General features: G+C 50.4%; 48 protein-coding genes across 48 annotated transcripts in view; 18 read left to right on the plus strand and 30 right to left on the minus strand.

Moving 5' to 3' along the window:
* Nucleotides 1-728: 728 nt before the first annotated feature.
* On the minus strand, nt 729-1469 carry Z518_11167 (uncharacterized protein; the record flags this gene model as incomplete). The annotated part of the gene is made up of 3 exons (XM_013411111.1): nt 729-856; nt 907-987; nt 1043-1469. The coding sequence occupies 3 exons, from the start codon at nt 1467-1469 to the stop codon at nt 729-731; spliced, it is 636 nt and encodes a 211-aa protein (XP_013266565.1).
* Nucleotides 1470-3436: 1967 nt separating this feature from the next.
* On the plus strand, nt 3437-6215 carry Z518_11168 (uncharacterized protein; the record flags this gene model as incomplete). The annotated part of the gene is made up of 3 exons (XM_013411112.1): nt 3437-4699; nt 4747-5768; nt 5825-6215. 3 exons carry the CDS (start codon nt 3437-3439, stop codon nt 6213-6215), a joined length of 2676 nt encoding a protein of 891 aa, XP_013266566.1.
* A 589-nt stretch (nt 6216-6804) lies between these two features.
* On the minus strand, nt 6805-7881 carry Z518_11169 (uncharacterized protein; the record flags this gene model as incomplete). The annotated part of the gene is made up of 1 exon (XM_013411113.1): nt 6805-7881. One exon carries the CDS (start codon nt 7879-7881, stop codon nt 6805-6807), a length of 1077 nt encoding a protein of 358 aa, XP_013266567.1.
* Nucleotides 7882-8486: 605 nt separating this feature from the next.
* Nucleotides 8487-10115, plus strand: Z518_11170 (uncharacterized protein; the record flags this gene model as incomplete). The annotated part of the gene is made up of 2 exons (XM_013411114.1): nt 8487-8641; nt 8771-10115. 2 exons carry the CDS (start codon nt 8487-8489, stop codon nt 10113-10115), a joined length of 1500 nt encoding a protein of 499 aa, XP_013266568.1.
* Nucleotides 10116-10643: 528 nt separating this feature from the next.
* Nucleotides 10644-11694, plus strand: Z518_11171 (uncharacterized protein; the record flags this gene model as incomplete). Its single annotated transcript, XM_013411115.1, has 9 exons — nt 10644-10685; nt 10735-10769; nt 10830-10843; nt 10897-10907; nt 11009-11156; nt 11232-11304; nt 11356-11384; nt 11438-11471; nt 11523-11694. The coding sequence occupies 9 exons, from the start codon at nt 10644-10646 to the stop codon at nt 11692-11694; spliced, it is 558 nt and encodes a 185-aa protein (XP_013266569.1).
* A 2272-nt stretch (nt 11695-13966) lies between these two features.
* Z518_11172 (uncharacterized protein) lies at nt 13967-15313 on the minus strand (the record flags this gene model as incomplete). The annotated part of the gene is made up of 1 exon (XM_013411116.1): nt 13967-15313. The coding sequence occupies one exon, from the start codon at nt 15311-15313 to the stop codon at nt 13967-13969; it is 1347 nt and encodes a 448-aa protein (XP_013266570.1).
* Nucleotides 15314-15844: 531 nt separating this feature from the next.
* Nucleotides 15845-16441, plus strand: Z518_11173 (uncharacterized protein; the record flags this gene model as incomplete). The annotated part of the gene is made up of 1 exon (XM_013411117.1): nt 15845-16441. The coding sequence occupies one exon, from the start codon at nt 15845-15847 to the stop codon at nt 16439-16441; it is 597 nt and encodes a 198-aa protein (XP_013266571.1).
* Nucleotides 16442-22400: 5959 nt separating this feature from the next.
* Nucleotides 22401-23208, minus strand: Z518_11174 (uncharacterized protein; the record flags this gene model as incomplete). The annotated part of the gene is made up of 3 exons (XM_013411118.1): nt 22401-22878; nt 22931-23055; nt 23110-23208. The coding sequence occupies 3 exons, from the start codon at nt 23206-23208 to the stop codon at nt 22401-22403; spliced, it is 702 nt and encodes a 233-aa protein (XP_013266572.1).
* Nucleotides 23209-23794: 586 nt separating this feature from the next.
* Z518_11175 (uncharacterized protein) lies at nt 23795-28009 on the minus strand (the record flags this gene model as incomplete). Its single annotated transcript, XM_013411119.1, has 1 exon — nt 23795-28009. The coding sequence occupies one exon, from the start codon at nt 28007-28009 to the stop codon at nt 23795-23797; it is 4215 nt and encodes a 1404-aa protein (XP_013266573.1).
* A 1395-nt stretch (nt 28010-29404) lies between these two features.
* Nucleotides 29405-30235, minus strand: Z518_11176 (uncharacterized protein; the record flags this gene model as incomplete). Its single annotated transcript, XM_013411120.1, has 1 exon — nt 29405-30235. The coding sequence occupies one exon, from the start codon at nt 30233-30235 to the stop codon at nt 29405-29407; it is 831 nt and encodes a 276-aa protein (XP_013266574.1).
* A 409-nt stretch (nt 30236-30644) lies between these two features.
* On the plus strand, nt 30645-31304 carry Z518_11177 (uncharacterized protein; the record flags this gene model as incomplete). Its single annotated transcript, XM_013411121.1, has 1 exon — nt 30645-31304. The coding sequence occupies one exon, from the start codon at nt 30645-30647 to the stop codon at nt 31302-31304; it is 660 nt and encodes a 219-aa protein (XP_013266575.1).
* A 125-nt stretch (nt 31305-31429) lies between these two features.
* On the minus strand, nt 31430-32332 carry Z518_11178 (uncharacterized protein; the record flags this gene model as incomplete). Its single annotated transcript, XM_013411122.1, has 1 exon — nt 31430-32332. One exon carries the CDS (start codon nt 32330-32332, stop codon nt 31430-31432), a length of 903 nt encoding a protein of 300 aa, XP_013266576.1.
* Nucleotides 32333-33854: 1522 nt separating this feature from the next.
* On the plus strand, nt 33855-36176 carry Z518_11179 (uncharacterized protein; the record flags this gene model as incomplete). The annotated part of the gene is made up of 1 exon (XM_013411123.1): nt 33855-36176. One exon carries the CDS (start codon nt 33855-33857, stop codon nt 36174-36176), a length of 2322 nt encoding a protein of 773 aa, XP_013266577.1.
* Nucleotides 36177-36736: 560 nt separating this feature from the next.
* Nucleotides 36737-38134, minus strand: Z518_11180 (uncharacterized protein; the record flags this gene model as incomplete). Its single annotated transcript, XM_013411124.1, has 2 exons — nt 36737-37904; nt 37968-38134. 2 exons carry the CDS (start codon nt 38132-38134, stop codon nt 36737-36739), a joined length of 1335 nt encoding a protein of 444 aa, XP_013266578.1.
* Nucleotides 38135-39564: 1430 nt separating this feature from the next.
* Nucleotides 39565-42554, minus strand: Z518_11181 (uncharacterized protein; the record flags this gene model as incomplete). The annotated part of the gene is made up of 2 exons (XM_013411125.1): nt 39565-42215; nt 42269-42554. 2 exons carry the CDS (start codon nt 42552-42554, stop codon nt 39565-39567), a joined length of 2937 nt encoding a protein of 978 aa, XP_013266579.1.
* A 292-nt stretch (nt 42555-42846) lies between these two features.
* On the plus strand, nt 42847-44184 carry Z518_11182 (uncharacterized protein; the record flags this gene model as incomplete). The annotated part of the gene is made up of 1 exon (XM_013411126.1): nt 42847-44184. One exon carries the CDS (start codon nt 42847-42849, stop codon nt 44182-44184), a length of 1338 nt encoding a protein of 445 aa, XP_013266580.1.
* A 676-nt stretch (nt 44185-44860) lies between these two features.
* Nucleotides 44861-45718, plus strand: Z518_11183 (uncharacterized protein; the record flags this gene model as incomplete). Its single annotated transcript, XM_013411127.1, has 1 exon — nt 44861-45718. The coding sequence occupies one exon, from the start codon at nt 44861-44863 to the stop codon at nt 45716-45718; it is 858 nt and encodes a 285-aa protein (XP_013266581.1).
* A 1564-nt stretch (nt 45719-47282) lies between these two features.
* On the minus strand, nt 47283-47792 carry Z518_11184 (uncharacterized protein; the record flags this gene model as incomplete). The annotated part of the gene is made up of 1 exon (XM_013411128.1): nt 47283-47792. One exon carries the CDS (start codon nt 47790-47792, stop codon nt 47283-47285), a length of 510 nt encoding a protein of 169 aa, XP_013266582.1.
* Nucleotides 47793-48333: 541 nt separating this feature from the next.
* Z518_11185 (uncharacterized protein) lies at nt 48334-49747 on the minus strand (the record flags this gene model as incomplete). The annotated part of the gene is made up of 3 exons (XM_013411129.1): nt 48334-48938; nt 49023-49562; nt 49606-49747. The coding sequence occupies 3 exons, from the start codon at nt 49745-49747 to the stop codon at nt 48334-48336; spliced, it is 1287 nt and encodes a 428-aa protein (XP_013266583.1).
* Nucleotides 49748-50812: 1065 nt separating this feature from the next.
* Nucleotides 50813-52447, minus strand: Z518_11186 (uncharacterized protein; the record flags this gene model as incomplete). The annotated part of the gene is made up of 1 exon (XM_013411130.1): nt 50813-52447. One exon carries the CDS (start codon nt 52445-52447, stop codon nt 50813-50815), a length of 1635 nt encoding a protein of 544 aa, XP_013266584.1.
* A 1926-nt stretch (nt 52448-54373) lies between these two features.
* Z518_11187 (uncharacterized protein) lies at nt 54374-56332 on the plus strand (the record flags this gene model as incomplete). Its single annotated transcript, XM_013411131.1, has 4 exons — nt 54374-54499; nt 54574-54711; nt 54821-55264; nt 55331-56332. 4 exons carry the CDS (start codon nt 54374-54376, stop codon nt 56330-56332), a joined length of 1710 nt encoding a protein of 569 aa, XP_013266585.1.
* A 427-nt stretch (nt 56333-56759) lies between these two features.
* On the plus strand, nt 56760-57575 carry Z518_11188 (uncharacterized protein; the record flags this gene model as incomplete). Its single annotated transcript, XM_013411132.1, has 1 exon — nt 56760-57575. The coding sequence occupies one exon, from the start codon at nt 56760-56762 to the stop codon at nt 57573-57575; it is 816 nt and encodes a 271-aa protein (XP_013266586.1).
* Nucleotides 57576-58322: 747 nt separating this feature from the next.
* Z518_11189 (uncharacterized protein) lies at nt 58323-60337 on the minus strand (the record flags this gene model as incomplete). The annotated part of the gene is made up of 3 exons (XM_013411133.1): nt 58323-59938; nt 60041-60213; nt 60267-60337. 3 exons carry the CDS (start codon nt 60335-60337, stop codon nt 58323-58325), a joined length of 1860 nt encoding a protein of 619 aa, XP_013266587.1.
* A 320-nt stretch (nt 60338-60657) lies between these two features.
* Nucleotides 60658-61674, plus strand: Z518_11190 (ribonuclease HII; the record flags this gene model as incomplete). Its single annotated transcript, XM_013411134.1, has 1 exon — nt 60658-61674. One exon carries the CDS (start codon nt 60658-60660, stop codon nt 61672-61674), a length of 1017 nt encoding a protein of 338 aa, XP_013266588.1.
* Nucleotides 61675-61782: 108 nt separating this feature from the next.
* Z518_11191 (uncharacterized protein) lies at nt 61783-63344 on the minus strand (the record flags this gene model as incomplete). The annotated part of the gene is made up of 2 exons (XM_013411135.1): nt 61783-63245; nt 63317-63344. 2 exons carry the CDS (start codon nt 63342-63344, stop codon nt 61783-61785), a joined length of 1491 nt encoding a protein of 496 aa, XP_013266589.1.
* A 2980-nt stretch (nt 63345-66324) lies between these two features.
* Z518_11192 (uncharacterized protein) lies at nt 66325-68329 on the minus strand (the record flags this gene model as incomplete). The annotated part of the gene is made up of 5 exons (XM_013411136.1): nt 66325-66527; nt 66628-66782; nt 66837-66920; nt 66979-67672; nt 67726-68329. 5 exons carry the CDS (start codon nt 68327-68329, stop codon nt 66325-66327), a joined length of 1740 nt encoding a protein of 579 aa, XP_013266590.1.
* A 2135-nt stretch (nt 68330-70464) lies between these two features.
* Nucleotides 70465-70939, plus strand: Z518_11193 (uncharacterized protein; the record flags this gene model as incomplete). Its single annotated transcript, XM_013411137.1, has 2 exons — nt 70465-70473; nt 70535-70939. The coding sequence occupies 2 exons, from the start codon at nt 70465-70467 to the stop codon at nt 70937-70939; spliced, it is 414 nt and encodes a 137-aa protein (XP_013266591.1).
* A 972-nt stretch (nt 70940-71911) lies between these two features.
* On the minus strand, nt 71912-73511 carry Z518_11194 (uncharacterized protein; the record flags this gene model as incomplete). Its single annotated transcript, XM_013411138.1, has 2 exons — nt 71912-73251; nt 73307-73511. The coding sequence occupies 2 exons, from the start codon at nt 73509-73511 to the stop codon at nt 71912-71914; spliced, it is 1545 nt and encodes a 514-aa protein (XP_013266592.1).
* A 697-nt stretch (nt 73512-74208) lies between these two features.
* Nucleotides 74209-75941, minus strand: Z518_11195 (uncharacterized protein; the record flags this gene model as incomplete). The annotated part of the gene is made up of 2 exons (XM_013411139.1): nt 74209-75007; nt 75061-75941. 2 exons carry the CDS (start codon nt 75939-75941, stop codon nt 74209-74211), a joined length of 1680 nt encoding a protein of 559 aa, XP_013266593.1.
* Nucleotides 75942-77383: 1442 nt separating this feature from the next.
* Z518_11196 (uncharacterized protein) lies at nt 77384-79490 on the minus strand (the record flags this gene model as incomplete). The annotated part of the gene is made up of 3 exons (XM_013411140.1): nt 77384-77491; nt 77545-79219; nt 79279-79490. 3 exons carry the CDS (start codon nt 79488-79490, stop codon nt 77384-77386), a joined length of 1995 nt encoding a protein of 664 aa, XP_013266594.1.
* Nucleotides 79491-80683: 1193 nt separating this feature from the next.
* On the minus strand, nt 80684-81649 carry Z518_11197 (uncharacterized protein; the record flags this gene model as incomplete). The annotated part of the gene is made up of 1 exon (XM_013411141.1): nt 80684-81649. The coding sequence occupies one exon, from the start codon at nt 81647-81649 to the stop codon at nt 80684-80686; it is 966 nt and encodes a 321-aa protein (XP_013266595.1).
* Nucleotides 81650-84435: 2786 nt separating this feature from the next.
* On the minus strand, nt 84436-85728 carry Z518_11198 (uncharacterized protein; the record flags this gene model as incomplete). The annotated part of the gene is made up of 1 exon (XM_013411142.1): nt 84436-85728. The coding sequence occupies one exon, from the start codon at nt 85726-85728 to the stop codon at nt 84436-84438; it is 1293 nt and encodes a 430-aa protein (XP_013266596.1).
* A 2097-nt stretch (nt 85729-87825) lies between these two features.
* Nucleotides 87826-88937, minus strand: Z518_11199 (uncharacterized protein; the record flags this gene model as incomplete). The annotated part of the gene is made up of 2 exons (XM_013411143.1): nt 87826-88477; nt 88528-88937. 2 exons carry the CDS (start codon nt 88935-88937, stop codon nt 87826-87828), a joined length of 1062 nt encoding a protein of 353 aa, XP_013266597.1.
* A 1760-nt stretch (nt 88938-90697) lies between these two features.
* Nucleotides 90698-92372, plus strand: Z518_11200 (uncharacterized protein; the record flags this gene model as incomplete). The annotated part of the gene is made up of 8 exons (XM_013411144.1): nt 90698-90820; nt 90869-91171; nt 91218-91585; nt 91635-91690; nt 91751-91989; nt 92040-92140; nt 92196-92247; nt 92301-92372. The coding sequence occupies 8 exons, from the start codon at nt 90698-90700 to the stop codon at nt 92370-92372; spliced, it is 1314 nt and encodes a 437-aa protein (XP_013266598.1).
* A 2824-nt stretch (nt 92373-95196) lies between these two features.
* On the plus strand, nt 95197-97257 carry Z518_11201 (uncharacterized protein; the record flags this gene model as incomplete). The annotated part of the gene is made up of 1 exon (XM_013411145.1): nt 95197-97257. The coding sequence occupies one exon, from the start codon at nt 95197-95199 to the stop codon at nt 97255-97257; it is 2061 nt and encodes a 686-aa protein (XP_013266599.1).
* Nucleotides 97258-99583: 2326 nt separating this feature from the next.
* Z518_11202 (uncharacterized protein) lies at nt 99584-100806 on the plus strand (the record flags this gene model as incomplete). Its single annotated transcript, XM_013411146.1, has 3 exons — nt 99584-99716; nt 99790-100255; nt 100365-100806. 3 exons carry the CDS (start codon nt 99584-99586, stop codon nt 100804-100806), a joined length of 1041 nt encoding a protein of 346 aa, XP_013266600.1.
* An 843-nt stretch (nt 100807-101649) lies between these two features.
* Nucleotides 101650-103308, minus strand: Z518_11203 (uncharacterized protein; the record flags this gene model as incomplete). Its single annotated transcript, XM_013411147.1, has 5 exons — nt 101650-101967; nt 102029-102311; nt 102358-102770; nt 102838-102870; nt 102931-103308. The coding sequence occupies 5 exons, from the start codon at nt 103306-103308 to the stop codon at nt 101650-101652; spliced, it is 1425 nt and encodes a 474-aa protein (XP_013266601.1).
* A 464-nt stretch (nt 103309-103772) lies between these two features.
* Nucleotides 103773-104852, minus strand: Z518_11204 (uncharacterized protein; the record flags this gene model as incomplete). Its single annotated transcript, XM_013411148.1, has 3 exons — nt 103773-103997; nt 104091-104645; nt 104700-104852. 3 exons carry the CDS (start codon nt 104850-104852, stop codon nt 103773-103775), a joined length of 933 nt encoding a protein of 310 aa, XP_013266602.1.
* A 592-nt stretch (nt 104853-105444) lies between these two features.
* Nucleotides 105445-107214, minus strand: Z518_11205 (uncharacterized protein; the record flags this gene model as incomplete). The annotated part of the gene is made up of 3 exons (XM_013411149.1): nt 105445-106149; nt 106202-106453; nt 106507-107214. The coding sequence occupies 3 exons, from the start codon at nt 107212-107214 to the stop codon at nt 105445-105447; spliced, it is 1665 nt and encodes a 554-aa protein (XP_013266603.1).
* Nucleotides 107215-108362: 1148 nt separating this feature from the next.
* On the minus strand, nt 108363-110938 carry Z518_11206 (uncharacterized protein; the record flags this gene model as incomplete). The annotated part of the gene is made up of 2 exons (XM_013411150.1): nt 108363-109473; nt 109554-110938. The coding sequence occupies 2 exons, from the start codon at nt 110936-110938 to the stop codon at nt 108363-108365; spliced, it is 2496 nt and encodes an 831-aa protein (XP_013266604.1).
* Nucleotides 110939-114630: 3692 nt separating this feature from the next.
* On the minus strand, nt 114631-116378 carry Z518_11207 (uncharacterized protein; the record flags this gene model as incomplete). The annotated part of the gene is made up of 4 exons (XM_013411151.1): nt 114631-114852; nt 114930-115347; nt 115401-116011; nt 116070-116378. The coding sequence occupies 4 exons, from the start codon at nt 116376-116378 to the stop codon at nt 114631-114633; spliced, it is 1560 nt and encodes a 519-aa protein (XP_013266605.1).
* A 577-nt stretch (nt 116379-116955) lies between these two features.
* On the minus strand, nt 116956-118122 carry Z518_11208 (uncharacterized protein; the record flags this gene model as incomplete). The annotated part of the gene is made up of 1 exon (XM_013411152.1): nt 116956-118122. One exon carries the CDS (start codon nt 118120-118122, stop codon nt 116956-116958), a length of 1167 nt encoding a protein of 388 aa, XP_013266606.1.
* Nucleotides 118123-118684: 562 nt separating this feature from the next.
* Nucleotides 118685-119633, plus strand: Z518_11209 (uncharacterized protein; the record flags this gene model as incomplete). Its single annotated transcript, XM_013411153.1, has 2 exons — nt 118685-119095; nt 119151-119633. The coding sequence occupies 2 exons, from the start codon at nt 118685-118687 to the stop codon at nt 119631-119633; spliced, it is 894 nt and encodes a 297-aa protein (XP_013266607.1).
* Nucleotides 119634-121485: 1852 nt separating this feature from the next.
* Z518_11210 (uncharacterized protein) lies at nt 121486-122253 on the plus strand (the record flags this gene model as incomplete). Its single annotated transcript, XM_013411154.1, has 1 exon — nt 121486-122253. One exon carries the CDS (start codon nt 121486-121488, stop codon nt 122251-122253), a length of 768 nt encoding a protein of 255 aa, XP_013266608.1.
* Nucleotides 122254-122291: 38 nt separating this feature from the next.
* Z518_11211 (uncharacterized protein) lies at nt 122292-123221 on the minus strand (the record flags this gene model as incomplete). The annotated part of the gene is made up of 1 exon (XM_013411155.1): nt 122292-123221. The coding sequence occupies one exon, from the start codon at nt 123219-123221 to the stop codon at nt 122292-122294; it is 930 nt and encodes a 309-aa protein (XP_013266609.1).
* Nucleotides 123222-123669: 448 nt separating this feature from the next.
* Z518_11212 (uncharacterized protein) lies at nt 123670-125472 on the plus strand (the record flags this gene model as incomplete). Its single annotated transcript, XM_013411156.1, has 1 exon — nt 123670-125472. The coding sequence occupies one exon, from the start codon at nt 123670-123672 to the stop codon at nt 125470-125472; it is 1803 nt and encodes a 600-aa protein (XP_013266610.1).
* A 762-nt stretch (nt 125473-126234) lies between these two features.
* Z518_11213 (uncharacterized protein) lies at nt 126235-127977 on the minus strand (the record flags this gene model as incomplete). The annotated part of the gene is made up of 1 exon (XM_013411157.1): nt 126235-127977. One exon carries the CDS (start codon nt 127975-127977, stop codon nt 126235-126237), a length of 1743 nt encoding a protein of 580 aa, XP_013266611.1.
* Nucleotides 127978-129415: 1438 nt separating this feature from the next.
* Nucleotides 129416-131850, minus strand: part of Z518_11214 (uncharacterized protein) — a gene marked incomplete at both ends in the record, with an annotated part of 3281 nt that continues 846 nt past the window's right edge. The window contains one exon of the mRNA XM_013411158.1: nt 129416-131850. This exon is cut by the window's right edge and continues 530 nt beyond it. Coding sequence (XP_013266612.1) covers nt 129416-131850 — 2435 coding nt within the window.

A 131850-nucleotide genomic window follows, 5' to 3' on the forward strand; every position in this document is an offset into this window, starting at 1 on the left:
GCGGGGAAAAAAAAAGTAATAAAACGGGGTGCCGCACGTCGTCGGCCAGTTGACCCCGGGCGGGCGGCGGCAGATCGGCCCCGAGGGGACGTTTGCAGGAGGATCGGGAGAAATCGTACGGGCACAGGACACAGTGATCAACAACATCTACATATGGTCCATGGACTGGATCCAATCAGGGCGGTCTGGCTGACAAAGGGCGGCATTCTACCCATTCTTGGGTGGGCCCCGGATTGGATCCGATGGGGTCAGGCAATTAGAGCACGTGATCGGATTATAGATTTTCCGGGATACGGCGGCATCCCCTCCTGGATGGCCGTGGACTGGATCCGATGGGGCCAAGCCAAAGGATTTGGTTGGTTCCGGATTATAGATTTTCCGGGTCCCGAGGCGGCAAAAGACAAAGCTACGCCTTCGCCCCCCGCGGAATATCCTGTTCGCGGCCCCTAGTTCTGTGTACCTGGAGGAAGGCGGCACGTACACCAGAAAAGTGCTGTTCAATGTCGATGGATGGATACGCATTGTTGGAGATGGGTAGAGATGCCATCGGGGTCTTTGCGATAGCCATGAATTGTAGCGTAATAAATATCCCTGTTACTGCCAAAAGGAATCCACTGCCATCCGCCAATGAATCATACGATTCATGATCACATCAATACATCACCAAGTTTATGCACCAGTTGGACAACGCCGTTGCTCCTGACTGTCTTGTAAAATCGGGTCGTGAATCAGCAACACTTGTTCCCTTTTGCATCTGGTGTACCCGACGGAGTCATGTCAATCTTCACCCCACCAGTAGGTGCTTGTGCCGCATCTCCGTTGTCAAGAGCTTTGCTCGACACGATTCGATAGATTTCTGCCAGTAGACTTAGACTTCAGTCATCGTGAGTCTGCTGAAATACTCACCAGTGAGGATATTTTGGAATGCCAGTTCGACGTTGCTAGCATCGAGCGCGGATGTTTCGATGAATGACAAGTTGTTTTCACCTGCAAACATATGTGTGTGAGTTCCATGCTCTTGAAGATGTAAGCAGCGACGCACTCGCAAATTGTTTGGCCTCTTCTGTGGGAACAGCCCTCAGATGCCGCAAGTCGCTCTTGTTGCCGACCAGCATGATGACAATGTTGGCATCGGCATGATCTCGGAGTTCTTTCAGCCATCTCGTAACGTTGTCATATGTCTGATGCTTGCTAATGTCGTACACAAGGAGAGCACCCACGGCTCCTCGGTAGTAGGCAGATGTGATGGCTCGATATCTTTCTTGACCAGCAGTGTCCCAGATTTGCGCCTTGATCGTCTTCGTGTCAACCTGAATGGATCTCGTTGCGAACTCAACACCGATCGTGGATTTGGAGTCGAGGTTGAATTCGTTCCGGGTGAATCGACTCAACAAGTTGGATTTGCCGACGCCGGAGTCGCCGATGAGAACAACCTTGAACAGGAAGTCGTATTCGTCGTTGTTCGCCATCTTGAATGTTGTTTGTTGAGTTGTAGGAGAGGTGAGACTGATGGGGCTTTGAACGATGTTTTGTTCGCAGGCTCCGGGTTCTGGGACGTCTTGGCACACGTGATCGTCCAACCGCCGACGGGCTTTTTTCTATGGCTTTACGCCAACAGGTCTGAGAAAATTCCTGCGAGGGTTGGGGTGTACCCGGGAGTGCGTCCAAAGTCGAGCAACCAAGAAGTCAGTCCGAAGAAGAGCCCATTTTCTGAATTGGTGAAAACTATATTTCTACGGTTGCGAATGGGCACGCCACGGTTTCAGTTTAATGTCCTGTGTCTTAGGTAATAGCGCGAGTGACAACTGGCGAGATGTTACGCCAACGTGAGATCCCTTCTGTGTCTAAGGCAACCTCTCCCAGCTTCGTTCCCGAAACCAGGAAAGCTCGCGGTCGGCAACTCCACCGACCTCTTTTTTTTTCTTCCACATCGTTGTGTCTTCTGCTCGTTTGACAAGAACGGCATGGGGTTGCGGAGTATAGCGTCATAACCGGGTAGAATGCTTTTCGTAGCTCGAGCCATCAGAGACGTGGAAGATGTGACTATTTGAGGACTCAATGATACTTCCAGATCGGAGCGCCCGTTGTTCTGCTTCCGCCTGGTTCACCAGTGAAATTGGCATGTTGCAGAGCACAAGGGGAGAGATACTTTTGAGAATTTGTCGCGTGATACTTGTCAGAGCACTCAGCACTACGGCACAATGGGATCGTGACATATGCTGGGGTCCGTAGTATATGTAAGATCAGTTGAACTGAGCTCCGTCAGAATGCCGTTGCTTGCTATAATACCGGACGAACTTCCGGTTCAGAAAAAAAAAAAAAAATTGACGGCATCAGGTGGATGTGGTGCATGACACAACCTCGACTAAGGCCTCTTCGAAGCACATTGAAGCATAAGCACCAAGGACATTTGGGAAATCTTTAGATATCACAGGGTCTGCTGGTGTGGTCATGGCTGTCAATATAATCGTGCCGCGGAAACGATCTGATGACGCCGATGACGGCAAGGAAAGCGTCCTGAATAAAACTGTGTGTCGTGCTCTATGGACAGGTTAGCGAAACACATTCAATATGAAAACAGGGACCGATAGGGGAACTCAGGCATCAAGGACAATCCAACGCCTCATTCATTGTGATTGATTTGAAATTGGTAAGACTTCCACATCGGATCGTTATTTGAAGGCTACGAGCGCAGTCATTATTCAACTCCCAAGGCTCTTTCTCAATGCACTGTACTTGACACAACCGAAAGCCGGATTTCCACGTGAAGGTTCGAAATGAGTGTAGGTCAGGTCGCCGGTGAAGATCAGGTAGAAGCAGGGGTCGACTCTGATGTAGAAAACTTTCCAGCAGCGGGAATACTCAAAAGAGCAAACGGGTCAGATTAGTTGACTGCAAATCAGGAAACGTTATATCTCACTTCATTTGGGAGAGATTTGCTAAGTGGCCATCTTCATGGAAGTCAAGATCGCATCCACGACTTGGGCGCAGGTATGATTGTCCAATCACAAATATGACCTTGGATGAAAACTTTTCACTAAACCAAAAAAAAAAAAAAGAGTGCACTCTACATGTATCTGAGCAATTCCTGATGACTAGAATCAAGTCACGACTTTGCTTCCTGTAATGAGTTCTTGCCAGACCCTCCACTAGCTCATTGGAAGCAAAGTCTGCTGTGGTTTGCGCGACGATGAACACTACCCTGATCTAGGTACTCTCAGTTTCGCAACCTTCTGATGAGCCCCCTTTTCTTCCCAACAAAACAGCATAAATGCTCCTGCAAAGACGTCCCTTGATGACATAGCTAATCTTAGTGCAAATTCACTTTAATCTCTTTCGTGCCGGCCAGCAGAGCTGACAACGTTCCTGCTTTTCAAGGGTCCAAGTGTACCCCCTCATATCCACACCATGTTCCACTCACGGCAAGCCGAAGACAATGGTTGCAAGTAAGGCTTCACTTTCTGGAAACGAGGACGCGGAATATGAGGTGGAACGAATTCTCGCACAAGACATCGCTGATGGCCAAATTGTGTATCTTGTCAAATGGCTGGGTTATCCGGACGACCAGTGCACGTGGGAGCCTTCCGAAAGTTTTTCCAACCCTCAAACTCTCGCTGATTGGCAATGCCAACTAGCGTTGGGTGATGCTTTAGATGAGGAACAGGTTGCAGCGCTTCAAGATCGTATGAATGCATATGCCCGAGCCAAGGAAGAAGACGAAAAAGAGAAGAGCCGCCCACCGATGATCTTGAGAAACATTGGATTCCCCGGTCAACAAGGTCGGATATCCGAACGTTCTTTAGACCGAGGGAATCCGCCACGAGGGTCTTCCCCAATTCCCACACCATCTACAGCCAAGCGGCCAAGGTTATCGGAGGTTGCGATCGAAACACCTGGACATGTTCAAGTCAATGGTAAGCAGTACCTCTCAGACAAATCTGAGGCTCGAGAGTCTGCGCCTATGAAACCCGCGAGATCCACCGAACGTGGCGGCACGGGCGAATCTAATAGTGTTGATGCTCCCATGAGAGCGAAGAGATTCTCGGGAGCAAATGCGGCTGGGAGCTCAAGAAGCACACAAGATACCGTGGGACAGAGGTTCAAGAATCTCGGACACTGGAATAGTTTCACCAAATTTGCTCGACGGGAACCACCTCCAGATATGTCCCAGATCCAATTGGTGACAGACGAAGATTGGGCAGCTTCGGAAAAAAATCCCCATCCCTCGAAAGCTCGAGAGGGTTCCCCTAGACATGTCGGCGGTGATTCGTGGCATTTCGTGCCGGAGACGGAAAAAGACCCGACTCCTCATGACGATTTCCACACCATTAGACCGACAATGCCGAAGACCACTTCATACATACAGACGTCAGCTCTGTCAGTGGGTGGGAAAGAGTCCAATATCGGGCCATGCTTTAATGCACCCGGCATGGCCCGGCGAACCTCGGATCCTTCGCCATCCAGCATCTCGAAGTCCATAATAACAGCAAGAAATGGCCGTTCTTGGAATGTTGGAGATGTAGCCATCAACCTACGCTTCGGAGATCGCGTCGTTGGTGATGTGAAGATTCTCCATCTTCCAGGATGGCTTAGAACGAAGCTGATATCGCTGAAAGATCCGCTTACACGAACAATCAACATCCACTTTCGGGAACGAAATGCCATGAAATCCCACACATTCTCCACCTTTTCTCACAATGTAAGGTTCGTCCCGAAAGGAAGGAAGCTAATTACTGACAAGAGTAGTTGGACAAGAATCCCGTGGCACTCGGCGCCATTGAATCTTATGAGGATACATTGCAAGCCACTGACGGCCTGGCCGAACATTTGGAACGCCACAATCTTGGTGCAATATGGGTATATCCCGAGTTCAGCCGATTTAAAAATGTCCTTATTTTAATCATGTACTCTTGTCGAGCTCCTGGGTGGTGTCATCTCGGTCAAAGAGACGTCACCATGTTCACACCAAGGCTTCATGTGGCCGTTCGAAATACAATTCCGGAATACGGCAGAGATATTTTCCCACCCGTGGATAGCAGCCATTCTACACCACGCCACGTCGGTGGACATGCCCAAAGTTCGGTCGAAATACCTCTTCCGACCACCCCAACTCCGATCGGCCTGATCGACACTCCCAAGTCGCCAATACCCCCAAACCGTCTTACATCTCATGAATCTCCGGATCGAACGCCTTCGACATCAGGCATCTCACACAAGATATCACTTTCCAGCCATTTCGAAGAGTTTCTCACGATAACTGGTAAGAAGGAACGGAAGCCGCGATTCTATATCGCTTTCGCCGAGTCGCATCCATTCGAAGCCGAGGCCATTCAGAACAGATTGGAACGGCACGTCCATGGTCGCTACATCTATAAAAGCTCGGAAAAGGAGGCTTGGGATGCATGGGTAGCGGACACTGACAAACGAGAAGGTGTGATTCTGTTCCATGAGGATAATCCCGTCTACTGCGACCTGAAGGGTTTCTACAAATGCCTGTGGATGCCGAGCTTTGCCTTTTACAATTTGTCCTTCCCGCCGTTTGACCACGACCACTCTATTCAGATCCAACGACTGTTCCCCAGGGGAAACACTCTCTTGATCACCGAAAACTCGATGATCCATTCTTCCAAGGAGGCGTTGTTTGCGATGCAGTGGTTTGAGCAACTCTCAATTGGCAAAGTACAAAGTTGGAAACTCTGTCTTGTACCGAATGCTGCCGAATGGATATCACGTCAAATTATGAGGTCTAACGAAGACATCCAGAAGAGGTAGGGTTCTTTCTTGTTTTGAACCAGACTATCTGACTCAACTCACACGTCTCCAGATATCTTGGCATGCTTGAGGTGATGCACAGGCTGCGGGTACAATCAATGAAAGCTCGGATCAATGTGCTCTACTCTGGCGACCCTGATCGAATTGTCCGATGTGAGCTGCCGAACGAGGAGTGTGATTTTATTCTGTCACCACCTTCTTTCGAAAACAAGGATCCAGCGCTGGCGTCTGATGATGATGAAGCTGTGGAGGCACGCGATAGTGCTCTCCTTGAATACTACTGCGGCTGGGCCGCATCTAATGTCTCTCAATACAGAAAATTTATGGTTCTCGACGACAAATATACCAACAAAACGCAAAAGCACTCCTATCATATATGGTTCAGAGAACCAAATGCATTTGTCCGGGAAGAGAAGTCGAAAATTAGTATCGCATCGACGTGATCTTTACCATCGAGAATGCGGCATTGCTATTTGGGTGAGGGGAGCCGGGCGCTCGAGGCGTTTGTGCATTTGAAAGCATGCTTGTTTGAGGATGGCTAATCCTGAAGATATCATTTCGGTCATGTATGCGTACTCGAGTTCCTGCAAAGACTTTGACTGTGTACATTTCTCAAATCATTTTATCATCTTGGTGAATCTCTTCAATTTTTTTTTTTGGTTTCTTTTCCCCACCACTAGCAGGTATATGGAGATGATGCCATAGGTGCATGTCATCGTTTCTCCCACTTGATTACCTTCCTCATATCCGTTCATCTCAAACTCATCCCGGTATGGATCAGCCTCGTCTTCCCCGGTTCGGCCCAACAGAGATACTGCACAACCATGTTCCGCTCTGTTAAGTCTCTGGATGCTTTCAATGTTGCTCTTTCCCGGCAGGACAATCCCAGACAGAATGCCGGAACTGTTTCTTTTGTTTGTGGGGAGTGGCCCGGAGGAATGCATTCGATCCAGTTTTGCTTGAAGCGCGGCCAGAAAGCATTCCGCAGAGGAATCACACCCAGATTTGGCTTCATAAGCACGTCGGGGGTTATCAACCTTCCAACTGATATTGGGAGTTTCTTTCAATTAGAGATTTGTAATAATCACATAGAACCTCGGGCTTTGGGACAATTCGCCATTCCATCCTGGTCAGAAATTCCAGTTCCAAGAGCGCGAGTTCTTTCATGCTCACACCACCCACTCTCGCATAAGTTTTATTGGTCCAAAAGGAATCACTTAACCCTTTGCTCGCCACTGTGGCACTGGTAATTAAGAATCGATGGACGGTGAGACTGCTAATGGTGAAAGCGGGATAAAGAGCGCAGAGGCGGTCAATATAATAGACGACACTCAGCAGTATGGGAGGCGACAGCGTGGCGTGGGTGGTCAACCGCTGCAGGTAATCGAGGACAGAGATGCCTGGAGGAGCTCGTGAATGGAATCTTGTAAGCTGACCTTCCCGCAGGGGGATAGCATCATTGTATCTGATCAGCTCCATGAGCATGGACGATATCAATACCACCAAATCCCGCGTATTGCAATTTTCGTACAAGACGGGCATCAGGCGCACAGGCGGAGCATCAGGACGAGCCTTCTTCACCGGTGACTGATGTAATGATGCCTCCTCTTGCGATGCGACCCCATTTGTAGTTGGGACGGGTTCTTCGGGAGGCTCAACAGCCTGTCTCTTGGCCTGTATGGGAACGGGGATACTCTCTGCTTTTGCGACGTTGGCCGGCTCGGCGGAGCGAGATACGCTTGGTCGGCGCGTGGTGGATGAAGCAGGGTGGGCGGTCTTGGGGGTTGGATCTTCCCGTTCGGACAACTGAAGGCGCGCAATGGTGGACGTAGGTGTCTTGGTGCTCGAGTCAGGGGAGACCTTCTGGTCCGTTTGTGTTCCAGCATCCACCATTTTTACTCGGGTGGAAACCGGCGGGGGGTAGCGATCCAGAGATCTCGTGCTGGTATTCCTATGTGGGCGGCGAAATGAGATATCGGGGGAGAAATAGTATTTGCGAGCTGGTTCGTTCTGTTTCAAGGCTGGACTGGCAGTTTGCTTTGCAGGCCGATCATACTGAGAAAAGGTGCCACCGGTCGCAAATTTAGGGGACGGGCTTGTTGCTAGCATATTCAAGGAATCTCAACATCGAAAGTGGTGTTCGGCGATGCCAGCCGCTCGTCGAGAATGAATGATCAAGGGGAAAAAACCCCCAAAAATAACCAAAAAAGGGACCGGAAAAGCACTACTTTGCCCATGAAACTCCAAAGCGGTTCGGGCGCAAGATGCGCGGTAGGACGTTGAAAGATGCAGGAGCGACTGGAGGAAGGAGAAGAATTTGCGTCGGAGTACTTGGGAATAGTACCAATGGGAGGTTCTGTAGTGTACATCTGAACGAGGGCAGAGTTGTTGGTCTTCGATAAAGCATGATGGTCGTCAAGGTCCAAAGATTTCCGGTCCTGGATCCGATGGTTTCGCCGAACAGCTTTTGCAGGCGATCGACAACCCACGAGGTGCTGTTCTGGCCTCTGGTTGGCACCGTCACGTGGTGACTGCCGTTAGGGGCGGGGGTGGGTTGACCCAATCTGACGGGACCCTTTCCTGATTCGGGGAGGGTTTATTTTTTGGTCTGACAGAAAGGGGCTGCGGGGTGAAATCATCCCCTTACACCCTGGACATTCTCATAACTAAAGTAGCATCCTCACAGTAACGTATTTCGTGATGCCATATTGAAAATGTCGAAGCGGAGGCGACGCGACGAGGCCGAGGTGCGACCCTGCTCCAAAAGACCTCGTACAGGACCCCGACTCAATTTGCTGGATATCAGCGATGAGATTCTTCTCCGAGTCTTCTCTTTTCTTACTCCCAAAGACTTATTGCGCACGGAATGGTGAGTGGGTGTACATTTCTGCCTCAAAAGCTTGGTTGACTAACATCCTTCTGGCGTGTCCCACCGATTCCGTTCTCTCGCTACCGATCACGAAGTCTGGAAGGCGAAATACTACGACACTTGGATTAGGTCTCGTGCTCGTCGTATCCCATTAGGGCAAAGCCAGGAGGATTCGAAACAAATAGCCAAGACCACGAAATGGTTGGAATATAGCCAGAGACGGCGGGATGGTCCCTTGGTGGATTGGAAGCGTCAATTCAAGATCCGAAGCAATTGGGCAGCAGGCACAGCCAGACTTCATGAAGTCGAGGTGGCGCATCCACCCACACCGCCTGTTATCGCGAAGGTCCACAGAGGCATGATATTCACAGTCGATCGGTTTGCTGGGCTACGAGCCTGGTTGCCAAAAGACGGGACGAGAGCGCTCAAGGCTCAAGTGCGACTGAAATCCGCCGCCGAAGCGACCTGCATGACCGCCGAGACAACCGACGGACATACCAACATTCTTCTCGGTTTTAGCGATGGTGCTGTTTCAATGTACGTGCTGGATAATGAGGGTCATTTCCAGCATCGATACAGCCGACATTCGGCCGACGGGCCTCTTATGGCAGTGGCGCTCGCCATGCCGTACGCAATGACGATCTCCACGACGAAATTCGTAACGTTGTATTACCTGGATGAAAGGAAAACCGCCGAACAGCCTTCGTTAAATATATCATCCATCGTACAATTACGGTCGGATGCGTCCTTCTCGCCCTTTTCATTGGCTCTTCGGAGAGCACCAAGCAGAGTTATCGCCACGGTTGCGTATGCGTTCAACCGAATCCATTCTGGTTGGTGCATGGGCATCCAGGAAATTCGATTGACCACGAATGGAACCTTGCTGGACACCAGACTGACGTCGACACTCGAAACTCCGTTCGATGCGCGACATCAGGGCCGCGATAATTGGGACCTGTCGACCCGGTCCACGAGCTCATTACCTTTCCCGTTGCACCCTCAACTGATGGGCCCACCAACATCACTTTCATATGAGCACCCATTTCTGATTAGTACATTGCCAGATAACACCATCATGTCGTTTTTGGTCACGTCGAATGAGAGCAAACTCGAGATCAGCTCCGGAAAGCGCCTCTGGGGCCACACCTCGGCGGTCTCGGGTGCAGAAGTCAACAATCGTGGCAAGGCAGTGTCGATCAGCTTTCGAGGAAACGAAGTCCGAGTGTGGGAGTTGGAGAACGTCATGGTGACCACGAATCAACCGAGAACAAGTACTGAAATCAAAGCAGTGGATGCTCTATCTGGCGTTGTTGCAGCGCTGGCGCGACGAGGCTCTGGATTGGGCCTTGCGTTGCATGACATGAAACGAGAACTTGGACTCACTCGAAGATGGGTCGGTTTTGATGAAGAACAAGTGGTGGTCCTGGGTGAAAGAGATCAGAAACAGATCATGACTTTGTACGACTTTACCTAGACAGTCGAACGAATGGGGAAATTTAGGATACCAGATTCTCGAATCGCTGCGTCCTCTCTGTATACGTCCAATCAACTTGTCGAGGAAGAAGGATATCCATGTGCTTCATCAGGGCGCAGTCGTGAGCAGTCCAATAGGATTAATGAAAACATGGACATGTCCGACACCAAAGTTGGACTGGAGCAGTGGTGTCTCTTTGCACTCTCTCTCGTCCCGTCTTCGCCAGGAAAAAAAAAAAAGTTGATAAGTGACGTGAACTTCTGTGTTCTGCACTTTTTTTCCCCCCCCCCCCCGGGCTTTCACATTCGCGTCTGTTCTCAATCGCCCTCGCCTTCATCATCTCTTCTCTCAACCAGCAAAATTTTGCTTGAGATTCTCCCCCGTCCACGGTAGACTCTATCATATTCACTCCTATTTTGATCTCTGAACGGTTTCGGATCCTCAAGGTCTCATTTCTGCCCAGCTTCAGCACCATAGAGTTTGTTGATTATCATTCCTCCTCCCATCTTCTGTCAGGTCAACTTCACCATGGATCGAGGCTGCTACAACTGCGGTGACCCTTCTCACCAGGTACTCGCGGCCGCTACTATTACTCTTACATCCCCTTACTCTACTTCAGGCTCGTGATTGTCCGAAGAAAGGAACTCCAACCTGGTAAGGCTTCAGCTCATGTTGACAACTACCCATGATGAGCACAACTGACTTTTCCTCTAGCTACAATTGTGGAGGTATGTGTTCAACGCGATGCAATCACCTTCTCTCCCACTAATTGCCTCCAAAGCCGAAGGTCACGTCAGTCGAGAATGCTCTGCTGCTCCCAAGCCCAAGTCATGCTACAAATGTCTGTTCAACCTTGAAAGGAATGCCGCGAAGCGCCCATTAATTCAATACAGGCGGCAATGAAGGACATCTTGCTCGTGACTGCCTGCAGTCCGTTGCCATTGGTGGTCCAGGAGGTGGCTGGGGTACAGGCGGAAATACATACGGTGGCGGCTCGTCTCGAGAATGTTATCGTTGCGGTGGACAAGGTCACATTGCACGGTGAGGGAGGCGAAAAGAAAAAGAAGAAAAGCAGAGACATAGAATCTTGACCAGAAACCCGCTAATTCACTTTAGTGACTGTACTTCTGGTGGTCAAGGCGGCTTCGGGGGTGGTTTCAACCGTGGTGGTGGCGGTCAAACCTGCTATGTAAGTCTGCCTTTCCATAATTCTGTCTCGGAGCTAATAAACATGCCACAGTCCTGCGGTGGCATTGGTCATATGTCACGGTATTGCATGAAGGATTTCCCTGGCCACTCTTGCCCAGCTAATGATGAGCCAGGGACTGCACACAGGGCCGATCTCAAAAATGCTACGTAAGTTCCCTACCGCCCGACGCCTGCGGATAGCTAACTGTGGAGGTACAGAATTGTGGCGAACAAGGTCACTTGTCTCGAGATTGTCCTTCCGAACCAAGCTCCGAGCGCATCTGCTACAAATGTGAGATCAAACTCCTCCCATTCCCTATTGGCGAAAGAGACTCTGACCACAGCTGCAGGCAAGCAACCAGGACATTTGCAGTCTGCTTGCCCCAATTAGGTGACTCGAAAAGGAGCCTAGACGAATCCTGAATAATTTTTTCCCCTCCCCCCTTTTCCTCATCCAATTCACACAGCCCCCCCCCCCCCAAAAAAGGAAAAATATGGTCCCGTGGACGCTCGATGAAGAGAATTTACCCTCGAACATCATGATGACATGATACCGTATGCATTCGAGCCAATTACGACAATTTCCAATTTCCAAGAACCAGTGACACAAATATTCTGGGCACTATATGTGATTGGTGAAAGAGAATCTTCTCGACGTCAAACGAATATGGGAGAGATTTCAAGGGCCATTGCAATGCACGAAGGAAAGTGGAGACTTGTGCAGGAATCTTTGTCAGGTGCGGTCAAAAGAATTCACCGAGGGCGACCAATGTACTTGCTCAAAAGCATCATTTGTTCCCCGTGGCCTGAGAACGACACTGAATGTGGAGGATGCTGATGAAGACTTTTGCAAGCCTCGCGCTGCTGCAACAATCTAAGAACCCCAAACGGAGAAAACTTCAACATTGAGGTAGGGTTTGGAAACAGATGGTCTGGGTTGAGTTATTGCTAAATGGAAGTACCTTAACTGATGCTTCTAGACATCGCCGTCGTTCAACTTTCTTTTTCTCTTCTGCTGCGACGAACCCCAAGCTCGCACAGGGATAACCCAGGATCAGCTCAATGCAAGCCCCAAACACTGGTAGTTTTTCTGCCACTACCTTGCGCACACCATTACAAGGTATGTTACTACCGACGAAAACGCAGTTCATTGCGCGTGTGCATTGATGTCACCCCACTCTGATCCCTGAGTTGCAAAGTCACGCTGAAGAATGGCTCTAATCAGTACCCTATTCCACAGTATCCTTACACTTTGTGATACCAACTGGAAAGAGGGCAACGAAGGGGATTCAGCGCACAGAGCTTGTAGATTCGACCAATACTGTCATTGCAATTTTTGATATGCCCATACATGGCGAGTTTTCCAAGAAGTCAGTGTTCTGACCGAAGGATTATTCGACATGTTGACAAAAGAAAAGATCACTTGGTTTCCACCCCCATCTTTGGTTGCCCTCCCACACTCCATCAGAGCCCAGATAGCATCGATTGCACTCAACACTTATTCAAGCCATTGTCGAATAGGCAAAGGATTGTGACAATCCTAATCGACAAGCCGTTTACAAAGTCAATGCCACGAGTCAAGGTATCCCCATCTTCCAGAACAATTTGGACAACTGTATCAACTCGAACCTCGATCCGGGTTCAATGTGCCCCACAGTTGCAATCTCTATCTGTTGTCCCCATATTGCTCCTGCAAATCCTCTTGACGTGCTACTCTGACCTGGTATTACCGTGGGGTATCGTAGATGGCCCAAGCCGATTCCCAAAACTGGGCGAGATCCCTGAAGGCTTCCATTCAAGAGGTGAGGGCACAGTGTGGGTTGTGAACGTGGTCAAGGATTCGCCGCTCACAATCCAACTGCCGTTCGAAGCGTGGGAGTGATAATCTAGCATCAATCACATGGTTGTTCGTGCCGCGGGGATGAATATCCCTGCGCTTCCAAGCCACGGCTTCTTCGTCGGGGTTCAGTGGTGCTCGGCTTGGATAGTCACGAAGGATACTTCGTAGTTTTTGAGCAAAGGGTGACGGCAGCAAGGCGATGTTGGGTTATTCGCACTCCTTCATGGAATCAGGCTGGGGGTCTTTGGATGGAGCGGAGACATCTCAAGAAGACTGTTTCTTTGTTGCCAATCGAACGTTGGCTCTTGAGGCGGGAAACTCGTCACCTCGGAGCAGACGTATAGCGGCAAAATACGGAGGGAGATCACAGGTGCTGCGAGAGCAAAACGAACGAAGGCCCTAATTGATCAACTTTGAGATTCCTCCTAGTCGACCAAGTTAGAAAGTCGATCGCGCCAATATTTAGTCGTCGCTCTCACATCCGATTACCTGGTCCATCTGCCACACCCCGCTCGTGTCTTGATGACCATCAGATTTTCAAGCTTTTTTTGCCCTTCTCCTTTCAAAACAGAACTCAGCACATATAAATTGAGTCTGGCGCGGGAAAGAATCGAAAAAGGATTTCTGTCCGAACGTTGTTGGCTCTGAATGAACAAGACAGACAGTCTCCAACTTCGTCCAGGGCTCGCGCCTCCTGACCATGGATGTGATGGAAAGAGTTGATAATCTCCAAACAAGAATCCATTTCCAATGTGTGGTTATATCGACGGCGCCCTTGAAAGAAGGGAGGAATCAGATCTGCAGCCTCTGGACGAAACAAAAACTACATTGTCGACGTGCTGAAGTAGTAGTTGCTCCATAAAAATTCGTAGTCCTCGACAACACCACCGACAAGATCCAAAATTGGCTTCCCTTTCAACGATTCGGCTATACCATGTATCCAACTCTTAGTCACGTTCTCATAAAATGCACCTCTCATCCCCCACCACGCCAGATTCCATCCACGCTTCTTCCATTCTTCGCGTTCCAGGGCGGACATTCCGTTCCTCGCGCTTCCGGGTACACGAGACGCAAGGTCCCGCTTGGTCAGCTGCCGAGCGAGACATTCGATGGCTAAGCCGACAAGCCACGGGGTCCAGTGCTTCTTCCACTTTTGTCCTTCGTAGCCGTAGATGTGAGCCACACGTTGCATCAGCAAAGCATAGAGAACCGGTCGGAGTATATACATCACCTCGGCGGCTTGTCCTTGTAGTGTCGTCAACTGATGCAGTAACTGCTTGGCGGGTTTGACATCATCGGCCGTCAGGACGTGATTGAGGAGGTACGCTGATACTGTGTCAGGGGTGGGCAATGGAGGTAGCGTGAAACCCGTCCGTGGCATGTTGTAAGGTTCGGTAATGGACAGAGACGAGGGTGGTTTGCCAGCGTCTGACAAAGGTGGCGTGGGGACGCCTGCATCTCCTAGCGCCGTTTTGACATCAAATGAATCCATATTGTCAGCCATTCGCATTTCTTCCTCTGAAAACTCTTCATCAGGCTCTTCTGGTTCCACCGGTGCAAAGTCTTCCCTCAATGGCATCGGCGGGGTCACAAGGGGTCGCGAATTGGTCAAGCGCATCAACAACAATCGACAAATCGCCTTGACGATTTCCAAAAGAATGACCACACGCCATCTCGGTTTTTCTCCGCCTCTTCGGCGGGCCAGCATTTCCCAGAGTAATTCGGTATATTGTGCAATCTTCAGGAGGGTGGAGATTTTGCTGTATAAGGATGACGACTCGGCCCAAAAGGTCGTATAGCGAGCGTGAAGGGAAGGTTTTGGCCCTTGGAGTCTGATATTTCTTGCCTTAAGGACGGTCGGAGACAGCGCGAGAATGGCAACGCGGTTCTTGAGTAGGTGATCGTGATAGATGGACAACAGTTGAACAAAGGTGTGAACAGATTCTGCTGCCAGTTCCGAATCGTGGAATCTTGCACCTGGAAGCAGGTAGGTCAAAGAGCGAAGGCTGGTTTCGATATGAGAGACCGAAGATGAGTTAGACGCGACGTAGTTAGAATAGGTTGATGGAAGACTGAGCGCAGCTTTGGTGAGGTCGGCAGATGCGCTGGACAGTGTTGTCATGGTCGCGTGGACCGTTCGGCGCAGCGCCGCGGACGCTGAAGACGCCATGGTTGGACCAGAGAGCAGCCGCAGACGTTCTCTGGCCACATGCAACCAGTGCCTGGGGATGGTGCTGGCTCTCGAAAAGATTAAAATTGATGGTTTCCGGGTCACAGAGTTGATGGAAGGAGGTTGAGGAACGGTCAGATCGTTGGCGTACAGTGATTGGCTGCGCGAAACCTGACAAACATCACCAATTGCCGATCCCATCCGACTCTGACACAAATTGATGTCCAGAGATTGCAGTGCTCTTTGCCAAAGACTTTATAGATGTCACGTGAAGCAGTGCAGCATTACGTTCATCCATCGTGCCCCAGAACATGTATCCATTCATCCCCCACGGGCAGTCTGAAAGTTGAAACAAGGCTTATCGACCACAATATTGTGCGCGCTTTTCGATAGCCTGGTTGCGGATAGCGAATGCTCCGAAGTTTTACCCCCCGGGGACCCATACAGAAAGTCCACCCTAAAGGATCGAACAGATTTTGACCATCGCTGAGAGCCGCGGCGGGATTTCAAACACTCGAACTTGTCTCCAATATGTCCTCTTCGGCAAAGAGACCGAAGAGAAATACGGGCCCCTGGTCGTCCCTTCGAATCCTCAACTCGACATCGCCGATCCTTTCCAAAGACCTCCACGGCTTTCTGGTGACGTGCATTTCGGGATGGAATGACAACTACAATGAAGCTGAAAAGCGCACCATCATTGATAGTCTGCCTCCACAGTACAGAAAATACGAACTCGACGGCGGCGGGCGCTTGGTTTGCCCCATCTCTATTGATTTTCTCCTTGAAGATGCCTACGTCAAAGCTGCCATTCCGAAATTCAAGAGAGACGTCAGCGACGGGTATTACGAAAAGGGTTGGCAAAATCAGGCTAGGAAAGCCCTGCAAGAAAGGCAAGATGGCAAGTTTGACGCATATCTCCAGGAGCACGCCGAGCAGGTATTCGCCGAGCAGCAGGCGCGAGATGACAGCAGCAACCCCGACCAAGCTGACGTTGTTTCCAGCGACGGCGAGTGGCCCGGAATGAGTGCCAACGGGAGGCGCAAAAGCCTTCCACGGACCCAGGTCCGTCGACCAAAAACAAACAGGGGCGCTCTTGGGGTTCGAGACTCGCCCACGGACCCTGGTTGATACCATCACTCCATACTCAAACTCCCTCTAAAATAGAATTTCCCCTCTCTGGGGTGAACTTGACTCTGATATCAACCCCGGAACAAGTTATTCAGGCTCTGCCGTACCAAAGGGTCCGGGGCTGATAGCCAAGCGAGATTGCGGCGAGGGACACCTTGTCCCACATCCCGGATGATAACCTGGCAAACCAAAAAAAAAAAAAAAAAAAAAAAAAAAAAAACATGCTTACACATTATCGAGTGAAGCGACACTGTCCATGCTGGGGCTAATAGTCTCTTTTGTCAAATGAAGTTCTGGAACATGCTGAGGCTACAAATCACGAGTACCGCATCGTCTTCAATCAATGAATCAGGCGGTCTCATTCCGATGATTTGTCCTCTGCAAAATATTCCATGCTGCGTCCAATCCGCCGAGAAATTTCTTGCATTTTGTTCAAGTGGCTTTGACTAGAAGGGGTTTTCCGATGCGCAGTGCCCGGCCACCAACGCAGTCTTGGTCAGCGTTAGGATCACGGAGGCTCGGCCACGTCAATCGGGCATCTGTCGCGAGGACACGAAAGAGAATTTAGTCCACAAGGCAGGCCCAATTGCCCTGCTAAGGCGGAAAGTTTCAATATCGAGCTCTCCAATGACTTTGAACACAAGAGTCATTTTTTGGCGATGTATCTCGGTAAGAAGGAAGGGGGGAGGGGGAGAAAAGGTTTCTGGGTAAAACACGCCAACTTGACAGCCTGGGTTGGGGAACGTGAGCACTGAACAGTGGAAATCCAAGGCCCTGGATGTGGACATGGGGTCGGTCCGTAGGGTGGCTCGAGGAAGCAAAAGGGCGATCATTGGTGAGGAGAGTGGATTCCGCACAGACCCGAAAGAAAAAAGAGCCCTGCCCGTGATTCTGACTGACATATCAAGGATGGCATGTAGGACACAATTGAGAGTTCTGTGGTTCGACGCTTTCGGTCAGCTGGCCGTCCTGATGGGGACCACTGATACCGTAGCCGCGCTGGTAGTACAAGCAATAGTTTGATAGAGTACCGCGCAAGCATATTCACTGTCCGGCTTCGTTTGTGTGTCGAGTCAATCCTTCATGATCTCGGGTAATCGCTTGGAATAATCTGACGTGTCTCAGGCACCGATGGTGGATTTTGGAGGTGTGAATGTGTTGACGGGCCCATGCAGCTTTGGTGAGAAAAAGCCCGACGGTATGTCAACTTAAAGATGAAATCAGGCTTTGAACCAGTTTGCTCGGTGCACGAAGCTGGAGGCAATGCGGGATGCTAATAGCTCGGGGGCTTGAGATCAAGAAACATGGCAGCGAATCGGAATTGATCCAAATCAGTGGAGACATGATAGTGGGTGATGAGAGACGCGACTTTCATGGGTACGTAGTTTACGTTCGATGAGTTTAGGAAGTCCGGTCCTTCTCAACCAGCGTAGCGAGGAAAAGGCAAAATGGGAAGTGGACCAATTTTGCCTAGGGATTTCTGAAATGGGATCGCGGCTGACAAGCCATGGACCATAGCCGGGGAGGAAAGAGGGGGTTGTTTTGATTCATTGCCTCAAGGGCAAGGCTGTTCCAGTTTCGAACCTCGGGGGGATTTCCCAGGCGAAGAACTTCCTCCAGAAGCGAGAGCACCCCAAACCGAAACAGCATAGACCAAGTTTCTGGCCAGCCTTAACCATGCTCCAGTAGAAGGCAGGAAGCCCTGGTCATCTGCCTCCTTTAGGGATGGTCACTTTTTCAGATTGGCCGGCATCGATGCAACATGAGAGGAAGGTGTGAACCAGAAGTGGCGCAAGGCGGTGTGTTTCTAGAATTCGGTGAGAGCAAGCCCGGTCTTCAACTTGCTGGATAAGGGGAAAAAAAAATTGGACCCCTATCCTTTAGCGATTGGGTTTCAACGTGGAAAAAATTTAAAAAAAAAAAAAAAAAAGGACTTTTCAGGGAATATGGCAAAAATGCAAAGAGCAAATAAGGGTACTAGGACAGATCTTTGCAATCGTTGTAGAAACTCGGCACGAGTCAGTGAGAGCCCATGCAATAGTCGTCGGGCATATGACCGTTGACATCAATCAATTGCTCCATCTTTGGTCACATTAAGTGCTGCAGATGGCATTGCCCCTGTCGATTAAGTTCTTGCATCTCCCACCTGTGACGTGTGATCTGAAGAAGGGCAAACGTGCCAAATTTTCTTCGGAACGAATAGGGATCGACTTAGCTGACGGGGTCCTCCGGGCCTCTGTTTAATGTTCAACCGCTTTTTCGGCTGGTCAAGCACATGACCTACTAGCGAAGCAAGCCTTAAACGACAAGTTGTGCAGATAAACCACTGAGATCGTCATTTCGTTTGTCTTGTACCGTACTAAGCTCGTGCCCTGCGGAGTGCCCGGTTGTCACCTATTCAAACCGCCCGGGGATTCTGATCGTGAGCTCATTTACACTAAGCATAAAGTTTGGGATATTGCAGGATCGAGGATGTTCAACAAATTCGTCCCATTGATGATGTTGGCGGGAATGATTCCAGATCCCCGGTTCCGAAGATTTGTAGTTGTTGCTTTGCTGTGAGGGATGGAATTGTCGGTGTGTACACCGCTTTTCGTCATTTGCTGGGGGATTGTTTGGTAAACCTCAAATCACTGCCCTCCTGATGAACTTATTGTTGTCACGGGCTCGAACGCCACCTTTTGACGGACACCGTTTGAAGTTTGCTGTACATGCCCGGCTAATGTTGCCAGCAGCGTTGAGAGCGGGCTGCATAATGTGTTGCTCCATGTCGAGACCACCCAATGATCATTTTGTCACCCGTTGTCTCACGTCCAAACAATGTCAATGTACTGCATCCAATGTCACCCGTCTCCCATAATGTGATTTGCTTCGGCACTCACATGACACAGGATGATGGGGAGCTGGTCCAGAGGCTGGTTCTTTTGCTCCTTGCGGGTGATTGACATGTCCATAGACGGTTCAATGCAGTGCCTGACGGTTAGGGGAGTGGTGGAGAAACATGGGCTTGATCGGCATGATGGACCTTGTCGAGCAGAGCCCTGAACTCTGGAGCCGGTCCGCTTCACCCCTTCCGCAGGCTAGAACCTGGGACCACCCAACAGGGTTCGTACGGCGGATAAGACCAGGCTTCGCGCGGATCCGGGTATCAATTGAGTTGGGAGGCGCCAGTATGGGTACAGAACTCCGTATTAAATATCTTGCCCATCTTTTTCGGCGTCGCTCGAGTCTCTCTCTTGAGGGGCCTCGTCTTCCGTCCTCGCTTACATTACCTCCCTACCAGGCCTTGAGCCGATTCCCCCGGTTGGTCAAAGCGGCGTGGGTTGGCGTTGACGGCTGTCTGCTCCAGGTGGCTGCATAAGGGGACTTGGGTTGGTGCTGTGTTGTTCTTCGGATCGGACAAAAGCTGAGAGTGCGATGACAGGAGATCGGGTGGGAGAAGGGGAAGGGAGGAAGGAGAAATGAATTGGCGGGGTCAAGTATTAGAAAAAATTGTTTCGATAACTCAGTGTGTCATTCAGCCTGTATCAAAGAGTCCATACAGCCGTAGTTACACAGACAAGTTCACAGGAAAATAATTGTCCATGACTGTTGAAGAGACAATGTAGGCCGTGGATTCCCTGTAGCACAGCCTGCCTCAGGGACATACATAGTCACACGAACCGAGGAAAAATCGCGTCGACTTAAACTTCTGCCACCAACAGGCAAGACGAACTTCACAATCAATTTTTACGAACTCTATCCCACCTCTTCCCCCTCTGAGGCTACCGGGCCCAGTTCGCCTACCAAACTAGGCAGTAAGTTGGCTAGTTCCTGTTTGACGCCAGTTCTGGGAGCTTGCTGCGTCTACTGCAAGCCTCAAGCCTTTTCCCTCTGGACGGTGAACCCCCAGTATCGTATTGCACTCGGGAAAAGGGGGGTTGGTGGGGGTTGGGTGGAGGGGCGGGCCTTTGGGCCAGTGCATCCCTCCTGTTTTAATACAACCGGGTTTCAATGGAGAATAGGTCCATTCCGCCTTTTCTCCAGGCCAGAGAGGTATAGGGAACGATGATATCAGGTCCCAACTTCTCCCCCTCCCTTCTTCCGCAGGGCAAAATAGACCACGAAGCGACTGAAAGGGAATAGTACAGAACGCCAACGACCGCTGCCGCAGCTTGCATCGAGATGGAGATGGAGAATGGAGGCGAAGTACATCTGTCTAGCTCCTGTTCGAGCTTTGTTTGCAGCTGCCAGTGCCACTGTGCCAGAGCAAGTGCCCAGGGCGAGGGCTCAGGGCTGTCCACTCTCCGCCCTCTGCCACGATCCCTCCTGCACAGGAGGAGCAATTCAAGGACGACTGCCGCCGAACTGACCCGCTCTGCCAGACCGCACTTTTGGAGTTCTCTTGTTCATTCTGACATGTCTTAAACCAGGTCCTTCTTGTCGTTTCTTCACTTAGTTCTGTCCTTTGCTCTCCCTCTCCCATATGCGAGAATCAAACGTTCCCATAGTCACTCCCCAGCTCATGTGTCGTGATCTAATTGCTGTGACCATTCAGCGCAAAAAGTGCCCAGTGACCGTTGCTGTCTTGCCACGACCCATTTCACCTTTGCTGGAGGCTCATCAGCGTTACCGGGCCCTTTTCAGCCCTCACCCTGTTCGCTTTGTTCAGTCCCCACGAAATACAAGGCAGCTGCTCTCGTTCTTCTCTCTTCCATGCATATGACCATATCTACTCGCCAAGTACAACCTCTTTCTCTCCACAATCTTCAATCTGACGGCACCTGGTCCCATCCCCCAACGTGGATATCTCGTCGCTGCTCAAATCGACGGACGACGACGAAGGCCGGTCGGTCAGTTCCCCTGCTTCAGTGTCTCGATCAGAGTCGGTACCGTCCAGCGCCGCCACCAGCGTGGCTCCCTTGCCACCTCAGCCGCGTTCCGCGGTGCCCGCGAAGAGATTGTCGACAAGCCAGGATCATTCAACTCAGTCTCCAGCGAAGAAGCAGTCCAAGTGGTCTCCCGAGGAAGACGCTAAGATCATCCAACTCCGCCAAGATGGTATGAAATGGGAGGATATTAGCAAGCACTTGCCTGGTCGCAGTGCCATCAGTTGTAGGCTGCACTATCAAAATTACCTCGAAAGGAGGAGTGAATGGGATGAGGATCGCAAGAATAAGCTCGCAAGGTTGTACGAAAGGTATGTTGAGAAACGTCGCACCAGATCACCGAACCAGTGTCCAAAAGCCCCCTTGTGCCCATAATCATGTCCCCCTTATTAAGATAAAGGGGGGGAAAAAAAAAAAGAGAGAGAAAGCTCAGTTAGATTGATGATGTTTTTGTCCCGAACAGATTCCGTGCAGATATGTGGGCGAGAATCGCAGAAGAGATGGCGATGCCATGGAGAGCCGTCGAGGCGATGCATTGGCAGATGGGAGAACATGAGATGGCGAAGCGCGCTGGTGTGACACCTTTCTCCCTCACCAACGCTACCAGCGGCCTTGATTCAGCTTTTCTTCCCCCGAGATCGCATGCTCGATATGGCGGCCCTCCTCCACGCTTACGTCGTGATCCGATGACTCGAGAAGCCTCCATGCAAGGTCCTCAGCAACTCCCTTCGTTAGCAGAACTCACGGCAGGGCTGCCGGCGTTTTCTGCACCACCTTACCGTACGTCAGACACTTTCCATCACCATCACCGGTACAACCATCCAAAGGGATGGAATGCCCCTTTCCAATGAGCCGATAATAGTATTGTCATGGAGCGAAGCATGTTGGGCGGAAATCGGAGGAAGGCCGGGTGCCCCCTCTCCTTTCCCGCATTTTTTTTTTTTTTTTTTTAAAAAAAATAACCGTCTCCGGGTTTTCATGATGTTTCTTGGGAGCAAACCGGGAACTAGGCTGTAATATAGTGATGTGATACCCACCAACGTTATCAGCGGGCGGTTCCCAGAAGAAAATTAATCTGCCGTGTCATGTTTTCAGTTTGGACGCTCAATTATGACCCACCAGTTGTCCCGATCATATCCTGACTTGACTATGCGAGCACCGGCGGCTGCAACATCGTCCTGAAGTTCACCTTCTCGGTACAGATGGTAGTATCGTTGGTATGTGGCTCCTGAGCTGTTTCCTTGGGTGTGGTGATTTGGCTTGAGAACCCAGGGAACCAGAACGTCTTGTGTGTCACCATGATCCCAACCTCTTCGACTGTTCTTCTGCTCAAGCGCCCATACAAATATCAAAGCTTGGCCTCCAGAGGTGTCTTTCAATGGTGGTTTCAGTGTATGCAGGATCCCTTTTATGGCTTGAATCCGACGCGCGTTCGATGAAAGGTGGTGAATGACAGCAATGGAGATGGCGAAATCGAAAGTGGAGTTTGGATGTGGGAGAGCGAGGGTATCCGCGATAATGGAACTGTGCGGTTCGTGTTGACCGGCAATGTCGATCAAAGCCTTTGACCTGGGAGAGAGAGTCAGTGAGATGAAAGAGGTGCATACAGATATCCGTTTACCTGTCCGAGGCAATGATAAACACATTCCTGTTCACCGTCAAGTATTTCCCGTTACCGCAGCCAATGTCCAAGCCTACAGATCCGGCTGGTAAACTGCGCAGGAAGCCTTCCACCACCGGCCATGGCTGCGAAGATTTGTCAATTGAGCGGCCTGCACCTTTCCCTGAGCATGTTCAAACCTTGTATCGGGTGGAGGAAAAATGAGTCGCGATCTCTTCATAGACTTGGTGAACGTGTGTGCTCTCGTACTCTAGGAGATCTGCGACATTCTCGGCCATCGTTAGGACTAAATGCGCTCCAAAGAAAATATTCGTCAAGTCCTAGACGAAGCAGTGACAAAGCTGAAGATCCTTGCCTAGGCAGATGTCGGGCGGAAACCTCCTATCGCATTACTCCGCAACCTCGGGGCTTTTTTTTTTTTTTTTTCCCCCTTGCGAGATGATGACTCCAGAATCTACCCCAATTTTTGCTTATCCGATTGGTTGCCTTGCGAATTCCCCCCATCATATTAGATAATTGACTTACCAAGCAACCAAACATCATTGAAAGCCATCCCCTTGGAGATCTTTCTGTTATGATTGATGCTAACGAGATATACCGATCAACTTCAATCTATTCACTACATCCTGAGAGAATCATCTATCAACATGACGCTGGCCGATATGATCAATAATATTAGTTCACATGCAGTCGGAAAAGTACGTTTCAGCTTCCTCGAGTCATTCCTTTTTCAACTCAAATAAATTCCGTTGGGTCAAAACTCCTGGATCATCAATGTAGAGAATGGCCAATGGGCGTCACAGAACCTCCACTGCCTCTTGTGCAAAAGATGTTTGGATCTTATTGCTTGGAGACCCAAACATGCTAAATATACCTGAGTTTCTGATCATCAATGCCAGAACAATTGCTAGGAGGGGGATCTGAAGAAGTCAGTGCCTGTACCGAGTCCAAAGAGCTCAGGACCCAGATACATACCCAGAAAAAGAACAGTTTCCGATCTCGGCTCAACTCAACCCTTTCGACTGGCTTCCTCAACGACAAACCTGGTATACTTGGGGAAGAAGGAGCCTCTGACGACTGGTTGGTTGATTGTCTTTCAAAATGGAGATCCGCTGCGGCATCGGTAGCTGCTACCAGCGCAGACGACTTCTTGACGCTCCATGCAGTCGAGCTGCCTTCATTGTCCGGATAGAGGTCTCCGTACGCCGGGGGGGACGAGGGCGGCGCAGGGGGTGAAGATCTCTCTCGTTGACTAGGTTGTTGCCTCGAACCCGGCCGTTGTGGAAATAGTGAGCTGACGCGACGAACCATGGGATATGCCTGATACTCCTGCAACGCTGCTATAGGCCCATTTAAATTGCCGAGATTCGGCATGACGGACTGGGCGCTCTCGTTGAATTGCTGTAGTTGAGCCACCAAATGATCACGCCATGCCAGCATGAAGGCCGATCGTGCCACTGCGGGAGCTGCGTCGGGGACTCTCTCCTGCGGTAAAATTGAGGCTTGAGGGGCGGGGTGTGGTACACTATTCCTTCGCGACTGTTCCATACTGACCCCGGCTTTCATGAGACTCGATTGATTCAACGGCTGCGGGAAGTCAAGGTCTTCGGACGACGCCATGGTAGGTGTTTCTTCGTCGTCGTCGTTGTTGTTATTGTCGTTGTCGTTGTCCTCATCGTCCTGGTCGTTCGAGTCAGGGTCAGAGTCAGAGTCATCTGATTCGCCGGTATCTGTAGTAGGGTAGTGGTTCGAAGCATTATCCCAGAAGGACCGAAGGGAGGATGAACTTCGACTGTGCAGTCGCCTCGGTGTGTCTCCACCGGCACTGCGCGACCGATAGTGTTCGATCGGACTCATCGTCGCTTGGTAAGCGAGCAAGGATGTTGCAAGATCGGCAGGAGTGAAATGACGAATGCTGCGAATCTTAGGATCGGCGCCAGCTAATCGAAGTTGGTGGATGACGTGCGTATTTCCATTCATCGCCGCATGATGCATCGGCGTATGACCATTGTTGTCAACCACATTAGGATCGGCTCCCCTAGACAACAAACCCGCTACAAAGCGAGCAAGACCTAAGGATGAGGCCAGATGCAGGAGTGTCAGGCCAGACGGTCGGCGAAGGTCAAACCGGGGGACCTTATATCGCTGTTGATCATTCATGTGCTCTAGAACACGCAGCATGGTGGCATCCAGTTCGCGTGTGTCAACGGGAGCCTCCCCACCGGGAGGGCCGGTGCTTCGTTGATGCCCTCCATTCATCGCATAACTGCCGTGAGAAGACCATAGCGAATGGGATTGCCCTTGAAGTAACTGCTGCGCCGCTAAGTAAGGGTCGTCGGTGGGGTGCTGCATCTGTTTGCCAAGTGCCCGTAATGCCAGACGGAACATCTCCAATTCTCGGTCGTCAACATATGTGAAAAGGGAGGGTCGAGATTGGGACTGCTGCTGTATTGTGGAATATTGCGGATGGTCGTGCTTAAAAACAACGGCCACGACACCGGGTTGTAGAGCTGGAGGTGCAATACAGTTTAAGCATTTCTCGCCCCAGAATGTCGTCGTCGTCGCCTCCGTATCGCCAAACATGACTTCGAGACCCTGATAGAAACCGTTCCCGAGGAGAGTGACTTCCGTGCCGCCGGTGACAGACCCTTCCGCAGGCACGAGCTTGTGTATCAGTGGAGGTGTCCGTCGCACTGGTGGTCCCGTGAGCTGATTAGATACGGCTTGTCCGAACGCGGCATCTGCCGTTCCGAAGCTATTCCTGGCCGAGCCGGGACTTCCAGGTCTGCTGGGCTGGCGAGATGGTGGCGCAGAGATCATTGCCTGTCGAGGGAGATTTTCCAAACTGAAAGAACGGTTGATGTTGGCGGCAAAAGACGGGTCACTGCCGTTGGGTGTAGGAGGACTAGTACCAAATGGGGCCGGTCGCGATGGAGGCATTGCAAATTGACGATCAGCAGGCCCCATGTACGATGCCATATTGGGAGCATAGGGTGAGGAAGCAGCTGTGTTCGGCATTGTCGCGGGTCCAGGAGGCACCTGCGACGTGTCGAGGCGAGTCATTGTCAACCCGGATGGCAATTTGCCAGAACCACTTTGCTTTCTTCTCTTGGCCGTGGGGCCGGATAGTCCACTTGGAGAGACGGGTCTAGAAAGATTTCTAGGGGCCAGGGTAGTCGAGGTCTGACTGGATATTGCCGATGATATGGCAAATGGACTGCTCGCGGGAGTCATGGGGAAATTGGGATTGAAATTATGCTGTAGTCCGTGCAAATCGGTCGTGGAGAAGGATTGCTTGAACATTTTGGGATTGACTCCGTGCATCTGAGGCTGCTCCGGTCCTGAGGTTGGGAAAACGCCGGCACCGGGCAATTTTGGCCCTGGTGTCGGCACTGACGCCGGAGGGTTTGTTGTTGTTGCCGCTGCAGGAGCATTGTGGGTTTTATGGTCGTCAGTAATCATGATCGGATTGGTCATGGCCTGAGCGACAACCTTGTCTCGATAGTCATTGATGGTGAAGATGACTTGGAACCCCATCTTCTCGTTTTGGTGGCGACAGTAACACGCAATTCTCATTGGAAGCTCGACTTGCATAGCTCCCGGGGGTGAAGCGGCAGGTTGGGTTTCAACACCATTCGGCGCCGCAGTCTGCGTATCACGAGGAACCTCTACCCACTCTTTAATCTCATTGGTGTTGAAGACGACCACCCTTCTTTCCTCATCCTTTTGAAATAGTTCTTCCTCTTCGGGTTTCTTTTGCTTCTTCCTTGAGGCCCTTTTCCTTTCACGCTGGATGCAGCCTGCGCAGATACGTACTTCGCCGCCATTCAATGGCTTGTCCTCATCGTCCCTGGAATTAGTGGAGTCGGTTGACCCGGGACCGGGACGGGCATGAGGAGCCAATTCTTCCCCTCTCGCACGCGCCCAAGCTCTTTGCAATTTGCGAGGATCCTGCATGGCACTGGTACAGACCAGAGAGGTGTGAAGCTCCAGAATCTCTGCCGACCGATCCACATTAGGCTTGGCCAAGAACTTAGGCTTGGAAACGGTGTGTCTCGGAAGCCTCAACTTCCTAACACCAGATGGAAGCGACGAGAGAGTCAGCCTGATCGGAATTTGGGTTTCGACGCGAGATTTGAGGGAAGTGGGATGTACGGTGAGGACAGGAGCACCTTCGGCGGAGTTGACCGTGGACGGGGGGGAAGAGATATCCTTGGTGAAGGTGGATGGAGTCGCGCTCGACTCGGGGTCGAAGCTGAATCCGGCCGTGGAAAATTGCAAGTTGGGAGGAGAAAGGGTGGCATTTCCAGGCGAGTCGCCATTCATGGTGATATGGTTAAAGGTCTCCTCTAGGCCTGACGAAGGTGAGTGTTTTCTCCAAGGAGATTGGCCTTGGGCAGAAGAGAGCATGGCATTGAAGGGTGATGCCTCTCGAGAGCCTGGGAAGAAAAACTGACGCTGGGTGTCGCTGGGAAATTGGCCGGTCGAGACCGGTTTGCCAAAGGCGACAAAGTTATTTGGCCGGTTAAAGGGTGGAGCAACCAAAGATCTCTTGATACCGCCGGCATTGATGACATCAAATCCGCTGGGAGTACTCGCCGCAGTGTCGAAATCGAAATCAGAGGCCATCTGCCGATTGCTGGCCTCAAAGTCATGGTCCATGCAAGCCATGGACGTGTCCTCCAGGAGTCGCTCGTTAGACGAAATTGAAAATCCATTTATCCCACTACTCCAAGTTCCCTGTACAGCATTGTGGGCAGGGGGAGAGGCGGTCGAAGCGGCAGATGTGGTGCGATTGTGATCCACAGGGGATTGGGAAGAAGAACTGCTGGATCCCGACCCAGACCCACGGGGTGATCGGGCCAGCGTGGCATTGCCAGGAAATGGACTGAAGCTGTCCACTTCACGTTTTATGGACAGATCGTTCGGGTTGAGAAAGCCAGTGTCTGTGGAATTCGGTTGGTCTGCTTCTGAGGCTGGAGAGGTCAAGAAGAGATCGAAATCTTGGCCGGCAAAGGAGGGAGGTTGGTCGAGACTAGCCTGGAACAAATACATGTCTTCATCTTGGGTGGATGCCATGCCGCTCTTTTTCTTCGGTCTTGCAGATTCAGAATATTGTTGTCACCGTCACCCTGACCAGCCTATGCCATCTCTTTGCAGGACTCAACTCAAACGGACTCGATCCGGATACGATGGGACGGATGAGACGGAAATGAAGTGAGATGAGGAGGAGACGGGTTCTTGTCGGATCTTAGAGGATATTATCACCGAAATCAATCGAGATTTTGGCCGTTCGTTGTGTGTTGATGTTTAGCTTGTGGCAAGCGGATGTGCTCACCGCGCCTCAAATAAATCAGCCGACTCGTAATATGAAACTTGGAGGAGTCGGCAGAACAATATCGATGGCGCGCTGCATAGAATTTGGCGATAAGTCGTAGATGCGTCTCAGATCGAGGTGATTGAATGATGGAGGTGAGTATACGATGTAGGTGTTTGAGAGGCAAAAGCACGGAAGAAGTGAATGAATGGAGACGGCCAGAACCTGAGTGCGGAGATGGAGGAATTTGCCAAATTGACTAGTTCGGTCAGGCGCCGAGAGCTTCAACTTTCTCTGACCGAACTTTAGTTATGCTGCAGTCATTCATATTCGGTCCGATGATGATGGTAGCCACATGAAACTCTCCTCATCTCTCCGTCTCCCTCGTCATCAATCATATATCAAAATGTTGATTCAAAAGTATCTTCATTCTGATACGCTGATTGTATTTACTCCGGGCAAGCCTGCTGGCGCCACTTTCGGGTATATTCGTTTTTGAAGGTTGCGAGATTTGAAGACCCTGCTCATGCACGAAGGATTTTCTGCCGCGGGCTTTGATCCTCAGACCCATCAAAGGTACGAGAATGAGCTGTCTCCCGGTAAAGAAGAACACTCAGTATTTACATCAAGGACGCCGCTGCAGATATGATTTGCGTTTCATGTGATACGTTGAAAATTCTATACCGATATTTACACTCTGAATTTGTGTTCTCTGCCATTCCCATTTGCGAGCGCGGAGTCGCCCAGATGTCTGGGATACTTCATCAGCGAGTACTTTTTTTCCCTCCCCCCTTTTTCGCCAAGGATTATAATAGCGCCACCTTGCTGTCATGAATGATTCCTACGAGCTGTCAGTCGCCACACTCTCTTCACCCACTACACCCCCCTACTTTGCTTGTGGTGTAATTCATCTCCCTGTCACATCTCCCAATCATTCATATTCACTTGACGCATGCATCTCATGCCACCTATGAAATTGCAGCCTCTGGACCCCAATGCCTTGGGGCATACGGGGCTTTCACCTCTGGCTAAGGTACGGACTACATCTCCCCTGTCATCCACCGCTGGCGCTGTCTCCCCCCCCCCGAAACCATTTTCGGCCGAGAGATGTGGAGTAGATGGTGTTTTCTTATCAAGGGAATTCTACCTTTTTCTGATCAAGCCTGTCGTCCGTCTGGGAGCCAATGTAGTATACCGCTTTTCCCAGAATCAACTGGCAAGACCTGACCGGTGATGTTACCCGCAAAGTTATCGCTGGCAAGAAACAAACATGCTCTTGCAACGGTTTCCACCGGAACGGCCTTCTTCAGCGCGACTGTTGCGTGGGATTCCCGCCATATTATCCCCGGGTCTTCGGTACACTCTTTCCGAAACTGTGGGGTATCCACCGGTCCAGGCGCAACGGCATTAATGCGGCCGCATGGATTGATAGTCGCTACATCGCGTGCTAGCGACCGCACAAGCCCAACTTGAATGGCTGCCTTGGAGGTGGCATATGGTGCACATGTTGAGACACCGAAGCGACCGGCTTCACTGCCGAATACCACTGCGGAAACGTTTCTGAGCTGGGGGTTGCCGTGGCTGCGTATGCCGCGAAGCCATGCTCGACAGGTCAGGAACGTCCCGTCGACGTTGACATGCATAGTTCGTTTCCAGACCTCGAGAGGTGTATCTGCGAGCGAGTAATGTGGGAGGTACGACAAATCCAGGCCAGCCACGGCAATACAGGTTGAGACTACCCCAAACTTTGCCCTCGCTCTCTCCATTCCTTGCTCCAACCCAACCTCGTCAGTAATGTCGACCAACTGGCTATGCAGACGGTCGTGGTTGATTGGGTCCTTGGGTTCGACGATGTCGAACGCGGAAACACATGCCCCAGCCGAGAGGAAAGCCCGAACAACTACAGATCCTATCGCGCCACTAGATCCCGTTACCAGGACATGAGATCCTTCAAGACCCAGCCCTATGTCGAACTGATTGCCATCCATCTGATAATCCGCATATGAAGTTCGGACAGGATGTTTTCCTTTGCGGGAGACGTTTTTGTGAAGTCTCGGCGCCAAGGCGCGGTCCTCGGTATTACGTTTTCCCCTGCAAAATGGAACCTGTCTAATATGGTGCGCTCCCCGTATAGAGAAAATTTATACGGGCAAGAAAGGGGAAGTCAATACCATCCTATGGGGTGACTTGAGGTAGCATTGGAGGCGTTTCTCGAGTACTTTCGTCGCTTACCCTGTTTTTTCATGGTTCCGGAATAAGTGGTAATATCCTTTTTGAAGTCGGTCGAGTCATCAACCCCACTTTGAACGGTTCACGGGATTGGAATATATCCCCGACGAATGGCAAAAGAAACTTGTTCAAACAAAACCGTAACGCAGCCAACGTCAAAAGCTCGACATGCCTGAAAGGAAGAGAGACATGATTGCCCGAGGGCAGAAACATAGAGTCCCGCTAGGAACTGCCATCCTCGTTGGACTGCGAGCCCTTGATCCATTACTGCAGGGACATCTTCTGCTCAACTCTCCACTGCCTCAGCTGGCGACCATTTTTGGTCTGCCTCCACCAGGACCTCCGCCAGCGGGCGGACTCCCCCTCGCTGGTACCAGTATGACGCCATATCAGAGCCTGATACTGGGGTTCTCTCTCGCATCGGCCTTCAAACACATTCTATGGGCCGTGTACATCAACAATGAGCCAATCTATCCCGGACCTGCTATCGGAATTGGTGTCTTCAATGCGATTCTCAACACATTCAACACGCTGGCTTACAACGCTGGCGCGGAGAACCCGACCTATTTCCCTTCTTGGAGTATCTACATCGGAACGGCATTGTTTATAGGGGGAATTCTGATTGAAACGATGGGTGAGCTCCAAACGGAAAGCTTGCAAGGACGACCCCCGCAACGAAGGGAAAATTTACCAGGGTGGACTGTTTTCTGTGGTCCGCCATGTGTCGTATCTGGGCTACAGTCTGTGGCGGGCGGGTGCAGCACTGGCTTCCGGTGGGCCAAAGTCAAACGAGAAGTGCCCTACGCTCTGATACCAGGAATTTGGTGAGGGACAGGCGAGATATGGCGTGATTATTCTGTCAATTATTTTCATTGATTTAGGGGACAAGTGCTCAAGAAATAGTATGACTTTTCTTTTCGAGTGATACCAATCCGTCCCCAGTTAACCTTTCTCTAGCGATACTGACTGCTCCTCCCAACCGATTCTTCACTTTCGTCATAAGTCGGTAACGTATCCTTGACCGCGATGACTTGTTCTCGGTTCTGCAGTTCTGCTTTCCGTTGGCGGGCTCTTCTGATCTCGAATGCGATCACGAAGACCACGTACAAGACGAACATGATGGCCGCCACGACACTGTAGGCGATACGCGCCTTTTGTGTGTCGGAATCAGTCTGGAATGGACTGAAAGATGCCAGTCTGATGCCGAGGCCGCCATTGATCATGGCTAAAAGAATCAATAGGCGGCCAACCCAGAGATGGACGCGGCCAACGGGTGTGCGGCCGGGGGGCTTGGAAGGTTTGCCAGCCTGGACCGCCAGGGAGCGCCTTTTGTAGAGACGGTGATGGATAGCACCAAAAATGGGCTGAAAGAATGCGATGGCGAGGATGGCCAGGCCCAATCGAGGGTGGGCGTCGTTCCAAATGCCAAAGGCAGCGGACTGTTGTGCAAGCCAGATGCCCATGCCCGCCGCGACTATGTAGATGATATAGCTGAAGATTTGGCCGATGGCGTGGATCTTGAGGACGATGGGGTTTTTGATGTTCAGCCGTAACAAGATGGCAAGAGACGGGATAAACATGACCCATACGAGAGAGGCTAAGACGGCGTGGGCAATGAGGATGCGTGTTGCTTTGTTGAATTCAGCTTCCGAGGAGAAGACAGAGCTTTGACTGGTGGAACTGGAGGATGAATCGTCACTGCTGCTGCTGCTGTCACCGTCGCCACCGTCCCCATCGTCAAAAGGACCCCTTCCGTCTCCATCGTCAAACCCGCCTCGCCATCCACCAAATTGTGCGTTGGCGGCAGTAACAAGCAAGACTGCTGCGAACAGAACTATGGTTCTAGTACGAATCATGGTTTTGGAACGTGTCGAGAAAAGAAATTTGGCTGGGAGAGAAGAAGGGAATTGTTCAAGGTACGAAAAGGCAGAGAAATGAAAAACCAACAGGCCGCCAGGCGTGCGGGCGGACCGCTGATCGAAGAAGAATGATTTCGAGTTTCAAGGCCCGTATGCAATGTCCGAGATCGACGAAGGGGCTGGAGGCGAGCAGCTACAGGTACGGAACACAGGAGGGCATGGTTTACCAGAAATAGGACGGGCTGGGCTTGGACAGCCAATCAGCGAAGGGACATTGCGGCGATGAGCATCCTGGTGATCGGAAGGGTTTCTTGGTATACGCGTGTGCAGTGACAAGGGATGGCAGCGTTGCAGAGATGAGGCCGGCAAATAGGATTGGAGTCAATGGGGACCCGGGGGCAGTGTGAGACGCCTCCGGTGCTGAAAATGGTGGTGGATATAACTATAGATACGCATAAGGGAAGTCATTTGAAAAAAAGTACGGTTGCCTGACGACGCTGTACTCATGCCATCAATGGGGGTTGTAGGTAGTTGTCAGACCCTCAGACTTTTCTGTCAGCTGGGCGCTGCCGGGTTTTGGAATGCCCGATCCACCGACCCAGCCCAAACTGGGGGCCTAAACCCTAAGCTGCCTTCTTGGGTATTTTTCGTTGTTTGACAGCGCAGATGAATACATCCCCCCTGGTCCCTCTTGAGCCATGCTCGCGCATCATGCTCCCCTCCCGCAGACTGTTAACACGACTGCGCATGCTTCTCTTTGAACGAATCGGGTCATCAAGGGTATCGATTCCCCTATTGCCCATGTGGTAATGCTGACGCGTCCAGAACGCGAGGACAATTTGAATCAGTAAGGCAATGACAGGATCGTAAAGAGTCGGGAAAAATACAAACTCGGGTACGAAGGCAGTCCGAAGCTTGAGGATTTCTTTGGATTGGTCGCAAAGAACGGTCTGAAACTATGAAAAAATGTCATTCATATATCTCCCCCTGCCGAGATCATGTTCAAAGATGGAATGTAGGTCTTGCATAAAACATCGAAACATACAAAATCGTAGGATGTTTGTGGTATGTACCATCCTGAATGAAATGCATTGGCCTGGGATATGAAAAGAGTTGTGATGGTTTGTTCATCGAGGGTGAGGAGTCTTATGGGTTGTCCTTCTATAGCTTTTGCGCCCACTTTGTTTTTCTTTTTGTCATACTGACAAAATGGACATACGCCACTTTTGCTGCGGTCGATAAAAAAATGCCGACATTGCCTGACGAAAATATTTTACTTGTTGCCACGCCAGGGCACGTTATCTTTTATTCCATCATCTCTTTGTTTTATCAAAATGCAATGAAACGACTGCAACGGAGATCCCCCACTTCGGCAGTGGTCAATAGCAATCTAGTAAGGCAAGCTGGTGTTGTCACTCCTGCATTATCGTTTAGCTGAGGCGCATATACGCATTCAAGACCACGCTTCCATAGTGCTAAACACGAACATCATGTGAGATGATGCATTTCTGTCGAGGTCATGGCCGAATCTACTCGTCGTTCCGGCAGACAGCGCAGGGTCAATCCAAAATATGCACATGATGGATGGGATAAAGAGACTCTACGAATTCTACGCGCATCTTCAGAATCATCTGGCTCGAGCCCTGACGAATCTTCACAGTCGGGAGATCTACAAGAGGACGATGACTTTATTACTGCTCAGGCCGACGCAGCTCCTGATATTTCGTCTCAGGGCGAGACAGCTTCTGCCTTTTTGACCCAGTCTTCAGATGTCGACACGCACGATGAGGAGGAAGATGACCAAATACGCGTTTCCTCAGATGAAAATATTCCTGATGCTCCGAGAATGAGAAATAACATTCGATCAGTGTATGCAAACGCCGCTAGCACAACGGCTCATTCTCGTGGCCTTCAGTCTGGACACCATCTCCGCGCGAAAGGTTCAGCATACCCCATTACCTTTGGCCCTGAGATCGGCGACTTATTTGACGTTCTCCAAGCTCGAGATACTTGGCTGAAGGGACGTGATGTTACAATTCCCAGCCGCCGGACCTTGTCTGCTGCCATCAAAGCGCCGAGCTTTTCTCGCAAGTGTAGTGTTGAAACCCGTCAAGAATCTGGTGCAGAAGACACAAAGACGTTGGATTCGCTTCCGCTGGGCGAGTCGATCTCCAGAAATCAACTCGCGCAAGAGATCCCGGAAGAAGATTTGTATTCAAAATATTTGCTCCGTGGCCGCCCATCACATTCAATCATCATCGGCCCGCGAGGCAACCAGCGAAAAATAGCCCTTGATTATCTGTCTGCCCTAGACTTTGGCCAAGCATGGGTGAAGTATTCAGAGCAAGAGATTACACAAACTGTCCCCAGTCGATACCACGAAGGCTGGTTAGTCAATGTGGGAGACAAAGTTCAATCTCTGGCTTGGGCTCCCTCTGATGGTCCGGTCCAGTACCTCGCCGCTGCTGTCCGATGCTCATCTACTCAGCGACGTTTGGCTTGCGAGGAAGAGAGAGACCGACCGGCGTTTTATTCGTCGCCTCCATATCCCTCAAGCATCCAAATCTGGGCATTCCACACCAAATCTACCGAATACCCGGGAGTACGAAAACTGAGCATGAACACGGAGCCCTATCTGAGCATTGTTTTGGCAACCGAATGGGGCAACATCCGTCAACTCAAATGGTGCCCCGTTGACCGTGTAAGAGGGATGGGCGACGAACAAGAACATCCGGGAAAAACAACCACGGACATCCACGTATTGGGGGTGATATCCAGTGACGGTTGTGCCCGAGTTCTCGCCGTTCCTCTTCCAGCTGGGTCCGGTTCAGTGACCTCTACTTCTCTTCGAATGGAGCGAGCGGGCATTATTCTTCGGCCCCCCCCGGAAACAATATTCACAACCCTAGCATTCATGTCCCCCACCGATCTCATTCTCGGTGCGGGAGATGGATCAGTGCACCTTTTTGATCTGACCGAACAGGCCCACGACGATGGGACATGCCGCAGCTACGTGAGGCATCAACTTCACCATACGTGTGTGATCGCTCTTTGCGCAGCCTTACCAAGTCCGTTCTCGACGTTTGTGGCGAGCACTTCTGCCTCCGGCGATCTGATGTTGACAGACTTGCGAAACCCCGACCAAGACAGGATATCGTTGCCTCGAGCATGCTTTCCAAATCGTGACCTCATTTTCTCTCCTTTTAGCCGCTCATTCCTCACTGCTCTCGATCGAGCAGGAAACACCCGCCTCGAAGCAAACTCGGCTACATTTGTTGTCTGCCACCATCTCCGTCAGTTTCCCAACAGCTTGAAGGTAGCCAAATTACCGGACTATAGCGGGGCGGCAACGGCTCTGGCTGGATCGCGATGGCATCCTTCCATCGTGGTCGGAAACGCTCGTGGACAAATTTTCGCAACCAACTATCTACGCCGGGTTCTTCCCTACAGAAAGAATGCCCCTCGTCAAGCAGCAAGCGCCTATCTGCAAAAGATTTGCGAGTATGATTGGCGGGCCTTAGCAGTGGAAGAAGGAGGACAGAAGGAAAATACTCTGGGGAAGCGGAAAGACATCGATCTCTATCATGGACAGGATGCGAAAGCGGGAGTATCTCGATTCGACGAAGGGTTCAAACTTGAGAAGATTGAAGTCGGCAACGTTCCACCCTCGAAAAAGAAATCACAAAGAATGGAGGTGGGAGCGACAGAGGCCATTTTCGAAGAAGAGCAGGCGGTCACCGCCATTGACTGGAATCCTAATGCTCCATGTGCGGGCCTGGTGGCGATAGGCTGGGGCAGTGGAATCTTCAGGGTACAGGATCTTGCTCATGATGCAGAATGAGCATGGAAAAGTCCTTTGATGATGATTACTCGTCCGTTTGAGTTGAGATTCACGGAAGGAAACCGGATGCGTTGAAACTATATTTACTAGAGATCACAGCTTAGCATAAAGAGCGAGCTAACTTGGGGGGGCACAAAACATCACGCTACAATTGATCGCCAACGACATAGTCATAGCCGATGAATTCTTATTCTTTCATCTTCAATGTTCTCTCTGATCATGTCGTTTTGCTCTCATCAGCCAGTCCCATAAATTACATTGAGTGCCGGGAATCATACTTTTTGGTTCCAGGTGGTATACATGAACAGAACCCCTTCGCGCTTTTTGGTTTCAAATTTTTCCCATCCCTGTTCCTGCGTATGACTTTCCCCTGTTCTGGACCACCACCCGATGCAAGGCAATGCAAAAGAACTGGGAAACAATTCGTGAATGTGGCCGGTGTGATGCTGCGCCAAACACCCAAGAAACCCGGAAATGGACGATGAGCCCGAGATGCCCCCCCCCCAAAAAAAGGCACATGCAGTGTCTCAAGCCGGATATGACGCCGAACTCACTCAAATCTAGCTCTTCTCACCTCGCGGACCGCCGCGACCTCTCGGTGCTCCTCCTCGGCCGCTGCTGCGATATCCATCTCCACGACCTCCTCGTCCACGACCTCGGAAATCTCCACGGCCACCGCGACCTCCTCGGCCACGACCACGTTCTCGGCGGACTTGTTCAAACCCATCATTCTCAGCAGCTGGCTTTTCCTCGGTGGCAGCACCTACTTCCTCTGCCCAATTGCTGGCTCCATGCACGGCAGCGGGGGTGGCATTGACACCAGTGTCGGTCTCCGCCGGGTCTCGAGAAACTTGCACCCACTCTTCATTTGTTGCACTTGTGTCAGTTACAATAGATGCCTGAGGATCCCATGTAGCCTCCGCAACAGCATTTGCAGCATTTGCCCCAGTGGATGCTTGCTCCAGCACTGGTAAGGCCTCCGGTTCGGCGGCGGCGTCGTTAGCGGGAGTCTGGATGGTAGTGGTATCACCAAGTTCGGTAAGAGCAGCATTCGCAATGGTGGCATCAGACTTTATTTCAGTCGCATCCGCGGAAGGCTCAGTTTGTTCAGTCTCATCGGCCACCTGCTCCATGGACGGTACCAAATCTTGGGCTCCTCGAAGAGCAGATTGTTTGACCTGGGCAAATGTGAAATCCAGCACCTCGCCTTGGACATCTGGGACCTTGTCTTCTGTACCATTGATCAAATTTTTCAAGGTTGTGAGAGAAGCTTCGTTGCCCTGATAGACAAGGAGTAGAGCACCTTCGAAAGCACGGCCTTCTTCAGAGTCTGCCTCCTCGGATTGACGTTTTGAAGCGGCAGCATGCAAGAAATGAGTGACAGTCCTCAGACTGTCTTCGACAACCTTCGCCTTCGCGCCCTGCATTTCTTGAACGACCTTCTCTTTGATGCTCACCATCTCCGCTTCATGTGCCTCAACCAAGCTTGACTTCTCTTTCGCGAACCGATCCTCTAATTCCTGAGTATAGGCGCGGAATGAGTTGAGTTGTTCCTCTAATAGTGTGAGCTGCGCTTGAAGGATGGGTTTTTTGAGAATCTGGGCCTTCTGGTCGGTATTGAGTTTCTTTGCAGCTACCAGGTCGTCGAGAGACATGTTGGGGTTTTCGCTAATGACAGCATCGGCCTTAGAGGAAGCAGCAAGTTTCTTGTGGATATTCCGGATGTTTCTGTCGAGCGTCAGTTTTGTGGACCCGTCTTTACATGTCTCGCAGTTTGGTTTTAATAGATACCTCGTGAGATCTTTGATGTACTGATTCTCGGTGTGAGAATCCACGCCGTTGGTAGTGGCTTCAACTACCGGTGTGGCTGCACCGCTGCTAGAAGGCGCATTTTCGGTTTTTGCCTTGCGTTTCTTTGCGGATTTGGAGTCAACGGAGGCGGGACCAGCAGTAGACATTTTTTGGACGCAAACGCAGGAGGCTGCTAGACGTTTGGATCGTGCAGAGAGGTCGGCGAAACGCAATAAAGGCAAGTATCCAAGTAATAAAACGGGAAAGACAACGACGTGGTTGTAGAAGAATTCGATTTGCTCGCGTGAGGCTACCTTCGAAGGGGGGAAGGGGAAAAAAAAAAAAAAGAATACTGAAGAGCGCAAAGCAAACACATGGGGGCACTTACAGCCGCACGCCAAGCTTCAATCGAACCCATTCATGTTGAAGGGTCTCCAGAACCTTCTTCTACAATGTAATAGAAAGAGTCGGATATGCCATCGAGGTCATTTTTACAGGACCGTCTTCTCTTAGGAGATGGGTCAAAAATGTTCTAGTTCTCTCCAACCCATGATAATGAGACATACAGCGTGGTGATGGCTCCTTACTCAAACCACCCAATTCATGAAGGAATCAATCCCATCGATGATGTCGGCTCATCTTCATGTTCCGGCTCCAGCCATTTTAGTATTATCCTTTCAAGCGTCCAGGTATTCAAGCATCCTCCATCCTGCAGAATTGCCCAAGCCGTCAAAGCTCAGAGAGACTGCTCCCTTCATTATGCTCAGAGCATGGTGCTCACGAGATGTCTTCATATTCTTCTGTCCCGGATTAATGTCTAGGATCGGTCGCATTTCCTTCAGCGAATCCATATGGACCGTGTGCGGTCTTCTGAGCTGGTTTTTGTTTTCAAGATTTGAGTTGAAGCCACGAGGCCCGGGAGAAATTGTTCGATAACTATTCCCCTCTGTGTGGTTTTGAGGGAGGGGTGGGTTCGCACGTCATGGAATGGCCTAGCCTTTGAATCGTCGAAGACTGATCTTGTTCATTATTAGCGCAAGCTTCGAGATTCGTGAGGTTCTGCCATACCATTGTGACTTTTCGTATATCTTTGGCTGCGATGGCCCTTTTTTCTCCCTCGACTCGTGCTTTGCGAGTTGCGTTCTGCATGAGCCTGGTTTCATTCTGGATCAGATCGCATCCTTCAGGGAAGTGACCCATCATACTCTTCAATAAATAGGACGTAGTTAAGGAAAACCAAGGTGTCAACGCCTTTCCCCACATTTTTCCTCGCGTGGGCTTTCATGATCCTCCGCAATGTCGCTCGTGGAAACGATTTCCTTCGAGCCTTCATGGTGCTGTGAGTTTGTGAACTGGTTGCGGCTCTGCCAACGCGTGGAGGGGATTTGCGGGAACGAGTAAACACAGTCTTGGCCGGAAACTTGCCAAGGCTCTAAGTACTATTTGCACTACAAAGTGGTCCCATTCCGTACTCGATACCAACAGCGCAGGACCAGAACGTGAAATTATAAGTGTTTTACATGAAGCAAGATAAAACACAACCCTATGGTTTTTACACACGTTGGCTGGTCCGTATTGCGTGCCAACAGGGACAAACTCACGAGGTCATCAGCTTCGACATCAGATGAATGGCTGATTTGGCCCTCTCGCGGACATTCAAGTCCGGATCGACCTCAAGCTTCCGTAGATGAGTAACAAATCCCGCCTTCTGGAGCTCAATTGCGCGTTGTTTACATCCAGATCGATCACTAGCATCGTCTTCATAGGTAAGGTTGATGGCAATCCAGCAGCATTGCGCTCGAATCTCCCGGTCTGCATGACTGCAAAATGTCAAGACCTGTTTCATCAAGGCGTGCTGTGATGCAATGACATTCCTCCACTTTGGGTCACATGCACCAATATGCACCAGGATGTATAACACCTTCACCACGATCGAGCTTGGTGCTGGTGTGGTATAATTCTCTTTTCGTGTCGGCCCCGCCGATGTACGTGGACGTAATCGGTCGAGCATAATCCTCAAAAAATCTTCTTGGCCCATCTCGTCGAAAATATATTTGACTAAATCTGATGCGTTTTCACCGCAGAAGAGGTTCCGAAGAAGATCGAGTAATTGGGCCTGAATCTCAGTATCGTCTTCGGTTGTGTGTCGTATGTCAAACACGTTCGGTTGATCGAGAGGTGCTTCGACATTTCCACTTGGAACTAGGCCGCTCTCCCGTTCTCCGTCCGAGTCTTCGCCCATAATGACATCTTGAGAGTCGTCGGCCGGCTCAGAAGGCCGGCGATAGGTCATTAACGGTGGATATTCCCTTTCCACCAGGCCGATTACTTCGCCGTCTGGGATGTCAATGGGATCGGTCTTGATCAGCAGCTTTATCCAGCTGGATCCCAACTCGTCGACCACATCCTGCTTCAGTTTCTTGCTCGCATTTAAGACAAGTTGCTTCAGCGCCCATAATGACTCCAGTCGAAGTCTCGCATTTGCAGAATGAGCTTGCTCGCACAGCTTCTTTACCAGCGTCGATTCTCCCACACTTTCCTTGACGGGACTAAAGTCGATGGCTAGGTTCGTGAGAACCCTGGTAGCGGCAATCCGGACCTCCGAGTTCGTCGAACTCATGAGCTTGATAATGGGTTTGGCAACCTCGGCTTCGATGAGCTTGGTTCTTAACGCCTGAACAGACCTCGTGAGCACCCTCACCGCTCCGCAGGCAGCAAGAATGACGGCGGCAGAATTCCCCGACGCCTCCATCTGTTGATGGGGGCCAAGTTGAATGTGGTAGGGTTCCAAAGCCATTATGATATGTGCCAACACCCCTTGGTCACATATCTCCTTGCGATAGTCATCTTCAAATGGTGCTATTGCGGCCAGTGCCTGCAGACAACCTTCCCGATAGTCCATTTCGCGTCTGGTGGCCCAGGTAGGCCCGCCACGGCCAATAACATTACCGGGCGATGTCTGATCTGCTGGTATTTCATCTGATTTGTGGGGTTGCCACGGGGATGATTTGCGACCAGCAGGGCCATCAAATGTCATCTTCAGACCAGCCGACAGATGAACAATAGCCCTGCCCTCCACGGCTACCCGCTGCATCTCGGGATCGTCCATCACGAGCGCCGCCAGGACCGCCGGAACTGCCCTTGTGTAATGCAGCCCGTTACATAGATGTGATCCGCCCAGTTGGTTGTTGAAGCTGTCCTGCCGTGTCGGATCGGGAGGGTCCGGATTGAGCATTCGGGTCAGTAGCGGGACAAGCAACGACGCAAAGGAGGATCCCCGCTCCCTCTTGACGAAATTCAAGCGGTACAGGTTGACCAATAACTTGGCTGCAAGAAGACGTCTCTTTCCGCGCGACTCACGAACAACGTATAGGAGCCACGAAATGACGGCACTCTCTTCAATGTCGTCCACGGTTTCCCGGCCCACGGCAAGATGGGGTGTTTCATTTGTTGTTGGAAAGAACGAAGCGCGGCGCTTAGGCATGGCTGTGACGGAGCTCAATGGCGGGAAACCAGACTGAGTCGCAGAGATGGACTTTTCGGACACCGGGGTGGAAGGCAGAAGGGGATCGAAAGGTCCCTGTAAACGTGAGCGAGGGACGGCGGCCCCGGAAAAATAGCTTGCTCCCCATGGCGCTCGTCGTATATCAGAAGGAGAGAAGTCGTCTCGGAGGTCGGGCAGCACTGTTTTGATTGTGGGGTTTGCCAGGAACATTCTTGTCCGAAATTTGGAGTGTTCGGTCAAAACACAAAGGGATTCCAGGACGGGTGAAAGATGAGCGAAGGACGGGGCCGGTTCTGGAATACGGGCAAGGACGTCGCTCTCGCCGTTCAAGGCATCAGGGCCCGGAGGAACAAGTCCTTCTGCAACCACAAAAGATGCCAGTCGAGCTGAAAGCAATGTCAAGACCCCGCCATCGACAAGAGCACGTTTCTGGGGTTCGAGGGAGACGGTTTTACAAAGAAGAGCCAAAATGGCATCACACGCCTGCTGAGACGCCATCGTATCATTAGCGCTTCCAATAATATTTCCAAAACATCGTATGTATTTTTCCGAATACAACAAATCCGCCAGCTTGTTATTCTGCGGCCAGTGCCCAACGACAGATGGAGGCAGATTGTCGGCAACAGCGTTGAGACATTTCAAGATGGCGAGGGTTGCTTTGGAGGAGAGAGGCAGTAGTAGAAAGGAAATCAGTCTCTGCAAAACGTCGGTTTCGAGGAGCGGTTGTACAAACGGAGGTCCCTCTGCTCAATACATATTAGCATCCTCAGGTACACGAAGCACAAAAGTGGCGCACCATGGGCGATGACGCAGAGGACCTGCGCAACTTGAGTGAATGTCAATTCATCTTCCAGTGTTGGTTTTGCTGCTGCTGCTGCTGGGCCACTCGTGGGCTGTGTCTCAGTATCGGTGAGTATCTTCGCGAGGGTGGGAACGAGCCCATGCTGTATGTATTCCACTTTGCGTGACAGATGCCCGGTCAAGTCATACTTTATTCTCTTTAACGCTGGTAGTTGACGTGGTGTGCCGGCCGCGGTCTTCAGATCCTGCAACGAGGACGGTACACGCCTCGTTGATGCCATGCGAACGGTGATCAGTTATCAAAGGTGATCGATACGGCATCGGGGGTGACTTTGTAACAAAATGTGTTGGCGGATTGTTGACACACTCGCCCACTCCAAGATTTGCTGGGCAGGAACATGGGGTCCAGGGCCCAATCGGGAAAGACCAAAACCGAGTTTTTTTGTACTTTTTATTTTTTATTTTTTTTTTTTCCGGGCCTCTAACGCGTCAATTCAACTTCAACGTCTTCTTTGGAGCGCGCCAGGTACCGGCTTCTGCAGTCAATCCTTCTTGGGCCTCTCAACAATAGTAATGACCAGTTCGTCACAGCCCCTAACCAGGACTCTTATCCTCGCATTGACCCAGACCGAGGAACTTCAACGCCATATCGAAGAAAGCGCCGAGGTGATCGAACAACTCCGTCGGGAGAATGAAAAGCTCAGGCTGGAACTGGAAGAATTGCGTCAGGCACGAAACTCTGAACAACCGAATCGTTCTTTCCAGCTAGACGACTTGTTCAGAAAAGATGCTGAAAAGCAAGCCAAGATTGATCATCTGAAATCGAAGCTTCAAATGGTCCAAGCAAAGGAGAGGAAATGGCGTCTGAAGACCCCTCACCTGTCGTCTCCTATAACCTCTTCTGACGAGGCTGATCCCCATATGAACCCTGGCACTACGTCCCGAAAGCGGCTTCGCAGCAAAAGCCCAGAAACAGAACCATCGCCGCTCAGGAGAATTTCCCCAAACTTGCCAGCCGGAGGAAATCTCACACCTAGGAGCTTTGGTGATCGGGGAGCGGATGCCATTCCTTCGATTGCGGAGGATGGGGAGGATCACATTCGAGGTCAATCTGATTCGATAGCTCAGAGGTCTTGCGAGGGGAATGAAGCAGGTTCGCCCCGGCAGCGTCTCCAGACATTACTTGCTGCTCCCGCTCCCGCTCCCACTCCTCTGCTTCCGAGGGCGAAATCCAATTCCCTCAGTCCGAGGATGGCGCCCTTACAGGATCAAGTGAAACCCGAAACATCTCTACCCCTTCCGAATGTAAATCCCCTCACTATTGTAAACAATAATTCAGTGAGAAAGCCCCTGCTCCTGCCGCCAAAACTATGCTTGACTGCAGAACCTGAGGATCAGGAGCCTCTGCGTTCTAGGCCAGTCAACTGTCTCAGCCTTTCACACTTCAAAGTCGATCCAGAACGTACTGGCGGCTACGATCATGTCTACGACAAAGTGGTTCGTGGTGGAGAAGCTAGGAAATGTTTGCCTGGCTGTATGAGACCTGAATGTTGCGGCGGGAAGTTGGCAGCCACCCTCCCTGCTGATCCCCACTTATCAGATGATGTTCTGCTACTGGATTTCTTGGGTACCGAATCGGAGGCTAGGATACGATCTTTGACACCTTTGGCGAGGATGAATCTTGTGCATGAAGCCCGTACAAAAAGGCTGGCGGATTTGTATGGAAAAATGCCCCCGACAGCATTCGAACGGGCACAAAGCCCGCCGGGATTCTGGAACACTGACATGCCAGGAACTCAAGAAAACAAGGAGGACCAGGAGCAGGTCAGACTGAGGGAACAGGAGGAAGTGGAGAGAAGATATCGAGAGGCTCAAAGGGAGAATGGACAGTGGCTCTTCGCGGACGAATAACAGATGAATGAGGGATGTTTGGATTCTTCTGCCTTGGAGGGGGTTTTGGGCTTCGATCGATCGTCTTCTTTCGGACAGATGCAGTCCACTAGAACCTAACCTGCGAGCATCTGGGCGGGTAGGTATGTTTGCTCTGAGCCTGGAGGCCGGTCTTGTGCTCTTGGCTTCGAGATTTTAGGTGGTGGCTGTGTTATTGCACACCGAATCGACAAGTTGATCGGCAGATTCCCCCCTAACCGAGATTATGAAGCTGAAATTTATTGGACGCTGCTCCACCCCATCGCTTTTTGGCCTCGCACGTCTCTCCGGAACTCTTTCACATTGGATGTGCTCCCGATCGCTTCTTTTTGTCGCTTCTGTTCGCTTGTCCGCTGGAAAGATGCAAAATGCAAATGCCGATCTGAAAAAGACCGTGGCCCACAACACCTGTCAGCCTTACAATACATGACTTCGTTGCCCATATCTGGGAAGGATTCTTGTACATGCTTCTCTGGAAACGAGAAGAACGTCTCTTGTCGGCTTTTCTCACTCTGTCTCCTTTATATTTTTATTTTCCCCCCCCTTTCTTTCATTGCTGTATTGATTATACTGCCACTCTTTCACGCGGCCTGACCAACTCATATTTTGATTTTTCAGTCACGTTCATTTTTGCGTTGTTCTATCGCTCGTTGGAATCATGAAACAGTCACTCGTTTATCATGTGGCCTTGCTGGCTTGGGCGTCACTCGCTGTGTCGTCGCCCATCTCGCGCCGTGACGTGTTCGGCCACAATGACTTTAGCTGTCAGAGCCTGAACCACCCGAACCCGGTGATCCTGCTACATGGCCTGGGGGCCAACGAGTATGAGGACCTCAACGTGCTCGAGGCGTATCTCCAGACGCAAGAATTTTGCACGTTCGGCATTACGTACGGCGCCTATGACGCGTTCCCGTTCTTTGGCGGTCTTAAGGCCATCGCCGATTCGGCTCAGGAGATCGCTCAGTTCATCCTTCAGGTGCGCTCCGAGACTGGCGCCGACAAGGTTGACCTAGTCGGCCATTCTGAAGGCGGTTTTCAGGCGCTGTACGTGCCAAAATTCGAACCGGGCGTTGCCGGGATCGTGGACAAGATCGTCTCTATCGCTCCACCCACCCATGGCACCACCTTTGCCAATCTTGCTGACCTGGCATACCTGGGCGGCAATGCCAGCCGTGACGCTGTCGGTGAGATTCTTCAGACCTTTGGCTGCCCTGCCTGTGACGACCTCTTAGTTGGCGGCGATGCCGTCGCCCGCCTCGATGATGGGCCCATCGCACAACCCGGCAATAACGTGCTTGTTCTCGCCTCAAAGTCTGACGAGCTTGTTACCCCGACCTCCACCTCCTTTATCCACGAGGACGGTGTCACCAACGTCTGGACCCAGGATAAATGCCCACTGGAGATTCTCGGCCACATCGGCCTGGCTTACGACCTCGATGTCTGGTGGACCGTCCAGAACTGGCTCGACCCAGCTTTCCAAGTCCCCGCCCTCTGTGTCCCTGGTCTGCCGTTCTAGAAGATCACTGAGCAAAATCGAATCTGGCAAAAGAACAGAAAATTGTTGAAGAATCTTGAGCATGCGACCAAGTCATATTCATAACCGAAGAGAGATATATTTAATATGTATATATGTAGCGGTACGCTGGCACCTGACCGGCGCCAAGCAAACGAGAATCGAAATACGCTGATCGGAGATAAAAAGATTTTCTATTCCACTTTTCTGCTCGTTTTCTCCTTCCTCCCCAATCTTTTTGACTCCGGAGGTCGTTTACGTTCTCAACAATGTCTCAAATCCACCTATGAGGGCCTGCGGCTATAGCTGATGGTGCCCACTTACACCCAGCTAGTGACAATCCATATCATATTAGATGGGGTTCTGTTGGCTCAGGTCTCGCAGACACATCCGTCGCCGCAACACAAGGAAAAATTTCCTTGCCATGCAGAACCAAAATTGCTAAAGCTAAGTACATCCTTGAGATCGGCACGCCGGGAGCACTATTCGACAAATCTGGATGGCTAGTCCTGGGCCTGATGTCGAAGTAACAAACATTGATATCGATGAGCATGCGAACAAAATCGCAAATGAAAATAACCGTCAGACTGGGTTGGAAGGACACGTGGAGTTGTTTTTGGGGGAATGCTTCGGGGGGTTTTTGTCCAAAGGTTAAGGCGGAGATAGGGAAATGGGAAGAGGCCTGCTTTTTGGATTTTGCTTCCATCGGTGCAGACAAAAGCAACCTGGAGTACTTCAATCATGCCTTGGATATGGTGCACCAAGGTAGTATTATCGTCATAAATAATGTTGCTAGAAGAGGTACGGTAGGTGGTTGACGAAGAATCCATTCAAAACGATGATTGCGTGAGAGGCGTAAAGAGGGTGATTGAAGCTGCTGGGAAAGGATAACAGAGTGGAAGGCACAGTCATCCAAACTGTGGGAGAGAAGGGATATGATTGTTTCCTGCTTGACTATGTGGGGGTAGCTTCATCGTTGTCGACCGTCTCACAGCAAATACACCTACATTGCGCCTTCTAGGGTCAATGAACCGAGAACCATAGCAGCAGCGAAAAAAAAGATGATTATCCTTTAGTTTCTTTAGGCTGAAGTCTGCTACAAGCTCAGTGGCTATAGTGGTCAATTTTCCCTCCCATAGTTTTCCCACTGATCCTTCCATCAATGAATCCCTTCCATCAGTGGAAGGGGGATAACAGTACAGTCTTGGAAGGAAGTGTCCCCTGGAGCAACGACAGTGCTCACAAGCATGCGCAGCCGCTGACCTGGAACAATAGCCAGATCGGTGACGATGGAAATTCTCACATGCCTCACTATCGGAATCTTGACCGTTTGGAAACTCTCAATGTTTCATGAGGTCGTTTTCTGAAGACCGTCAGTGGTAGTTGACTGGCTCTCCTTCGATAGGTTTTCACTAGTCGATCTGATAGTTGGAGGTCCCACGAATTCCATTCCTTGTCGCAAGTCTGTGATGCTTTCGAGATCTAGGTAACAGATAGGTTGAGTGTGCCATGGGTATTTTGTGACGGCTCTGCGGGAGCATTCAAGGGAATCACAGGTGACAATCTGTCATTCTTCTAGTACCTTCGGATCTTTCTGGGCTTCTCGGAGGATCTCCTTCATTCGGGAGGGAAGTTCTTTGTCCTCTTTCCTCCATCTTGCGTTGTTGGGAAAAACTATCCTTCGCAACCTGTTGACCCAAGGAGCTAATGGCTGATAGTATGGCGTGAAATTCTCCTCTGCTGTCCTCTGGAAATCGCGTTCATCGTCTATTGTGCCCTTTTTCAATTTGGCTAATTCCGCCATGTCCACATAATTCCACTTCTCAAAGTCTGGGACAACCACACTTTCCGTACCTTTTTGGTTATAGTGGACGCATATCCACAATAGGACCCAGAAGAACGACTCGCAGTCATGCATGAATGAGTGCTCTTCGTCCAAAAGCGCTCCGATCGCCATAAATGCTCTTGTACCGGTCCTGCCACGCGCACCAGAAGAACCTTTTCGGTTTATCCTAATCGCCAGGTCTAGGTCGATCAAGTACGCTGGCCGAGAAGGATTGTCGCTGTCTTCGTTCATTATGAGATTACCTGTTGATATGTCGCGCTGGAGGATGCCTGCCTGAAGATACAAAGATTCATATCCTGCATTGGTTAACTAAAGAACCAATAAACAATCCGAGGAGTTCGTACCTTCTATACAGCAAACCAGCGCAGCTAGTAGTGCGACACGAGAGCTTGCCTTATAGATTGGTTGTCCGTAGTCACGAACGGACGACTCGTCGATGTACTCGGTTTATGAGAGGGGGGTTCATTGTCTTTTTTGTCGGGGAGCTGGAGCATCGCCGCTTGCTGGCTGGTAAGAGTGTCTTGACGGAACTAGACGATCATTTGACCCCAATGGCACTGGAAACGTCGAAAGTTTGCCCCCTCTCGGTGCTGCTCCGAGATAAGGGCATACTCGGTGGCATCGCGGACTTTCCTAATTTGCGATTTTGGGAGGCATAATTTGCCGCTTTCGAGATCTCCAACCCTTGACGGATATTGGCTTGAACATCATCGTTGATGCCACGCAGTTGAACCGTTTCATGGTGATAGTATCTTGCCACGTTCACAACTCCTTATTCACCTTCTTCATCTCGCTCTGAAAACTGCCACGAATCCTTGACGACAAGAGGGGTCCTGGACTCGTCTCCATCGCGATAAGCCTTCCAACAAGTTGTCGCTCGGCCGATCACAGAAGTCGCACGTTTCATTAAGGTCTCGAGAACGAGTCGTTCGGGCTGACCATTGCGAGTGATCTTCATGTATCTTATTCCATTCGACTCGACAACAGTGGGATCGAATCCGAGCTGCTCATTGCCCGTCCAGAGAAACCCCAACACCACCGAGACGAACTGCAGGCCATCTCTATTGATATTAAATGGTGTCGATGCAATTCCGCCAACACGGTCAAACTCCCACAACCTCATGATCGATCCGCAGAGAGTAAATCCCAAGACAAAGCGACGAGTATCCTGAGCGGCCAGCACCTCTCGTACATATCTCGCCAGGTCGAGCCATGTTGCCGTGGCCATATCATGACACGGATTCCTCTTTGGCTCTCCTGGTACAAGAATCCGCGACCAATGATATGTGGAGTCTTCCTTTCCATTTGGGTCGTCCACAAAGCATATGTCCGGCTTTCGTTCGGCTGTAGAACCTTCCAGGGGATTATTGGGCTGTCCTAGTAGTCTTCGTGAGGGAGTCAGGGCGGGAACAAGGTTTTATGCGAAATCCTGGAAAATCCTGACTCGCTCAGAAAACCAACGGATTACATCCTCCTCCTTAGCCCCTATCGGCCAATCCCTCCAACCCGTTTTCTTGTGATACAAAGGAGTGTCACCTTTCGGGCATTTTTGAAACACAGTTTCAGCATTCTCTTTCAGGTGAGGTACCTTCCCATAGAATGCTTCATAGAAACCTGGTATGTCTGTATACAGAGGTCCTATCTCTTCCTTTAGCAAATCATCCATGAATTTTCGATGTTCGGACGTGTTGACAATACTACTAGTACTGTGTTTGTGAGGAGTTTGGAAAAGAATATGTGCTCGCGGTGGAGGAGGAGGAGGTGTAGGCTCAACAACGGCGGCGTATGCTTTTTCGAATATGATGTCGTCCGGCTCTTTGTTTATGACAACTCGTAAGAGAGGGACAATGCGTTCGATATCAAGGTGTTTCGAAACAACCGCAGGGATAAGGCTGGAAAGATCGGCAACAAGAAGACCACGACCAGTGCGAGAGGGCAATAGAAGAGAGGCAGAAAGGAGTTGTAATGTGACTATGAGCTGGACCGCCAAACTTTGGAACTCTATACAGGTTAATATAGACATGAGCATCAGCGTATCAGTCACTTTTCTCGCTTATTTGACCAAGAGCGTCTGTTGACGGTGGAAGTTCCAATTTCTCACAAGTCAAGCTGTACGCGTCGCGAAAGGCATCGAGGGCATTTCCGATGGGATTGTTTTGAAGGATCTCTGAGATAATAAGGGCCATCGTAGCTCGCAATTAGAGCACAGCGAATCAGGCAAAGAGGGCTACAGCATTCGAAGTTGTCATGATAAAGCGGATATCGAACTAGAAAGCAAAAGCGTTGGTGAGGATAGCGTCCGCTCGGCGTACCTTCCATGCCATGGGCGACGCTACATTTGAGACCACGTGACTATACGAATGCCTTGCTCTGATTGGTTGGGAAATTGTTGAGAGCCACGCAACTCTCAGATTCCGAATCTTTGGCCACGTTTAGTCGAGAAGCACAATTCAGGATATGGTTTAGCAAACGAAACCGAGAACCCCTCTCCCGAAGCGTCCGCAATCTGAAAAGAGGATTCATTGGAAATTGCTCGAATTTTTCAAGGAGTTTCCGCTCCAAGGTGCCGATGCGAGGGAACATGGTATCCTGATGCCCAAGGAGCGTCTGAAGAGAGGGTAGTCATTCAAGTATGCCTAGGGCTATGTGTAAACAGGCCTGGTCAGAAACGAACGAAGAAGACGCCACCGTCTGAAAACTAAAGATCCTGTTCGTGAATGAAGTCGAGAGGGAAGGAAAGGACTACCTGCCAACAAGACTTTGTGATGGTATTGAATAAAATTCATTTCAGTACATTATCGAGAAATACGCACGAGTGCATTGAGCTCGCCACCCTGACGAGGTAGAGTGGTAAGATACAAAGACAACATGATTCCATGCGAAGTTTGAGTCTGTCCCTGTGGCCATGATCGGCCATGCGTTTTTTTGCTACACAATGCCGCTACGCGAAAATGCGGTGGGCATATTTTGATAGAACTCGAAACCGAGACTAAGAGAAAAGAAGAGAAGAGAATGCCAAAAAATAAACCCTGAATTTTTGGTGTACAACCGATTTGCTGTTTCAGCCAGCCTTCGGTGAATGGAGTACACAGGTGATTTGTTGATAGTTTCCGAGACCACTTCTTCCGTATGAACTTTGTAAACCTTTCAGATCGAGAACGCCCATATGTGCAAAGCCTACCCCCGGGGGTCTTTGTAGTCGAAACTGAGATGTTATGACGCCACCCAGCTTGTTTTGAGCTCGGTTTGTCTCAGGAGTCAAAGATGGGTGCGAAAATTGGTACTCCTCGACATTCGAGACCATACACCACTCTTTGGGTGACTGTTGGGTTGGAGATTATGAATACAGCTTCAGCACCAGAAGATACATACAGGTCGTAGGTGTGCCTGACCAGATCAGGTCTTCCAGCGACAGTGGTGTTGATAATGATGGCTTCTGGATCGGCTCGACGAACGTGTTCAATGACGCCGGTTGAATACGTGACCTCCGGGTCAGGGGTTGACCACAAAATCCGACAGGAAATATCCCTTCTGCACAACAATGACATGATTGGACCGATGCCTGAGCCAGTCGCTACCAGAACCATCTTCCTGAAAATAGGAGCAACGTAGAGAACTCCCATCGTGGGGATTCCCCGCACCCAGAGCTGAGAAGGCGGTGATCTGATGAGGTGGGAGGTCCAATCGCCGGCCCTGGAGACCAGAACTGAGAATCCTTGACCATCTTCTTTCGGAATCCCAGCAAAGGCATGCCACTCAAGAAGGGGGCTGTCGGATAATCGAGGTGCCGTACACAGAGGTAGGTTGGTGTAGGTAAAATGAAGGCGAATTGCATGATCAGAGAGAGGTTCGGCATGGACTGGAACCTTCCTGAGCCAGACCCAGGGCAAGGCTATAGAGATGGTGACAATCATCAGGGTCCAAAAGAGCGGACTTTGTGCTATTGCTTGTTGAAGAGCGATGTTGGAGTTTGGATCGGTTGCCCTCGCATCAGCCAGCAACCCGAATTGAACCCAAAATAAGGCTACGGCTGTCCAGCCTGCGAAGCGATGAACCCACTCAAACATATTGTGTAGTCTGGTGCGGATACTTGGATGCGCCACGACGACAATGGAGACAAGAAGGATATCGAGGACGACGGTGATGACCGTTATTGCGTTCTGATGTGCCTGGATTGCCCGAGTTTGGAAGGCCTTTACCATTGCGACATTGAAAAAGGCAAACCAGATTGTTGCCGACATACCAGCGCCACTGTGGACTCCGCCTAGGTGATAGATTTTGGCGGCTATTCGACGGATTCGAAGTGGAAGCGACTGAGGACATTTACCAAATGACCAGAGGAGAGCATTGATGACGAGCTCTTGTCGAATCAACACGCCGACGGTCAAATTGGTTGAAACTGTGGTGGCGGCCGTCTCCGGTGACAGAGAGAGAAGTCTATGCTGTATCGCCAGAACTATCATGGCGGTGATGTTTGCAGTCAGGACAAGGATGTTGAGCCGGCGGTAGACAGACAGAACAGTCCAACGTAGGTTACGAACGATGCGGGTATATTTTTTGACAGGCATAGGTATCTCTGGTATCGGTTGTTTTTCCAGAATCAAAGTGGAAGCTGATCGTGGGGAGGATTGGTCTTGAAGACGCTGGTCCCGGGGCAAGACAGATGGCGAACTGGCCAACAACGAGAAGTCGGTGGTCTTTGAGGTTCCGGTGGGAGGTACAGGATAATATAGATCATGGGAGAGGTGCTGATTGAATACATGATCTTGGTGAGTTTTGACGGAACCGGTGTGTGAGGGATCATGATCTTGCCGATGTGATCGATCGGGTTCATGAAGTGCAGGGAGAGCGGTGAGTGCCATTTCCGGGTTGACTAGATTCGCCATTTCTTTCGTTAGCAAAGACTCGATTACGCAATATTCAGAATGGGCTGTGGAATGGCAAAACCTGGGGGGGTTGCAAAACGAGACTGCGATATTTGGAAGTAGTTCGTCAGCGAGGCTGGGAGGCCATACACACATACAAGGGCTGTCTCTTGAGATCAAGTGCTGGACAGGGTATAAAGGGGAGGTGAAGATAAAAGTATGACAGTTAGAGAAGAGTGATGTCGATGGGGGAGGCTGAAGGTGAAGTTGAGGAGAGTCGTGCTGGCAGAACAATCCCGGGAGGATGTCGCTCAGATTCCACCCACGTGATTGGCGTGCGTGGACGTAGCACTTACAATATTGGTTGGAGAATGTCAGGGACGACCTTTGTCTCTGGGGGGGAAGGAATTTTTTTTTTTTTCTAAACTGTTGGCGAGAAGCGGCTGGACGATGTGGTGGTTATCATCAAGGGGAAAATGAGGTGGAACCTGAGGTGCTATACCAAAACTCGGATAAAACCAGGGTTCAGAGGCTCAGAAGGATTGAGCCGGGTAGGCAAGCTCAGATAGGTAAACGGCAGAGTGAGTGGATCTTGGAAGGATATAGCAGGAGGGTGAAATCTCGATGTGGTGAAGGAAGGCATTGTGGATTGCTGGGACAAGGTGGCTCGAAAACGTAGGTAATGAGACATCATGCCGCCGAAGCTGAGGGATGACATAGAGGCAAAGACAGAGGCCGAAAAAGAACCCGGTCGACCGATTGTAAGCGACGAGGAAGAGGAGTAGAAGAGGCAGGAGGAATGAAGAGTGAATGGCGAAGGATGGTGATATTAACGGTAATGCTGGTGGCGTTGGTATTAATGGAACGGGTGAATGGAAGATGGTGTTGCTCTTTCCATTCATCGTAGGGGCTATGGATTCCATCAATTTGTTAGATTGGATTAGGCAGGATGGAATTGAATTAGATACACAGTTCTCATCCATGGGCCTCCGACTCAATTGGTAAGGGAGGGTTGCAAGATGGAACCATGGATTTGGATTGATATTTCTGTCAATTGGTCCGGTCGAGTTTTGTGTTGTCGGTAACCAATTGCTTGAAGGGATGCAAAGCCTTCAAAGTTGGTCAATATATCGGAGGAAGTGGCATGTCCTGTCTCGAGATGAGCAGGCAAGACGAAGATGCCAATTCATGGGGGTGTGGTTAGTCCGTTGGCCAGTGGCCAGATGCCAGACGCAATGGAAGTGCTCTGTGAAGACATCGTCTGAATCTCCTTGATGGACGAATGTACCATCTTGACTAATGCAGTCACTGTCAGAATAGAGCGCGGAGTACTGCTGCCAACCCCCTGTTACCTGATATCTGCTGTTTGCAAAAGGAAGAGGCGTACATGTAGTACGTATTGCTTTGTTCTCACTTACCTCTCCGCACAGCTCGAGAGTTAAGAGAGGTATGCACACGCTCTTGTCTTTTGGCTCTCACCAGTGACTTCTCTGCACGTCCCTGCCTCTGCTGTTTCCTGCCTGCGCTGTATTGGTCAGTCAGCCCATGTAATTTATCGAATCCGTGGCGCTGCCTTCAATGTTCCAATCTCTCTTACCTCTCTGTTGCCTCCTCTGCCATGTATCCCATCGAGACTCTTCCTTTCATCATCCGGTCAAAGTATACTGGGGCCATCCTTTTATCTCCCCTTGCATTCGCTCTTTGTCCTCTTGTAACCTACCCAGGCAATTCCTGGCTGTGTTCATTTATAAACACCGGAACCCGTCCTCACCTCGGACAGGAACCTACCTCTGATCCGCCTCTGCATCCCTGATCGTCCTCGACAAAGGCACAAAGCATGCTCGTTGCATCGCTCGTCCTGCCTGACCTGCTACTATCCCTACCATCCAGCCACGTCCTCGGACTCCTCAGACACTTGGCTTTGTTCTGCAAGCCACCCGTTACACAATGTCTTTGTCCACACTTGCGCCTGTCGATGCTGTCTGGGCCTCGTCCAAATTCATACCCATCCCGACCGCAGACATCTTGACTTTTGCCTTCGCCAATCTTGGTCGGTACGACCAAAATGCTCCGGTAACCTGCTTGAACCTGGGAAATCCCCCCCAGTGACCACCAGGTGCTGACGAGACACACGGCCATGTCCATAGATTTTTGTCGATGCGCGTAGCCCATCAGACTCGGTCTCGGCTCTTCATGCCTACCGAATCGTTCATCAGCTCATCAGAGGGTTCAAAGAGCTCGGTTTGAAAGAGGGGGATTGCGTGTGCCTGCATTCCTATAACAATGTGAGTCCTTCTCTCTCTCTTGCCCCAACGGGTCCTGTCGTTTGCCTCCGCTTTAGCTGCTGTTTCGTGTACAACCCCGCTGACCGGGTCGATCTGGGGTTATGAATAGATCTGGTATCCCCTCCTTTGGCTCGCAATAATCGGTGCTGGTGGCTGCGTCTCTGGAACAAATCCTGGCTACAGCTCTTCCGAACTGGTCGGGCATTTCAATCTCACAAAGCCCAAGTATATCCTCTCCGAAGTAGCTTGTATCAAACCAATCATCGATGCCGCTTCTCAATGCAACATTGCCACCTCCAACATCTTCTTCGTCGGTACCCAAGATATCCCTCATGTCCATGGCTGTCGAAGCTGGCGAACATTACTCATCGACTGCGAATGTGATTGGAGCGCGTCGAATCAGCATGATGCTCACTCTGCCCCAAATCGGGTCGCGGTGTACGCCATGACTAGTGGAACCACTGGACTGCCCAAAGTTGCGATGATATCACATCGCTACGTTGTGGCACAGACCGTGTTCTTGGAGAGCCAATTTGACGCCAGACCTTACCAGGTATTGTCATCACGGAATAACCCCTCTCTTGTTCTTCGAAGAATCCAAGCTGACATGGTTTCATAGCCATCACAACTCATCTGTCTACCTGTCTTTCATGCATTTGCGTCGCCGTTGGCTCTTGTCCTGCCCCTGCGCCGAGGTATTCCCACCTATTTTCTGCCTCGATTCACCCTTCAGGGTTTCCTGCACGCCGTCGGCGCTTTTTCCATCACCGACACCCCCGTGGTTCCTCCGATCATCGCTTCACTGAATCAATCCCCCGAGTCAGATCACCACCTCCTCCGAAGCCTTCGGTATGTCATCTGTGCCGGCGCACCAATGACTACCCGTGTTCAGACCAAATTGTACGATATTCTGGATGCCCATGCCGTGATTTCTCAATGTTGGGGAACAACCGAGGGGGGGTGGCACACTCTGTTCGATTGGCAGGAAAAGGACACTTCCGGAAGTGTTGGGCGATTGATGCCAAATGTCCAAATGAAAGTCATTGATGACGATGGGAACCCGGTGGGGGAGGATGACAAACTTGGTGAAGCCCTGATTCGATCACCGATCATGTTCTCTGGTTACCTTGACAATCCCGACGCAAACAAGGAGGCATTCGATGTTGATGGATTCTATCGAACTGGTGACCGCGTTTACGTTCAGAACAACAAGATCTTCCACGAAGGAAGAATCAAAGAAGTCATGAAGGTCAACGGATGGCAAGTCTCGCCAACTGAACTCGAGACCGTTCTGATGGAGCATCCGCTGATTTCCGATGCCGCCGTAGTTGGCATGACTCGTGAGAATCAACTGGGGATCCAGGTGACATTACCGTGTGCCTATGTTGTTCGCGTTCACGTCGAATCTGTCGGTCAAGGGTCCGGAACGTCAAACACAGATGTCAGGGGTGGCCTGGAGCCGTTGACTGCGAAAGAAGTCACCGATTTTATTGCATCGAAACTTATCTCGTACAAACATCTCACCGGAGGCGTTGTCTTCGTCAAGGAAATTCCTCGCTCTTCTACCGGAAAGATTATGCGTCGACTCCTGTCTGCCACAGAGCTTGATTCTTCGAATTAGGCAGGTAGCAGTGTGTCGGGTGTGGGTGGTCGCTTGGGTATCAACGAATAATCAGAACGCAGGTCACGAGACATCAATGCACTTGTCAGTCCGCGCTAGTGAGCGTCCGAGTATGAGGGTTTAAATTGTGGAAAAGGGACAGTGGTTGACTGGGGTTTTAATGAGCAACGACCTATTTGACCATTGAGAGCTTGAGGCTGCCTTAGATCTCAGGTTAGCGCGCCAAGACCTTAGATTCCCGGCTAGACCATGCGAAAGAATCCCTCTCTGGTACGACCTACATGCCGTTGACATAAATCTTCCATTCTTAGTCTGGCCATATTGTTGAGTTCTTGGGGGAGGTTCATCACAGCTCCATTTATTTTCGTTGACATACGATATCGGCTCCCAGAGCGCAGAAGAAGCTTCAGCTCGGCAAACCTCCAAAATGTCGGTCTCGACTCCCACCGACATCTCTGTACAAATCGTTGTTCCTAGCAACACCCGTCCAAATGACCCGCCCCTCGTATCTGCTGAAAGGCGCATCACTCCGTCCTGGACCGTCGCAGAGTTGAAGCGGAAACTTGAACCGGTCACAGGAATTCCCGCTTCTTCGCAATCCCTCCGGATTCGATCCCTTGACGGAACTTGGCTATTCCTGGACGACGAGGCCTCTCTTGTGGGTGACGTCAGATATAATCTACACCGCGGCTCAGAGATTGAAGTCATAGACGGTCGGCCGACACATTTGCGGCAGACATTCAACTTCTCCGACTTGACTTCCGTCGAGAAGTATCAGATGCCCGAGGCTCAGTACGAGAAACTCGAGGACAGCGTGCTTGCGTGGAAACGACGCCAAAAGCTCGGCCGGTTCGATCCCAATGCAAAATCTGCAGAGGATAAGGCAGAAGACAGATTCAGGAAGGATCAAGCGGAGATCGAAGCCAAGGGTGTTCAAGTCGGCCTGAGATGTCGAGTCGGTAATGATGACGGGAGAAGAGGGGTGGTGAGATTTACCGGAGAAATCCCCGGCCTGGGCGGAGCCAAGGAGGCAGGCTGTATTTGGGTGGGTATCGAACTCGACGAGCCTGTTGGTCGGAATGATGGAAGTGCAACTGTCGAGACAGAAGAGGGTGGCCAAGCAGTCAAGAGAATGTTTGAATGTCGAGAGAAATTCGGCGTCTTCGCCAGGCCCGAGAAAGTCCAAGTGGGCGAGTTTCCACCCCTCAATGATTTCAGAGACGAAGAGATGGAAGAGATATGAGATTTTGACTCCACCATTGTTGAGGAGCATGGTGCGACTTGATCCAAGTGGGACAGGTCCCCGGGTCGTCAAGGAGATCTCGAAGACCTTGAAAACATTGCTTCACGAGGCCGAGGCGAATAGAACAGCCCAAGATAACATGGGTAGTCTACCCCCTGCCAGCGTTCCGGAAGCAAGGTCTCTTGTTACTCAAAGCTCTCGATTCGGCTTATGTCAAACAAAGCGCAGGTCAGCACGCAGCAATCAAAAGAGCCCCTGCGGACCGGACGAGCTGAAAGGCACGATACGATGTAGATTTCAGCCGGATAGTCCGTCCATCTTCATGTGACCGTGGTTCCAAGGTCCATGACGCAAACGAATTTCACTTTATTTTCGGTCCCAGACGTCTTAGCTGTTCATCAAGCCCGAACGGTACATCTCTCCTTGTTTTACCATGATATTCGTGGTCACCAGTGATATACATTTGAAATCATGACACTCTGCAAGCGGAACAAATGCAAGTTGACTTGCCCAAACTGGGTGCTGATCCCAGCAATGGATCATATAACCAAGCTCATGCATTGAACAGCCACTGAAGAACCGGGGAGTGCGAGAATCATGCCTCGTCTTCAAAAGGGGTCGGGCTCACAGCCCTGACTAAAGAAAACGCGCGCGGGCCTCTCAAGCTCGTTCTCCATTGAATATTGATTCCCTGTTCAATACAAGCTCAGCTGCAATTCGTCTTCTTCAGGGCGACTTTTGAGATGCTCACTTACCTCGAGGAACTTGCCAAAATCCCCCCTTCCCAATGCTGAACCGAGTCATGCTGCCCGTTTCCTCGCCGCCCGGGGGACCTACTGTTACCGTGACCCGACCTTTCACCACGAAGAAACTCATATGCATTTTGCGGCTGTTCTTGGGTCGTTTCACCCCTCCAGGAGGCAAATCCACGAGGCCCGTACCGAAAAATTTGGTGCTGAGTAATTTGGCGTATCTGAATGAAGGACCATCTTCGAGACTCGACCCTTTCACGTTGCGTATCTTGATCGCTCCCGGCGCGTGTGCAATTTCCACTTCTTCCTCTTGCTCCATCGGTACCTGTTCTTGTTGATCCCATATTGAGACGTTGCCCCGTAGTGTTCCGCTTTCTATCTCCCAGGGTTCCGCATATGGATCTACTCTTGGAGCATCACTCATCTCGAGATCTGAATCCGATGAATCTGAATTCGGCGAGCCGGAATCATCCACTAGGGAACCCCGCGTCGTGCTCTTCTCTTGGCCGATCTTTTTCTTTCCCTTAGGTTTCTTTGTCCGTATGCTAGCGTCAATTTCTTCCGTTCGTATTATCTCCTTGATGCTGTTGAGGGGGAATCGGGCACCATCTTGCAAGCTTGTATCGCTAGGACTTCCTCCATAAACGCATCGTTCATTCCTCCAGTACGCCAAGGGCTTCACACTAATTCGGCCACTTCTGGTAAGCATCATTCCATCGTTTGCGGGAGTTTCTCGGCGAAGGATATATAATGATCGTGGTGGGCCCGGCCTCGCCTTCACTTTCTCAATAATATTGTTCAGCTCCTTCTCCTGGCGAGAGGATAATTTCATATTGGTATCCTTGTCTCTCAATGGCTGCTTTCCTTTCAACTTTGACGAATGGGTACTGGAGTTCGAACACTCTGGCTGATTGGTACTCTGTACATTGAATTGGCGTTCGTTTGTTTTGCTAATTTTGCTTGGTATGGGAGGCGGCACAACCTTCCAATCATTTTCGACCACATCGGATTTCCTCTTCTTTCTTGAGTTGGCCTGGTTTCGTGGGACTGGGGGTTCTGATGGCTCCGGCTCAAACGTCTGTTCATCATCGAATTCCGGTGGCGGGGCTCTCAGGCCCTCGGATGTACTCTGTATTTCGTGGTTCGACATTGCCTCATTGTCGTCATCAACTGCGGGCACGAAGTCACTCCGTTCCTGAGCAATAGCTTCCACCTCTCCCATAATTTCCTTGTACGAGTCCAAAATATCGTCATCCCCAATTGAGGCCCCAATATCACTTGTAGCCTGCTCGATCTCCAATAAACTTGGTCTGGATTTGCCATTCGCATACGCCATATTGGTGGTAATATCTCTCAAGGGAGACTTTTCAGGGTTTAGGCTGCATCTTTTCGGGCGTATGGTTCGACTTGGAGTAAGTATCGGGGTATTCTCGCGATCTTCGAGGTCCTCGTACTGGGGGCCTTTTCTTACGGAAAAGATATCCATGCCGTTACTTTTCCTAGCTGTTCCACTGATCCCACTCTTCCTCGGCGAAGATGATCTTGGAGGGAGGGACGCTCCACGGGCCGACCGTCGAGATGAAAGTGCTTGGGAAGGAGTAATTCCGGGACCTGCCTGACGTTAATTTGAGTTCACCGTTCGCCGTTCGATGCCAGTATAGATGTATATAGTACAGCAATACGTTGAGATCTTGACTGTTTCTTTTCACGTACTGTCGATACCAGACATCTCCACTGACTTAGGCGACGCACTCAATTCTTCCACATTTTCCATCTCTATCATGGTCTTCAGGGGAGACGGCTTGCGCGGAGACGAGAAGATCCCGGAAATCTCTTCCATTCCGTTCACATCGAGAGGTCGATGGTCGAGAGTGACACCGGTGCGCCTACGTCCCAATTTAGTGGTCTCTTCATCATTCAATGCGCAATGGGCCCTCACCGTCCGAGCTTTCCAACAGCCGAGTAATCCACATTATCGCGCTCCCGGCGAAGAGCGGGTCGATGAGCCATGGTGAGCACAGCTGAATTGACGACGGCTTGGGTAAATCTTGATAATGGCTACCTTTCTTTTTGGGACTGGGAATTAAGAGGATTTGTGTTGGAGAGCGTTCAGTTTCGGATGTTTTTGTTGTCGAATCGCTCAGGTTGGTTTAGTGCAGCGTAGGCTAAGCAACTTCGGACATATTACCGGGGAGCATTCTGCCATTTATGGGCGTCTCCATGTACGCGTCCGGATTGGGGGACTCGCGCGTTCCTTTCAAAACTTGAAAATCCAAAATGCTGTAGGCCTCAGCTTTGCACACAATCCTCGACAAACACCCTTGGCGACCATGGAAGACGATCGCAGCACGTCGGTGGCTTTTGCTCCTCCCTCGGTCCAAGACCATCACGAGACCCTCTTATCTGGGAGATCTTATGCGCATTATAGCACAGTGCCCGAAGCCATTGTACCCAGTGAATCCTCTCAATCCAAGCCTGGTACACCGTGTGTATTGGGCGTGGATGAAGCTGGTCGCGGACCTGTGATCGGCCCTATGATTTATGGGGTCTACTACCTCCCAATTGAAATTCAGCAATCCCTGCTAGCCACGACATACCGTTTCGACGACTCCAAAGTACTAACTCCCGCCATGAGGACCAATCTGATGAAGGCTGTATGCACCAGTGACACCGACCTTTTCAAGTCGTCCGGCTGGGCTATCAAATCGCTCTCTGCCCAAGACATCAGTGCTGCAATGCTGAAGAATGGCGGGTCCTACAATCTTAATGCTCAAGCCATGGATGCATCAGTCGAATTAATCCGCGGTGTTATCGACAAGGGTGTCAATGTGAGGGAAATATATGTGGACACCATTGGGAAGCCGGCAGTTTACCAGAAAAAATTGGAACTCATTTTCCCCACGATCAAAATAACCGTGGAAAAGAAGGCTGACAGTTTGTTCCCTTGCGTCAGTGCGGCAAGCGTTGTGGCCAAAGTCACGCGAGATGTCAGCTGTGAGGCTCTCTGGAAGGCATACGCCCTGCAGGATTCCACATCATCCACCGACGAGCCTGTCACTTGGGGATCTGGATATCCATCGGATGCCAGGTGTGTGAGCTGGCTCAAGGACGCCATGGATCCCATCTGGGGCTTTGGAAATGAATGCCGATTTAGCTGGGGCACGGTCAAAGACATGCTAGAACAGAGAGGTGGCCCAGCGACAAGGATTGACTGGCCTGACGATGTTGATGACGAGAACATGAGACTTTCGCACTATTTCAGTGCAAACGGAATGGCTGGACCAAAAACGGAGAGCGATGAGTTGCGGTATTGGTTTGGAAATGGTGTGGGACAAGAAGCATTTTGACCTGGCGTTCAATCATTTTTTTCCCATGTCCAATACATATTGCCCCAGGCCCTCTTCAAGAACGCCATGAAAATGCTTTGGACAGAACCATCGAGCAGCAACTTTGCTTCATAATTTGGGTTTCATCCACAAACCTTTGATCCCTCCATCGAGGGCTGGCAGATTAGCAGGTCCGTCATAGATATCTCTCTCCACGGCTCTGGTATTTACATGCACCGGTCCAAGGTCGGTCACCCGTGCAGCACCTAATAGTCGAGTGGCTGTGGCGGTTTCATCCCGCAGGATCTCGAGTACTCTTTCAACACCTTCAATGCCTCCGGCACCGAGACCAAAGAGCGCGGCTCGACCGATCCCCACGGCTTTTGCACCGAGCGCCAATGCCTTGACGACGTCAGTACCTCTCTTAATACCTCCATCAACCACGACATCAATCTTATTGAAGACTTCGGGGCAGTATTTCCGGATCTCCAAAAGCGTGTGGATCGAGGGTGGTGCCGTGTCTGCCGCTCTACCACCGTGATTGGATAAAATAATTCCCTTGACTTGAGGCGCATGTTGTGCTGCCACATACGCGTCTTCATGGCATTGCAGGCCCTTCAAGATAATGGGCTTCTTTGTGTGTTGTTTCAGCCATGGCAGCGTTTTGGTCCAAGTCAACGTAGGATCAGTCCCAAAGAATAACGACTGCCCAATACCTCCGCCGCCCTTTAATTCCGCCCCCCCGGCATCTTTGACAGCTTGTGATGTGTCCTCGACAATAAATTTGCCTCGCTCGTCATGTTCTCTCTTCCCTGGCACAGGTGCATCGAGCGTCAGACATATAAACTTGATTGCATCCAGTCTGTTGATCCTTGCCAGCATGTCTTCTGATTTCCTCCGCTCAGTTTGAACATACAGTTGCCAGCCAAAAACCTGACCGGGTCCTGCATCCTTTACGATCTGCTCCGGTGTCATACTCGCATTGTTCGAGATCATCTGCATTGCACCGTATTTCTTGCAGGCCTGAGCTATTCCCCATTCTCCGTCCGGGTGCGCCAATCTCGCCATAGCCGCGGGTGAGACGAATACGGGTAGATCCAAATTGTAACCCAAGAACTTGGTGCTGAGATCGCAATCCTTGCAATCCACAAATACTCGCGGTCGCAGCAGGATCTGCTTGTATACAGCGTTGTTCATTTGCTTGCTCACAAGATCATCAGCAGCTGAGTAATAGTACGCCCAGGCCTTCTTAGACAGCTTCTTTGTCGCGGCAGCCTCAATCTCATCGAGGTTTAACATTGCCGCCAGAGGCAATTCAACTTCGGTGTTCGGTTGCGGTCCAACATCTTTCGCGGCCTTGACAGGTTCGGGAAGCGACTTGGGATCAATGGGTCCGATTCGCGCGGATTCAGGTAGGTTTTCTTCCAGTGTTCCAGGAGGGTGGATTGGATCGTATTCTTCGGTGGCATCTTTGCCGGCGAGTTTGAGGATGATGTTGGCACCGCCAGGATGGTCAGGGAGGAAGTTCGTGACATCCCACACGTTACCGTACAGGATTACCCAGCAGGATTCTTTGGAGGCATGCTTTTGGACTGAAATGGTGTTGCCAGTTAGCCCAACTTTCCCAGTCGATGGCGAGATGTGAGGAGCAAGACAAACTCACCTTCTGAATAGTCTATGAGCTTCGACATTTGTCTATGGGCACAAGCTGCTCTAATTGACTCCGTTGACAGATATAAACTACAGCCTCCCTCGACACAGTGCACAAACAATGGGAAATGCGAAACAAGACAAGAGAGATCGCCCACCTAAATACATCCCACGCGATTGGATCCTTGCCCAGGAGGAAGCTTTTCATTTGCCAGCCAAAGTATAAAAAGTTTCTTTGTCCCATGCCCCCTCTCTCCAACTTTCGGGAATTCTTGTAGGCGATAGATGAGGAAATTCTCGGCGTTTGAGATTGTGGCTGGTGGTTTTTTGTCGGATAGAAATCCGACCCGGTCGGGGTTTTGTATGAAGCCCTCTCAAACTTCCCGAACACATACGCAATATTGAGGTATAGTTCCGTATAGGTCAGATTGATACCGACACATGATCAGTCGATTCTCCAGCTGATTCGCATCAGGCCCAAGCCAACGTTCTGGTCGGAAGGCCTCTGTTTTTGGGAAAATACGCAGGATCCATGTGATAACAATATGTGGCGCTGGTGATTGAATGGGCAGGCTGGCTTATACCTACTCCGGAATCAACATAACGTCCACATAGGATCATTTCCTCCTTCTGACACTACTCAAGCCATATTGTGCAAGATGTGAGTCTTCCATCGAAACCAAGCAACAAACCCTCCTGCAATTACTCGCCTCCTAAAGACACCCGTACCCAACCTCAGGCTCTCCTGAACCACCGCACGCTGGGAATGCAATCAGGAGCAATTCATAATAACCTGCAAATTGTACTTACTAGGTACGGCAAATTCTCCAAGACAGCAGAGCCGACGAGCTAGTCGCTGTTCGGCTCGAGAATAGCTGTCCGCAGCTCTTCTCGCAACTTTGCTCATAGATGTCTTGTCGTTGATCAAAATGCCGGGTCGACATCGACATGGCGTGGGCTGTCGTGTCAGTTCTAGCTCCGTGCAAAGTGAATGCATCCGCTGTCAATTGACGCGACGTGGGCGTGGAAATTTTTTTCCTGTCTGGTTTCGTCCAGGCGTCAAATACTGTTGGGGATGATGAGGCCAACCCCCTATTTCGCATGATCCTATTGATTCTGATATCACAATGCTGCAGAAGAGGTCAGCAGGGCTCTGGAATCGGATCCGCAAAGATCAAACGATACCTCTGTGATCCAGTTTGTGGCAACCAATTCTGGCGAAAGCATTCTCAGTCTGCGCTTTGCTTAACTTTGGGGGCTGCCACGTCAACCACGCCATGAAACGGAGGAAATATATGACCCATTGGGGCGATGTTGAAAACCGGTTCCAGCTCCTCTATAGTGGCAGGCCGGAAGTCTTCGACGACGAGAGGTTGAAATCCTCTATCCGCGAACATGTAACTTGTTACTGCAGCAGCCCAAGCTGAGATCATAACTTTGCCCCATGTACGCCTCCGAGCCGAGGACGGAGAGAATACTTCGTGATCCGGTCGTGGATCAGTGGTTCCAGTCGAACGATGACCACCTTTCGAAGAGTACAGCTGGTACGCAACCTGCCATGATTTTGCTGCCAGGGGGTCAAGAATGTTGAAAAAAATATCCGTCTGCTGCGGGATTGTTGTAGTTGTCTCTGAACCTAGTGAAGTGACATCCCATCCTCAAGGTTCTATAGATAGTCGGGCGAGCTTTGATACGGACACGTAGAGCATTGACGCACTCATCGATAAAGGGCACGGACAACTAGAAACAGAGAATTGAAACAACCCAATGTTGAGGTGTCTACGAGCGAGAGCTCGTGGCCCGCTAGAGAACTGGCGAAATATTACAGGTAGTCTGCAGCAATGAGACATGAAGACTTCTATTACATTCTTATGCCCATGTGTTCTTAGCTCTTCGCTGCAGATCAAACACCATCTCACTTCTCATTCTTCGCGGTTCCGGAGATAGTAAGCCTTCTAGCGAGGTACAGCAAAGGAAAGGATTGGCTTGTTAGAAACAAATATGGTCATTTCCCAAAGCTCCTCCCTGTTTCAAGGTGGACGGTCTGTGATACCGAGGTGTCAAATATTGCATTCCACCATTTGGGAATAAGGAATGTTGAATGATCTGCTGATCATGCGTTCCTTGACGGAAGCGGGAGCACTACTAAACAGGCCATGGAGAATCACAGGGTCTCTGGACCTCTTCTAGGTCTCGAGGATGAGTCCGAAATACATGTGCTGGTGCCTTGGTACCATACAGTCTGTGAGGTCATGAAGAGCACAATGGCTAGCAAGAGGTACAGAGTGAAGATGACTGGCTGTTGCGGAGGTAGAGACTTATAATGCGATTCTAACAGTGTGAAGAAAGTAGGCGTTTATTTGATGCTGGCGGTTCTCCTCGAGCTGAGCCATGTCGGAGGCGAGTGTCTACTTTGCTGCTCCTTTTACCACCTCCCCTGAATGACGAATGCAGGTTGTTGGCAAACTCAATTTATTCAGAACAGATTGACGACTAAAGGAGACAATCCAAAGGGACGACTTCGTCAATGACTTGCATGTCTCCATATTAGGGCCGTGCTTTTCATCGTAATGGAACGGCCCATCACCCTGGACCGGGGCTACTGGTCAACCTAAAATCTGGGAAAGGATATCCCAGCATCATGTTCCATTGGTTGAGCGGGGACTTTCCAAAGCCGAAGATGGCGGTGAGGCCCTGGAAATTTGGCTTCGCCGAAGGACAGCAGTTGAGTACAGGGGTAGAGATGGGGCAAGCGTTTACAAATGATGTCAAGATCGATTCGAGAATATCGTTGTAGAAGAACACCTGGGAGAATCGGGGGGGGGCTTTTTAGATTGGTTGATCGAAATCATATTAGCTTGGTATATCTGAAGGATCGAGGCTGAAGGATTGAGACTGACGTGACTATACGGTAGCGACAGGTAGAGAAGGTGAATCTGTGTCCCAGACAACGAAGTGCGTTAGATTGTTGTCATTTGGCCCTGAGTCAACATGGTTAACCCATCCTTCCCTGACCATGAATTACAAAGGTACACCCCATCTTGGGGCGTTGATGATGATGCCCATTAAAATTCCTGAAATGAGACCGGTTACGGGCAAAGTAATGAACCAACCGAAGTAGATCCACGCCACCATGCGCCAATTGATGGTCCTCCAGGTACCAGAGCATAGACCAACGCCGACAGTGGCACCGGAGATACATTGAGTGGTCGAAATGGGAAGCTCTGAAACAATCGTTAGCCTGCAGCTGCGTGAAGACTAACCTGTATCGTGAAGATATGGGAGATGTTTTGAAGAATGGGTCGAACGAGGGGAATTACTTACTAAGTCTCGTAGCCAATATGACGGTGGTGGCAGAGCCCAATTCCATCGAGAAGCCTCGAGATGGAGAGTGGAGAGTAATGCGGTTACCAAGATTGCGCATAATGTTGTAGCCATAGGTCCAGAGGCCAATGACAATAGCAGCGCCTCCGAAAGCCCTGGCACAAGAAGTTAGAGATGTTGTTCAAGACCTCTGAGACTTGGAACCTTACAAAATCCAATAAGGGACAGGACTCTTGGAGTCCGCTTCGTTCGTGGACCAGATGTGATAGATGCTGGCATAAGGACCAATAGCGCTTGACATCTAATCAGCAAAAAATGTTCGAGTCAACTGTTGAAAAGGGATAGACTCACTTGGAGACATCGTTGGCACCATGGGTGAATGAAGCTGTGGCAGCCGTCATGACTTGCAGGAATGTGTACATGTATTCCGCTCGGTTGTCATAGTGCTTACCATGTGCGTGGATGGTTTCGATATCGCCGGTCAAGATGTTGCGCTTCTTCTGCAGGTTGAGAATGTCCTTCTCAACGCCATGGAAAAAAACCCTCTTGAACTGCCAGAATAGAACGGCTGGGCTGAAGTTGGGCCCTTCTGGTCGAGGACCAACGATGGAGGAGTGTGGAACGGGGGAAGCAGCGGGGGGAGCAGCAACAACATCGCTGTCAGAGTGAATGACATCCTCGGACGAATTGAGGCCCCTTTCTTTAGCCGCGGCTCCGTCGGCCTCGACATCTTTGACCTTTTGGTCCACGGCAGCGCGGTGAGCTCGGAGCTCTTCCATGGTCATATGGCCGGCATAATAATCTTGAACAAACTGGTAGCCCTCCGGTGGCGGAGGAACCTCGCCTCTACGAAGGAGGATTGGTCCCAAGGGTATGTGCCAATATCTCAATTGCCAGTCATTCTTAAACATGATTCGGTAGAGCCAAGGTAGGAAGAAAATGGTGACCAGCAGGGCGACTGCGCCACCAACACCAAAAATGATGCCAATTGTTTCGCTGTCGCTGATGTCGATTCTAGAAGAACCACCCTTCCACACGATAAGCACTATAGGGTGATTAGTAGCGCACACGAAAGTGCCGGTCTGCAAGAAGACTCACTGGTGAGAAGGGCGGCTGTGATCCCAAAATAGATTGGAATGCTCACAAACGCTTTCGCAACAGGGTTGTTGCGAAGCATGACTCCATACTTTGTGATCAGGAAGATGACGGCACCAAAACCTCCAGAGATGAGAGGAGCGAACACCCAGGCAAGAAAGACCTGGACGACCCCGGAGTTGACATCTCCTCCCCACCATTGGATACCATCAGCGCCCACCGCGGCAATACCCATTCCGATGACCCCTCCCATTATCGAGTGCGTCGTTGAAACCGGCATGCCAAATCTCGTTGCTATCGTCAGGTAGGTGGAGGATGCCACAACGGCGCACACCATGCCCAACATCAACAGAGCCGCGTTATCTCCGAAAAGATCAACGTCAATGACCTTAGTTCTTATCGTGTCGGCCACTCGAGCGCCAACCGCGATGGAACCACAGAACTCCATGACTGAAGCGATGAGCATGGCTTGGAGATATGTTAAAGACCGGGAGGAAACCGATGTCGCAAAGGAGTTGGCCACATCGTTGGCACCGATGTTCCAGGCATCGAGGAAGGCAAACATTGTGCCCAGGGCAAAGAGGTAGTCGAATTGGTGGAGATACATCTTGTATGAAGAGCGCGTTCGCTGGGACCTAGACTAAAAATCTGGGTTGGCGAATTGTTGTGGATGGGAAAGGGCATCCCGAGTCTTTTATGCTCGGGTCATGGCGACCGTTTTTGCCAGAACGGCATGGCTGGAGCCGCGTAGTCAATATTAGAGGGGACGCCCGACTGATCAGAGATGAGAACAAGTTTTGATCCCCACGAGCCTTCTCTCGACCCCTGCGATGGCACGCTGGAAGTCATGCAAAAGACGTTCGAGAATGAACGCAATCAAGCCAGGCAAACACACTGCCAAGAACGTCGAACGAGAACAACTGGCTCCGCTGGAGAGTTCTTGGCCGGGGGAAGATGTGATTTGATTCGCTAGGCGCGAAGAGTGGTTTGACAAGCCGGCCCGCCATTTAACAAAATGGTTTGCCAAAAGGTGTCGCCTCTTGGCACTGTAGTGAAAGGGGGATCCGCTGCCAAGAATGCCAAGAATGCCAATATCGGAGAGCCTAACAGAGGAAGCTTGAGCTAATCACCGCCACGCATCGATGCACGTGGGCGTTGGGGGATCGGGAATGCCTTCTTCAATGGGGCAAAGTAGCAAGAGCAGGCCACCACAGACAAAATATCGCCTTTGCCCGTACCAACGACCTTGGGTCGAATGCGACACTGGCATGGCATGCTACCTCCCTCGGCACTCGTAATCTCTGCGCAGCATACAACCTGGGGTCCGGCGCTTGGCTCTGAGGTTTCCAGAACCACTGGTATTGCTAATTTCTTTGCATGTGTGAACAGCTCGAATCGGTGGCCAAGGCAACTCACGCGGGAATCATGCCAAAATCTCTCCTCTCTCAGGCCACTTCAGGACATAATATGTCTTCCATCAGCATGGGACTGCCAAAAACAAGGGAAGAAGAGAGGGGTATCAGTCAAGCCAGCACCACGATTTCGCTGACGGCCCCGATTGGATTGAGGGACGTCCAGCCTGCACATTAGGTGGCTGCCTTCCCCAGTGTAGCTTGCAGGCAGAGATATGCTCCTGGTAAACCGGGAAACCCGATCAATTCGGTTCGATCTCCAACGAATTTCTTTTGCTGACTTGCAACACGACAGCCGCTCTCCTCGGAATAAGCAATTAAAGACAAGCTCTGAATTTTGAGACTAGCCCAAAACTTCCTCACTTGATGTTGTTTTCGTGGAGCCGATGCAAAGTCCAATGGAGTCAATGGTCATTGACACACCCTAGGCGCTGTCCTGACGATTTGAGCTTATCGGTGCTCTGTAAAAGACGCTCCCAAGATCATCGAGGGTCCACCAATATCTTGGATTCGGGACCGGATCCCGAACTACTTGGCCCCCCTTTTGGCTCATGCGTGGAGAGTATCATTGGGTGGTACGAAATTCCCTTGTTCTAGAAGCCTTCCTCAACGGCATTCCGAAGCTGACATAATTGGCCGAAACAGACTCGTCTTGTTGCCACAAATTTGCACTTGATGAAATAAGTTAGTTGATTCGTTTTACGTCGAGCCAACCAGATCACATGTACCGTTACTTAAATGGCGGGCAAGCCGGGCCCGTGGTCGTGCCCACCGTACCCAGAGAATCTGAGACATATCTTTGCAGTCCTGCGTAAGAACACAAATAGTTCTGTACCAAAATGACGGGGAAGCAGCCAGATGTAAAAACATGAATAAAGATAACTCGGATGGTCCTTCTCGAAAGAGATTAAAGAGACAACAAGTTGCTGGTGCCGATACTTTTATTTTGTGCTGATGTGAGACATATGGCGATTACGCAGTAACATGAGATCGACGCCGTTGAGTCTAGGCAGCGATGGATCATGCATTCTCAAAAGAAGGGGGTTCTAGAAAATTACTGCGTTGGGATGGACCGTAGGGTCATGATAAGCTTCGATGATCAGGGATGATCCACAAGGCCCCCAAAAAGAAAACCTTGGGGCTAAAGCTTTTGAATACGAGTTTTCGGCAAAACCTGCCTTTCCTTTGAACAAATTCCCGGGAGCTTTGCTCCACGAGATCATCACGTGCATTCAGAACGGGGCGTTTGTCAAAAGCAATCCCGCTTCTCCAAAGTCCCACCCATGTGAACTTCAACTCCAGTGGACACGTTCGCTTGCAAGATCAAAAGATGTTCACAGTAGGCTCCACACTCCTTTCGTCGTCTTCTAGGGCCCAATCTCACTGACCATGTGCCTCAGTCCCGTCACCCTGAAGACCGATTTCGTCTGCGTATGCACCGGGCCCGGTCTGTGGACTTGACAAATGAAGAACTCGTCGAAGTCCGAGCCGCACAACGAACCTTTGAAGGCGCCTACATCCGGACTTCCCTATCACAGTTCTCCTTCGCTCTCGTGGTTCTTAAAATCTTCACGTCCGAATTCTACTCCATCGGCGCGTTATTTGCCGTATACGGTGCCGGCGTTCTGCTTGTGAGCGCCTACAGGCGGCAGCAGGGGAATAAGCAATTCTTCAATGAGGTGGGGGACGACGGCCTAGGGAGGAAGAGATTCAGAACTAGTGGGAATGTGGTGGTTGTACTGACGGCATTGAGTATCGCTGCATATGTTAGCTTATTGGTTTTAACCTTGAGATTGGAGGCTTGATGAGGATTCCATCGACTCATGGGTATTTAATTAAAGAGATGTACATTGGCCTCCTCGAGCTGACCCTTCTCGCACCGATTCAATGTCAGGAAGAACAAACACGTCGACGATCAAGGCACTCTCGCACAACGCCTCTACACCTTCTGTCGTCTAATACTGAATAGCGAGAGACTACAACCACTTCTCGCAAGCCGTTTCTTCGTGATATCTGGTTACCCAAATTTCTGAAATATGGATACATCTAGCCGACGAATCAATTCAAGTAGAAGGCAACGGACAAACGAAGAAGCCTAGGCCGGTGGCACGGTATTATCCGACCAAAACTTCTCTCGCAGGGATGGCTATTTGTTTGATCTATCTTATTGCGCCGATGGTTGATCAGCAGACAATGCAACAAGCTCAGTTAGCAGCCAACGGAAGGCAAACCCGATGACAATGAAGGGAACATGGGGGCTTTTATACCTTTCGTTATCCAAGAAGATGCAACAGTCGCCTCCTTATGTTCATTGTGACGCCCAGCAGCCCGTAGATCCCAACCAGCATCGAACCAGACTCCAGAAGTCGATTGGATTGTCCTCTTCTCGACTTGGACTTGGAAACAGTCACACAGTGAACACGTGATTGAGCGAACGATGATTCAGATACCATCCTTATTTTTGGAGGCCAAGCAAAGCAGTGCGAATGCCATTTTCCCGGATTTCAAGGAGAAAGTGCGGCTGAAATGTAGCACTGGTAGAGGAGATAGGCGTCGACGCAGATCAAAAATCCGGGTCCATCGCCCGCAAGTGTGTGTTTTGCTGGCCTAGTACCAGGATAGATGGATGCTATCAGCAAACGCAAGAATAAATGATATTCAGCCATGACCGTCATACCCAACTTGGCCGAATGGGCCATGGCTGCTGTACCAGGCGTCCAACATGATTCCAAAACCGAGGGCATAAGGGGGTTGGTGGCTCGATGCTGGTCTTTTTGTCAGTTGTATTCATCATCAGTATTCTCCTCCATGGCCTGTTCCATGGCCTCAAACGCTTGGGCCGTCTCATCGTCAAGGTCTTCATGAACGGCACCAGTATTGTCATTGTCGTTGTCTCCACCCCCTGCGTCTCGATTCTCATCAGCATCATCAATACCTTTACCCCGCATGGCCCCTTCCACAGCCAGCCGATCAGCCGCGATATTGCCTACATCGTCCTTGTGTCCTTTGACCCAGACGAAATACGTCGCCTTGTTGAGCTGTTCTCTCTCCTCGATCCGGTGTCGGATTTCCACGATCAAGTCCTTGTTCTCAACCGGTTTCCCTTTGGCATTGACCCAGCCGTTTTTCCGCCAGGTTCGATACCAATTTGTCACACAATCAATGGCGTATTTGCTGTCAGTGTAAATGGTGACTTCTCTGTGTCGCGGTGTAATGTCTAACGCACGTAGAATGGCCGTCAATTCGGCCCGCTGGTTGGTTTGTTTGCTGCCTTTGAGAGCCTCGGAAACGTTTCTGTAACGCCAATTGGTTAGCCTTTCTTTTTCTCGATCCATTTCATGTCCTTTCCGTCGCCGTTTCGACCCGGGTACACCGTCGGTGGGTTCGGGGCTTTGCCGTCGCGCTCCCCAGTCGATGGTATATACCAGATGAGGAGCGGACGGAGGTAGAGAGGTAGAGGTACGGGTGGATTTAGGCTTGGACTTGGATCTGGGTTGGGGTGCGGATTCATCATACTTTGGGTCTTGTGGTCCGAAAAAAACCCCTACTCCTGCCCTTGCACCGGCTTGACCATTTCGAAGACTTGATCCGTCAGTGTAAATGCGAAGCATTCCTGGCGGATCCCGTTCTTTGGCCATCATTTTGGTTTTATTCCTTTCGTCTTCTGTTCGATCGACGATAGTCCCATCCGCAGCGAGTTTGAGATTCGGATCGTACCCATCCTCTGCCCCGGGCGGAAGAGGTCTCCGACCAATTTCATAAGGATTGCCGTCTTTGTCTAGAGGTGCATAGGTACCATTCAACTGCAAACCCGGAGCCGAGTTGCGCACAATCAAGCGACGAATCTCTTCCTCCGGACTGATGATGGTGGACGAGTCCGCCAGATGAGCCTTCTTTCCTGCGGCCACAAAAGCTTCTGCTTCTGCTCGGGTGTTGAATTTCTTGTGTTTAGGTTTCCTGATTCCACGAATCTGAGCTTGAGCTTGTGTCCAGTCTGTGTAGACTCCAGGGACTCTTCCATTTTGAACTGCATAGAACTTTTCGTCTCCGGTGGGATTGGTCGAGGGCTTACCCTCCATAAATGCCTGCGCCTCGTGGAGGGATTGGAATGCCTTGACTGTGAACATGTCAGTTATAACTTGATGCGGTCTTCGGATTCATATACCCCATACACACAGCTCCCTTGTGCCCTTTCACTTGGCTGAGACAATCAGCCCATGTTTCGTAGATTCCTGGTTTCTTCCCTTGCCTCACGGCATAGAATTTGTTCTCGACTGTTCTTTTTCTTTTCAATCCGGCTGCGGTACTTGTATTGGTGAGACCGGGACTTGCACGGGGAGCATCGTTGGTCCGGGGAGGTAGAGAAGGTTGCGCCATGAATGGTCGGGGAAAGAGGAGGAAAACGCGAGCAAATCTTCGAAGGCGCCACCGGAGGATGGAGGATTCGTAGGGGATTGTGCCCAGGGTAAGAGTTCGATGATCGATCAAGACGGGCGTCAGCGTTGGAAAACGACGTTCTCCCAGAGCATGTGACCTTTCGGACGCGGTGAATACTGGGTTAGCGACCTCAAAAAGGATTCACCAGAATGGGCAATTCATTTGAGAGAAAGGAGTGTGGTGAAAGAGAAAGATTCGCATACGGTGAGCTTTTGCCCTTGACTTTGCAGGATAAGGGACAAGGGAAGGCGGGACGTGGCAGAAAAAATGGCTGCGGAACCCGGATCCTGCGCGCGGGGTAAAAAGTTTGCCTTCTTGCGTTGTGATGTAGAGTGATTGAGGGAATGTAGCAGACGAGGATCAATTCAAAGGTGTGCGAAGCTGAATGGAACATTGGAAGGAATCACGACTGTTTTGACCAGGAGCGGGGACGAAAGCGGAGCCCGTCGTCGAAGTCATAGTAGACCTGGTTGACCCTTGGATTTGAACACTATCTATTCGCTGCCTCTCTATACCAGTAAATGAGATCCGAGGCCAAGGCAAATTGTTAAACTCAACTATTCAGGGGGGTACACTGATGGCCGTATAGCCATTTGTTTTTCTCAACTATCAATTCTCGACGTTCCTGTGTACTTTCCTAGTTGTTTTTGACACTCGTCTCAACCATCACCGATTCCTCTGCTTTCTGTTCGTCATACTTATTCAATTTCGCCAGCTGCTCCACAGGTGTTTGGGCACCCACTGGCGGGGTTTCAATGAGATGGACGGGTCGACTTGGTTCTGCGGGACTTTCCAATCCACTGTCCGGTCGCTCAAGAGGTTGCAGTGGTCCTCTAATTCTGAACGCCCCCGTGCTCGGTTGGGGCTCATTCTTGCTGTTCTTCCTCCGGCGTACATGATTGTTATGCTTATGCCAAGGGCGAAAATAAAAGTGTGGTTGGTCATCCTCTCTCTCACTACTGAGCGCTTGAGACATGGTCCTTGGAAGATGGTAGCCTAGCTTACCCAATGGCACTGACAGGCCATGAACAACGATGCTGCAAATGGCCAAAAACCAGACGACCACTTTCATAACATCTTCCAGCCGAGCTGCATCTTCTCTCATCCCCCCGTCCACGGTGATTTGACGGAGGAAGTCCAGACTGACATAAAGATAAAAGATGGCCGAAACCCCGATCGGACCAAAAAACCCCACAAATGCCGCTTGTTGAAATTCTTCGATCTGGGGGATTTTCTTGTGGATGGCAAAGACTAGGGGAAGCCGGCGGAACAGTAAAATCAGGATTCCAAGAAACATCAAACGATAGATGGGGATAACACCGTTGGATCGGAAGGATGCCCAGGGACAGATAGCACCGTACCAGAGGAAAACTGAGATGTTGAGTAACATGTCGATGGTGGGTTGAAGGGAGTCGTCTTGAGTCTCTAAACGGAACCTTAACCAGTTCAGCGGAAGAGAAGTTTATGCTGTTTTCTGAGCCAAACTTACCAGTCATCCCAGGTGAAAACATTCCCAGCCACGAAACAAGCCAGAACGTCGTCGGATCCGATCATGCCACATGTCCCCGTGATAAAAAGCGCCAGAGTGATGGCGAAGACGAGAAAACTCTCTCGGTCGACGAATTTCCTTTCCTCGGCGTAGTGCAAGAGTTCCTTGGCCAACCAACCCACGGTAATCCCGTACGCAACGCTCAGCAAAATGGTGTACCCCCAGGTTTCTCCAAACCAATATCCCATTGCCCTGCTAGCTCCTCCTGATGGGTCAGCCCCTCCTTCCTGAGTATATTTAATCAAATACAGGGCAAGGAAGAGAAAAGGATAGCCCAGGCCATCATTGGCGCCGGATTCGGCAATGATGATTTTCTGCAAGGGTTTGGGAATGTTGGTGTCGGCAAATTTGCCTTTGACGATGGAGTTGGACAAGACGGGGTCGGTGGGCGTGACACAGGCACCACAAGCAAGGGCGTGTAAGATGTGCAGATTCGGGACCATGGCCCACACCAGCATACTGGCGCATAGCCACATGGCGGTCATGCCTGGTCCGAGGAGAAGAGCGAGGGATTTCCATTCCGTATACAAGTACCTACTAGGCAATTGGACACCCGCGAGGACTAGTTGGACGCCCAGGACAAGGCGAGAGAAATACAGAGTGATGGTGTCGAGATTCTCTTCTATGCCGCCGGCGTACTCGAGTGGTTTGATGAAGTTTGTGGCATGGGGAGAGAAAATGACTCCAAACACCGTGGAAATCAAGGCCTCGGAAAGATAGAACCGCTCCTTGCACAAATAACTTACCAGGCCAAACAGGGTGATGAAGCCACCAAGAACAGCACAGACGATATTGAAATTGGAGATGATCAGAGTCGGCATGGCGAGTTCGGCTCGGAGAGATGGGATTGAATTCAAGTTGGACTCCTCAGCGAGGCTGTCACGCGAGGCTTCTCCCCAAAGTATCTGACCTTTCCCTCTGCCACGTTAAAAGGTTGAGCCAAGAAAGCTTCCCGTATCTTGGGAAGGAGTTAAGCCGAGTCTTGAATGATCTTGCGTAGTCTTATGTGGTCTTGGAAATGTCTTGGAATAGAGTCTTGGAATGGATGGATGATGGTGGTGAGACGGCTCCGCTTGGTGACTTAATCCAAGAAAAGTAGATGGAGATTGCAAGGGACGGGTAGAAGCAGGTTGGTTTATTGTCTGCAAGATGCTGTCGGATCGCTGCCCGCCTCAATAAGTGTTATTGGCATAGGGTGCGTAGAGTACGGTGTTGAAGTGTAGAAGAGGTTGAGCACGCAAGGGTTATCATAGGAACACGCGAAGAGAGAATCATTTGTCCTTGTCGAGAGGCCAGCAAGGGACGCAAAAAAAATGGTAGACTCGCTTGAGAAGGGGGGGATGAAGGGATGGATAACTGAAAGGCGTCCTTGGTTGCAATGTCATCAACCGGATAGACGGCAAGGAAAAAATTTCCATCCAAGCCTCGTAGTCCGGCAAAGGCATCACGGTAGTGCGATATGATTGTCTCGACTGGCCGGAGCCATGCATGCGAGGCAAACTACAGAGATACCACGAAGACTGGACTGCAGTACGGAATCTCGTGCGACATAACAGCTGGATGGAGTGTACGTTACTGTTGTTATGATCTACGAGGCAACTCTTTATTTATTCGCCCTCGTAGTCGATTATTCTGTGCTGGGTGCTGACGAATCCCATGATGCAGCACAGCCTGTCGGTATGAGTGGGATTTAGGATGATTTGTGCCTCTCTTTCTAACATCCACCCATCACCTGCCCGTCTTCAGAGTGATCTCTTTTCTCATGCGCCCAGCTCTAAGCCATAAAATCAATCCTCCCCCCAAATTCCACCTCGTACCCAAAAAAAAAAAAAAAAACACAGACCACCAGCAATATTGACCTGGGGATCCTCGTTCTGTCTTTGTCTTCCAGCAACGCCAGCGCTAAATCGGTCAAAGAGCCCCCATAATATCCTACAGTGTGTCGGGAGCGAGAAACCACAAACAATCTTTCTCAAATCACCAGTCCACCCACGAGTTGATCCCTGACGTGACATCAGGACGCTGTTGCCGGCAACAATCTTGCCAGTCAAATCCAGAGGTGTTAGAGTTCAGTCGTAGAAAGGCCGAATATATGTGTCAGAGGGGGGACGAAATAGCAAAAACATTGATATTACGAAGCCCGCGTAATCATATGTCCACATCAACTTAAATATATACAGCAAGACTGCAACGAATCCGAAAAGGCCAAATCAGGGGTATCATGAAAGATAGAAGCGACAAAAATAGAAACAACAGAAACAATTTAGGCTTGTGGGTCAGTCGCTCGCCTCATCCGATAGTCAGGCTCGTATCGAAATTCATCCGTGGCAGGATCCCATCGGTACGCTTTGAATTCGACACCATAAGGTCTCTGTTCAAACATGTCAGCCGCAATTGAACTCCAACATCGATATCAGTCCTTACCGGTTCGAGCACATATGCCACTCCCAATGGGACGTCGAGGTCGCTAATGTCTTCTTGCTTGAGACCCATGAAGTAGGCCAGTAGAACCCGGGAGATGCTTCGGTGTCCAATGATCAGCACGTGGTCCGTCATTCGTTCAATCTCCAGAATCACTTTGCCCAGTCGATTGATGATGTCGAGATATCCCTCTCCTCCGGGACCAGGGTATCGATAGTGCAGTTTGTCGCGTTTGCGAAGTTCGTATTCTTGACGGAATTTATCCCGGATCTCGGCGTACGTCATGCCTTCCATTGACCCGGCATTTAATTCATCCAACATGCGCATCTGTTTCAGATCATAGTCGTCTTCGTTGAAAAATTGACCTGTCTCGATGCTCCGCTTCAGCATGCTTGTCCATACGCAGAAATTTCGTTCTTGCAGAGTCTGGGCCGTGCATTCAGGATTCGGAGGCGTCGTGTCGCCCGGAAGGGGGGGAAAGTGGCTATTCGCCTGTTTCTCTGCCTGGTACGCCTCCCAGGCTTTCCATTGTTCTCCGATGAACTTGCTCAGGGCTTGAGCATATCTAACTCCATTTGGACTCAAGGAACTGTCTCCTCCGATTTTTCCATTGACATTGTCCACCGATTCACCATGCCGAGTAATCCAGATTTGTCGGGGCGCCAGGTTGAAATTCATCAAATAGGTGACGGTCTGAATTGACAAAAACCCCCTGACTTGGTGACTGACCATCTTTCGCCCGACGTCGATCATGGAACAGTACGCCATATTGTGCTCTTCTTCGAATTCGTCAAGTTGCTGGTACGACTTTTCGTACTGTCGCACACGCTGCTGAAAATCCTGAAGTGCGGCCACGGGATCTTTTCCTTTGTAATCGGGGCCTGACAACTTCAGTCGCATATTTGCTTCGAGTAAATTCCGATCTTGGCATCGAGATTCGAGGAAGAGCACGTTGATGTTCTCGTCGCGCTCCCGGATATGTTTGATCAGGGACATCCGTCGTTCTCGCGTATGGTTGGTCGCATCCAATATTCCGACAGATCCGCCATCTTCCAATACGTACTTCAGTAATTCATCCAGGGCTTCATGTGCTACTTGCTCTCTCAATTGCTTGCCCCTGAGATTTTGGGGGTCGAAAAACTGTGCGGACTGGTCCATGGGCTCGGGCGCCGGCAGCCGAATCGGCTCCAGCTTGTCTCCAGATCTGGCGCTGCCGTTCATTTGAAGCGGGCTGATGGGAGAAGCGGAGGTGATTTCACCGTTGACGAGAATCTCGGTCTTGATCGCAGGTGGTGGGAGAAGCTCGCCATGGTCGACGACCGTCTGCGAGCCGGTGGCGGTTGAATTCATCTGGCGGACTGATTCTCGGAGGGCCGCGTGTGTGTGATCAGGAATAGGCGGTCCTACACCGGCAGCCACCCGTCGCCGGTCTCCAACGTTGAAGATTCTGGTCGGATGTTGAAGCCAGTTCAAATATCGGGCAATCTTCTTAACAATATAACTCTTTCCTCTTGCGGGCAAACCCACCATTATGATGATGAGTTTGGCGGCAACGTCTCGTTCTGATATGCGTCCATCAGGTGAAACTTTTGACCGAGTTAGTCCAGGAATGTCGAGGGTAGTGGCACGGATTTTGGGAGTGGCCGGCCCAGATGCACTGGCGCTGCCACGGGCGATGCTGGACATGGCTAGTCAGTATTTTTCTAGAAGTCGACAGAATTGACGGTTCTCGCTCACATTTGAGGACTTGTGGGGGCACTGGGAAAAGGCGTATCTGTCAAAGCGTTTCCCATCGAGGACGGCGGATGGGATGCAAGTTTGTTGGGGGAGAAGGAGGCCTGTGCTCTTCCGAATGCAGATTTGGGAGGAGGCATGAGGCCGGTATGATACGCGACATGATTGAGAGAGGACTCGACTTCCGAATTGGGAGAGGAAGAAGCGTTTGTCATGATGGCGAGGCGAGCAAGATTAGAGTATCGCTCACTGAAACGAGGATGGAGGGTGGGAGTGAGAGTTGGACTCGGTGACGGCGAGGGCTGTCTTGATCCTTCCAACAGAGACATTCAGTATGAATACAGGAAAACAAGAACCAGGAGATCCCTGGGACAAGACCCAGAAAGGAGGTTTTAAAAAAACAGAATCAAAGTGAGGCAGTGAGAGGGTAAGAAAAATGGCTGAATACGCCGCCGGGTTTTTGAGTTAGAGTCTGTCAGAGGTTGACTCAAAGCACCACGGACCAAAACAACAATTGATCAACTCACTGCCTAACTGTTTGTGCTACTGTTTATGCCTCTGCGTCTTTCCTCCTCTTCAAAATTCCGTCTTTTGTGTAGTCCTCGGCCGCTGTTCCCACGGCACCAGCTGCGTCTTTCTGTTGCGGGCAAAGCCCCAGGTGGTCAAATCGATAAAAGAGGTCCTACCACCCCCGGTCAAAGTGGCACCGATTGGAAAGATAACCTTGCAGCTTTGTTGATGGTCTAGTGCGAAGAGGCGTCGAAGGAGCAATTGAGGATCCAACACGTTTTTCCTACCACTGGTGGGATGATGGCCGATGGATGACTGAGATAAAGTTACTATGTAGAAGAAGGGATGAGTCCAAGAAGAAACTACAGCGGAAGGCAAAATGCTCCTGGCCGCCAGGAACTGACGACAAGGGAGAGCGGCTCGTGTTAGGCAACCCGGCTTTGAATATTTCTGTATAGCGTAGACGAACCCCAGACACCGATGAATCAATAGTGACGGATGTCCAAGGCGCAGTCATATTTTCAGGCCGCCTTGGGGTTAAACAATCCTTCAAGGCTGCCCGGTTCATCAGCCCGGATTTCCGGCTGAAGCACCCCCACTGATATGCAACATCAACATTGGGCAGCTCCAGTGGCATGTTCGCTCCATACAGCTTGGCCCGGAGACCACCAATAACCGGAAGGCTAATAAACACGCGGCTCGCCTTCTAGCCGCCATTCACTGCAGGGGATCCGTCCAAGTATCCCGCCCAAAGGTCGCAAGCCTCGGGTACCCACATCCGTAATGCCACTCATTAGACTACTGGGGCGCCTATAACTCCACCAACGGTTTTATGCTCGAGAGATATCACGCTCATCACAGAAATGCCTCATCCATAGGTCATGAGCCTCTTTTTCGTTCACGTTGACGGGGACGGCTCGTCTTGATGCTCTTTCGCCTCTCTTTGCTTCTGCTGCCTGCTCATCGCTGCTCGAGCGATGATCTCTCGTCGACTCAAGCCCGCCTCACTCTCGCCATGTTTCCCTCTCCCCAGGACAAAGTCTCCTCCTGTCCAACCTCCGTGGTCTGCGTGTTCACTAGCATCGTATGTGTCATTAGGATTATAGAATTCCTCGTTGGACAGACGATGCCCGCCATGAAGCGTGTCGTTTCGCTCCACCTCTTGCTCAATTTCTCTTGTCAAATTCCAGAAATTCCGGTCGTGTTCACCCCAGACGTTGTGGGAAAGTTCGTGGCAAAGGGTCTTCCGGATAACCTTGTAATCTCTATACCCGTCGTATCGGTCCGTCCGCAGTCTTAATTCAATCACTTCTCCTCTATTTCGATTCAAGCCCAATGTCTTGGATTCGTGCGTCGTATGCTCCGCCGGGTTCATTTCTGTCAGGAGACCAACACTGAATTTATGTTTGCGCATCGAAGCCTTGATTCCTGGGTCGTTGGCTAATCTTTCCAGATATCGTCTGCTCTTTTCAGGATTGGGAAGATATGGCAGGGGCTCAATCGCACGAAACGTGTACGTGCTCTCTTCTTGGATCTTCTTCCAATCTCGCGTCTTGTTGGCTTTAACCGGCTTGAAGCTGCTTGGTCGCGTCGCTCTTCGACTTGCACCGCCCATTTCGTCCATCTTCTTGACTTCGGCATTTGGGGTTCCTATCAATTTGATCCGCGTAGTAGGAGTGAGAAAGTCATCGAGTCTGCGATCGGCGAAGGGGTATTTGGTCAAGCCTGGTTTGGGGAGAAAGAACAAGGACACTCGCTCGACATCGGCACCAATACTGTCCGCGCATCTGGATGCCAAATCATGGATTGTTTCATCCGCGACGTCCTCAAACTCGAGGGTTTCATCCCGATATTGAATCTTCATTGAAGGCTCGTGAACGTCGGGGACCGGTGATGAGTGAAGTTGGGTCTTCGTGGTGCGCGGCGTACTGTATGGATGTGAACTTTTGAGGGACGAAGAAATTAAAGCATTAAAGGCTGGCTTGCAACACTAACTGGTGAAAGAACATGTTGTGAGGAATCGCGCACTCACCGTGTATTCGCCTTCTGTGCAATTCGAACATGTGCTTCGATATTAGTCAGCTAGCGAAAGTCGCCAGCGGCGCAGGCAACGCAAGATATGACTTAGAAGCTCCTTTCCCAGATTCTTGGGTAGCGTCGCCACCTCTAACTACGCCGACATTGATTGGCTAACGTAACCGGGGGGGGGGGGGGGGGGGGGGCCGGGGGGGAGGCCGCCGGCTAATGCACATCCTGACCGCGCGCTTTTACATACCCCGGAGACTGCCCGGCCCTCAACAATGTAAGATCAATCAATCTGTTGCCGTCACCGCGCTTGTTGTCTGTTGGCTGAACAAATGGAATGGACATACGCCTTCCCGCGTTCATTGGTGAGACCATTCTCACTTCCGTTGTCAATTGTAAGGGCTGTCTCGAATGGAACCTTGAGTTCAACACGAATCCCTATTCAAACCATGAGCCGGATGGTGTACATTCGTCTCCACTGGTCGGACTCCCTATGCCATGGTTGTATATGTGATACCGTGTTCCAGGTTTCCGGTTTGTGCGCCAACTCGTTGACAACCGCTTCTCCAACGTTTTAATTGAGAGGTTCAAGGTCCTCGTCGTCCTCCCTGCGTTCGCCTCATTCCTTGATCTACAATGCTCGTTCCTGCCCTTGTATCTCCTAACTGCCTCCGCCTCGACTGCACTATACAGTCATTGAATGAAATGACTCCCTATGTCACGGCCAAAGCCAAAGATTATGAGTCTAAAGTTCAGACCGTGCAATGCTCGGAAAGTTCTGGATTTATATCCGTCTCAGGCTGGCAAGGTAGAAAAAAAGAAGGAATCGCTCGTACTCACCCACGTGCGTAGGAAGTGGCAATGGCATCAAGAGACGGCGACTTTGAAAATCGTCGGATAATGATGAGGACTCGAGGGAGTTGGAGCCTTTATCTGGCGACGAAGACAGCGAAGAGTTCTCAGAATATCGTCCCACAACGGACAGTAAATATTCTTCAGACGATCACGACAACGCTCCTGATGTCACCAACTGTAAGCGACTCTGAGAGGTCTATCACATCGCAAGGGGACTCCGTCGCTTTTGTCCCTTTGACCCAAAAGCTGATATCGATCGTCCCGTGCACCTGCACAGCATCTTGCTGGCAAAGTAGATCTCGTCGCCCGGGACCTCCCGGGCATGCTTGTTCGTGTGGAAGGCGTAGAGGATGGAGTTGACTGTTGAGAGGATGATTCATTTCTGGTAGTTCACGGCCTACACGCAGCGACAATGGCGGGCCGGAGCCTTCTCTTGGAGGAGTAGGGGCAAGTGGTCGGATGATTTGGTCGGGGGAGGTCTGGGTTGATGCGTTGCGGAAGAGGAGAGAGGGAACTAGATGATGTTGGCAGCTTGAGGGACGCAGGATTCAAGAGAGGGGGGCTGCGTCTATTGAAGGAGTATGTATGTATTGACATCGTGCAGTGAACTTGACCTGGATCAAAAGTGGGCAAAAATGGTTTGATTGATTGTTCTTACGTCCGCGCCCGCCATTCGGCCTATTGGGAACCAGCCCTGTCACGTGATTATTCTTCCCATATGGTTCTCCAATCCCTGCCTTGCCTTGACATTCGTCTCTCCTGATAGACTGTGGAGTCTAGAGAAGGAATGTGTTGTTGTTGTTCTATCTAAGAGAGAGCAAGACGAAAAGAAGGGCGCAAGTTGCCAAGCCAAACAGCCTCACGTGACGTTGCCAAGGCAAAAAGTCACGTGACTGGCCAACATCTCCGGGCTTCAGGCTGCCGCTGTAGGTGGTACGAAAGTGGTTCTAGTTCTGGTATATCTAGTGCTGCCAAAACAAGGAAGGGCAACCGAGCCTAAATGAGCTAAACTTATTTCGGTAAGAGAATATTCTTCGATTAAAGCGGCATCATGATAGTCTACTTCAGGTCGATCCGGCAACGAGCGTGATGAACATTTGCATTGAAAATGCCTTGTTGAAGGAATGGACTATGCTATCAAGGAGATCTCCAACCATTCATACATTCGTGATGGACGTCTTATCGTCTGTGAAATTGACAAGGCAGTTGAATTTTTGCTTCACAAACCAAACGGTGTCCAGTTCCCAATCCTTCGACGGCTCTGCCAGTATAAAATCGTACCGCCGATATAGTTGAGGAATGAGCTTTGTGATTTCCAGAAGGCTAAAATTCTTTCCGATGCAAGTACGTGTCCCTGCTCCGAACTATGGCGTGTTTCAACAATGTTAAGTCGGGTCTTGAGAGGACGAAGATGGGAAATGTGACGTTTACCGAGAGTACTACCGTTTTTCCTGTTCGTTTGACAAAAGCTGTTGTGGTTTCTTGAGCAAGAGTGGCTGAAAGGCCACCTTGCAATCGGGGGCCAAGGGGTCTTTCGGTCGACATCGTATGCTGCCGCAGCTGCGCGGACTGAGACGTATCGGTCATTTCGTACGGCATCGATAGCTTGCTGGAGTCGTATCTCCTTGTTGGACGCCATTGGAGAGTGTGAATTGGTTGAGTGCGAGCACGCGTTGTTGGGGGGTTGCAAAAAGGCGTGGGTCAAGAGGAGGTTGAGTCAAAGGTTCGATGGGTGGACTTAAGTGGGACTTTCATCTCGTGCAGAAACATCTAACCTTTGATCATCTGCGGGTACTCCGGTAATTTCCAACCGTGGGTATTCTCCAAGGGCATCAAGCGAGAAGCAATTCTGTCCAACTTCAAGAATGAAACTATCCCCGCGAGACGGTAGAAAATGCCAACAGTGAGCGGCGTCCACGGAATCTTGTCGAATGAACTTGGCTCGGTCGAGTATTTTGCTTGTATCCGCTTCATGTAAGGCTGGAATCTCTGTTCGTATCCCTGAAGCGCAGCCTGCACTCCGTTGTCCGCATCGTTGCCACCACTTTCACCCTTTGCAGGACAGCACCGCTGAATCTCGCCAGCTAGAATATAAGCGCCGATCAGCGCCACACTGGTCCCAAACCCATCCGGTGGGCAACAATATCCAGCATCGCCCACGAGCGTCACACAGCCGCGTGACCAGCTATCCATCCTGACCAGGCTCGAATACTGGCAATAGAAATCCTCGCCGCCCTCCTTGAGAGCCTTAACCAAGTCATCGGTCTCCCACCCGCTGCTTTCAAACATTTTCGCGAACGCCTCCTTCTCCGCCTTGACGTCCCCTCTTTTGACACCCTCCATTGGTCCAGAGTGCGCCTCACATCTCAGATACACCTGCATTTCCTGGAGGTTGTGACGCCGCGTTATCACGAACCGCTTCTCTGGCATCAGGTACGTGGTGGCGATGTATGCGCCTTCTTGCTTCGCCGGACGAGGGATTGTATAGTATGCTATGCGCTCACCGAGCGTCACAATCGGGTCCTGGGCTTGACCGGCAGATCCATCACCGAGCATCAGCCTTCGAATGCGCGACCCCTGGCCATCACAGCCGACCATAAGGTCAAAGATTTCCTTCTTGCCATCTGCAAAGCTGGCCTCTACACTATTGCCCGTCCACTGGAAGCTCTCCACCGTCGTTCCAAAAACATACTTCGCTCCGAACTTCTCAGCAGCATCGTGCAGAATCACGCAGAGGTCCTTCCTCATGATCTCAAACTCGCTGGAAACGCTCTGGGCCCCCTTGCCCGACTTATTCGCGGCAAAGAACGCCCGCCGCCGGCCCGAGCTGTCCACCAGCTCCATGCCGTCTTCGGGCACGCACTTTGCACGAACAGCCTGTTCGAGACCCATGCGCCGCATCACCTCGATGCCATTGCCTCGAAGGTCGAGTTGTAGTCCGTTGGTCCGGAGGCAGTGGTGTCGCTCGATGATCGTGACAGCGTGGCCGAGCTTGGAGAGCCAGAAGGCTAGCGCATTGCCGGCAATGCCTGCGCCGACGACAAGAACTTTAAGTTGTCCCATGATATTTCAAAGGTGTGAGTTGTGGCGTCACCGAGAAAGTACAGCATCACGCCATATTTATACCTCGAAGGAGAGCTTCAGGTTTGGAAGGTGGGAGCCTAGATAACCCTGCAGATATAGCAAGCACAGCTGTTTCGGGCGCTCGGGCGCTCGGGCGTCGGGCGTCGGGTGCTCAGGTCGCAGGCTCGGGCTTTCTACAGTATATGTCCCGAGTTTCAGAACCCGTCACCAGCATTGGTAAAATTGGATGCTCTGGGCAGAATGCCGTGCAAACCACAGTCTGATTCTCTAAGCCAAGTCCCTTTACGATGCGGCATGTAGTGCGTTTCGTTCCAGCAGCTAGGTCGCGGTGTGCCTGGCCGACGAGGATGCGCGTCATCTTGTCACCATAAGTACGTACAGCAGCCTGATTTGTTTCCTGCTCATGAATTGGAATGATTAGTCTTCTTTGATATCCCATCATCGAGGTTCGGGTCATCGCTCCACCATCGGATCCAGTCTGTAGACCACTCAAGCCCTTACTGATCAACTCGAGATGGCTCGTAACGGAGCGTTAACGAAGGAGCCTCGATATCGAGATGATCTATGGATCGGATCTGATGAAAGACTACCGCCATCGGATCCAATCCGTGGACCACGTGGCCGGGAGGCATCCTACTCGATAGAGGTCGACGTCCTGATATCGAGATGATCTACGCATCGGATCCAGTCTGTGGACCACCTAGAGAAGTTCTAATATCACACTCGAGATGGTTCGCAGATTAGATTCGATGGAAGGCCACCGCCATCGGATCCAATCCGTAGACCATGTGGCCAGGGAGGGCCGGGGACAGTATATGGCGCTGGCCTCGATATCTAGATGGTCCCCAGACCGGATCTCATGATATACTGTCGAACAGTATATGGCAACATGTTCAGCTGTGATACTGGAATACTCGGCTGGACAAGGATCTCACCTATGGGCTGGTCGCGGAGACGCCGAAAGGCTGTGCCAATCATTCCCTATATACATGTTCGAGGCGGGACCTCAGTTTGATAGAAATCAGAGCATTTTAACAGCAACCGATGTACTACTAGTGATTGTTTGACACCTGTTGTTTTTGCCGGCCAATAATGTTGCTGCCCAGGAAGGGAGCGTTGTAGGATGAGTCGGCCTGTCGCCAACGATAAGGTCAACACCTGCCTGGGAGCTGGCCTGAACGTAGTGAATCGTACTGTTCGTCGCTATTCATAACACGAAGTCCCATACAAATCACACGAGCCTTCTTGTATGTCGGTATTAATCTCCTCTGTCTCCTCATTCTGTGATTCTCTTAAATCAGCTGAAGTATTCGTCTTAGCGCTACGATTTCGTACAGTCCTTGCAAACTAGGGAAGAGGATATCGTTTATAGTCTTTCCAGATAAAGGATCCTAGCGATAAAAACAACCATTCGACGACTTTAGGCGCATACCAGAGACTTTTTTCTGACGTCTATACGTTTGCAAAACGGTTCTTGAGACATACACGACTATTTAATCTCCCAAGGCTCTTCACGACTATTCGCAAAGACGGTGGGCACTCTCTCTTACCGTCGTCACGAGAGTTCTTCCCTTACGGTGCTAGCCTATACCTTAATAGAGACCCTTCTTAAGAAACAACCAGCCAAGCGAGACAGTAGTGCTACCAGCCCCTTGCGTTACTGTCCCAGGATTTCCAACATCCAGGCGAAGACAACGCCGACACCATCAATGTCGCCTCTTAACTTCCAACCCACCCTAGAGTCGTGTTCCAGACGACCAGTTCGACTCTCCCCCAAGCGCCAACAGCACAAGTTCCTACCCACCCTCCTCCTGTACCAAAGTGCAGGACGCGGAAGCAGCACCGACGGTCCTGCCGGGAAGCACTGGGACGCATTGAAGTCGCTCTAGCAAGAGTCGAACAACAAGTACGGGCGGAGGAACGCGTGGAGGAGGTCGAAGGTACGATAAAAAGCCTGCGTAAGGAGCGGCAGCCAGCTCCAACTCGGTCAGTTTCTTCGTCATCGCCAACACCTGCTCGACTTCACACCGAGCCTCCGTCGTTCCCTTACCAGACATTTGAGTTGCAGCGGAAGGATCATTGAACTTCAGTGGGGCAATCCTCTTGAAGCGCCAACCTCCCGAAAGACGCGGTCGTCTCTTTGTTGGCCATTAATGCTGTCACGCCGTACTTGTCCTGGAGGTCTATATCTTGCCCCCAACCCAATAGAACCGTTACGAGCTCAACTGTTCCAAACTCTGCTGCTATGGTGAGTGAACTCCGACCGGTGTTGCGAAACCATCCTACAAAGTTGCGGTTAGCACCTTCTCTGAGAACGCTTTCAGCAGCTTTAAAGTCCGGTGGTGTCCTCTTGCATATGGTTAGCAGCTTTCGGTCGAGCCTCGCTCTTTTTATAAACGACAAGCGGTCACGGGCCCTTTTTGCTGCCGTGACATCGATAACACTGTCTTGGATAGGCATAATGCTCGCGATTACTTCGCCTGATTCCGGACTGGATGGCCGCTCCATTATAGATGGCAGTTCTTCAACAGGGTCGATAATGCTTTGAGCGTAGGTGGTTGATTTATCTAGGAATCGCTGTAAGGTGATCGTGCGCACATTTCCAACGTCTTCGAAGCGTAACTGGAGCTTTAATATTTGATCCAAGATAGTAGTTGTGTCCTGCTTTATATCCACTGTCCCAATTCTTATCGCCGAAGTATCTTCCTTCCCTTTAGAGCGCAAGCAGCTATTCGAAATCAGCAACATTGGCAAATGCGTTTGGATCAGGAGACCAACATGTTGGCCATGCCGAGCGCAATGTTCAAGGTGGCCTTGTGGTCCTCGAGTTGCTGTCTCAACTTGTTCATTTCGGTTTGTCCATTTATAGCCCAACGGACTCTGGCCATTCTTCTGTCAGAATCTGCCTTGACCAGCAGAGCTCTAATATCTTTAACAACACCGTCGCAATTGAGGAGTACTTCGGTTAGGATGTGCTGAAGAGAGTCAGGGTATTGTAATTCATCGCTCAGGGCGTCCTTTTGCAAAGTTTCGACCGCGAGCTCCAGCGCTGAGAGCTCACAGCGAGTACTCTCCATGTCTTTACGTGCATCACGAACGCCCGACGCAAACCGAGTAATAGCTTGGGTCAAACTGAAGATCGAGGAGAGGAGTCCGACGGAGGCCCCAGTAATGGACAGAGGCTCCATTATGGCAGCCAAGCGTCAATGCAAACGGCGATAAAGATTAATCGAAAATGTTCAGCCTGATTTGAAGTCGTACATCGATTTAGGTGTGTCGCCTTGTGTTCTGCAGTCTACCCCACTCTTTGTGGCTTGCGAGACTCAGCCACTCGAGGTTGCAATCCACCTGCTCCGGATTTCTACTTTCTCTCGCTCGGATAGACTGTCCTGTACTGTGCAATTGATTCGCCAAGTCGCGTGAACTGACAGCCCAGTCTCATACCCGCAGCTAAACATCTCGCTAAAATTTAACACCCGAAATGGAGCGTACCTACGAGTAGCAAGACAGTACCAGGGGCAAGCTCTGCCCTATTTACACCAGACACACGTCCGGATGAGATGGGAATTGATCGATTCCTCACCTTAGCATGGGCAGAGACAACTTAGAGATAGGTCCATCTGAAGCCTCAAAAGCGTTTTAGAGACAGGCGAGCGATATAGCAGAAGCTAGCGCCCTGCCGGCACAGCGACAATTGTCTACGCCACTTGCTGAGGTTCAATGTTTGACTGCTCAAAATTAGCCCGGCGACCTGAACAGCCTAACCCGTGCTCTTCTTCTCGTCGCCTCTCGCAAGCTCCACTGGCGCTTTGTCAACTAGCTCAAGTCAACGCTCTTTAAACCTCTCTTCGTGCTGAGGACCGACCTCCCTTTCTTCTGGACTGCGCCTCGTCAGACGAGCTCCGTGCAACATCCCAGGGTCGAACGCTTTGCAAGGACCCAGAGGCGACGACGTGTTACCAGATCTGTGGTTCGCGATTTGCCACTGAATGGAGGTACCTAAAAACCCACCATGTTCCTAGGGGTTTGAGGTACCTTTCCATCCACTTTGCCTCCCTCGCATAGTTGGCGCTTTTTGGTGTTCTTTCAACGACGTCGTTAACAGAGTCTTTGCACTCATGCCCTTTTTGGGGAATGTATCCTTAAGCTCGATTTGGCATAGTAGATGGAAAGGCGCAACCAACGATGTAAAGGTACCTAACAAACCTCCCCAGGTACCAAAACATCAAAATTGAGGTACTCACATACCTTTGGAATTTGCGAGCTCTTTACCTTATTGTTGCTCGATTCGCGATTTGTATGGACGATAGAAAAGCTTCATAGACAACAGAGGCACCCTGACACGCAAGAACGCTAAAATCGAGTGCAGAAGGCGCTGTCAAAGGGCTTAACGACGTCGTTCAATGAGCGCCAAAAAGCGCTAACTATGCCCTAGGAAAATGGGGAGTGTTTCAGGTACCTTTCCACCGTGCGGACAACGCTCGCACAGCTAGGCTCAATTGGTGTTTAGTAAGGTCGCTGTTGTACGCGATTCGCTGTGGGTGGTCGCTCTCCCGATACATTCCCTGTTTAGTCACCAGTCATTGCGTAGAATTCATATCCAACTCTTCACGAAGCTGTAGAGATCGTTGAAGTTAGGCATCTTCGTTTTCAGTGTAGGTCACGAGAGAAAGATGGCCGGCCGAGCCTCGACTCCGTGGAGGGGTTGGAAGGGAGCCGATTAGTCGGAAGGCCAGGCTTCGGAATGGATTTGGAGATCGGATAAGCCGACTCTGCTTCCGAGACTTGAAGCTGTTCGAGGGTTTTTGGTATAATATTATGTACTGTTGCTAACCCTTGGTCCAAAAATTGACGCCTGCAGGGGCTTCTAGACCTGTAGGTACAAGAGGTGCTTTTCTGTCATATATCTATCTGGACTAAAACTGTCTACCATTCATCAGTGCCGAAAATGTCGTTGAAAATCATCATCATTGGCGCCGGCCTGGGGGGATTGGCAGCAGCCATCTCGATCAAGACCGAATCACCCAATCACGAGGTCCTGGTCCTAGAATCTGCCCCGGCTCTAGCGGAGGTATAAATGAACGATTACGTCGAAGAAGCCGGCTAATCTCTGCACTAGATAGGCGCGGGCCTTCAACTCACACCAAATGCGACTAGGCTTTTGGAACGATGGGGCTTACAGCCTCGACTCCAGAACCTCGTTACCTGCCCCGAAATATTCACAATTCATCGCTACAGCGATGGGAAGCTCCTCGGCCAACGGCAACACTTTGGACAGGAGATGCTGAGGAAATATCGAGCGAATTTTTGGGACACTCATCGAGCCGATCTCCAGCTTGTTCTATACGACCGCGCTGAGAGCTTGGGAGTCAAATTTCGATTCGGTGTGTTAGTTGAAGGACACAATTTCAAGGTGCCAGAGGTAATTCTGGCAGACGGCGAACGGATAGCCGGAGACCTCATCGTAGCGGCTGACGGCAAGGAACCATCTTTCCAAAACTCCCTTCAAACGATCGCTAACCTCGTCAGGGCTTTGGTCGAAATGTCGCGCGAGCTTTCTAGGGAAACCGAGCCCCCCGATTCCGACAGGCGATCTTGCATACCGCATCGTGCTACGGGTCGAAGATATTGACGACAAGGACTTGAGAGAATTTGCCTCCGTCCCTAGGGTATGCCTCTGGGTTGGGCCGGACTGTCATGCCATTTACTATCCGTTAAGAAACAACACCATGTGCAATGTCGTCCTTCTTGTCCCAGACAATCTCCCCGAAAATGTGGCCAAGGCTTCAGGTGACCTTGGAGAGATGCATGAGATCTTCAAGGATTGGGATCCGCGGTGGGTTGACGAATGTAAAACAGTCAAACAAGCTGCTGATTGTCTTTAGTTTGAGGAAGTTGCTGGCACTAGTCAAGCAAGTTGACAAGTGGAAATTGATGCACCGTGAGTATCTGAAAATGGAACCCTGTGTGGCGTGACATTTGTCTGAGCTGGGCGAAATAGTCGATGAGATGGAGCGATGGTATAACGATGAAGCTACCGTGGTGTTTCTAGGGGATTCGTGCCATCCTATGCTACCGTACATGGCTCAAGGGGCAGGATCAGCCTTGGAAGATGGAGCCACACTGGGTATCTTGCTCTCAAAGGCTGCATCCCGTCAAGACCTCCACGAGACCTTGAAGAGATACGAGAGTCTGAGGAAGCCTCGAAGCTTGGTCCTCCAGAAAGGAAGCATGAGACAGGTACGACGAAGGTTTTTGAAGCTGGACTTGCCTTCTGACTCCGACGCTAGAGATACTGGAATCACTTGCGGGACGGCCCTACGCAGAAGAATCGAGATCTCTTAGCTGAGCAGCAGTTCCAGGAACCCCAGCCTGGATACCCATTCTACTGGTTCGTTCAATCTCTCTCCCCGCTCGATTGGTCGTATTCTGAACTTTCCCTCCAGGATTGATCCAGAAATGCAGTCTCGGGTCTACGGGTACGATGTTGTGGAAGAGGTCGGTTTTAGCCCATCACCCGCATGATCTGCTACTAATAGCCACCGAAAAAGCTCAAAAAAGCAGGTGTCGACACTGGCAAGTTCGATCACCGCAATCGGAGTCCTTTGCTTAGCAAGGTCTAGGGAATAAACTGACAGCTATAGCGGTAGAGATGGGTAGTACAAATCGGGTGCGCGCGGCATCCCAAGAACCGTGAATCCCGTAAAGGGCGCAGAATACAATAAACCGCATGGTGAGATGCTTATTTCCAAACACTCATTTTCCCCTTAGGAAGCTCAGTGAGCGTACATGGAAATGCGCCGGTTTGATATGAAGTCAAGTTTTTGGTTATACCATTTTGTTTCCAGAGAGCGTGAAGGTGGGAACGAACAGATAGCTAGGATGCTGATTAATTCTGTAGCCTTTTTTTTTTTTTTTTTTTTTACAGTGGACCATGCTCACTCGACAGCTTCAGGAAGCCATATTATACTAGCATCGATCATCCCCTTCCGGACAGAACTCCGGCCGCGTCCTTTTTTACTCCAAGAGGGATCATCACTTTCAGCACAGACCGTTGGAGTGCTTCAGCTTCGACTCGGGTGGGTAATCTATCTGACAATCCCGGTGTTCTGCGAACTTGCCGTCCATGACGCGGTACATGTCAAAGACGTGCGACACTCTGTCGCCTTCCCAGCGCGTCGCGTGATGCTGGACAATCACATAGGGCCCGTCCAACAGGTTCCTCTTGATGCCCATCGCGATGTGCGGCTCGCTCGGGCGGTTGGACCAAGTCCTTCCAGCCATCCCCACAATACCTTCGCCCCGTCGATGATCGACTGTGGCCCGCCCCCGACCATGGAGCTGTGTTGCTTGTACCCTTCATAGACAAGGGCGCGGGTCCCGTCGAATTCGTAGTACTTGAACGTGACGAGGTGGGGCTCGATCGTCCGCTTGATCAATGCAACTTTGTTCTGTCGTGTGTGGCGGTTGGTCTTTGAGCTTGTTGTACTGTTCTTTGACTTCGTCTCTGAGGGCCTCGTCGCTTATGCCTATTTTCCTTGAAACGGGGGAAGGGAGGGAAGTATCTTTGTTCTTGTTGATTTTGCTTGAGGCGAAGAGAACAGAATATATGGATGGAGTATCTGATTGGACTATAGCCACCCAAGGTAAAAACTCAAGGTCGTCGCTATCTGAAATGTGAACAGTTGATACAGTCGTAGTTATGGATTTTTGTATCTGCGGTCATTCATGAATCAAATATGAAGCTGAACATCGAGCTATCTACGTACACCTACCCAGCTCATCCCCATAGCGTCTGGGAAGAGGGGGGTCCAGAAACTTTTCATTCTGGGTTCTCTAGGTGACACCAGGTGGCAGACCCTTAGCAGCGAATTATATGCCCTCCGAGTTTCTTGCTAATCCGGTGTCCGTATATCACCGAGATGAGGCTATGCCCTATATGATCAGTCACATAGATCGGAGCGACAAGCCGGTTCAAGTATTTCAAATGTCTACTTCCTTGCCATCAAGCCACCGCTTCGCCTGCCAATATAGCAAGTCATGCTTCCCTCCTACTCCCTTGAAGCCTCCTAAGATACCCTTCTCCCGACGATGCCTAGGCATGTCAATCAACACTCCCACTCCCGTGGTTTTTTTCCTGGCAGTAAGTGAGATATCGATACTTACTCGGAAACTTTGCAGACGTTCATCGTCAATGTCAGGGACTCTTCCGGGGTCCACTGGTATCAGCTTGTCATTTTTCATACCAGTGCCCGACATACATCGCCTTCCACTCATTCCAGAAAGAAGCAGAATCGACAGTCTCTCTCTGCGTCGACCTCGCAGCCGTCTAGAGTAAAGCGTTGTGTGGCGGTGGCTTTATCTACGTGACGGCGCGTATCGCATCGAGGCGAATGTCTGTAGTAATTCTGTGTATCTGTGCATGATGAACACTCCGTCATCCATCCCCTTTTGGAGAGGACATAATAATTTGTGAATAGTGAACATGTCCGCTCCACGTCGTGTAAACATACGCATTGGGGTGAAAGATGGATGCCAGGTTCTCCCATTCGCACGATCCCTACGTTTAGTAAGATTGCCAGGAAGGCTGCGAGGATCGAACCGATACACTAGCCAGCCCTCTGCAAGTTCTCTCAGCTTGTACCTCTCCAGGACGATGGCTTCTAGGTCATTGTTACGAATTGCTGCGTCTGGCCGCAGACCATGTGAAAATCCATTTCGAAGCTCTTCCAGAGACAATAACACGAACAGGGGTTTTTGGTGGTCGTGTACCACTCTTGAGTCTTTCTAGGATAAATGCTGCCTGCAGTTTAGAGGCACAAGGAGGACGACAATCAAAGTAGCTTAGGCAAGACTGGAAAGAGAAATGTACAGGCTATGATTGGCTCAAGGGCACGGGCTGTCATCAAGTTGAGAGAAGGAGGACTGGCCGCTGTATTCCGACCCCAGCCTTCCAAGTGATACCTGAGATGATGGGCCCCGGGTGGGGGGCGGAAGTCAAAGAGTTGAGCGGGTGGTCAAGACAGTGGTCGACACGTTTAGTCTCGCTCGGATAATCCGCATCGGAAGCTGTCTCGGTATTAAATACTCCAAGTTCGTACCTTATCGGCGTTCTGAAGTAATACACAATGAATTCGGTGCCCATTCTAACTCGGGTGTCCTCGGTATCCCGTACTCATGAGCCGGTTATCGCTCAGAAAGGGAAGGGTGCTTGGCCTAAATAAAAGTCGGGGATGGGACAAATCAGTGTGTGGCTCTCATCCTTTCGGAACAAGAACCCCTCGAGGCATTTTATTCCTTTCTTAGCTTCAAAGGAGCCACTTCCGTCCATCGTGCACTCTGTATTCTACCAGAGAATTCCACCTCTCAGATCTCTCTGATACTAGTCCCCAGCTACCCCTCTTAGGCCAGACGAGCTAGCCCGTCGCTTTGGGGTTGAAATTCTCTATGACCGACCCGGTGCGAGTTACTCCAAACGGGCGTAAGAGGCCCAGAGCGGCACGAGCGTGTGAGGCGTGCAGGGCACATAAGCAGCGATGCGATGAGTTTTATCCTTGTAGTAAGTGTAAAAGTGAGGATCCAGATCATCCAAACCTCGATGACTACGCTCATACATATGAAGAACGAAACATCACTTGTGTTTACGTCAACTCTTTTCGATTCCGAGAAAGTAGTGTCTCAAGCCGGAGGTCGAGCAGCAATCCTGGAGCACGCAAAAATGAGATCAGCACTCATGATGGTCGTGAAGCTTCGTCTACGGAGGACAATCCATTTGGCCAGACCTCTGGCTCCGCTGTCTCAAATGGCAAGGAGCAAGAACTGTGTTCACAACCTCTAGAGGCCTCAAAGAACGTGGAAGGTGAGCTTAGGGAAGTCAATCAACATACGCTGGACACCGAATTCCACGGTCCATCCTCATCCATGGCGTTCTTAGCTGCTATCCAGCAACAATCTACCATGTCTAGTGAAGATCGAGTCCAGGCCGACGTTTCCACACCCTCAATCATCTCGACTCTCCACAATAGTTCTTTCTCCGCGGAGTCAGAATCCAGATATGACCCTGAAGGAAGCGCGCTGTCGGCTGAAAGATACTTTTTTCGCCAATCCCAGTCATTCTTAGCAGCCTACTTTCAAACTCTCCATTTTATTCACCCCATTATCGACAAAGAAGAATTTCTCCTGCGATGTGAAGACCTTTGGTTTGGGAACGCAGAGAAACAATCAACTTCGTTTGTTGCACTCTACTTTGCGGTCATGTCACTTGGAGCGTTGATGGGCGAATGGGAAGAGCCCAAGTTCCTGGGCAAATGTCGATTTGAATGGTCCAGGAAAATGTTTCGATGTGCCAACCTCGCCATGATCCTGTCCCAGAGGAAGAATGACCTAGAGACAGTCCAAGGAAATCTAATTCTGGCCAAAGTCTGCCAGAACGAACTCAACCCCCACCTTGCGTACACCTACCTGGGAACCGCTATACGGATAAGCTTGTCGGCCGGTTACAATCGACAGCCAACTCCAACTCCAAGTGAGCCGTCTGGACAGGTATTGGCCCAAAGAAATGCCGCTTCGAGGACATGGTGGGGTTTATACTCGCTCGAGGTGGAGCTGAGCTTTGCCCTCGGTCGTCCAGATTGCCTTGGTCTCGACGTCTACCACAACCGTGAGATGCCGGGAATCAACGACTCGGAAACCGCCATCATAGCGGTCATGGTAGAACTTGCCCGAATAATTAAAAAGGCATCCATCTCGGTTTACCTGTCCAATGTCACCATTCATGAAAGGCTTCGCTATGCCCATCTGATCGAGAACGAATTGGAGGCGTGGGTACAAAAATTGCCGTCGATGCTGCGGCCGCAAGCGTCAGATGGGAATAAAGGTGTCGGCATCATGCGTACTCGAAAGTGGGAACAGCGACAAAGAGACACCCTCGAATTCCGATATTTCAACGTAAAAATGGTTCTTTTTCGGCCCTTCCTCCTTCACAAGGCCCGGGATCCCCAGTCGCAGCCGGTAGAACTCGACACGGCAGTGTCTAAATGCGCCATCGCTGCACGGGAGACTATTCGGAAGATGTATCAGATGTTCTGTAGCCATTCCTATTTTCGAAGTTGGTGGTACAACACAACATATACGCTGTATGCGGCCTCCATCATACTATGCTACGCAACAAAAATTGCTCCAATTATTGAACGCCCAGAGTTGTTCAACCTCATTGGGATGAGTGTTGAAATCCTAGAGGCAATGAAAGATGCCGAGGTCGCCAGAAAGGCGGCCGAGTTGTTGAATCGTGTCTTGTCTCGGGTCAGGGAAGGGGAACTTGACTCAGACGTCGTGATTGACAACTCGAATTCCCAGCCATGTCCTGCGTCGCTAGATGACCCGGCTGTGGACATTCCCCAATCACCCATAACGAAACTATTCTTTGATCTTTTCTATGAGCAGGGAAGTAACTTTGGGCAGGACTCGTTCTCATTATACGATGTGCCGCCTTCAGAATGGCTAGTCTAAGCCCTCAAATACTAAATGTGCCCATGTCATGGCCAAATAAAATACGCTAAAAATCAAACCAGGAATGGAATCGAAATTTATCCAGGGACTCAACTGATCCACTCGAGGTATCAGATCCGAGTCGTAATAATCGCGACCATACAACTTGTCATATCTGGGACAGGGGAGGGAAGGAGAGGAAGAAGGGAATGCCGCAATGGCAACGATTGACTGAAGTGGTCAACGTTGTTCTCGTTGTCTGTCTGTTTGTTCTTCCTCGAGGATTACATGGGGGTAGCAATAGTTCGACGAAAGTAGTAGATGAGTGCTCTAGCGGCCTGCTCCAACTAGGCAAATCATCTTACGCATATTTAAGTCCCAAATAGATTGCCTTACGTTTGCTAAATAATAAAGACAAAATGGACTCAATCCTCCAAGCTTTGCATGGACTCGGCAGATAGGTTCAATGCCGTCACTCCAACACATTTCAAAGCTGATAGATCCAACGTCTGAGATTTGGCCTTTGCCCGAGACCTTTTTGTTGTTCTCCAGTACTCCATGCAACGGTCTAACCGGTCCTCCAACCTGGGAACTGCATAAGTCGGATCGGAGTTTCTATCACTATTACTGCGTCAACCATCGCGAACCCAACACCGCCGCACTTTTTAATCAGGCTCATTTGGAATCCCCAGGACATTCTGCCTACTACATCGCTTTTATCTATACAACCGTTCAAGAAACGTTCAGTGGTGCGAGAACAAGTTCTGTGACTATATCTGGCCTTCTGGCGCATTCTTGTGTCCACGGTATGCCGTCACGTCCGGTCGATCGACCAACCCAGTCCAACTACCCGTATGTGAAAATTTTCCCTATAATATCTCAACTCTAGTGTGACAGAATCGGGATTTCGGCAGGCGGAAGGTGAATGATAGGATATTTTCCCTCAATAGTATCTCTTACATCCTGTTCCAGGTTCTCTTTCGGTAAGCCTAGTCTCTGATCCTACGGATTCAAGACATTGAGATCGCCCAAAGTCCCGCCTTCGTACGCCCGACCTCAAGTCAGGACGCATACGGGGTTGCCCAAGCCCACATGTCTTGACACTTTTTCTGTTCAATCGCCTCAGGAATGACCTCCGCAGCCTTGACATGCTCGACTCTCCACTTCATTGTTGGCCACTTTCTCCAGCACAGCGAGAAGCTAATTTTGCTTGGTTGTATGAGGCGCAGTATAGATTTATTCGCTGCTTCTTCTGGACTGGAGCGAGTAGATGGCTCGTGCTATCGTCTTTCGTGTGCCGATCCAATAAAAAGGATCTTACCCCCATCAAAATTCACCGCTTTCTTCATGTCAAGGTTGAATACCACCACCTGGTCGGCGAGTCCCTGGAAAGAACTATTAAGCCCTGATTCTTGTCGAGATTCGTTTGAAAACCTCGAGGCAGGGGGCGTGTTCAGTCCTCCTCAAACGCTTAACGAGGGAACTTTTCTTCTGAGCCAAGGGAACTTGAGCCTCAATGCGGGGTTCATGCAGTATGTTCCTAGTCCTGTTCTCTGAAGGAATGAGGCATTTTATACCTGCCCTGATGGCGGGCCTCGATAAGGATGTGTTGACCAAGCTCACAGTCATGGATCAGGAATGACAAACCACGTCTTGTCCCCTTGAGGCTCTCCATCAATGATTCTGTGCTATATACGCCAGGACCATCAGGCAACTAAAGTGTAACTAACGATCAGCAGGGCTCGAGGGGGGGCGTTGATCTCAATTATGGTACCCTATCCATGGAGCTGATGAGTACGGAGTATACATGGTGAAGAAATCAGTCTCGAATGTCAGGGTATAGGTCGAAATCTGAGATGGCCTGCTGATGGTGGAGGTGAGCATTTACCTAGGTATTTGCCCATATTACTTGCGAGTGAAAAATCTCGTCGCCCAGGTGTGGAAAACTCAACTCTCACAGCTCATCCGGTTTCGGGAGAATGGTGATGCCGTCCTGCGACGCCTTCGATCACTGATGAACTAGTTCTGCTTCCGCTTCCGCTTCCGCTTCCGAACGTCTCATCTCCACTCAAAATCGTCTTTCTCTTTCCTCCGCGAAAAAAAGGCTCTCAAAGAATCGGAAACAAGCGATCTAGATCCATTCCAATCGGAAGTGAGCTGCTTGGTTGGAAGATGGCTGGGGCAAATCCGGGGGTTATATATGGGGAATGTGGAGGCAAGTGCATGGTTGAGACTTCGAGAGGCTAGTCCATTGATTCTCCTTTCGAAATCTCAAGGCAAAAAGACCAGCAGTTGCAATATTCGTCCTGCAGGCCATTTATTTGCTTTCTCATCCTTGCCCTCCGATATGACTGGCGAGGCTGGAAATTCTGACGGTGCCGTGTCGACATCTCCCTTTTCCAAGTCAGAGGAAGGACTTGCGGATGTTGATCACCACGAAGGAGCTATGAAAGAGACCGCCCATGAAGCGGCGGAAGATGGTAGAGCAGCAACCGACATGTACGTTCGGAATTGGATATGTACGGTGTTGATGAGACTGACATCAACTTCCAGATATGGCCGGTCTCTCGTGGGCGTTTGATGCTGCGGCCGAAATCCGGCTACGCCGAAAAATCGATCTTTACATTGTCCCAACAGTCGCCATCCTATACCTATTTTGCTTCATTGATAGAGCCAATATTGGCGGGTCTCTTTTCGATTCCTATGCCGTTCATACGCTAATCGATGCCTCTCCAGGAAATGCAAGACTCGCAGGATTTGAGCAAGACCTGGGTCTTAGCGGTTACGACTACAACCAGGCTCTGTCGGTCTTCTATATCTCATATATTATCTTTGAGATACCATCCAATATCGCATGTAAATGGATAGGTCCAGGATGGTTTCTCCCTGCTCTCACCCTCGGCTTCGGGATCGCTACTGTAGCGTTTGCATTTGTGGAGACATTGGAAGCAGCATGTGGTGTACGATTTATCCTCGAGGCGGGCATGCTCCCGGGAATTGCATATTATATGTCTCGATGGTATCGAAGGAATGAACTGGCGTTTCGACTATCGCTCTACATCGTCATGGCCTCCCTCGCAGGCGCCTTCGGTGGGCTTCTAGCAATCAGCAATTCTGACACTGGAGAGTTTCGGCGATCGACATCGCTGGCAGATGATTTTCGCCCTCGAGGGCATCGTCACCATCTTCCTCGCTCTAGTGTCATTCTTCACTCTTACTGATCGGCCCGAGACGGCACGCTGGCTCATTCAAGAGGAAAAGGAGCTGGCAATCTCGCGTGTCAAGTCCGAACGAGTAGGCGCAACGGAGGTCCTGGATAAGTTCAACTCGAAAAAGGCCTGGAGAGGAATCTGGAATCCGGTCACCGCTGCAAGCTCTTTCGTGTTTTTACTGGGCAACGTCACGGTTCAAGGACTCGCCTTCTTTCTTCCTACTGTCGTCCGCACCATTTATCCAGACCGCACAGTTGTGTCCAATCAGCTGCATACGGCGCCGCCATATATTGTTGGAGGATTCTTTATTCTTCTGGTCAACTTCACGAGTTGGAGATTTGATCGTCGAAGAAGGTAGATACGGTGCGACGTTCCTGATCGCGGCTGGGGCATTCAACTCGGGCGCACTTTGTAACGCCCAGGTATCGGCCAACGTTATCTCTGATACAGCACGGTCAGCCGCAATCGGCACGAACGTTATGTTCGGTAATGTTGGTGGCTTAATAGCCAGTTGGTCGTTCCTCCCGTTCGACGGTCCAAACTATTATATCGGCAACGGGCTCAATTTGGCGACGTCTTCGGTGATGCTGATCACCGCCACTGGGATTGGGCTGTGGATGACAGCGAACAATCGCAAACGGGAGAACAGGGACGTTGATGCAGAGCTTGCAGGTCTTAGCGCCCTTGCGGTGGAGAATATGGACTGGAAACACCCTGGGCTCAGGTGGAGACCATGAGCGGTGAACCAAGGGCTGGGGAGATGGTCGATAGTACTGTCGAAGTCGAGGTGGTTTGGACCGATATTTTCAAGTCCTCGTTGTGTTTAGTCACTATGTTCATGGAGTAGTCGGAAATTGAGCGGTTGAAATGAATAGAACCCCCGATGGCGCCAAAGGAACACATGAAACGTCGTAGTAAATGAAACCCCGACTCGAAGGTATACGAGTCTACCGTTATGAATGCACAGGAGTAGTAAGGCCCCTCTTTTTGGTCTCCCCTATGGGCCATTGTCAAGGTAAACGGTAACCATACACATTGTGCTGGTCAGGGTCGTGTTAACGTACCAAAGAAGATATCTTCTTTCATGATACCCTACAAGCATTGTGTAGAAACGAAAATCCAAATCAAATTCCGAGGCCTCATTGCACTCTCTATGGATGACTGACGGAAGCAATCTGCTTGATCAAGCTGTTTCCGGCAACTAATACCTCCTCTTCACCCGACATTTCAAAGGTCCCTCCTTCTCGGAGATACCGACACTAAGCGTCGAGATCTTCTGTTTTGGATCCTCCATTTCCAAGGTATAGTTCTTGAGCACTGTGGTCAGTGTTTTGAGAATATTCGTCATGGCCATGTTCCGTCCGATACACATCCGATGGCCGACGCTGAAGGGTGTCAGGTTTTGTTTGAAATATTCCGCTTGCGGTCCCAGAAAGCGCGAAGGGTCGAAAATGTCGTGATCAGATCCCCAGATGGCCGGATTGTGATGCACGACGTGGTTGAGGCTGAATACGGCTGTCTGCGGGAGTGTATTTTTATTGTGAGAGGGGATTGGGATTGAAAATGGATGGGAAACTTACACCTTTCGGAACCCAGTGACCGTCTATCTCGGTTCCAGCTGGAGCTGTCACTGTCCGGGGCAATGGCATTGTAAACGCAGGATTAATTCTGAAGTTTTCATTAATGCATGCCATGGAGTACGGCAAACATTGCTCGAGTCCGGTGATCTGGACGGGTTCTCCAAAGGAGGTACACACGTTAGTATCGATTTCGGCCACGACTTTCTCCAGAATAGCAGGATTTCGGAGAAGATGAGAAAACAAGAGAGTAAGAGTCCCAGAGGTCGTATGTGAGCCTGCGACCCTGCACGTCGTTAGGAAGAAATAGAACTTCAGAAGAATTGGCTTACACCATGGCAAATGCTTCGGTGTTGATTTGTAGTTCGGTCAGTCTTTCCCCTGTCTCAGGATCCACGGCGCTGATAAGGGCAGTGAGAAGGTCTTTCCGCCCGGTGACTTTCTCGTTCAGTCTTCGAGCAACGCACTCTGCCGTAAGGTTCTTCAATTGCGCCCGAGACCGAGTGAGTCGTTGAAGCCAAGGCAAGGGTGTCCACGCGGCCATTGCTTTCAGGTATGGCATCATTTCCGGCATCATACCTAGCAAGCATCCGAAGAAGATATGGTCGTTTATCGGTGGTAGTTTCTCTGCGCATTTTTGGGTCTGAGAGTCGAAGCTTCGGCTGAAAGCAAGTTCGCCCAGCACATCAAGCACGAAGAATGCAATTAGTTCCTTGAGGTCGAAGACTCCGCCCGTGCTTGCACACTAGTTCAGGTTATCCAGCAATTTCAAGATATGTGTGTCGATGAACGGCTCCATTTCCTTAACGGACTGAAATGAGAAGCCATGGGCCATCTGCCGAGATCTGATCCAGGAGTTAGCCCTGAGAACTGTATCGAACAGAAGAGGCGCGGATGAGTCTTACGTCTTCATCTTTCGTACCAAATAGATTGGGATTGAATGTGGTGAAGCCATCGTAGAAGCCGGTTTTAGGTAAGCTGCGGCCCCCTTTATAGATCGCGAAAACTGCTCCTCCAGTATTGAACGATAGATCATTCGGACCGACTCGCACAACACCTCCAAAGTTGTCGTGTAGCTTCGTTAAATTCTCGGGCATGTGTAATGTCCATAGTTGATATGCTTTCCATAGGTTGGTGAAAGATGCGAGCACAGGCCCAGGATACCTGGATAATGGGTGGCCAAAACGGTAATACACAATATACGCGGCCAGAACCAGAACTATGGGAGTGATAATGATAGCGACAGGAGACAGGTCGGTCGTGAAGGGAGATAAAAAGTTCATTCGCTTCATCATCTGGAATAGCCTAGTTGTAGAGAATCACAGCTAGATCTCAAACTGATGACTGAACGTTTAAAAGCCATTCTGTTTTAGATATGCACCGCACAATGGACCCACGTATCGTTGGTATATGTTACAACTCGTCAATGGCTGCAGTTGCGCGGTCGGAAGCTGCAGACATCGAGAGCGGAACTAGCGTGGTTTTCATGAAGTATATTCAGCCTCGACCAGAGCTTCGTAGACGTGGTTTATATTGGATTTGTTGCCATTCGAATGCCGTTTCCGACATGGCAATCGAATTTGAGAGCGGAACTAGCGTGACGCCCTGATTCGGATCCTCTCTGAATATCATGGTGGAGCCGGAGAACTTGAACCTTCGGTCGATTCTTACCGGCCCATGGCCGTCATGGTGGGCTAGGGGGGAAAAAACCCCTCCAAAAAACTCAGATTTCTGCATTCTGAGTGGTCTAGGCTTTCGAATCGAGCGCACGGTCTAGAAAGCTGATGACATTCCTTAAGCTCTGGAATGCTATCACACTCTCGCCGGCGGGGGACTCAACGTTGACGTTACCCGCTCTTGCGTCAAATCCGTGCTCGGCATCTTCCGGAAGTTCCACGTGTACCTCCACTCCATCTTTGCGTAACTGGTCTGAAGCTCTGAAGCTCACCTCTACCGGGACGGCCGAATCGTTCTAACCATGCATTAGCATTGTAGGTGGCAATTTCCCTAGGTTCGAAAATGTGAGAGGGAACAAGTTTCTATGCTTCTCCGGAATTGATTCGACTCCCTGCGCAACAATAGCACGACTCAGGCCTCCAATGCCGGTCATATAATCAGAGAATAGTCCCTCAATGTGGAGAGCCGAAATCAACGGAAATCTCTGATCCTTGCCCACGTCAGAAGGTAAGGGATAGGCGCTCAGTTGTGGCCTGTGATCTTCGGCATCGGTCCTGGGAAATCGAGCAAGAATGGTTTCAGTGTCGATCAATGGTCCCCCAAAGATATTGGACCCCGGCGTTGTATGTCGTTCATAGGTGGGATCGAGCGTCCCATAAATCAGTAAGAGGGCACAGGGCTGGCTTTGGACGGTGGCCGCCGTAGCCATTGCGAGATATCCGCCAGCACTCGACCCTGCCAACAAAATTGGGCCAATATTGCGATCAATCTCTCGACCAAGAGAGGACATTACCCAGTTATACGCGTCGACTGCATCCTCCAGCGAGCTTTGAGCAGTCGTTTCTGGTATTAAACGGTAATCTGGGCTGACAAATATCCATTTACGAACAACACAGGCGTGTACAAGCCAGTAAGGTAGAAAAGAGTATCGGTCACCAACAATCTCAAAGTGTGAATATCAGTTTTGAGAATTTCGATTGTGCAATTGATTGCTTACCAAGAAACCACCATGGTAGTGCAGCAATACGGGCGTCGGTGATGTGCTTTGAACTTCCGGGTAGACCACATCGAGCTTGATGTCGCCATGCTTAGTGCATTTAAGTGTTTTGGATTTGTATCCATCAAATCCGTCGAGTGGGAATGAATCCATGTGTGTAAAAATGTCCCAGCGGGAAAGGGGGTGTAGTTGCTGGTAGTTATTTGTGCAATGTCGAACTGGAATTGCCGATATTTCAAGTGGAGCGTGGTCACTGTTATCGGCCACCTCTTTGAGCTGGGAAGTTCACACAAAGAAATGACCTGCGGAATATCTCTCCACTCGGAATGCACATGGGCTTTTATCGGGTCTATGGCTGTGAGCCGCCTTGACAGGCCCCATCCAACTGCCGATATTGACTTTGTAACTAGTGAGCTCTGAAGCTCTTGGCTGCCCGGCACGGTGACATATTCAGGTGCAGCGAGCACCCGATATCTAGTCTCTAACCGAAACAAATGGTCCTGCAAAACATAGAACGCAAATGAGGCGGGGTCCCAATTCCGAGGGACGGAACATAGCATGTCTCCTATGTCAGATTAGAAAGATACTTGTGAGTCTCACAACAGAAGCTATGCAGACTGCCCCCACTCAACAAACGGAAAGTCAAAAAAGGGGTCGAATCCAACCGAAGCGTCGAATAAACTATTCACTTGTTCTCTCATCTCGCGATTTCTGGTGGCATAATTCGACGGATTCAAAGGCCCCGTTAGCGATCCCACGTTTGGAAAAGGTGGGAACAATTCTTGAAGCGAAAGTCCCCCGACTCGTTGTTCGACACGCATGCATTGGACGCGTGGAGAAGTTTCGTTTGTAGTTCTCGTAGACCCTGTAGGCGGCTCCATAGCCGCATCATGGGAGACGATTTGGCGCTCAGGACCTTGACCAGATGTAGGGCTGTATCAAATTCATTTCTCACGCTGTCCCAGAATAATGAGCTGGCATTGACCACTGCTAGTAAAAGATTCCCAAATGCTGTGAGCAGAAGATGTTTAAAAAATAGTGCATGCTTGTCGATTATTGCGGTGTGCTCGCGGAATTCTGACGGGGTTTGAATCGACTCTTTCACGATTGTGATTGCTGTCTGAGCATACCGCTGATTTTGATTGATCCGGGAGAACGATTGCAAGACTGGCCTAAAGATTAAATTCAGAAGATGGTGTTTGCGAACGACCAGGATGGCCTGATGGTATGCCAGATTTTCGTACTGTATTTGCCGCTCTGCTCGATTCTGGCTGAGTTTGAGATTGTTTGGAAGTTGATCATACCAGTGCAGGATTTGGTAGTTAATATAGTCAAGGTCATCAAGCTTTAGCTCTGCGCCTCTTTCGCCCTGGCTGTTCAGTGCGTTCCAGGTTTTTCCGGCCAGTTTGGTCCACTGAAGTAGAATAGAGAGTATTGAATCAGACTCGTCCTAGATACGGCTGAGCGCGTGTGAGGGGTCCACGGGCGAGAGACAAACTTACAAGTTCGAACAGGGAAGGATGAACGTAAGAATCCTGGATATAGAACGGTATTCCGAGGTCCAGGCTCGTTCTTCTTTCGAGCATATAAACCGACCAAAACGTTCGAAGAGCCACTGATCGTTCCTCTGGGTTAGGAAAGGTCTTTTCCACAATTTCTCGACGATGTAAACCCATTTCCAGACACAATCTTGCCGCAAATCCACTGAACCGGCCCGTACGGACTTCATCGTCGAGGTGATAATGGTATAGGGCCTAAATGGTCACGTTAATATCGTTTACACTCTGAAATGAGTTAACTGGCTCACCACGAGGATGAGGAGCTGAATATCGTGAATGCCATTAGGGTGCCACATGATGCTCTCCACCGCTTCTGTGATGCTTTGAAAGAGCCTTTGAGCTTGATCGTTTCTGCCTCCACTCTCAAGCGTACGTTCAATGGCCAGCACGAGTTTCATCTTATTGGTGTCGTCGTTGAAAAGCACTTCCAGAACTCGCCCTCCCTTGTAGAAAGGTCCGTCTCTTTGCGCGTTCTCCAGCACCTCGAAAACGTTGCTGGCAACTTTCAGTGTCTCAGAGCGGGTCACAAGCCGGAAAAGCGACCCAACATGGTAACACCAATCATCGATAAGGTGAAAGGCATCCTGTTTCTTGACGTCCCATAATGGATCCATGTTCAGTAACTTCATGAGTGGACCATACTGTGTTAATCTCGATGAAGAGCCAAGCGCACTTCCCATTCTCGGGGTAGGTTTTTCAAGAATGGCCCCTGGGATGCCCATTGCCTTGAGGTTTCCACTGACCACGTTCAGAGTGTGCTCTGAGCTCGACGGCCCACAAAATTCGGGAACTTCAGTGCTAGAATCTCCGGGAGGTCGAATCGATTGGTTATCCCATAATGGGGTGGTAGCTTCGACAGGCTGCTGTTGATTGATTCTAGAAGTGACGGGAGCAAAATCCTGAGGTAACACTTCATTTCGCCGAACAAAGGTGCCAGGGTTGCCTTCAGCAGGCATGGGCGTTCTATGGGGAGGGGGGAACATAAATAGTGAACAAGAGTGGCCATCATCTTCACCTACGGTTGATCAAGTGCACGCTGGTAAGGATGCTCCGGATAGGTACATTGCACAGCTTTGGCTTCGCATCTCTGGCAGGGTTCGCCTCCCGTGCATTTGATCTTTCGTCGTTTGCACTCATTACTGGATAATAATCAGTCATCCAGTTCCAGAAGGATTTTTAATTGCTGGAAGTCGAACCATGCTTGATTGATATACTGCGCTCTCCGCGAACGCGGTATATGATGACGCTTGGTCTTGGCGTTCATTAGAGAAGAAGTCGCTCAATGTGGAGGAGAAAAATAGAACAAGAGGCTCGATTGATTTGATAAACCAAAGTATCCTTGCATTTGCTGCTAGAATGGTATGAAAGAGCCACGATGAGAAGTGAAAAGCCCTTAGCTCCCTGGCGTGGCTCTCCAAACTCCGGGGGAGACCCCGAGCGCCGCTAATAGTTGGAAAAAGAACGGCCATCAATATGATAAGTGGCAACGCCAAGGCTTGTCAAGTCCTCTACCGTGGACTTGAAGGTGTACACGTCGCTCACGTGAGGTAGTTGGCTTGGCAATGATGCAACTTGCGCCCTTCCTCCTTTTCAGTCTTGCTTCCTTCACTAGACTCTGTAGTCTATCAAAAGGTTCTCTACACCGCTCTCGAGGAGGAGAGAGGCGTAGATCCAAGAGGTCTCTGAATGACCAAACCTCTGTTCGAAGTGAACCCAGAGCGCTGAGACGTAACCGAAGACGACAACATCACAACTCCTTTAAAAGATCTCTTTACCCTGCAGAACAGTCTCTTCTTCCACAAAGAATACTTCCTCATTCCCCTCAGAGACCTCGACAGCAGGAGAGCTCTCTGAACGGCGATGGGCAGAAGGTCGCGTGAACGCCTAGACTTACGAAGCCGAGACATTCGAAGCTAAAGACGGCCTCGAACTCGACACTCGCTAGAAGGGGAATGGCAATCGCGATTCTAAGAATCTGAGACGTAGTTTAGAAGTAGTAAAATAAAAACATGCTGCATACATGGCTCCCATTATATACAGTATTTCCTCCATTATCTCTCACCACTGCGTGCATGCAAATACAATTTTTGTCAGTCTTTGTCATTTAGTGAGCGTGGCGGCGGGAAGCATATCGCTTGCGGAATTTGTCAATGTGCATCTTGGCTCCAGCTTGGAATTTCCTGACATCCAGATCCTCATACGTGGTTCGTTTCTTCAAACCAGATTGGCCCGTGAGTTTAGCACCGTAAGGGTTTGCAGCTTCATAGGCAGCCAAAGCAGAGCATTCCTCCTTGTACGATTTCTTGCCAACAAATGCTTCAGCATCAATGTCGTCAGGTCGTTCAACGAATTGAAGAGCAAGACCACCGTCGACGTGCCATGTGATGTGACAATGCATGAGCCATGCGCCAGGGTTATTGGTCTCAAAACCAATCACGGTCCAACCCGCGGGCTGACCAACTCCTGGAGAACCTCGCAACATGACAGTATCTCGACGCATAGGGTTGTTGAAGTTCAAGCTATTGACTGAGTCCGAAGTAAAATTACCGATTCCTGTGCCGAGAACAGAGAAATCATGACCGTGGACATGCATGGGGTGAGAAGCGAAGAACTGGTTCTGAATGATAAAGTATACCCATTGGTTGGCTTTGTTGAGAATGACCGGGTTGCTGATGAGGTTGTTGGAGGAACCGTCCGCAATCGTCTGGAGAGTTGGTTGACTATAGTTGACATTGATGGCCGCATTGTTGATATACCATTGGAAGACAGTCCCATCATCATTGGTGGCAACGGACGTTACAGATCCAGCAGGGATGGTCGATGCAGATGATTGGAAGGAAGTCAAGGTACCTGCAGGTTTCTCAAGGTGTGGCACCAAGGAAGCAAGAGGTTCATCCTGGCAAATGTCGGCAGTGACGTTGGTGATGGCAGTCTGGGAAATAACGGTCGCGGTAGAGTTGGCTCCCTCATAGGTCATGATGGCGTTGGCAATACCCAACCCAGAGTTGGCACCACCAGAAGGACATTGAGTTTGGATAACGGCACGAACAAAATATCTGCTTGGGGCTTGGTCCATCTCCACGATAACGTCATATCGTTGACCGTTGGCAATGTTGAGCGTGGTGGTCTTGTAAGGAATTATGGGGACGAAATCAGCGGCAATAACGGTCATGGTGTGCTTGTCGAATCCAACGATGTAGGCATTTTGCGCGGAACTGAGAGTATTGCTTAGCTAGAAAAACTAAAACCCAAAGATTTTGCGGGGCGAGAAGAGGAAACTCTCTCCAAAACTGACCTGTTGATGATGCGGAACAAATGCTTCTTGCAAGGTTTGACAGACCACTCAAAGGATTGGCCGGCGCTGCCATCGGGAGACTTATTCTTGCCATTGAACAAGGTGTTGAAAGAGCCAGCGGGCCCAACGTGGGCGATACGAGAAGCCATAGCAGCAGCGGAGACCGGGAATGTGTCGTCAATCATGACAGTGCCCATGTCGAGATCATAGTTGGCAGTAGCGGGTCCATGAATGACAATGGGTCCACGGATACCATCACCGTATTGAGCAAACGAATGGCTGTGATACCACGAAGTTCCGTACGAGCTTGCGTGCCAAGTGTATGTGCGAGAGCCACCATTTCCAGCAATAGCACACTCGGTAACACCGGGAACACCATCCTGATCATTGGTGCCAAATTGACGGATACCGTGGAAGTGAATGGAAGTGCTGTTATCTTGCATTTGGTTGATGACCGTGACTTCGATCATGTCCCCCCAGTTAGCCTCAATGACGGGTCCTGGAACTTGATCATTGATTGCAAGAGCAAGCTTGGGGCCAGTTCCATCGAAAATCTTGGTGGTGTTGGTGATGGTGAAGTTGTAGCTTCGGGTGACACCGGTGAAGTAGTTGGTGGTGTAGACATCGGTGTCGAGATCTTTGCCATCACACCACTTGGATCGATCAGTGGCGGTGTTGCAAATGTCAGTTGAGTTGGACACTGGAGTTGAAGTAGCAGGGCAGAGGCCGCTGGTGGTGGTTTTGCTGGCAGAAGCTGTGGCCGAAGAGCCAGTAGAGCTCGTCTTTGATCCGCTGATAGAGCTGGAGCTCTTGTTGGCACTCAGGGAACTTGTTGAAACAGTGCCAGGACCAGTGCCAGTCTTGCTACCAGTGTTAGAGGTAGTACCGTAGCTGGCGCTGGCGGTGGTGCTGCCGCTTGGTTTTCCGCTGCTTGGTGAGGTTTCGGATGAAGTACCATGCACAGAGCTAGTCGTTGAAGAACCAAGGCCTCCATGGCCACCAGAGCCTTCAGAGCCACTTGTGGTCGTAGCAGGATTAGTATCATCAGTAGTGGAAGCGGTCCAGGTGGGTGAAACTGTCGTTTCGGTATCCGTGGGTGGAACATTATTCCAGTCGTCCCATTGGCCTGTGTATTTGGTCTTCTCTGCATCCCACAATGACGCCCAAGCATCTTCGGCGCCATTGTTCCCCTTGCCAGGGTGACCACCGTTTCCATTACCTCTCACGCCAGTAGCATCAGGAGCATCACAGGTCAGAATTGAGGTTAATGGGCAGACTGAGTGAGTTCGAGTAGCCGTGACGGTGACGACGATATCGGACTCGGATTTGCCTGCATTGACAAGGCCGAGCGCAGCAGCAGTGAGAAAGAGAGGAAAAGAACGCATGATTGAACGAATGGACGCAAGCACTACAGCTTGCAGAAAGGAGTGACCTGGAAAACAAGTAGGGCGTGCACAGAGAGAGAAAAAGAGAGAGCGACAGAGACAGAGACAGAGAAAGAAACAAAACCGTTGGGAAGCGAGTTATATCAATTATCTCTGCACCATTGGGGAGGACTTTACCTTTTGGTCTATCATTTGGACCAGCCTGATGGGCCTGATGCAAGCGATGGGGCAATTCGCATCGGACACCGACATTACTTGAGCTAGACTTATGGCGCTGGGGGAACATGTGTCTCAGTTTAGCACGGTGGACAGAAAGAGAATGGTCTCCTCCGGTGGAAAGACGGCAGCGACCTCCTGAATGATGTCGACCAAGGAGTGCCGGTAGGTCTTTGGTGTAGTGTTGGGGTGGACACGCCGAAGCTCGCTAAGCTTTCGCCGGTGGAAATTGGATTGATCTTAAGTTTTAGGAACTTCTTGTCACGGCGTAGCGCCTGCCAATCGGGGTGGGGATAAAGGAGAAGTCGAGGTAAGGACTTTCCAGGGAAAGGAAGCTTGTTGTGCGGCATGAGCTTGTTTCTATAGCCTGGGCTAGCAAGCCGCTTGCTTATGAAGGATTCGGGCCAGGGTAGTGGAAGCGAAATCGAGGTTTGATCCATCTTGGGAGACACGTGTCGGTGAGGGATGGAGGAGGGTAGAGGTTGAAGAGGGATCTGCAAATGATGCCAGAGCTGACTAGAATAGAATGAGAATGGATTGCTGTTGATTCGAGGATTCAAATATTCGTAGACCGCACCTCGCTTTCTCTCAGCGGGCCACTTCGGCTCGTCTGCCCCCGTCATACTGTCTCTTTGCTGTCAGCCATGCGGCGACGTCAAAACATCCTCATACGCCTTGCACAGATCCCAACTCCCGTCATCCCATTTTCATGTCATCCTCGATGATCTGTGCTACCATTTTATCGACATCATTTCGCACGACGTCAAGTTCCTAAATTCAACATCATCCCATTGAAACATTAGCGGTCCGGCCGAATATTTTTGGTTCATACTCCATCTGGCCCCACCTCCTTGTCTTTTAGCCTCCTATGTGGGTTTTACCGACTGCCAATTTCTACGAAAGAACCGTGATGCTTGAGGCATCCTTCCACATCATATCTGATTCGCCTTTCCCTTGCCGTGATTTTTTATTTTGAATCATGGATAGATTTGTGCAGGACAAGAAAAATATAAGGGAGGCTACATAGGAAATACAATATCGTCACGGCCAAAGTAGGGCACAAGTAATCGTTTGGTATCCTCAGCCCAACGACCCGGGTCCCTGAGGATCTGGTTCAATTGTGAAGTCAACAATCGTGAACACTCCCAAAACCGCGTTGACTTCCCCATGTTTTCCTCATTGGCTCAATCTCCTCAAAGGCTTTTTCCATGTGTGTCCGAGGTGGTCGTCGCGGTTTCCAATTGCGAGGGCGCAATGGCTTGACTTGGTCAAGGGCTTGGTACGCTTAATTATGACGATCAATCCTGGCCATCTCCACAAAAGGCATTCCGGGTGGGGCGGTCCTCCCTAATGTTTTGCCCGGATCGGAGTGTTCAGGGGCTGGTGAGGCCACCAGGCTTACATTGACCTCGTACGAGATTATCGCGGATGATTTTCGTCTCTAAGATTGAGATGTTGTCAATCACAATACGAAAAGCAAAACAAGGCGTGCTCTCAATCTTGGCTATCTCGCTGCGGACTGGTTTCCAGTACCCAGATATCTGCTTCTCCTTCGGACAAATTCTGTGTGCATCTCTGGCTCACCCGGGCGGAATGGCAGAATGGGGTTCAAAATTTTTCATGCCGGCAAACACTCAGCATCAAGCACCTCTCCCCGGCGAACTGGGAGCCGTATCATCGGTCTTCCCCAACATTTCGTTTGTCAAAACCTCTCTACGGTCAAGCTTCAACTGCTCGCCATTTCGTGACGACATTGTTTCTCCTGCATTTCTGGCGGGCGCATCTTGGTAACAGGTCAAGCTCTTCCTCATGGCGACTGCCGACCTCTGATGGCCTCACTAAATTTCTGAGAGGCGAAGCTCTTTGAATTGGGAGAGACGACGTTGCGACAACATCCCCGCAAAGGGCCCCGAAGTTCAACAGACCTCGGTGCCTGATTGGTCTTGAAAAATGACCCATTTTCTTGCATGCCCCATGGTGCTGTCCCTGCTACACCAAAGATTAAAATGATATGGACTACGACGTCCATCCCGTGATCCGAACTCAGTGACAAGGTTAGAGCCAAATTTGAGGGGAATGCCCTATGGGGCTATTGCATCCAATTGGATTACTTTGGGACACTCCAGACTCTATTCGTCGTATCCGACTAGGCCTTGATGGATGCAACGACGCTCAGAAATCTTCCGGGCATGGTTACCGCAGACTTCGAAGAAACGACTTTGCATGTTGTGGGGAACATTCAATATCCTGCTAGGCAAGCTGGTGTGCGGTGTCGCAACCGTGCCTGGTAAGCTACATTCGTACTGCTCCAGATTTCTCACAGAAAACGTCTAGTCGGCTACCCCAAGCCAAGAAGGTCTACGCCAAAGGTTCTTGCCTCGCCCTGAAGCTGGTTCGTACTTCATCTCTAGATGATGTCTAATATCCCTGAAATCTCAAATCGCCTCTGGAGCTGCCTTTTCGATTTTCAGATCTTCGAAGCACTGCATCATAGTCATATATTCTTTAGCGAAACCTGATCTCACCAAATACCGATTTCGATTTCAGACTTGAGCATTCATCGTTGTACCTTGAGCCACCCTGAGCCATGGCTATACAATCCACTGCCTAGCCCGAGTAAGTTCAGTGCCTGACTGACGCTCCTTAGATAACCCCGATCTTCAGCCCCAACCTGGTCAAGGATTCAGTTTCTGGTACATCCGCCTCAAGAGTTCTAGGTTCTGGGTTATGGAGGCTACTTATTCTTGCTTTGCCATTCGATGGATTCCACATCTGCTCCAATGAGCCCAGTTCTGTGCCCACTGACACCATCGCTTTGCCAAAGCACGTTTCTGTCCCTCCTCTGACCAGGTCAAACAATTCCTTTGTGGCCATGTCTCGCCCTCGAATCTCCACAGACTGGTTGAAATCTGTCAGGAAATTGCAGAATGTGGAAAGTACAGAACATCCGTAAAGCTTGGGAGTCGGCGCCAGAAAGGATGTCTGTGGAGTTATTAGGCCCTCTAGCGACCTGACAATTTTGTTGGATCCCGTCATGAACGGATCGAACGTTGTTTACCTCCCAGGCCGAGCTCTGAAGGGCATCGTACCAGTTAATTGAAGGACGGTAGCTTGAGGATGGAAGAAATTCGCCCTCGAAGTTGGTTTCAGACAGAGGACCAAGGAACCACCACTCTTTCAAGCTCGACCTTGCCATACTGGCCATAGCCTCGCCGGGGAATGCGCCAAAATAAAAATGTTTCGTTTACTAAATGAGGCGATTCGTATCCCCTCAAATCCGTGGATGGGCTGGATCAGCTACGAATGGCTATCGGGAATCAAGGTCCGGAAAAAACAATGTGAGCTATCCCAGGAAACAAGACAAGGCTGGGGAGGGCCGAGTCAGCCAGCCCCTTCAAGCTTTCCCACATGTATCAATCATGACAGCCTTTGCTCTATGCTTCTAGTTGATTTGCTTCGATGATGCACATGGTCCATCACGTTTGTCCTCCTCCCTCCAGGTCGCCCTGTTCCTTCTCACGCCTTGCCAATATACATCTCAATCCTTCCTGCTGGACAAACCAATAATCAAACAATTCCCATTCCGCCTTTGGATCGGCCAGTTCGACATGATAGCGTCGAAGAAGCTGCGGCACAAGCTTCGACATCTCCATCAGCGAAATATTCTTGCCCAAACATGTTCTTGATCCAGCACCAAACTACAAAGAAAGGGGGTACGTCAGCGCTTTGCCCTATATTGTCTCTAAGGACGGAGTGAGGCCGTAGAGTAACTCACCGCAAGCCAATTTCTGTCCATCAGTTTCAAGGTTTGTTCATCGGCGTCCAACCATCGTTCGGGGCGGAATACATCGGCATCGTCCCCATAGACAGCCTTATCTCTCGCCGCCACCCATGGATTGATTCCGACGATTGTGCCACTGGGTAAGAATGAACTTCCTATCATAAGCCCTTCTTCCGGTACCACTCGTTCAAGGAGTTGTCCAACAGCCGGATGCATGCGTAAGGCTTCTCGCATGCAGGCCTGGAAGTACGGCATGCGCTGAGCCTCGTAATAAGTGATATACTCGGACAATTCGCCCCGAGCGTCAAAAGAAAGAATCTCCTCCACGAGCTTTTTGTATATATGAGGATTTTTGCAGAGGTAATAGAACATTGCTCGAAGAGAAATAGCTGTAGTATCACTACCAGCAAATCTGAATAGGTGTCAATCAAAAGCTAATCAGGTTAAAGGATATCAGAAACGCACACATTTGAGGCGGCGTGGCCCAGGAGCTCTCGATCACTCATCACCTGCTCCCCCTCTCTGGTTCGTTTGAAGCGCGCGACGATGTCTTTCTTCCCATGCTCCACTTTTGAATTCTGTCTTTGTTCAAGCTGTTGTGCGGCAAAGCCGACAATATATTGAGAGGAGTTGAGTCGCGCCAACGTGGGAATCATGTCCGCAAACTTGGAGACTAGACTGTTCCCCAGGAGCAATTTGTGTAGGCTAGGGACTTGGCCGATGATTGAGTTGTAGACTAACCTGCCCTCAATGGCGGATATAATTCCAAGGACGTCTTCTTCCTTTTCCATGAACCCCAAGCAGTTTGAAAAGGTAATAGAGGTAATGACGTCGAAGGCATACCAGTGCAGCCAGGTTCCAAAGTCAATATCCCGACCCTGCAAGCCATCTAGCTTCCGTTCTAGGATTCTAGTGCAGTCGTCGGCCAGCGACTCAAGGTCCAAAAGGGAGCTCAGCGCAAAAGCGGCACCGACTGGACGCTTGAGATTCTTGTGTCCGGTTGGATCAACGATCGAGAACACGGTAGGGATATTGCCCCGCGGGGATTTTGCGTGAAACAAGGTGTAAAAATGGCTCTGAGTGGCTCAGTCAGCAAGTCAACTTGGGCATTCTTCAAAAAGGACTGTTGCACACCTTGTCGAACTTGGACGTGATGTTGTAGATCACCGATATTTGGTCAGAGTCCGCAACGGAGACATGTATCGGCCCGACTCGTACAATGGGTCCATATTTCTGATGGTAAGCGAGATGTTTCTGGAACTGGCGGCCAGAATAGGTGGTGAGGATTCGATCTAACGGTGATATACTGGCGAGGAATGGTCCCGGAATTTCTCTCAAGCCTTTTCGATATCGTACACTGACCAAAAATAAGAAGCCAATTGCCAACAAAACAGCTCCAATTCTCGACCATGTAGAATAGTCAAAAAAATTCGGCGGCGACATTGTCCTTCAGGCACGTTTATCCGGGCACGGTGAAGTTGGGAAAGGTGGCCGCTCCTTGACGCAGTACGTTTTCAGATCTCCTCGTCTTGAACAAAGCAGCGCCATGGGATGAGAACAAAAGGAAAATATAGGAATCGACGAAAAGCAATTTGGCCCAAAGATTGAAAAATCAATATCTCACAATGTCCCCCGGGAGATCGGGTTCTATCCGGTGAACCCCCGCAAGCGCTTCAGCATCACAATGCGGAGAGCATTGCGGGGACTTCTGCTCCGATACCCGGGTATGAAATATTGCTCTTCCGCTCTTGCCGCTATCGCCGCTATCAGGAAACACTTTGTATGATCATGGGTGAAAGCCGGGAGCTGGGAGTGGGCATCATTCAGCTTTGTGAGAAACAATGGAAGCGGGTAGGAAAACATGGTATCCTAGGTCCAATCTCATCCCCCACCTCGAAACTCTTGCGCGCCTGGGATATCCGCACGATTCATTTGGATGGTAAGATGCCCAACAAACGCCTCCCCCCCCCCCGGTTGAATGACCTCCGATACCCTTCGCCAAAACCAAGATTCAAAGCTTTCATGGCTGATCCACATCCATCCTGTCTAGAATCAACTTCACCTCATTTCCTTTCCCAGAACCACCATCCATTTCCGTAATCAGCGCCGCGGCTTTTTGCTTCAGCTCTCGGATGACTTTCCTTGAATAATCGAAACTTCCTGTTCCTTCCATATACTTGACGGCATATCTCTTGACCTCATCATCGGTGGTTTTCTGTTTGAGGATGTTGATGAGCTGCAGATTGGAGGGGTTGCTCCGTATGGAATGAATGATCGGGAAGGAGAATTTGCCTTCGGTCAAATCCTCACACAACCCCTTATTCTTTGTGTAGGCACTTGATGACAAATTGAGATAGTCATCACATATCTGAAAGACCAAACCCATCAAGTTAACAAGCGGCACGCAATCAATGCGGCCTTTTTCTGGAGACTCGGCCTGCATCAGCTTGACGGCCAAACGAAACAAGCCCCCGGTTTTGTTCTGAACCATTTCGAGGTAGTCATCCTCGGTCGGGCAGGTCAACGTATCTCGCCAGTAGAGCTCCATTCCCTGGCCGCGATGAAGATTGAGCAATTCCGTTGTGAAGATTTCCATTACTTCGTCTTTGTTTTCCAAATGCTGAAGTTCTTTCAGGGCGAGAAAATAGACGTAGTTGGCGCTGTTGATGGTCTGCGCCGTGCCAAAGATATTGTGTGCAACTGGGACTCCTCTTCGCAGCATACTTCCATCCTGCACATCGTCGATCAGAAGCGAAGATGTATGCAACATGCCAACCACTTTGGTAATCACATCCAGGGATAGTGGCGGGACGTGAAGGAATGCATTGAAGGCTTTGATCAAGGCGGACCTGATATCCTTTCCGGGATGCGCGAACAAATAATCATATGGTCCCATGATGATCTTCTCTTTCTGCGGTGTCCACTCCCCCAAGCGTCTCGACATGAGGTTTTCTGGAGCGGATTTCTTTTTCGAATGCCTGCGCTTCAGACCGTTGGTGTGTTCGGAGGGAGGTGGGCCCACGGTCGGAGGCAAGGAATGGTGCTTAGGAGACATCCAGCTGTCTTCGGGAAGAGGCTTGAGGACGGATTTCGAAGGTTGGTGCTGAATGCCATTGGGAACACCGGCAGAGCTGTAGCGGATGGGGATGGCGTTGGGAGAGGTTGGGTTTTCTGTGGCAGTCGACATCGACAGACAGGTCTCGGGTTTAGGTGTGAACGAGCATGTGAAAGCGTCGGAATAGATTTGGGTGCGGTTGTTGGCCAAATGTATCAGAGTCGGCGTGTCGAGAGATGAATGGCTCGGTGGGCGGTTAAGTTGAATGGGATCTGGAGCTGAAGAAGCAAGATAATAATATACAGGTGTGGAGTGGTTAGAAGCTGAGGTCAGACAAGTAGGTGCGCCCGTAGCCTTTTAGGCATCGATGACACGGTCGCCGCACCTGATGGAGAGAGTGCCATCACATGCCGAGGCCTAGATGACTAGGCTTAACTGAGAAGAAGATGCCTACAAATTGCGACTGGCCTTGCCACTGAGTAAGTAAATCAACGGAACAAAATCCGACCGGTAGTACCTGCAGGTAATCTCCCAACTAGCAGGGCGCCAGTCAGATACCCTGACAGCAAAATACTCGTTGCCCCCGCATGTTTGGATCTAACCTGTTGTGGCGTATATAGCTGCGCCTTATCCATCTTCTCGAGGACGTCTCTCAATTCCCACCGTTTCCACCTCTTCTCTCGTGGCAGCCACAATGGAAACTCTCCTCTCCCACTCCTTCGACTACCTCTCCTCCACATCGCCTCAAAGGATCCGCAAGGGACTACGACAGGTCGAAGGACTTCTGGCTCAGCTATGTCTGCCAAAGGTGACCGCGCTCAATAAGCGACAATCTATGCTGCTTCTCGGGTCCTCTTCGCCGCCATCTGGCAAGAAACTATCCGAACTTCCCGAAGATCCAGCTTTCCGAGAATTCTTCAAGCTTCAACAAAGCTTCCAATGGAACATTGCGATGAGATTGGTCGCGTGTCTGGAGAGATTGTTGGGGAAAGAGAGCAACGGAACAAATGATCTGTTGATCATTCAAACATTGGACCTCATCCAAGGAGTGCTGCTTTTACATCCGCCCTCCCGCGCCCTCTTCTCCCAAGAAATATACATGAACGTACGTGTCACCAACGGCAACCCGTTCTTAAAGCAGCTTCTGACCCCCATACTAGCTTTTCCTTGACCTGCTGGACCCTTCAAACTGTCCCGCCATCCAATCTTCCACCATCATGGCTCTCGTCACCTCGTTACTCGACCAACCTCAAAACACCCGAACGTTCGAAACCATTGACGGACTCCTGGTAGTGACATCTCTCTTCAAATCTCGCAGCACCGCACGCGAGGTAAAATTGAAGCTGGTCGAGTTCTTGTATTTTTACCTCATGCCTGAGTCACCGGCACCCAAGATGTCGATATCCACATCAGCTACCAACACTGCAATTCTGGGCGGACGAGGAAAAGAATTGATTGCTGCTTTTGATCGACGGAGAGAAACCGTGAATGGTCCGGAGGGTGGAAAGAATCCCCCAGGTGACAAAAAAACAACAGAAGAGAAGCAAAACCTCCTCAGCAAACACCTGAACAATGTCCAGGATTTGGTGCAGGATTTGAGAGAAGGGGGTGGTATTTTTGGTGTGGGCGGCCAAGATGAGTGAATACTGCCTCGAGCTCACCCCGTTTCGGGACAATTTTGCAGCCTATAACCGATGCGCCTCTCGCTAAGTGCTAACCTTAGACGAAGGGAATTTAGACTATGTAGCTTTGCCATAAAGTCTCCCGCATTGCCGAGCATTTAAGCATACTCTGAGCCGCTTCACCTGCTTGCTTAAACCTCGCACAATCGTCCGTTCTCGAGCATCTTCCTCAAAGGAATGTTCGTAATACGCTCCTAACGAGACTTATTCGAGTTCCCCATAGCCTACTCTATCCCGTGGAGTTTGAGTCTGCCCTGGCCAAATCGAGGAATCCGCCGAAACAGCAGCAGGCCAGATCTCCCCATACCGCCTGCAAGCTCGCCTTGCCTCTCTCGGCTTGCGACCCTCCATAGAAACCGATAATAGCCTTATAGCTTAGGCTTAGGCTTAGGCCTAACCTCCCAGTTCCCGCCGATGCAGTATGTTACCGTCCGACCTCCAGTGGCTTTCCAAGCACGAAGATCATAGACGTTGCAGAAGTCTTGGCCAAGAAGGTTCAGATCAGAAAAGTGTGAATCTAACGGTGCCAGATGAACTGGGTTAGTATATCCGGCAATTCTAGCTCCCCAAGGACCATCCTTCTGTTTAAGACCGAAAGCTTCCGCTACCTAAAGTTAAGGCATTCTTCCTATGGATGAACACTTACCTGGGTTGAGATGTACGTCAATGGGGCGCTAGTATCCATAATAAAGAAAACCCAACGAGCCTGATCACATGGAAAAATCATGCGAAACTTCTGGCCGTACGCAAAACCATGAAGTGTTGTAGTCATCGTATTAGCCTCCTCTTTCGTCGCCTCCTTGAGGTATGGTATACCCACAAGTTTCGAAATTTCAGAGTGTAGCGTGTCGTTGTTTATATCCGCGATTAAGACATCATAGTCTTTCGAGTCCACGCCACCAATGTCATGAATATCAACAAATTCGCCACGCTCTATGGCCTCTTTTGCTGCCTTCTGGCGGAAGAAACCTATTGGACTTGGACTCGAAGCAGAGAAGCGCCGAGCGAGAGTCGCATAACTGGGAGGTCCCGAGAACGGAGCTAGTTCAGTGTTGAGATAGCGCGTCTGAAGACGACCGCAGAGAGGATTAGGGAGGGGGTTGCGGAAGGGATTGCGAAGGGCCTTGAGGGCTTGTCGGCTTAGAAGCTTGAGCACGGCGAGCCGGGAAGTCCATATTGGAGGCCGAAAGAGTGATTGAGAGTGCTGAAGTGTATGAATGCTGAAGTGCATAAATAGGTAGCAGTTGCCAAGACAATTCACGTGCCGACAGAGGGTCTGGGGGAGTCGCACGTGAATGTAAAAACCATTAGCAATGCATCTTGAATGACGAATGATTCCACAGATTCGACCTGATATTGTGATGGGCAGCTTGATCTCCCGCTTGACTTTGGTTGGTGCAGGATCCGTGAAGAGCAGGTCCTGGACTGCATGATGATTTGAGATTAATTGTATTGCTTATATGTGATGAACTAGACTGGATAGGTAAAAGTAAACCCGAATACGCAAATCCAAAGTCGTGATCAAATTGTTTTCCATAGGGGCGTTGAGCGCAATGCAATGTCCATGACCCGTAGTGCAACTCTTATTCTTGGTCGCGATTGCTGTGACTCATGACGAGTTGGAAAGGAAAAGGCGGTATTGTTAGCCTTACCGTGGCATAAAATATTCCGAAACAACAGAAAGCGACGCAAATTTGCACTCGTCAGAGCGTTGAATTCTCATTGTTCTTTTTAGGTCTTTCCATGCGCATCGAGGAGTTCCAAATTCCGCAAATACCGTCACACATTATCTATTCATTATTCCTCTCTCAAGATGGCCATTCCTCAATCTCCAGACCCATCCATCCGTTATCTCTCCACCACACATGCGTACGATCTTTGGGCCGCCGTCTACGATATTGACGGAAACTTCCTCCAAGCGCTTGACACTATCGAAATGAAAACTCTCTTGCCACGAATGCTTGAGCTTCTTGAAAAGTCGCCATTTCCACCACCCTGGAAGCTGGTCGACCTGGGCTGTGGGACGGGCCGTAATACGGCGGCTTTACTGGAGGTTAAAGGGGCCACCGTCGTGGGTCTCGATGTCAGTTCAGGGATGCTGGAGGTTGCAAGACGACGACTTGGGAAGTTTGGAGTCGAGGGTATATTGCAGCTTGAGATTTTCGATATGCTCCAACAGCCATCTCCACCTGCTTCGGCCGTGGGTGCAGACGCGGTTGTCTCGACATTGGTGATTGAACATATCCCGGCTGATATCTTCTTTCGCCATGTAACTCAAATCCTCAAGCCCGGTGGAATTCTGCTATTGACCAATATGCATTCAGAGATGGGTGGCATCAGTCAAGCAGGATTTATTGATCCCCAAACTGGCGAAAAGATTCGTCCGACCAGTTATGCTCACACGGTTGCGGAAGTGGAGGCGGAAGCGGCGAAGAATGGGCTGGAAGTTGTCGGCAAGATGGACGAGAGAGCAGTGGACGAATCTACGGTACCGATACTCGGCGAACGGTCGCAGAAGTGGGTTGGAATAACCGTTTGGTTTGGAGGCATTCTTCGAAAGAAAACCTTGAGTGAAGAGTAATGGACATTCCACGCACCATCCAGTCGACATGTCCCATTTCAGCTCGAGAAGAACCCACGCATCAGCCGGGCTCTGTGTTGTACCAGGTTTTCGTGCATCTGCAATGCTTCTTTCAAAGTGGGTGTTTTCCATTCTAAATTTTCGTCGAGAACGATCTGAGTGTATGCGAATAAGCTGGCGTCAAAGAGCCCAGGGGTTGTCTGGCCAAAGAAAAATTTGTTCTCTGCCAAAAGAGTCGATAATGATTGAAATGCGTCGGCGGCTTTTCTGTACAATTCTTGGCCATCAATGATAGCGCTTGTCTTCAACAGTTCTTCTCTGGCCGCGTTGCGAAGTTGATATGCAAGACTCATTCGAACGGCATAAGATGTAGACGCGGACGCAACATACATTGGCCATGCTACAGAGCGGAAATTGTCTTCGTCCAAATACAAGTAGTATAACCAGGCACTTCGAATGGTATGGTCAATCAACGCGGTGTACGTCTCTTGTCGTGGGTGAGTATCCTCCTCTTTTCCGCCTTGTAATACTACCCATCGTGCTATTCGATTCGCGGGAATCGGCGCTGCCGGTCGCAGAGAGTCCTGAGGAGCAGGCAAAAGAAATGGGAGAGAACCCGTCGGAGAAGCGTGATTGTTGGATGCCCGAGTGCGAAGCGGAATACCATGGAACTTGAGATACGCCTGCCATTTCAAACAGGATGGATTGAAGGAGGGCGCGTCACGGCTTCGAGGCTCGTCCGACTGAAAAATGTATAGGATAGTCTCGTTCTGCTGTTTAGGAGCTCGTTGAGGAAGACCATTTGCCGGATAGGTGACGAGAGGAAATCGATCGAATACGCGACGGATGGGTTGAGGGAGAGACCACCATGATGAGGGCGAGGATTCCTTGGACCATGTTCTAACAGCAGCCTTTGAACGACGCGTTGTTTCGGTGGTATTGCAGTGGTCGTTCATATCCACCCCCATTGTTGTGCACCACCAAGAAAATGATAATAATATCTGGCCAAAGAAGAAACCGAGGGAAGTAATAGGGTGGGAAAAACAAATGGATTTTGGGTGTGGAGCGTCGTTCACTTGCGCATTGTAAGTTCACGGCGCCCCGGCTTACACTCCGTACAAAGATCTTCTGACATCTCAATGCCTGCTGCAGCTAATCACTCCTTCAACCCACTCATTGCATTCCAACTCAACCATATCCATTCCGGCCACATTCTTTACGAACCAAAGAACACGGTGCTAGGTCTTTCAGCAAGGAATTTTCCACCTTACAAAGTCTCTTGCTCCTAAGGATCGTTCAAGTCTTTTCCACCTCTACCACCTGACCAAAATTCTCGTCATCTTCCACGACACCGAGGCCACACAGTCGGACCACCTTCGGGTCACAGCAAGCCCCAATCTCCTGTCTTACCGCAACATGCATGACAGATCAAACGAAAAGGGCGCCACTCCGCCGAAATCCACCGCGAGAGTGGAGGATGGCAAGATCCGAAAATTGAAAGCGGCAAGCAAAAGCGATTCCCCCGCAATTCAGCATTTCAATGGCAAAACATATGCTTGCGAGTCTTGTAAAAGAGGGCACCGAGTTCACAAGTGCGATCATGGAAAGACGAGACCCATATCAGAAACAAATCAACCGGGTCGACCATCCGGTGGTCAAAAACGAGGATGTCAATGCCCGAGGAACTGCGCCTGCACAACAAAAACCTGCAAATGCGAAAGAGATTGCGCGTGTACCCAGGAGATGTATCTAATCGTCAGGCTTGACAGCCCCCAAGTCATCAATCGAGAAGCCACATCCACCCCGAAACCTGTATGGGAAGATGCCCATGGAAACAAGATGACCCTAAAGAAGGTTTGGGCCGATGCAAATGGCAAAGAAATCGACGACGAGGAATACCAAGATCGAAAACGCCGTATGAAAGAGAGGGAGGAAGGGGTTGCTTCCCCCCCCCACGTCGTCCAATCACCATGTTGCAGTTCGAAGAAACCAAAAGAGGAGCCTGAATCTCCCCCGTCCATATCTTCGGGAGGGTGTCGACATCGACAAAATGTTGCCGCGATACAGCCTCATTCCGACAGTCTCGCTCCAGACCCTCCTCCACACCAGGCTAAAATTGCCAATGACCCTTGGATGTCTGCTTGTTCATGTGGGTCCGGCTGCTCTTGTTTGTATTGTCCCGACCATCCCAACAACGCAACCTCGATCAATCATACCCAGCAACAGGTCAAGCACCTGGCTGAACATGCATATACCGGTGGTGAAGGTTTGATGCCCATGTCTTTCGTCCCAGACTCCAGTTCCACCTCCTGTATGGGAGGACGACCATCTTTCTTTCTTTCGAGAACACCCGGTGTTTCGCAACAACAACTTCAGCGATTTTTCCCTGAAAATTTCGACCCCAATGCCATTTATCTGACATATCCCATTCAACAGCACTCTTGGACGAATCAGCCAGTTAGTGCCCATTGTTCTCATGTTCATTCCCCATCCGGCGTGATGGCGGCGACTCCAGAGACGAGCGATGCATACGTAGATTCCCTCAATGATTTGTCCAGTCAGTCGATACCTTGGGATCTATTGCCAAATGATTCAAATGGTACGTGGAATTTCTCGGATGGCCAATTGGGTGATACCTCATTCAGCTGGATCGACCTGGACGCATCTCGCGGAACGGATTACAGTATTGGTCAAGCGACGGTGGCGTCAATGTCAAATGAGAGCCATTTCCAAGAACTTCAAGTTACAACAGCCCAACCAACACCAAGTATCGAATTGAATCTAGATCCCATGACCAGCCCAACCATCTTGAACGGTTTCCCCGTTCTCGAGAGCAGTAGTTTTCCAACTCCGGCGCCACAACTGGACCCACAAAATGCTTTTTTGAATTTGGAGGTTGAAGGTAGCCATGCTCTGCCCAATCACACAGTCAATGCACAATCGATGCCGATAGATCTTGGGTTCTCACAGCAGAGCGCGCTCAATGGAAATCCCTCGAGCCATGCTGACGGTGAATCCATGCAACCCCCAGGAGTATCTGAAGCCCAAATCTTCCATCAACATGGATGTGGTCACCAGGTCACTACATGGCGAATCACTAGCCTCAACGGGCCTATGACGCCATGGAATATGTATGATTCGTTGACCGATGACCAGGTCGATTCCGATTTACGAGGAGCTGCTATACCAAATTCACCCCCAATTGCGAATCGAGGATGATGAGACCGGATTATGGTACGAGCGAGAGTGCCTATCGTAGTATGGAATGTGCCCGAAACGGGAGATACGGAAATGAGAGTGATGAGAAATGTTTTTTTTTTTTTTAATCCCTGGAACGAAGTTATGTCATCTGAGCAAAGCGAAACCACGGAGCTTTCAAACCGGCTCTTTTCCTCGGCCCACCGATGAAGTTGAGATTGTACCTGAGGGAGACACCTACATAAGACGGAAAATGAGGTTTCATACGAGACTCCATACAACACTTTGAGACACTTGTGCAGCATGACCGTGGTATTTGACGGAAATCACCAGTGCGTTGCTTTACGTGTCATAGGAAGACTTGCATTAGATTCACGGGTTTTTTTTTGTCAAGATACGCCAGCATCTGTATTTTGTGAATATAGCGGATCCGGGATAGGTATGGAATCTCGGAGAGCCCAACCGTCGTTCATGTAGAATCTCTTTCTGTTGATTCCAGCGCTGATGCATTGTTATGATCAAGGGGATCATGATCAATTCGTGACTGGAGTTTCGTATATCTTGGTCAACATCATCAGTCTCGGCTTGCGAGTTTGGAGTTTCATAGCAGATCATGAACAGTACGTGTCTGCACATCGGTGTCATAAATGTCTGCTTTAGATCGTACGCCCTATGACGACTCGTTTTTTGAGAACTCTCTGCATTCCACTTGCACAGGTAACCGATCCCAAATCTTCGATCATTTCCCTTCATGGAATTTATCTCTTACCATTCTTCGCTTTCCTAGGTCTCTGCAGGTAGCACCGGCCTCGCATCTCCATGGCCATAATCAGCGGAATGTCCCAACCCAAGTCCGCTATCCACTCTTGCTTTTACGGAGATGACATTAACAAACTCGACCCCGTCCACGAGCATAATACCATTCTCATCCATCTCGATCGTGCTTTTTCTTACACTCGGCTTGGAGAATGAGAACGTTCGGGTGCGGGAATGGGACTTCCTTTTCGAGTCAGTCCGCGAATGGGAATGAACTTTAGGAGGGGAGGTGGATCGTAAGTTGGATTTTGCGGCCGAGTTGTGTCGAGAGTGAGAGGGGAGCGAACGAGGACGATCTTTGCGCTGCGACTTGGACTTAGAGCCCGACCTCAATATACCCGTGATCGATCTCCTTGTGTTGTTCTGCTGGCTATTGGCCTCCACAGTCGCTCCAGGGCGGATTTCAGATCTCGACGTCGAGACCCGAGAAGCCATAGGTATAGCTGAAATGGAAGTCGATCTATCCGAGAGCGATTTCGAGCGCACGAGCACACCAACTCTGTCGGCCAAATTGGACGTTAAACTTTTACGAGGCTGAGTTTCGCCTTCCTCGGAAACTGAGTCGTGAAACGTGTGGAAGAGCGAATTTGAGGCCCGCGATTCGGAGCACGAGGGATTGAATCGTGTTCGATGGTGCGTAATGTCAACGTGAGAGCCCGAGCTGGTCCTCTGTGATCTTGATCTCCGGTGAGATGTCGATTTTGATTGTGAGCTCTGTAGTTGATTTTGTTGGTGGTGTCGCCAGACTTCGTCGCGAGTTTTGGGAACATCTGGCCCTGGACAGGAACCCAAACATTCGCTGGAGTAGCTTCGCATTTCAGTAGGAACGGGGCTTGAGTGAGAATGGTGTTTGTTCACAAGAATTGATTTGGGGGGTGAATTTGCTCGTGAAATTCCTCGCGAAGTTGCCGATGTGAGGCACGTGTGGTATTGTAAATCGACGAGTTCGGTGTGATCGCGGGAGTTGAGCATTCGGTGGCACCAGGATATCTCCCACCTAGATACGGTGGAAGATCCCGGCGCTGACGGCGTCGAGGCTCCTCTGCCTAAGGAAGAGGCCTGTCCCTTCGATGTCATCCACGGGGAATTTGATTTCGAGCCGCCACCACCATGATATGAATCTGGTTGCACGAAGAGGAATTCTCCCCCATTAACATTCCAATCACCTCCACCCATGGCATCCCCGCTGCCAACACGTCTGACGATTTGCCATGCCGATTTCATAGCGCCGCTCATGAGAGAGTGTTGGATATAGCCGGGTGCTTTCTGGCCCAGTGACAGTGTCCTGTGCATGCCTAGGATATCGTAGAGTCGTGTTGACGGGTCAGCATAGACAGGATACAGACATTGCGTCAGGGCGGTGTAGGAAGAGATCAAGGTGGGCAGACCAGGTCCGATGATGATTACCCTTGGGAGTGAACGAGAGACCGGTTTGGAGAAGTTGGCTGTAGCTGGGGCGGTGGAAATAGGCCGGTGAGAGGGATGGAATGGTGATTCTGGCGAGGATAGTCGACGGATATATTCTTGACAGTTGCCACAGAAGAAGTGACGGATGAAAATTACCAGTACTCTTCTCTGGTTTCGTTGGTCATTGTCGCTGCAGTGGTCGAAGAGTGAGCCGAACAGCAGGGGAGTGCCATCGGAGGAGTAGATCTCGTGCTCGAATGCTTCTTTGAGCGTCTTCTGGTTGGGAAGGGTTTCGATGGCCATGCCGATTGAATTCTCTCGTGGTTTTTCCTTCCGATGCTTTCTCGTGCTCTCGTTTGAAAATTGGCGACTTGGGATGAGCTCTATATATATATATATATCGTCGTCGCAAATCTCCAGGATTTGCACCTGAGCGGGAAGAGATACAGGCTTTTAACACCGACGCTTGCTGGAACAACACAGCAATAAATGAAGACAGATCAAAGATCAAGCCCACCTACCTTTACGCGCGGGAAAGAAGTATGGTAACCTGGTGAGACGGACAAACACCATGGAGTGAAAATGTTTTATCTCTCTGGCGGTTTTGGTTCATGGAACCATTGCTGTCGGAACACCCACGACCCGAAACTTTGCTTGCACCATGGTCATGAGGGCGGTAACTATGCTTGAGAACCCGTCAAAAGGTCAGGGCAAGATGGACGAGGAGTTCTCCTATGAGTTTCGAAGTGTGTCAGAGGCGTCTGAGGCTCCCGAAGTTGTGGCACACCGCAGCTCTGAAAAAGGCGGGCTCGTCTTGGACGTTTCAAGTAAAGACCACCACCTCCTGAAGGTCGCACATTTGGGGGGTAAAGAGCCCATTCATCTCCCCATCAACCAGCTATGATTTCCCGTAGCGAGCAGGATGGGCCACGAATGAGCTCCATAACCCTCTATCGCCCAATTGGGGCCCAGGGGGAGGAGGGTGGTGTTGGCGCACGTTCAAAGGCCCGGATTGGGCCAAAGATGCGATCTGCATGGTTAGCGAGAACCTAAAAAACTTGAACCAGCAGTAAACAGACCACGATGGCACATATATAGAAAGTCTTCGAGTCTATGAGAAAAGAACCCAAGATTCGAGCTGGGTCAAATGAGTGTGTTTGGCTTGAGCGGCGGATAAAAAGAAAGACTTGAATCACCGCCAGAAACAGCAACGACAATATAGCAATCTCAACAGGAACCAATGTCTTCCCCTCTCGTCGATCCATCTACCATCCATCGGTCAGACCATGACTCCATCGTGCATCTCTCCTCTTCCCTCTTATCCCTCATTCCCTCCAGGAGTAAGCAATAGAATGATTGTGGGCAGATTTGTCAATGACAATTCGCCGCTCACATCTCATTTCCCTCAATTTCTTCCTGACTGGTCCATTCCTCCATACTGCTCCTCGCCTCTCGCCTCGTCCCAATATTCTGGCCACTCTAGCAACCTGCGAACGACGGTATAGCTAGCTGCACGGGACCTGTCGCTTCGTCGCTGTCGATGTCGGCGGGAGCCTGTGACATGCCTCCTCGTCGCCATGCAATGACTAAACTAGGCTGATTGGCGGGTCTCGTCAAATATAGTCCCGGTCCTGATGATGATGACACTGATGATGGTAACTGCATCATATATGAGTTGTGCTCCGATGAGATGGCTCATTCTTGATGATTGAACTTCATCGTCGTGGTCGTTATGTTCATATCAATCGTACCCGCCTCCGATTTGACTGACGAATGCAGTGGAAACGCTTCTAGCATCTTCATCCTCGTGCGCGCCCTTCCCAAGCTTGTGGTTGGGTAGATATCCGACTCCGGGAATTCCTCCTTCAACATACCTCTTCAATCGATCTGCTTGGTTGTAACTGGCCTGCTTGTTCGTATCATGGATGGACAATTGATCCAAACTGACTCCTCCCTGCCCAACAACACTTCCAGTGATGTCCGACTCCGTCGCCACCATTGATTCTCCCGCGACGCTACCAGGGACTGGTCTCGGTTTGACTCCGTTTTGTCGACGACCATTTGCATTTTGAAGAGAAGGCCATGCGTCGGGAGTGAAGCCTTGAAACATGGGCGGATATCCAGCTGGAACGCCCACTCCCCCCATGGCCGAAGAGTGAATGGAGGAGACATCGTCCGGAATATAACCCACAATCGATCCTCCATCGCGATAGTCATTGCGTGGACCTGTTCGACCATTCATCATACCACTAGCGAGATGACTGGCGTGATTGTACGCCATTTGATATCGCTGAGGTCCTCGATATGATTGCTTGGGACGGCTGAATTGATGCAGGGAGATTTGCAGGTTGCTGAGAGGTCCCTCAACCAAGCAATTGCGCTCCTTGAAATGCAACAAGAGATAGTGCCATAGAGGGTGTTTGGACAGAACCTTGGGATTGCCGAGAATTGCCAACCCGTATTTGGCTCGAGTCATGGCCACATTAAGACGACGAGGATCGCTTAGGAATCCAATGCCTTGATGATCATTCGACCGGACACACGAGAGGATGATGAAATCCTTTTCTCGTCCTTGGAAGGCATCAACCGATGCCACCTCAATCTCCTTGTACATGTCTTTCTTGAATGTGCCGTTGGCTTGCATGGAACTGACAATGTAGCTGCGCTGGCCCTCGTATGGAGTGATGACACCAATATCTTGTGGGAGAACCCCGGCCTTGAAGAATCTAGTCACGATTTTCTCCACGTTGGCTGCCTCGGTGCGGTTGAGATAGGATGTGCCTGATGCCGAAATTTCTTCATTTCCGAGATTGGACCAAAACATCATCGGCGCGTCGGCCACAGGCCATGGGAAGTCCACCTCGCGTCGAAGACGCTGCTGCATCGTCACACCATTCTGAAGAGACCCCTCGTAGAACATGTTGGATGGGAATTCAGACAAGCAGGGATGCATACGGTACTGGACGTTCAACCGGATCGGAGCACAGCCCAGGATGACCAGACGCTCGAACAGGGATTGGTTGAGACCGGCCTTGGCTGCTTTCTTGTTCATGATGACAGGGCCAAGTTGTTGATGATCGCCCACAAGCACCACCTGTTTGCATCCAAGGACGAGTGGGATCATGCATTCCGGCTCGGCCGATTGAGTCGACTCGTCAATCAGAACCGTGCGGAACTTGAACTTGGCCAACCTAGGATCTCCGGCGCCGACACAAGTGCAGCAGATGACATCGGCGTTGGTCAGGATCTCACGTTCAGCTGCTCGCGTCAACGATTTGTACTTCTTCTCATCCTGGCTGGACAGTTCTCCCAATTCGGACTTGAGCTGATTGAGTTTGGTGAGTTCAACATTGCTGTCATTCATTCGGACTTGCTCGTGCAAAGACAGGAAACCGACCGGCGACTCCACATCTTCTCGAGATTTGGCGGTCACGCGGACAGTTTTCAGTCCGGTCCGATGAATGCGTTCGCACAGCTGGTCCACGGCCACGTTGGATGGAGCGCAGACCAACACTTGGCCGCCGTTGATTTTGGATAGATGATAGATAATGGTCGCGGACGTGACTGTCTTGCCGGTGCCCGGAGGTCCTTGGATCAGGCTCAAAGGTTTCTGAAGGACAGATTTGACGGCATTGATCTGACTGCCGTTGAGTTCAGGCAATCCAGGAACGCTAAACTTTTTGGGCAATTGAGTTTTCATCGGCGCTGCCGCAACTTCATGACCGAGGAGGCGATGGAAAATGTAGCCCGAAACACTCATTTCGTCAATGGCGAAGGTCTTCATTGCCAGCTGCATTCGATCGAATGAAGTTGCTTTCCACACATAATCGGCGGTGAAGTTGTGCGTACACTCGGTCGGGACGGATTTGTGGTCGCCCTTGGACCGTAATTCAATCGTGACCTCGTCGGATTGATTGTTGGGTATTTTGATAACGTAGCCGACGCCCTCCCAAGCCGGACGCAAGTCTCCGGTGTATTTCAGTCGCATTTCGTCTCCAACAGCAAGCTTAACATCGCCCAATTCCAGTTTTGGTAGAACAAAACTGGCGAGATGCTTGTTGTTGAGACCCAGGTCCCATCGGACAATCAAGTTGTCTTGCGACTGACTCTCCTTCAGCTTTCGATCGTAATCCGCCTCGATTTTGACCAAGGGCCCAAAAACATTTTGGTATTGGT

This window comes from Rhinocladiella mackenziei, assembly GCF_000835555.1.
Source record: "Rhinocladiella mackenziei CBS 650.93 unplaced genomic scaffold supercont1.12, whole genome shotgun sequence".
In the NCBI taxonomy this organism is placed as follows: Eukaryota; Fungi; Ascomycota; class Eurotiomycetes; order Chaetothyriales; family Herpotrichiellaceae; genus Rhinocladiella; species Rhinocladiella mackenziei.